This window comes from Sarcophilus harrisii, chromosome 1 (genome assembly GCF_902635505.1).
Source record: "Sarcophilus harrisii chromosome 1, mSarHar1.11, whole genome shotgun sequence".
In the NCBI taxonomy this organism is placed as follows: Eukaryota; Metazoa; Chordata; class Mammalia; order Dasyuromorphia; family Dasyuridae; genus Sarcophilus; species Sarcophilus harrisii.
The window spans coordinates 49,435,609-49,579,787 of NC_045426.1; the positions used below are offsets into that span (position 1 = coordinate 49,435,609).

The following is a 144,179-nucleotide window of genomic DNA, read 5'->3' on the forward strand; positions in this document are numbered from 1 at the left end:
ACGTATTGCTTCTTAGGCCTTAAGGAAATCTGTTCTAAAATAACTGACAGCGGGAAGCCATTTTAGGCTTCTGAAAATTATACCAGCATTATGTTAGCAGTAGCACAGGTCCAGAAATCACAGTAAAGATTAGTAAATTTAGGTCTTGTAGGAAGCTTTGTGGTACTTTCTCTGTCCTAATGTAACGAAAGGAGGCTAGGGTGGCTATTTAGTCACCTGGTGGAGGTGGGGAGGCTAAACCAGGTTTTCAAAATGGTGTCTTAAGGTGTGCCCGTCAGGCAAGTGCCAGGGAATACAAGTGCATTCTAGTTTTAGGGAGGTGGCAGTGTGGGACGTTCCCAGGGGGATGGGCGGGTATCGAGGTGACTTGGGAGAGTGCGGTAATTAGCTGGCTGGACCCAGGTAACGTCCCTTGTGGTTCTCTTCCCCCATCCTTCAGAAACCTTTGTTCCCTGAAAACCTAGGGAAAATGAAGCTATGGTACAAAACGAAGCATTTAGAGGGGAAGGGGTATTTAGTTCAAGTCAGACAAGTCTTAAATCTCCGTGCTTCACTTTTCACACGGACCTGCTCCACCCTAGGAATTTGTGGGGTTAGTTTGTAACTTATGCGGGTTTAACTCGCAGAAACCCCGCGGGCCGTTCTTTGCCCCCTCCCGCGTTAATGCGCACGTATTTATGTAACAAAGGGAACAAAAAAAATGGAGACCACAATTTCGTGTAGGTTCTAAGGTCCCCAGGAGCCGGGAAAAGTGCATCTGAGGAGCTTCCCCGCTAGGAGGTCGAGGAGAGGGCGCGGCACCCTCCCACGCCACCCCGGAAGACCCGTAGCAGAACTAGGCCCTCCGCGCCCTCCCCCCAGCCCCCACCGCATTGCACCACCTGGGGTTTTCACGCCCTTGGAGCCCGGGAATCTGGGCCTCCGGGCATCGAAGACAAGCTTGGATTTCAGGGTCGGAGGGACCCCCTGCACGAAGGAGGAGCCCGCACTCTGCTCGCTCTCCCCCTCCTCCTCCCTCAGCTCCACAGCGGCAGCGACCGCCGCCACCCACGAGTCTTCAGCAGAACCCCCTCCTTCCAGCGCCCCTGCGGCCCTCTTCCTGCCACGTTGCGCAGGGGCGACGAGCCAGACACTGCGGCGCTGGGCTAAGACCCTACCACCGCGGGAGCCGCGGGGCAGGAGGGCCTCTCGCGGTCCCCGCCGACGAACGCAGTGGTTTCGCTCGCTCAAGTCGGAGCCAATAGCCGGCCAGGTTCCCATCTCCGAGATCCAATCAGACCCCACGGCCGCCCAGGCGGCGGGTAACCGAACTCTTTCGGAAAAGGGTGGAGACGCCCGAGACGCTGTCCAGGCCCACACTCTCCAGGCCCTCCCCCTCCGGGCCGCAGCGGGGCGGGAGAAGCGGGAGGCACCTTCTCATCTCCCTCTAGGTCGCCCTGCCCCCTCCCCGACCTACCTACCCCGCCCAAGGGGCAGTCCGATTGCCTAGGCAGCGGCGTACTCTCGAGGCCGTAATTGACAGGAGCTTCACTCCAACCAGCAAACGCCATTTGTGTTTTCACACGCGGCGGGAGGCGAGGCGCCCAATCAGCGAGAGGAGGCGGGCCAGAAGAGCTCCTCCCGCTGCGGGAGCCATGGCGGAGTTCTGGTCTTGCTTTATCTGCACTCTTCCGCTTCTCTTCCCCCCCCCCCCTCCGACCCCGCTCCGGCGCAGCGGACAGCCCCAGCCTTTCGGTTTCCGTAAAGCGAAACACTAAAGTTTCCACTTCCTATATTTTAGACGGCTTCAATCATTTCCCCCCCGTCAGCCGGCCAACCCTAAACCCCCCGAAGAGTTCCGCTCCCTACCTAGCAGCTGGCTTACTGACGAGCCGGTGCCCCCGCGCACAGCCTCTTCTGCTGGCGACCCCAGCGGCTCCTCCTGATTGGCGGTATTAAGACCAATGAGTGCGGAGCGCTGGGCGTGGAGGCCAATGGCGCGGCGGGAGGGGGCGTGTCCCGGGTGCCCCTGGCGCCAGTGCCGGGGATCCCCGTGCGGTCAGTGGCGTTTCCGCTCGGGCAGCGGGCTGAGTGAGCTGCTGCCGCCGCCGCCGCCGCCGCCGTCGCCGCCGTCGCTGCTGCCGCCGCCGCCACCGCTGGGGGAGGGGCGGCCGCCGCCCGCCAGCTTTTTCATAGACTCTCGCGCAGCAGCAGCAGCAGCAGCAGCAGCAGCAGAAACAGCAGCCGCCCCGCCAGTCCGCCCACACCCCCTCCCCTATTCCCCCCCTCCCCGCCCGCGCGCCCGCCCTCGGTTCGCTCCGCCTTTCTGCCCCCACCCCCACCCCCACCTCACAGGCTCGGGCCATCCCCGGCCAGGAAACACCGCGGCGCCGCGCTGGGCCTAGCTCGAGTCCTGCTCTCTCCCGGCAGTGCCGCACACCGCAGCCCGGGCCCGGGCCCGGGCCTCGCGCCTGGGAGGGACACAGGTAAGGGGTCTGATGAAGAGGTCTGCATCGCGTGGGGTCACCATCCCCTCCCCCATCCCCCGGGCCTGCCCTCCTCGGGGCTCGGGGCCTGAGCCGCGCGTCGCAGGAAGCCTCGGAGGATGCTTCCTTCCCTTGCCGCCCGCCACCCCCGCACCCCTTCCCCCCACAGTGCACCCCGGTCCTAGGATGCCTCCTGAGTCGGGTCGGGACCCTTTCCGCCCCTCCCCCACACCCCGCCCGGGGAGGGTCCGCGGGTCCCCGGCCCCGGGTCCCCGGAGCTTGCCCGGGCCTCGCTCCCCGCTGCCGGCCCCTGCGGGCCTCGCTGTGCTCCCCCGGCCCCGAGCGCGGGGCCCTTCCCTCGTCCGTGTGCGTGCTCCCTTTCCCGATGGCTGCTTCCTTTCCCACAGAGAAGCCTCTGGCTCCTGCAGGCCCTCTCGCCACCCCTCCCCCCCCGAGCACATTCCTGGACTTCCCGCGGCCTGCGCCTCGCATCTCCGAGCTGGGAGCCCTGGGCTGGGGTTTTGTAGGATTCCAGGCTGGAGCGCGGCCAGCTCGTGTCGTTTTTCCTGCCTTGGGCGTGGAGGGCCATCATTTTAGGGACGTTTTCCCTTTTCTTTGCTTTTTTTTTTTTTAAAAGACAGACTAATGTGTGATTTGGGAGTTCTTTTCCCGTGCTTTATGAAGGCGATGTGAAACGGGCGGTGCTCGGTGGTAGGAGAGGTCCGAGTCGGAAGGCTGGGAGAGGAGAGGGAAAGTTTCACTGTGGGAAAACCCCCTCGTATGCTAATCTCTTCTCGCTCCTCTGAGCGCCCGCTCTCCGGGGGAGATGGAGATGCTGCTCCTGCAGCCAGCCCTGCGGGTCTGGGGCGGGGGTGCGTGTTTGACCTGCATTTTCTGCTTTCTCATATTACTTGTGCAATGTGCTCGCTAATAACTCGTTTCTTGCCTAGAGCTCCGGGCCCCATTGGAGGGAGGGTTGCCTGTGTTTTAGTCCGTCTCTTCCTTTCTCACTTGGAATGGGTTCACAGGGCTGGGTGTCTCCCCAGCTTCTCCCTCAGTTTCTCTCCAGCGTTTAAGTGAAACAAGTTGTTTTTAATGACATCCAATTATGGGCAAGGTCACATTCACTCTTTGTCGCCAAAGCCCCATTCTTGTTTGTTGGGTCAATATTTCAGAAATTTGTCAATTGATTGAGAACCCAGATGCCAAGTTAAGTGGTAAGCGTCTTTGGTGAGAATTTTGATTCCAATAAATTGCCAAATTTTGTGATAATTAGTGTTTGCATGTCAGTAAAGGGAAGGTGCTAATTTTCCCCTCCCCCAAAAAAAATCGTGTGAAATTTGATCTTTTAAGAATGTAGTATGTAGTGGTAGATTCATAGGCTGGTGTTCTCGGGGATTAGAGAATTCAGGAATAATAATTTTTTAAATAAGGCTGTTCCAATTTTTTTTAGAAAATAGCTGCCTTCTAGGGTTCTGGCCCATTATGTGATTGAAGTGTTTAAGCTTTAGTCAGGCTGTCACTGTGGGCAGAAGAATGAATTATGATTTCCTTTTGTAGAACATGGCACTTGGACAACAAATACACAGGATTTTAACATGCTTGGGAAAATGTTTCTCTGAAAGGCAGTTTTATTCCAACACATTTTGTCTTTAAAAAATTGGGTTTGGGTAAATCTTGATTTTTCTAATAAAAACTAAAAGATGAAACCTTGGAATGGTTTCTGAGAATATCTTTCCAGTCAGCTTGGCAAGGAGCACTGATGGGTAGGAAAGTGTGTAAGGAGTGGGGGTGGGGTGAGGAGAGAAAAGGGTTGTTCCTTTGGGTTGGATCTCAGGGGTGAGTATACAAGGCAGCAGCAGCTGCTGGCTCTGGAGCTCTGGTTGCTACGTGAGAAGCTTGAGTAGTGCTGGCTGCTGTCTCTAGGGAAGGACAGCAGTGCAGCGTCCATTAATGCTGTTGGCTACAGGGAACTGAACTTAGGAGATGGCTGATTTCCTGAGAAGGAACCTTGGTTTCTTGGGAATTTTTATTATTAATCTGGTTTTCTTTTAAAAAAAAAATATATATATATATAGAGGTAGGAAAATTAACCATTTATCACTTCCGTTTATATCAGTAGTGGGGAAAAAATGAATTTTCTGGTATCCACAAGAACTATTTTAGAAGTTACTGAAAATCCCCAGTAGTTCATTTGTGCTTTTTTTTTTTTTTTTTTTTTTTTTTTTTTTTTTTTTTTTTTTTGAATCCCTGAGAAACTAGAGTAGGGAGAATCTGATATTCTTTTTTAAGGGGGGAGGGGGGACAGGAAAAACATATGTAGCCCCTTTTTCTAACTACACACATTATTTTCCTCCAGTCCTTCCAGTTAATCATACAAACACATCTTTTCCTTACTGTTTTGTCCTTTCCTTCCAATAATTAGTCAGTATTATCTTTACTGAATAAAATTTTTGCCCTGTAGAATTGATACAAGTATCATGCCATGGTATTGAGGGATTTTTCCGTTTGCAGAGTATAGAATACCTTACTAAACTAAACTTTGGAATTTTAAGAGGATAAACTAATAGAAATTATCTCTTTCCAAGTTGTGATTAATATTCCAAACACTTTTTTTTACTAAATTATTTACATAAACAAAATATAGATAAATATGTCTACTGGGGAATTTTGACTATAATTGTCTCATGGGGTATGATTAGTCTTCTGACTTTACAAGGGTGATAGTCCTTGAACATGATATACCTGGACCCATCTATGAAGGGATGGAGCTGACCAGAAAGGAAATGCAGAAAGTGTCTGTCTAGTACTGGACACCTAAGAAGACTGCATCACAGCAACTTATGCCCCTCCCCCCACAGCTTCTCTTCATCAGAAAGTTTTTCCTATTAGCAGAGCAGTCTGCTAAGTATGAGGGCACAGTTGGATGAGAACTACTATTCAAATGGACTGCAACCTACTACATAGAATAATTAGCAAAAGCTAAATTTGAATCTTTGCAAGGTTAAAGTTAGTGATGTTATAATCAAAACTTTTTTGGTTTAAATTTATGTGAACGTATTTCAGTCCCACAAGTATTTATGATGTATGGTGGTGACCCCAATGTTTATGGCAGGAAACCAAGATGAATGAAAATGAGTTTTTGCTGTTCACAAATGTGAATTGTGTTTTTTGCCAGCCAGCGGCCAAGCATCCAAGTAGACTAATGAGAGAAACTTTTAAAAGAATATTTTTAGATTCTTCTAGTACTTTAAACTGTAACTGTTGTTTAAAAAAAATACTTTGTAATGTAAAAGATGACATCAAATAAATATGATTTTTCACTTGTATTGGCCTGTTGTTTGAACCATACTGTAACTTAAGATAAAAGATTTTTAGAAATAAGTTTAAATAAAGAGGGTCTATTAATCTTCATATATATAATATATCCTGTTTAAAAAAGTAAACCTACTTATAGCCATATATATTCACCTTACATCCACTATTGACAGTTAAAGTGTTAGTTCCATGTTGCTATAAGTAATATACTCCTTTTAGAGAAATAAGTAGCCTTTGCGAAAAATAACCAAAGTAATACTTAGAGAATACTGTTTCCACATTGTCATCCCATTTGCATTAGAAGTAATTTATGAAACATTAGGTCACAAATTATCGACCATCAGAGGTCACTGGAAATATCTGTGTAGAAAGATCATGAACAGAATACATTTTCCCCATAAATTAGGTTTCAAGTCCGGTGGCTCTCCACTTAATTTGATACTGGAGCTCTCCCTATAGCAGTTTAATTTTTTTTAGTGGTAATTTTTGGATGTTAGTAACTGAAACTTTATTGCTAGATTTATCCTTCTAGCAAAGAATTTGTTTTTTTTAGTAGCCATTGAGTAATGGCTTTGATTCGGAAACTTGATAAAGAAGAATATAAACTTCATAATAAAGCTTATTGTCTTTAGGGATTTAGTAAAAAAAAATGAAACACTCTATTACTTGAAGATGATTGCCCCTTACAAATAAATATATTTTTTATGTTAGAAGGTTTAGATGGCATTCTTCAGTTGAGAGAATTCTATATCATGAGGTAAAATGACTTTCAAAGTTTATTTAGTGTTGAATTCAGTCTTAGTTTATTCTCTTTTCCTTTAAGGGGACTTACATGACATAGGGAGGTTAATGTTAGAGAGGAAAGAAAATGTATGTGCTTTGTATAGGACAGTTAACATCTATTGCCTATAAACAGTTTTTCCAATCACTTATTCTTATAAAAACTATTTTTAAAAATTCTGAACCAGATGTACCTTCTGACAAGAGCTTTAAATTATTTTCAACAAACTCAGTTTTGGCTAAACTTCAGTCAGTTAGTCATTGAAAAGGGAATTTGTAATCTCACCTTGTCCACTCAGTTTTTCCCTCTTTGGTTTGGGTTTCAGAAAACCTGCTTGACTTAAGATTTCATTCACTGTCTTTGGTATGTAGGTAAGTAGTTCTTTCTTCTAATAGGAAAAATACAGTGATGTTAGATCATAGTAAAATTCTTGAATTATTAGTTTCCCAGATGCCTAAAACTAACTTTTTAAAAAGTGTGTTTTTTGTTTTTAAAATTTGTGGGGGGGGGGGGGGTAATTGGGGTTAAGGGAGTGGCCCAGGATCACACAGTTAGGAATCATTAAGTGTTTGAGGTAGAATTTGAACTCAGGTTCTCCTGACTTGAAGGCTGGAGCCCTACCAATTGTACCATCTAGTTGCCCCTAAAACTAATCTTTTTGCCTAATTTGCCACCCCCCACTCCCAATCAAATTCAAAGAGAGCAGGAGTCTTGGTAAAATACCAGAGGTAGAATAAATGGAATCTATTCCTTGGTCTTTTCATTACACACATTGTGCCCAACCTATTGTTTGTCATTTGTGCCTAAACTTCAAGGCACAAAATTATAAAAGACTTAGATTTAGCTGAGAGGCCAATTTTTGATCAATTCTACTAACAATTCCACTTCCACCTCCATACTAGGAGATGGTGGGTATCTCTAACTTTTGGCCTGCTGTGTGTGGAAACATAAAACAGGAAAGAGATTCAGACACCACGAGAGGAACCAAAGATCACTACAGCAGGGTTTGCTGAAAGTAGAATAGGAGGATTTTTGTTTTAAACTGCCAGCTGCTGATGTCAGACTAACTCCCTTATTATGCTTCCAGTAGGCCTGTCAATATGGCCAAACAGCTAGATAAGTGCAGGGCTGGACAAAGGGCTCTTTGCACAGCAGGGAGGTGATGCTGATGGAGGAGGGGCAGCAGGAGGAGGTTCTTTTCCCTGGGAGATTATTCAGCTTGGCATACAATTAAAGAAATCATTTGCAGTTTCCTACTTGAGCATTGAATTTGTGCCAACTGTGTACTATTAACCCCAAAATTGTCTTGTAGCATGTGGCAAAATGATAATTTTCTGTCCAGGGAAAAAATTAAAACTAAAAGTCTGCTACAAATTTAGGAAATCAAATCCCACCTTTCACTCCCACTAAATGTATATCAATACTGAATATGGTTGTTCTATGGCAATTCTCCCCTGAATTCTCATTAGGAAATGGAAAGAAATACTGTGTCTAAATGAAACTCCTGGGAAATTTAGAGACATACAATGTCATTATTTTGGTTGGGCTTGGACCAGAACATGTAGGCTAACTTGTTTCCCTTTGTGAAAAGGTTACATATTGTTAGGTTCCAATTTTTACTTTAAATCATTGAACTGAACATCTTCCAACATTTCAGTGTTGAGTCACTGAGAAGACTAGTTATTGTTTCACCTTCCATGACTGCTTTCCTAGAGAAGATTACTCATCCATTTTTTATTTATTTATTTATTTTTTAGGTAAGGCCCAGCCCTGTTTGGCTTGTTAGATCTTAGCCTTTAGTTGAAAGTAGTATAGTTGCATCCAGCTTATCACAATACAAAGAATCATGGGATTGGAAGAGATCTGGTCCATTACTAGACTTTTTAAGCAAGAGTATACCTAAATCATCCCTGGTGTTCCTAAGATTTGTGACCCAAATTTTTCTTCCTCTCTTACTTTTCCCCTCCCCAAGACAACAAGCAGTCTTATGTAGGTTAAATATGTACAATTCTTTTCAGCATATTTTTATATTTGTCATGTTGTATGAGAAAAAGCAGACCAAAAGGGAAAAAACCATGAGAAAGGAAAAAAACAAACAAAAATTGAAAATACTATATACTTCTATCGATATTCCATTTCCATAGTTTTCTCATGGGGGGCAGTTTCTATCCCAAGTCTATTGGAATTGCCTTGAATCACCTCATTGTTGAGAAGAATAAATCCATCTCAGTTGATCATCACGTTATTTTGTAACTGTATGTTCTCTTGGTTCTACTCACTTTACTCAGCATCAGTTCATGCAAGTCTTCATCAGCCTTCTAATTTTTCTTTGAAAAGAACAATATTCAGTTACCTTCATGTGTCTTAACTTATTCAGCCATTTCCCAACTGATGGGCATCCACTCGGTTTCTAGTTACTTATCCATACAAAAAGGACTGCTACAAATGTTTTTGTATTTGTGAGTCCTTTTCCCTTTTTTATGATTTCTTTGGGATACAGACCTAGTAATGATACTACTGGATCAAAGGGTATGTACAGGTTTGATAGCCCTTTGGGCATCCCCTTCAAAATTTATCATTATCTTTTCCTGTCATCTTAGCCAATTTGAGAGCTTATGTCGTACTTCAGAGTTGTATTAATTTGCATTTCTCTAATCATTAATGATTAAGAGCGTTTTTGGTTTTTTTTGTTTGTTTGTTTTTTGTTTTTTGCTTGTTTTTTTGGCCAGGCAATTGGAGTTGTTGACTTGCTCAGGATTACAGCTGAGAAGTGTTAGGTTTTTTAACTCAGGTCCTTCTGATTTCAGGATCAGTGCTCTAGAGATTCATTTTGCCATCTTGCTGCTGTAAAAACTGTTTCCCAGCTTTCTGCCTGATTTTGTTTGTACCAAAACTTTTTAATTTAATATACTCAAAATTATCCATTTTGTATTTCAAAATGTTCTCTAGTTCTTTGGCCATAAATTCTAAACAGATTTCCTTGGTTTCCTATAGTATCACCATTTATGTCTAAATCGTGAACTATTTCAACCTTTTTTTGGTATAGGGTATGAAATGTTGATCAGTGCTAGTTTCTGCCATACTATTTTCCAAGTATTTTTAACAAATAATGAGTTCTTATTCTGGAAGTGAAGTCTTTGGGTTTATCAAACACTAGATTACTATGGTCGTTGATTAATGTCTTGTGTACCTCACCTATTCCACTTATCTTCTACTGTATATCTTAGCCAGTACCAAATGGTTTTAATGACTGCCACTTGATAATATAATTTTAGGTCTGGTAATGGCAAGGGTGTCTTTTATGTTGCTTATCTTTCTAAAGGATTCTTTTTGTAAAATGACTAACCATAAAGTTTAAATGGTAAACTCCCCAAACTCATTTCTGTATAATAAATGCATTTATTTTTTCCAAGAATCTGACACTTGGGTAAATTTAGGTACACTTATATAACAATTTAATTTATGCCATTAAACTAGTTTTAAAATAAGTTATTCAGTCTTTCTACTTTCCAGCTAAGCTTTATCAGCGTTAAGTGAGTGAAATTATTTTTGTTTTATTATCCTGAACTTGTAGCTATCTGCAAAAAAAAAAAAAAAAAAAGTGTTAAATAAAGGTATTCTGACTTAATGGTCTGAGCAAAAGATTGTCTGCTGTTAATGTTATGTTGTGGTAGTGAGTAAATTGCTTAGGCTTTTTGTGGTATTCTCTCACATGTAATGATGTTTACATTTTATGTGTATGTGTAGAGAAATTAGGAGAATAGTACTATATTAATGCTAATCACAAAACTGCATTTGTATTTTGACTAGAATATGAAGATCTGAGGTTCTAATATTCCCATATACTGCTGTAAGTTAAGTAACTCCTCCATTTTTTCCATCATTAAAAAGGAGATAGCATTTCTTTTTCCATATAATTTTGTAAAGGAAATGCAATGAGCCATATTTATATTACTACAGAAATTTCAGTGTAGTTTCATTCATAGGCTTTTCACATAGATGAGATAACTTTGGATATCTCGTGCTCCATTCTATATCATCTAAATAGGATGATCCTTAAACTATTCTGGATGGTGAAGTGAAAAAGAGCACTGGGCCTAGAGTCTAGAAAACAACCTGAGTTCAAATCTGACTTCAAACACTAGCTACATGGCCCTGGACAAATCACTTAAATTTCTGTCTGCCTTTCTGTAAAATGAGCTGGAGAGGAAATTCAAACTATTCCAGTATCTTTGTTAAATTTAAAAAAAAAAACCCAAAAGGGGTCACCAAGAGTTGGATACAATTGAACAACTAAACCATTCTGACTGGTCATCACTCCTGACTTGAGCAAAAATCTACATCCTTAAACTGCTAGAGAAGAACTGTGCTTCTTCATAGTAATTACTGGGAGCTATTGTTGTCTGACCTTTGCCTATAGAGTCTTGGAAAAGTTCTTAGAAGAGACTAGAATTGACATTATCTGTACCGTTAAGGGCTATAATAACTGGAAGGACTGAGATTCCCTTCCCAACTACTTTTTGTTTGATAGTTTGTTTTTAACTTTCAAAGCCTCTGCTGAGTATATATATGAGTTAATCAACAACCTTTGCTGTAGGCAACGAATTCTAAAATTAAGGTGGATCAGTGAACACCACCCTCTTTTCCTTTGCAGCCTTTCCACCAAGAAATACTGCTAACAATAAAAAGAGAAATTATTTTTAAAAAGAGAGAGAGAGGAAAATTAGAGAGGCTAGTAAATATGTTAATCGTGGTTAAATGAATGTATGTTTATCATTCATTTCATATATTCAAGATCATGATTATATGCCAGAATATTGTTAGTATTATTATTGAAAAAACTCCTGTAGATTGTAGATCATGCTTTGGATTTTTATAAGTATTTTGCTTACTTTGCATAAGCTCCCTTACATTCAGAATAAGTTTTCTTATGCCATTACCTATATTTCTGTATATTTTGTTTTAACACAATTGAGATGAAATTAGCTGATCATTTTTATTTATTTATTTAGCCAAAAGGTAGGTTTATTTAGAAGGCTACAGACAAAATAAGAGGTAAAATAGACACCAGGAGTAGCATGCCTGGAATAGAGTTGGAAGAATAAGGTTACCAAGGAAAGAAAAGGAGTTTGGAAAAATCCATTAAAGGAATATACCTTGAGGCCTGGGTATGCCATTGAGAGAAATTTAGCAGACTAATCAGAGTTAGCTATCAATAAGGAGAAAGATGCCATCATTATTATTTATTTGAAGGTAATTATTCTTAAACCTTTCTTCTGGACCCTCTTAAGTTGTCCACCGTCTCATTTCATTTGGCTCTCCTCCCTTCTCTCAGAATCTCTTCTTTTTCCTCTCTCCTTTGACAACTATCCATTCCTTCCAGTTCCTTCGTATTATTATTAAGCTAGATTTGAGTTGAAGGCTATGCAATCAAATCCTGGCTCTGTGAACTAAATTAGTGCTTGTGTAATCTTGGATAAGTCACTTAACCTCCATGAGACTCTATTACTTAATCTGGAAAAATGAGGGGATTGGACAAAATAACCTGGGAGTAAGGACACGGACAGAAGTTTCTTCCAACTCTAGCTTTACAAAGAGCTTGTCTTCAGCAGGGAGTAGTATATGATTGTCATTAGTGTTCCCTCATTTCAGTCTGACTCTCCCTCTTGGGATTTTCTTTGTAAAGATACTGGAGTAGTTTGCTATTTCTTTATGCAACTCATCTTACAGAGGAAGAAGATGGAACACAGGCAGGGTTAAGTGACTTTGCTAGGAACACACAGCTAGGATGTATCTAGTGAAGTCCAGATTTGAACTCAGGAAGATGAGCCTTCTTGGCATCAGGCCATGTACTCTCACTGTGGTGTCCCCTATCTGCCCAATACAAAAATTACTTATTGGAAATAATGCTGTAGGTAAGCTAATATCAGCATTTAAATTATCATTATGGCCTGTTCAGTTTATAATTTATGTCCTAGAGATCTATTCTTTTATGCTTTTACTTCCCTAGATATTCTTCGTCTTGTATTTGAATGAATTTGAAAAGGTGCTCTACGTTGTGCTTTCTGATTCCTTTGTTGAAAAAGTTTGTCTTTTCCAAAACCTTCCCCACCGATTTGTGCTCTGAGATAGCTAACTTGACATATACATGTGCATGCATACATATATATATATATATATATATATATATATATATATATATGTAATAATAATCAACCATTTCAACAGTCTTAGGAACCTATGAAGATTTTACTAAAAAGAAAAAACCTGAGAAAGACCTATTAATAGTTAAAGTAGTCTTCTTTTCTATCCTCTCTATTTTACAGCAACAATTCACTTGAAATTTCTTTAAGGAAAAGTGAGGATTTTAGTGTGATTTAAGTTTGTTTCTCAAGTCTAATTGTGTCAGGGTAGAATCTGAAGTCACTAAATCAACGAGATAGAATAAAGGAATAATTTTAAGGAATATTTTTACACTGAATTGTTCTGTGGTTTTCTAAATGTTTTTGGTTTGTACAATTCATTACAATACTCTAGTAATACAATACATTAGTCATTTCATGACGAGAGCCTAAAGAACAACATTCAACTGCTTTTTTAAAAATAGCCAATCTAAAATAAATGTAGAAAATTCTTTTGTTGTTCTGATCCTGAAAGTTTTTTTTTCCTCAGAGTTGTTGGTAGAGGAGAGGTAGAATGAAGCAAAACTAGAATTAGTGCTAATTTTAGAGCTTTCTAGAAAATATTGATGAATCTAAAGGTTTTTACTTCTGTTTACAGATTTATATACCTGTTTTGTTAGTTTGGTTGGTGGAAAAGTACTTAAAAAAATTTTAAATGTAATTATATTAGTTATAGAAACATTTTACCTGATTATCCTACTGTCTTAATAGTTCATAAAACTATTGGTGAAGAGGAAACAGAACAGTGCTTGTCCCAAGGCTAATTTGCTATAAGGGATGTCAGCTCAAGTTGACCTGGCTCAAATGCTTTTTCACCCTCTCCTTCAGTAATTAGCTCCAAACCACTAAAGGGTATTGCTAGGAGCAGGGTATAAAGGCAGAGATGTATAAATAAATGCATTTGTGAGTCACCTGAGACAGAAGACTGGCTGCATCAACTTCAATATAGTTTGAGAAAATCAAAGTTGCCATTAAGTTATCTGCTTTTATCTTTAAAAATTATTAAGGAAAACTACAATATGCTTGCAGAATAGAATCAGTCTTTCTAAAACACAAATAGAAGTATTAATCACTTTATGAAATGGGTATATATGACCTCAGTAAAGTCATCTTTTCTAGTGGGCAGTTTTATCATTTTTCAAAGTAAGAATTGGTCCTTGTAAAGTCTAAAATTATGTAGCTTTGTGAAGTTCCTTACATCTTTTTTTTTTTCCTGACTGAAATTTAAAAAGAAAAAAAAAAAGCATTCCTGTTACAAGAAATTTTCTACCTAACTCCACTGAAAACTTTCTGTGAAAGGGGGGAGTAGGGTATTAAGGTAATCTCCATAACAAGCAAGTTTGGTATTTTCTGCTGAGAGTATTACCCTCCTTGACATTTTTTCCCCCTCTTCTAGCAGCTTTTTATTTACAAAATTTTCTTAACTCTGGGATCTCCTATTATGAAGTTAGTGAATGCTCTTTCTGGTCCCTTAGGTTTCATTTCCATTTCTTAGACAGCAGTGAATTTGTAAGGTTTGCCATGCTCTCTCAATAATCCCATAAGGTGGTAAAAGTATTTTTCCATTTTGTAATTGAAAAAATTTAAACTCTTTCAGGTTATGCTTACCCCATCATTGCACAGCTAGGAAGCATTTCAGGCAGGATAAAATCCATGTCTTCTGACTCGAATCAAGGACTTTCTCCACTATACCTTAATCTATTGGTAACTCCTTTAACTTGTCAATCAGTGTGGATTTGATTTGTCGCTATTTCAAAAAGTTTGATTTCAATCACCCATCCCAAATATATTCTTACTCATACGGATGAGTGTTCACAGACCCATAATATAGTTTTCATTTGTAAAAGGTAACATTTTCAGGCCATAGATAGATGATTTTAAAACCATTCCTCTGTCTCCAAAGAAAAAAGATGTTACTTTTCAATCTAAGTCCTTAAATTGACTAAGTGGAATGACTATTAAAAACAAACAAAATATTTCTTGAGTGGTTCACTGTAATGCTAAAAATTATTATGATTCTTTGGAAAGATGACTATCAACGGCATGTTTTCTTTCAACAGTTAATTGTTTCTTTGGTTATTGTAAATACTGACAAGAAAAAGAAGTTATGGTAAATTTGATCTGTTGTGACTGGTTTTTAAAACTTGATTTAACAAATTATATAAATATTTCTTAAAATCCAGATTCCAAGATGCCTTTGAAGTTTTAATATCTTAAATAAAAAAATCTTTAAAATCACTAAATTCTAAGCAGCAAATTATAGAAGATGAATGAGAGCTCCCATTAGCATTTCCATAAGTTCAAATTCTAGGCAATCATTTTAATTTGTGTTTTGGCCCAAATGTAGACTTCCTTCCTCTAATGAAAAGAAATATTATGCAGCTACACACTGAAAAAAATAGCACTGCTTATATATTGAGTACATGTTTTAATTAAGTCAAATTGGAGGAAAAGTGTTGTAACCTCTATTTAAAATGGTATGCTCTCTTGGACAGTTAGGTAGAAAGTAGATAGAGTGTTGGACTTGGAATTTGAAGGCTCTAAAGATGTTTGACCCAGTCATTTAACATGTTACAGTCTTAGTTTCCTCATCTATCAAATAAAAGCGATAATAATTCTATCGACCTCCCAGGGTTGTAGTGAGGATCTAATGTAGTAAACAGCCTTGCTGACTTTTAAAGTGTTATATAAATGCTAGCTGTCATGGTTATTCTTTTCCCTAAGTCTCTATTGCAGGAAAATTCACAGGAGGAGCTCAAAATTAGCAAATAAAGATCCAGTGACATTTTTAAATGAGAGCTTGTATAGCACTTTGAATTTTGCTTATTTAAGGAATTAATTATTGGAATTATATCAGGAAAAAGGAAAGATGAACAAAATGGAGGAGGTACAGGTGCCTGGGTAAAAACAAATGTCCTTTTTGTTATTAACTACTAGAAGTTGCTCATTTATTTAAAAAAAAAAAAAAAAAAAAAAAAAAAAGGTGTCTTGGTGGTTAATAAAAACCAAGAAAAAGTAATACTTTTTTTAAAAAAAAACTTTGGGTTTTTAAAATCCAACTACCTTTATGTACCAGAAAAACAGCAGTAATAAATTTCTTCTCACTCTTTTGAGTCACAATATCAATACTTGGTGCATGTCATTGAGCTACACTTACCTCATCTATAAAATGAGGTGGTTAGACTAGATCAAATTGTCAGAATCGTACGGGGTTCCAGGAAGAAAAAAGTTATAATGCAAGACAATGACATCTTGCAGTGCCCTCTGAATTTGTTCTTTTCTTTCATACCCAGATGTTTAGAGCTCATATATTTCCAGTTTCCATCTGCTTTGCTATCTACATTGGTAACATACTACATATCATGTGTGTTCAGCTATGTGGAGAACCAACTTAATAAAGATTAGACATGATCAGTCATGGGTACAAAAATTGACTTCCTTTCTATTATCATTGAATGTACCTAATGACGTGTGTGATTCACAGTGGTCTTTCTCAGGGTGATGTATCTAAAAGATTAAAGTTTTAGAATGCTTTTTAACTCAATATGATTGTACCTTTGTCTGTAGCGATAACAGAGTGATGTCAGAAAGTTTGAAAAGACAAGGAAACAAATGTGTTCACCAGGAAACATCCTCAAGTCTATTTTTGAATATTAGATGCAGAAAAAAATACTAATGTGTTTTAAAATATTATATATTGATTGCATTTTGGATACCAAGGTTTGGAATTTTTAAAAATGCAAATCAAGGCACAACTTGCTGAAAAAAGAAATCCTGTATTTCATAGATGAAATTATCAGGAAGAAGGAAGTATTTCATGAAGGAACAGATTTGAAGATGATGAGTCAGTTCAGTGATTTTAATTAAAACCATGGAAGAAAAAGGAGAGAACTGAAGACAGAAACTTTAGAGTTAATTCAAAGGGGGTTCTTTTTCAGTTTCTAATTATTTGATATCTTTGTTTTTTACAATCTTTTAAAATATAGCAAATTTTAAAATAAAATATTTTAATGTTTTGATAATCTGAAACAATCCTAAGAAAATACTGGTATACGTAAATGAGAAAATGAAAATTGAGGCAAAGCATCTTACAAAACGAGCTATGATACCTGCTGTTGTTTGTAAAAGTGCGAGTTTAAGAATATTTGCAAGAACATATAGACTTGATACTTAAGGTCCTTTGCAACTCAGAAATTCCATTGCAAGTGCTTGCATGGGAGAGAGGCAGATTAATTGATAAGTATAACTATATTCTGGTTCTTCCTTCTCAACTTAATGAAGCAACTTTAGTATTTTAGATTGATTTTGTAAAATGAGTCTCTGTAAAGATTCCAACAACTCAAGTTCAGTCTCCTTTTTCATTGAGCAATATGGAAATAACATCAAGAAAATTGGTCCCTCTTAGAAATTTGCCTCTTCAGCTCCACTCTTTGTGCCTTCCTCTCATAAAATGCTTTTATCTGTAATTAGATTCCCTTTCTACTTTTCCTTTTCTATTTCAAAGACTGATACAAAGGACTTTATTTGTGAAAGGAAGACAAAATAAGTCCTTGTCTATATGTCTTTAGATAAGAGTTGTAAAAGCTTATTGGGTAGAAAAAGGAATAGCAAACCCACCCTCACCTTACTCTTCAGCACTTCATCCTTTTAAAATCTTCTAACGTTGATGAGTCACAAATATTTCCCTCCATCTTTCCCAAATAATTAATTGAACCCAAAAAAATTAGTATGTAGTGACTCCCTAGAACTAATTACTCTACTAAACTACCTGGAATGGGTAAGAGTAAACTACCTATTCCAAGAGTTATTTGGAATTACTTCATCCAAAGCCATTTTCTCAGTGAAAGGGATATGCAAGACCTGGGAATTGAGTTTTGGTTATGAGAATTTAAGAATTTTTTCCTATTTAGGGAAAATATAAAGAACACATTAGTAAAACCTAAGCTGAAAACTAATGTCTGGGATACTTTGCTGTTCTACACGCACAAATGTTTAAGACTGCTTGATAAAGGTTTTCCCCAACAGAAAATTACATATGAAAATGGAAAAAAAAATCAAAAATGGGATATCTCAAAATTGCCAAATGGGCTAAAGTAATAATTCTCATTTTTTAGAAATATAGTGGAAAAAACACTAACTCCTACAATTAAATATTTTTTGCTGCCATTATTATTATGTTTCTAATTTTGTATGTGTAAAAGGTTTTAAACACGTACTGGATTGATGACCCAGGAAGCAAAAGCAATTTATAAATCTCCACGTAAGATATTTAGATGTGAAGTTCCTTCTTTGAGTGGCCTACTTAAGCTTCCAAGACTACAGTTAGTGACAATGGAGTCTTTAGTGATTCTATTTCAGCTTGGAAGGAGGATTTTGGTGCATTTATATGGCTCATTATTTAACATTGCTGTCTGTCACTTGGATAAAGACATGAATAAAATTCTAAGCAAATTTACAAATGTTATAGAGCTGTGAGAGATCACTGACAATGGGTGAAATTCTCCACTGGCTACACATTGGGCCTAATCTAACAAGATGAAACTTATGAGGAAGAAATGGAACCCAAGGGTTCCAACAGTCAACTTTGGAAATTCAAGGTAGTTAGAAAGGGAGGTTAGCAACAAATTGTGAAGGGCCTTGAGTGCCAGAGAAATTTTAATTTTACTCAGATCATAATAATGAGCCATTGCATATTTTTAAGAACAGGATTCATCTCACCAGATCCACATATAAGAAAAAGTATTCTGGCAGCAATAGCAGCAAAATAGTTGTTTAGATTCAGCTTCTAGGCTGAAAGAATTTGATGACAATATAAAACTTCCATCTTGCACTGTTTAAGAAACCAAAATTATTAGTGTGACTGCTTTTTTTCCCCTTCTACTATTAGCACCATTGAAGGTATATTAAGTGATGATTTGCTATAGGGGACATCTGAACTTGCCATGGACTCATATGTCCTCTGAAGTTGTTCTTTTCTTTCATACCCAGATATTTAGAGCTCATGTATTTCCAGTTTCCATTTTTGACATCTCCTAAAGTTGTTGTCCAGTTTAATCACAAGAGTCTGCACAGAGTTCCTGCTCAGACTGAATTGATGGATGTATATTAATTTCTTATTGAACAATCTTACTTAGGTATTTTGGTCATCATTAATTTAGGTCAATCCCTTTGGTGTTTTGTAGAGGTTTATTCCTGGACTTGGGTGTGATTAATAATATAGTAGACTAAAAAGCATTATGAGTTTTAAGGAATAACTAAATTCAAGAATTTATTTAGAATTGAAGCATACTGTTTTGAATTTCTTTTTCTTGTGGTTTTTCCCTTTTGTTTTGATTTTTTTTTCATAACATGACTAATATGGAAATATGTTTTAAATGATTATGTCTAATCAGTACCTACTATGTGCCACATAATTTTCCAAGCATGGGGATCAGCAAGCCATGGTCTGGAGACCAGCACCTGTTATTGTATTGACTCTCAAATAAGAATTGTTCTTACATTTAAAAATTCTATTTAACAGTGTAAAAACCATTCTTAACTTAGGAGCCATCAAAAAAGGGGGGGAGGGCAGCAGCTGGATTTGGTCCAAATGTTGTAATATGCCAACCGAACTTATATAAAGAACAGTTATCACTTATCAAGGAGTGTATATTCTATTGGGGGCAACATGATCACATAAATAAATAGAACATATCTACAAAGCAATTGCCAGATTTGGCAAACTAAATTGTAGATCAGTTTGTTAACAATAAAAGTCTTTCCAGAGAAAACAGTGAAGAGAGAGAGTTACCAAATGGGGCTGCCACAGATAGAAATTAGAAAATTAGTGGATAGTGAATGACATATTAGGATAGGAAAAGGATTTTTGGATTCAGAATGTCCTTGATAAATAGGAATATTGAGACATAGATTCTACAAAATTAATGTATTCTCTGGACAGAAAAAACATAACTGCAAAATAAACTGCTATCCAGACAGAGGCTACAGCACATGGTTGTTTCTGATAGCCTTTTTTTTTTTTTTTTTTTTTAAACATCATCATTTCCAAATATATCTTTTCTTCACATACCCAGGGAGGTATCCTCTATAATGGAAGAGGGAGGGGAGCAATTTAGCAAAATTAATAAATACATTAACTGTGTCTAACAATATAAGCCATGCTATTCCATAACCACTGTCCCTAACTTCCCCATAGAAGGAAGGGAAATGTTTTCTTATCTCTTTAGCACCAAGGCTGGTTATAATTACACTGGGTTAGGAGTCGGGTTAGGCTTTACATTATTTTAGTCATTGTAGTTAGGTTTTTTTTTTTTTTTAATTCTCCTTCCCTTTTAAGTTTATAGAAGTTCCCATATTTCTCTGAATTCCATTTCATCTTTGCTTTTGATAGTAATCTATTGCATTCACATACCATGGTTTATTTTGCCATTCCCCATTTGAAGGAAATCTATTTTGAGTTATTTTAACACCAAAAGGACCAGATGCATCAATTGACTCAAAACTTAAATTTTTACTATTGATTGACTATTTCTTCTATCTATGTAACCACAATGTAAATAAAGATAATTATAAACAGATATTGTATGTTTTATCTTGAAATAAAAATGCTCATTCTATTTTTATTTTCTTTGCATTGTGAAAGCTAAAAAAAATTTACTATGTCAACTTAACCAAACTGGTCCTTTAAAGTATATTTTTAAAATTCTGGTTCTATTAATGTAAAATGCCATTTATATACAGAATAAAGGAAGACAATTTATGAGTTAGATTAGGATCAAAGATTTTATGGAGGAAGTAAGTCATGACCTAGCCTGGAAGAAAATAGAATTGGAATTGGTTAGAGATAAGGGTTGAGGAACAAAGGCCAAGAGGAATGTAGTGAAAGATGTGGTTTGGCTAGTTAATGAAAGAACTGTGGTAGCAGAGAGGTTTGGATTTTTTCTGGTAATCTCTAGAGCTGCCAGAGACTCCTAAACTCAAATTTAGCCTCAGACTATGTGACCTTGGACAAGTCCCTTAATTCTGTGCCTCGGTTTCTTCATCCGTAAAATGAGTTAGAGAAACCCATTCTAGTATCTTTGCCAAGAAAACCCAAAAGAGGGCACAAAGAATCAAACACAACTGAAAAACTACTAAATAACAGTCTTTAGAACTAAGTAGGTTTCAGAAGCAGAATGCAAAATGAATTGCAGAGTCCAGAAACTGGAAAACATTAGGAACTTGGAATAGTAATTGAAGGCCATAGATTAAGAATGAGAAAGGCCCTTCCCTAGTTTGTAAAAAGGATGAAGGGGAAATAATACAGGAGATGGATGAAGGCAAGAATTGACAGGAATTCTGTGGTTCTTTATATTCACATGTAAGTTCTTGATTGACTTGTGTCTTCAGAGTTCACAAAGCAAAACTTAAAATGTCTGCTGGCAAATGTGCAGATTTAGTCAGGTTTGTTAGAGCAGTAAGTATGGCACAGATTAACTCAACATGCCATCCTTATCCCTCAATAAACAACACCCTGAATATAATAGGAACTTGTTTGTGTGTAAAACTGAATTGAAAAATTGAACTGGGAAGTAGTAGAGACAACCCTTTTATGGAATTTGTTTTTAACGAAGTTGTTTCTTTTTTCTCAGGTAACTAAAGGTGAGATTCCTTTATTAGATCCCTTCAGGCAAAGCTTTCAGGACAGCACTTAGAGATCCTGTTTGGAATTGAAATTATGAGTTTTTCAGATAATTTACCTACAGTTTTCATCTAAAATCTTTTAAACAGCCAGCTAGATTACAGGAGGATAACATAATTTGTTTTGAGGTATGTTTTTCTCCCATTTCAGGGAAAAAAAAAAAAAAAAAAACCTTGGGATTTTGTGTATACTAGTTTCATTTAAAAGAATGTAGTAAAAGAAAAACAATTTTCCTGGGACAGCTGGAGAGAAGGCTTTTGGTTCTAGGATGTTGCTGTTGTCTGCTTTCCTTTGCAGACTCCAACCTGCAGAAATTCAAAAATCTGTTGTATCTAACTAGATTGTAAGATTTTTTTCCCTGCCAATACAAGAGTATCAGGATTGATTGAAAAGATAATAGAGGGATCATTAAGTAGAGATTATTTTGAAATTATTTTGAAGTTGAATATTGAAAGACTAGCAAGTGCAATGCTTTAGGTATTCTAGAAATAGAAGGCATAATAAACTTACTTGTCATCTTAAAGACTTAGAGGGAAAGTTAATTTTCTTCAAAGTGTTAAAACATTCATTGCTCAATGTGGCACATGTTGGTAAATTTTGAATTCTTTTTCTGCACCTGCAGTGAGATCCTTAGTTTAGATGAGGTAGAATCTCTTTCGTTACATTATTGGTTTGTGCTTAGTATTGTTTATGTTATGTTGTCTCTTAACTAAATTCCCAGTAAAATCTTTTCAGGGTTTAAGAAAGCAGTCTTTGTTGTATTGTTGGTAATGTATATGTTTCCTCAGAATTTAACTTCAGAATATTAAAGAATAGTTTTAGTTGTGTTGTTACAGGGGGGGAAATGGCCCTAATTTTGCACCATTTTTATATGTATTTATATACACATATTTTATTATATTAAAAAAAAAACCCTTAGAATAGGAGGGAAATTCCCTTTAATATGTCAAGGACTCTTTTCTTATTCCTTAACACATAGCATTGTAAACACTGAAGGTGGTGGTTTTTAATAATGACTAAATGAAGCAAAGAAATAAAGATATTGCTTGTGGGATAGTAACTTGAGCAGATTGGGGCATTTTTTAATGAAGTTTGACTTGAAGTTGGAACCATAGCTGTTTAAAAAAAAAAATTAAGCAATATGATTGAAAATCTAGCTGATTTCTTGTCAGATTTTACAAGTGTTCATCTTTTAAATCCCTCAGAATCTACTTCTATGGGACAAAATAACAGGAAGAAAATGAGCTTTGGGGCAACTAGAAGTGAGAAAGCACTAGGGGTTTTGTTTTGTTAGCTGCACAGTTGCATATACCTATATACTGGGCCTTACTTGAGTAGGAAGATTAGAAGCCTAAGTAGAAAAATTATTTTAGTTTTGTTAAATATATATTATATAAATAAAATATATAATATATATATATAATATATATTATATATAAAATATATAATAATATTTTACCTCAAAATTGTCACCTGATTATAATGTTAACCAAAATTACTCATTTCCAAACGTTCAGGGTTCAGAGATAATGAATAGTTTGTCTTATGGAGTAACATACTTATTTTTCAGAGGATTTTAAATAAAATTATTTTCCTCTTCCTGTCAACATTATTTAGGGATTTTTCTAATCTATATTGTAAATTACGTATGACTTTTAAAAATTTACCCTTTTTTAACGTTGGTTTGCTTCTGAAAAAAACCTTTCTTGGGAAAGGTGATAACTCTCAGCCAAAGAGACCCTTTAAAAAAAAAAAAAAAAGCTGAAATTAATCGCAACTATTCCTAGACAGTTTAGAATTTTGTTTTGGGGGGTTTTGTTGTTGTTATTGTTGTTTTTACTAAATTTATTATGCCAAATTTAGGTAACTGGGAAAGAGATGAGATGCAGGAAAGGGACTTTTAGAAAGAGGTAACTCAGGTGGAATGGGTGAAAAAGAAGTGTGAGCATAGCTTCCAAACTGTAACTTAAATTTACTTTATTCTTTTCACCTAGCCCATTTTGACACTAGAGGGACTGAGCACACAAATTGACATAAAATTTTTATTATGACTTTATTTAAAAATAAAATCTGTTTCTTTGTTTTATGGATTAAAGAATAAATAAATCACTGCCTGTCACATAGTTTGATGCATCAAGGTGTCCGGTATTCTAATCCTTTTAGTGTTTAATCTCTCTTTTTCTCACCAGTGAGAACTGAGCTTTAATTTCATATTATTTTCATATTATCTTACATAGTCTAAGGCAACCCTATGCAATTTCTAAGCTATCACCAAACTACCTGCACCACTTCTGCCTTCCTTGCACAACACCTTCTATCTTCTGACTCTTGCTTCTTTGTTTTTTTCACATTAATATCTGCTTTTTGAGGTCTTTCTTGTTGGTATTCTTTGTTTAGCTTAATGCCTAAACTCATTTCATTTTATTGATTTCATTTCTACCCATACTTACTTTCCCTTCAAACTTTAGCTCCATTCTGACTCACCTCATTTTAAGCTTGTTACTAAACTTTTCCTGGTTTCAGGTAATATTTGAAGTCGCTTTCATTTTCTATAACTCATCTCCTCTATTCTTTTACCCTTTGTTTCTTAAAAATTTGCCATGTTTTCCTAAAATAAACTTCTATTATCTACCACCTAGTTTACCTTCTTTCTTTGTAATTTCTTGATCTTCTCATATCCTTCTCATTCTCTGTACCTCTTTTCACTATCATTTCAAAGACTAGTTAAAAAATTCAGAGTGTGAATGAAAGGTAGGTAGTAAAAAATAGTTGTATAGTCATTTGGCAGATGATAAGGAGAGACCTGTTCCTTTCTTGACCACTGCTTAAGGACTAAGGGCCATCTAAATCCTATTTACCCTTAATACTAGTCTTCCTACAATAGCAAAAGCATGGCAGTATTCCAAGAATACTGTCTGAACATAGCTTATACCTTCTGGGAGCTTCTCATTTTAGAATTGGATACTTAAAACATTTATATGAAAACAGAACTAAAACTTTCTAGCTCAGACTGATTCTATAAAAGCAGGAGATGCAAACAAAGTACAGCACTAGTTGTTGAATGTTAAGAGAAAATTTAAAACAAATCCTTTGCCCATAGAATTTTTTAGGAAATAAGAAAACTGAGAGGTTCATTAAAAATTATATGTTTATGAGGTATCTACTATGTGCCAGGCAGAGACAAAATTGAAACTGCCATCAAGATTATATGTTGTGGGGAAGGGAACAACATGTGAATGGAAAATTAAATAAAAATGCAGGGTGTCCTAAAAAGTTTAATAAGATTCCTAAATCTTCTTGGTATACTTTGCATATACAAAGTAATTTCTGGGTGGAGGAGCCCTACAAAGGGTATGGGCAGGGACAAATATTCCTGTAATAGGTGGCACTTGAGCCAAAATTTGAGAACTAGGGATTCTACAAGATAATTATAATGCATAGTATTATATGAATGAACAAGAAAAATGCAAAATGGTGCTGTTAAGTTTTTTGGAAGTTGTAACCAAAAGTGAATGCTTCATGGAAGAGAGGTTGCATTTAAGTTGGATATTTAAGGCTAAGTAAAAAGTCATCAAGTTACAATTTCAGGAATAAGGAATTTTCTGGCACAGAATTCAGAAAATAAAGTTTGTTCCAAGGCCAGAGAATAAGCTAGAGCATAGAGTACATTTAGAGAATAGAAAAGTCAGGTTATTACAAATTGTGAAAAATCTTGAATGCCAGGCAACATCCAAGAAAAAAAAAAGGATTTAAAACTAGAGATAAGTGTATATACTGCTAGCTATATGTACAAGTATCTTTATATTTTTAATATATTTTTTGCTATCAGTGATTTGAAAATCATGAGGGTAGAATAATCACAAATAATTTTTATGTAATATTTCCCTTATCCACATAAGCTCATTATGCTTTACATAATTAATCAAAAGGAGGAAAAGTGAATAGTAAAATCTTCATTAGCACATTGCTCTAAAAATTCTGGTTAAATCAGTTAACCAGAATCTCCCGTTTTAGTTTCAAGCCTTACTGAAATGCACTCTTTCTGTCTTATTAAGAGGACTATAATTGTCTTAGTAATTTTTTTTCTTAATTCTGTGGCATTCCAGTTTATTTTCAAAATCAGATGTCATTCATTTTTTTTAAATATAAAGGGATGGAGATTGGGCTAAATGTATACTTACCTCCAAGATGAATAATTTGAGATTATTTAATTTGACCTTGAGATGTTAGAAGTCAATCTTGTGTTTCGTTTCAAAGGATCCCATAATACCAAAAAAGGGGAGGGGGGGCAACTACTTCCCTCCCTCCTCCACTCTTTAATAGGAGTGAGGGAAGGTAAGTGAAAGTGAGAGAATAAATAACTTTAATCAGTTCTGTCTTCATAAAATTAAAAATGCCCTCTTTAATTAGTTTTTCTTATTTTAAAAGAGAATAAATCCAAGGTCTGTAAGGTTCCCATATTTTAAGAAAAAAGATTTATAAGCGTTTCAGAAATATTCTTGGATGATATTTTGGGATAGATTAAAAAGGGAGGGTATAAAGCAGTGACCCAGAGCTTATGTCTGTGTCTGAATGCATGTGCACAGCTATGCAAACTAATTTTGCTATTTCTTAAAGGAGAGTGGAGTTGATAGATATTTGGAGCTTTGGGGGCATATTATTACATTTTGAAGTGATTTATGGAGAAAGTTGATCAGAGATAGCTCCTTAGCTGAGTTGCTGTCTGCATAGGCTGTTAACAATTGTTTCTCTGGCAGCAGATCTTGTTCATCAGGATTGCATCATCTCTGGGAGAATGGCCAAGGTCCGCAGCCCCGGTACAAAGACAGTCTGAAGCAGATGAGGCCTGTTCTTTTTCTGAAGCGGCTCTCCTCTTCCTGCCAGTCCTCTTCACAGCATTACTGAAGCACAGTTGTTCTGAATTTCTTTCATTGGATTGGCTCTTCACTGGACTCTATCTCCCAGCTGCTTCCGGCTCACCTGGCTGATGCAATTTCTTTCTCTGAAATCTCTGTTGGAATTGCTCTTATAACACTTTATATTTGTTTTCTCTGGGAGTGGCCAGAAAGATCATGAGTTTTGTACATTGAGTAAGTCATGTCAGAATGGCAGTAGCTGAGGCTATTAACCAATAAGGAAGAATCCTGTTCTAAAAGACAGGGGCAACTATCAACATATTCTGGCCTGTATTTATAACTGCCTCCCTCAGTATGATGACTCCTCGAGAGTGCTCAGTCCTAAGAGATGTGCTGGTTCTGCAATCGGATCAGACAACTGCCTGTGTCTCCGTGTGGATTCTGATGGATTCTTCCGGGAATAGTGATGCTGATGAGAAGTTCAGCTTCTGCTGCAGTCATGTTACCTTTCCTATATACCCATATGCTCCCTTTCTATCTCCTTTTCTCTGTTCTATATTCTTTTTATCGCTTATCATACATAAAGGATACTGGTCCTCCGGTAAATTTTCATTTTTCTCCTTTCAGTACATTACATCTCCTCTTGCACCAACTCTATATAACCATCAAAATAAATGTTTTAGTCTTGTATTTTGAGATTTTGACCCCCTTCTGGTTGAACTATTAATACTTCTTCCTGTATTTTGTTTTTTGCCTATTCAAAAAAAAAAAAAATTGGCACTTCTGGGGATACTTAAGTTTTTGGTCTTCTCATTATATCCTCTAGGCAATAGTTATTTTTAAAGTATAATGCGTCTGTCGAATTTTTAGATTAGGAAATCTGTAAGATAGAAATAAAAAATCTAGTTTATCTGCAATGCATGATCATTGAAATCTGGTAAAGACCTTTTTAATACTGTATTGAAGCTCAGGTATTATTGTGATGATTCTGGTAGCATTAAATTTATTTGGTAGATTAATGTGGGGAAACACTGTTGTTTAGAAGGCTTTGGTTTACTGAAAAGTGAGCCTATTTTGATTCTGAAAGGAAGCATCAACTATTTTCTCTAAAAGCCCAAGTCACCTGCTTTTCTTTCTTTCATTCTTTTTTCTTTTTTTTTTTTTTCTTTTGGTAGATGCCTTATTTTGACCCTGATTCCAGTACCAAGACAGCAACAAACTCATCCTAAGTTTCAAGGGACTTCTCCATGACAGGGGGTCTGCCTTCTGTCACTCTCCCTTCTGCAGTTAGGCAAGATAAAATATGGTAGACGGAGCTGGGGGTGGGCAGATGTGCTAATAGTAGTTGATATCCTTTTGTCAGCTCTGAGTGATTTGATCAAAGAAAAGTGGTTGGGTTTTGGAAAAGGGTATTAGGCAAAGGAAACTCTGTAGGATATGATAAATAAAAGGAAAGATAACCTGGGAAATGTAGATGATACTAAAGATTCAAACTTAAAGAGAACGTGTTAATATACTAGTCAGTGACAAGGTATAGCAGTTGATCTTCTCTTATTTTAGAATTAAGATCATTTCTTTCCTTTTCTTCTTTTGTGCCAGACTTCATTTAGGAGTATCACACTGAAGAATTTAAAAGAAAATTGTAGCACTACATTTTGGGCATAAGGGTAAATAGAGCATTAGTGGGTCTGGAATGGAGGGCCAAGAGGAGTTAAACAATTCTATAATAAAACTATTATTTTTTGGAAAGAACTGTCTTGGTTCAGTATTATGTCCACCAGTGGCATTCCTTTCAATACTAATTATTTGTCTGTCAACTTTTTCCAGATCTTCAGAGGACACTGGCAAAGAGATTATTGGAACTTCACATCTGCTGGTCAATATAAAGGTGACTGAGCCAAATAAAATCCCTTGGCTGGTTTTCCTTTTTCCCGTCCTTTAAATTGACATATTGCTACTTAGCAGATGCCTTTTCAGTGACCTCAGTGAAATCTCCTGTGATTAGGAGAATGCAATATATAGCTGTTCCTGTCCTTCTCTCCAAAGTATCTCTAAAATGTTTGAAATGCAGCTTCTAGAAATTGAGTCTGGTATTCCATACTGGCAATCTCTTATTTGATTACAAAAGCTCAAGTAATTATAATGCCTGATTTTGAAAATAAAGATGGGCTATTAATGACCTAAAAGTTTATCTATCTATTACATCTTATAGAGCACAAGCATCCCTTTCTATATGGAGCCTTCCCTGATTCCCTTATTTAGTAGTGTTTTTCCCAACCCACCAAAATTACCTTGCATTTAGTATACATTTTGTATTTATTTTCTATTATGCATGTTTCCCCTATAGAACATTAGTTCCTGGGTAGCAGGAATTATTGGATTTTTTTGTCTTTTTTTTCCCCCAGCAGCTGGCATAATACTTTCTTTTACTATATGGGGACTTAAATGCTTGCTGATTGATTGAGGGCAAGATCAGAGGATATATAAATTTCTTAGCTGCAAAGGAATACAAGATTTGAGTTTAGACATCCCAGTCCTTCATCTTATTCACAATGGGAGACTATAATTTAGAAGGAGAAAGGTCCAGCTGATCTGTTATGGTTCACTTGTTTGGGGAGTGAGTCATATGATTGTGGACAATTTTTGTAGAAGGAAAGATGGAAACTTGCTTCTTTTCTGTTAGTACTTCAAAATGAGATAGAATTTCCTTTGGAAATCAACATGGAGAGATTTGATTATTAGCTAGCTCAGTTTTCATTAAGTATTTAAAATTAAGAACATTTGACTGCTATTCTTATCCTTTTTATTCAGTCAAGACAATCTTTTTTTTTTTTTTTTTTTTTTTTTTTGAGGCAATGGTACAAAAGAATGCTTTACTGAATGAAGTTACAGCATGAAAAGAACAATTATTCATACATATTTTGTGCTATTTCCTCATTTATTTTACCTGGCAGTCTTTATGCTGACACTAACCCTTACCTTTATCTTCTCCAGTCTTGATTGTTAATAAGCCAGTCTTCAGAAAATCTTCCTCCCAAAAAATAAATAAATAACGAGCAATAACAGTTCAAATTTACCAGACTGTATTTGCCCCCAGAATCTTAAATTACTCTTCTTGATATGTAGAAGTATAGTTGAATGAAAGAAAAGATGTTTAATGAGTTGGTTGGTTTTTCTTTCACTGCAATTATAGTACTCTTAAATTTGCTGTGCTGATCAAGGGTGGTATGGTCACAATCAACCTTTTTTCTGTTTGTTTTATTTGTCTTAGGCAGTTTCTCTTCTACTTTGACTCAATTAATTTGACTCAAGCTTAAAAGTAGAGTAAAAAAAAAGATACCCTCTCCAACATCCAGCTATTCCTCTGTTATTGGAGAATGCCTGCTGTGTTTGTTATGGGAAATTCTATAGAAATGTCTAATATTTGAAGTGAGAGGGGGCAGAAACTATTTGAGGTCAGTTTGGAAGTGATGGTAGGAAAAGGCAGATAATTAGGGTTAAGTAAACAGTTATTTATAGACAAGTTTATTTATAAGCAGATTAAACCCATCAACAAACCCGTCCTTCCTATTAATAAACTGTGAGAAAGAAGTGAGACGATAAAGATAATAATATTTAACAGTTATATACCCTTTTATAGGTTTATAGAACCCTTTATAACATATCTATGAGGTAGCTAATATAAGTGATAAAGAAAAGTCAAATGGAAGTCTTGCTTCCAAATATGTTGATCTTTCCAATCTGCTTCTTTGATTTCTAACCTTTCAATCCTCTTTTTTTGGTTAGATGCTTTAAATTTCTGCTTCTGAGTAGAACATAGGTGGACCCAGTGGCATAGCCCAAACTAATCCCAAAATTCCAGAAATCCAAGGAAATTTAAGTGGAATATTTTTATTCCTAATTGGAGAGATCTGTTTTGTGGCCTGTGCCTAGAGTAGCTTGTTGTTCAAAGTAACTTTGGAATTCTGAAGTAATAATCAAAGGCAGTAATAGTTTTCCCTAGTTTCTTACTATGGAAGTTATTAAAATATTTAAAGATCCAAGATGACATTAGTATGAATAATCCTTCCACTAAGCGCACAATCCTGCCATTCCTTAAAGACCAATTTATGAGCATTTATACCTCCCTTTTTTCTTCTCCCCCTTAAAACCAACTTTTTGATGGTGAGCAAGTCTTGACTAAACTGACACACTTTGCTCAGAAAATAGACACACAGAATTACTGGATCAATGGTTGAAAGTACTTGCCAAAACTGTTATGCTGGCATGACTTTTGAGAATCCTGACCTTCTACCATTCCAGAATGAGGCATTCTCATAATGGGACTTTAGTTAAATGTTTAGGATTTTCAGAAAATTTGGCCTAGCTTGAAATGAAGACAAATTCCCAATTCATTCTTCCTAGACTGGTCTTGTTCAGTCCCATTTGTTTATGTATTTTAAGTTATAATAATATAAATCGTCTGCAATCCTAAATACGGTTTTAATTTCTTTCCTTTTTTGTTTTGTTTATCTGCTGAGTTGATTTAATAAGTATATAGTTGATTTCTTAATTTGTCTTCTTTTGGTCATTGGTCATTTGACATTTCAGTGGGCTGTATCACAAACAAGAATTCTAAGATTTTATAGTTGAAAGGGACCTTAAAATATAATTGTCTTACCCAATTTCTTCATTTTTCGGTTGAAAAAACTAAGGCCTAAAATCAATGGTAGATCTAAAATTCCTAAACGAAGCTAAAAAACTCCATCTCCTCACTTCCAGTCCAGGGCTTTTCTCATATATAACATTGCATGCATGCAATATTTTTGCATGGATTCCTTTTTTCTACATCTTTTTGTCTTATTATGAACCTTTGATCTTATTCACCTTGAACTTATGCCATGCAAAATACTTTTTAAATTCTGAGAAACCTTTGTTTTTATACCTAATCAGTATTTTTCATAGTCACTATCAAGAACATTTTATTCCCCTTTTTAATCTTTTAATCTCCTTTTGGTTCATGGTTCATATCATGCCCTTCCTTTTACTTCAGCAGTTTAATAGTTGCTAGATCCCAGTAGTTTGTGGGAGTCAATGCATAGCCATTCTCCATTTCTTCTTTATCTTAATGTGTATTGAATGCCTTTTCATTTTAAATTTGCTATTTTTTTAATCATAAAAAGTGCCATTTTGTGATCTTATGTATTTTATTCAAATCTGGCAGTATTGGCTGTCCAAAAGACCTAGTTTGAGTCATTAATTCTCTGCCCTTTCAAGGATTCATTAAAATAGAATTGTTGAGAATATGCAAGTCTGTGAGAAACAAAATAATAAGAAACAGCTGTTTCCAGTCAGATTCAAACTATAAGTAGATTGGTGTGTATTAATTAACACTGAGGAAAAATTACATTATTGGTTATTAGGAAAAACTGGATTTAATTATTGCTGAGGAGAAAAGTTTAATGAAGACAATAAGCTATTAAGGATTTATGTGAAGTTGTGAGATTCTTCTAGCAATCACAAAAAACTACTTATAAAAACTGTAAGTTAGGCCCTGAGGGCTAGTGGATAGCTGTGGAGGATGGAAAGTAACTAGAAAATCAGCTTGAGGAGCAAAATTAGCAGTTGAATAGCATATTGAAAGTCTTAAGAATAAAAGAAAGATTCTTAATGGTTAGGTACACACTTTAAACATATACCAAGCCCCTAGAATCTCTCATTTAAAAATATGGAAGGACTGGAGAAGTAGGCCACAGTTGGTTTTTTTAAGTATGCTGCTTAAAAAATGAAATATTCATGAAATGCCCTGCCTTCTGTCCCAGGATTCCTAATGTCCCTGACATGTTGGTTGAGGCTCTGCGGCTCACCCCCGCTCTCAGAGTGGCCAGTCTCCATTAATTGGACCCCGTGATTTCCATCTACTGCTGTGTTGGACGTCATGAGCATTGCAGTTCCTCTGGGAGTCACCACACCAGATACATCCTACTCAGATATGGCTGCTGGTTCAGAGTAAGTGCTACTTCCCCATTTTTTGGAAATTAGGAGGGTACCTGAAGAGCTTAGATTTTTAGGAGAATCTCAGAACTAAAATCTAGGATTTTCTAAAGTAAATCTACTTCATTGCAATTGTGAATGTCAATAAGGGCAAAAAGGAAAGGCAATTAGAAAGGAGAGAAAATAAGCCATTTCTCCTGAACTCTAGAAGTAGTAGCTAGGTAAATAATTAACAGGATCATATTCACAAAAGAATGATTACATTCTGGTTTCTTTTTGGTATAGGTAAGAATAAAGCAGAGATGCCACCCTGCCTTTTAGAAGTTATTGATTATTTAATTCTCTTCTGGTTGGGGGTAAACTGCTTTCCTTTTTCTGATTTATCTTAAAAACTTCAAACCTATGTACTTCCCCCATTATCATAGGGTAAAGGGACTGACCCAAATGAGACTATCTATGGCAGGTTACTTGCAACTTCTGACATCTGGGAAAGAAAACAGGACAGCCATATCATCTATTTGTTCTTTATAAACATCTCCTGGAAAGAGGACCTTCAAAATCAGTGGTACCAAACTTTTTTTCAGCTGTGAGCCACTTTAGGAATTCACAGAGTTTGTCGAAAACCAAAAGCCCAGTCCCTAAAATAGACTGTCAATCCATGAAGAATTTAATTGCCAAATGAATATGAAGGTAGGCCTTCATTACACAACTTTCTATGTTATAAATCCATCCACTTTTCCTTTTATAATTTTCTTTTGCCCCTCCTCTGCTTCTTGAATTACTCCAGGTCCCCTCTTTTCTTTTTTCTCTGCCCTTAATTCATAGTCCTACTTATTTTTGGAAAGAAAGAGCAAATTCGCTTCATTTCTAGACAAAGCAGCACTCTAACTTCTAGTTTCTGATAGTCCAGTGAAAAACTCAAGGACTGAAGGATTCCTCCTTCATCCTTAAATGAAGACATGCAGATCTGTTCCAGGGCTACTAGGGGTTAGCTTATGGACAGGGGCAATCATAGTTGTTTGGAGTATATTCAAATTTTAGGCTGTCCAATAGCTGCTTCTCTTCCAATTCCTCTGGGTCTTTCCCCTTTACTGTAATTCCCTGAGCAGCTAATGGTAGGGTTGGGTTTTTTTGTTTTTTGTCTTTTTCTTAGAGCTAAGAATATTTCTTACATATTAAACTTCTCTATTACCTTCTGGTTCAGTCCAGCTACATAATAAATTCCATTGGTGAGATACTTAAAAGAAAGTTCCCCAGGCCTGTAAGTTTACCTTGGCTTTGAAGAAAAAAAAAAAATTAATTTGGGGGCTACTTCTGTGTATATATAAGAATGTAATTGCATTTGGGGGAGGGTAAAGTTTTCTTTTCAAACATATTAGGATTTATTTATTTATTCCTTGTGTCAAGATTTCCAATTTCAGGAGGCTTTTACAAACCCTGTGATAATCTGGGGTTGAATTTAAGAACACCTTTCTATATTTGGCCCACTAACTACATAAACTACACTGATGGAAAATGTATGGTCTATGTACTTGCCTAGCAAATTATTAGCCTCTGACCATCTACAATTCAAATCTAAGATCTATAACTGAGGTCTTAAGCATTTGTGAGGAACTTCAACTAAGAATGCTAAACCCATGCCATTTGAATTTGTAAAGCCAGAGGAGTTAAAGGCACATTTAAGTCCATTTAGTTCACTGCCAGACCACAACCACTAGTTTACTTCTGAGGTGTGAAACCCAGCCTATAAGGTTTTTTTTTAACTTGTCAGCCAGTATCCATGCTTTTGTCAACATATTACTATATCTGAGGGTCATAAACTACAATGCTTACTAACATTTACTTCTTTGAGACTCTCATTGTATCTCAGTTTTGAAAACCCTGTGAAAATAAACAAGGAAATTAGGTAACATTTATATAGTGCCTCACACATAATAGGTACTTTAAAATATTTCTTGAATTGTTGTGAAATTAAAATATCATGGTAGCTGGTTATTGTCAAGACATTTGGAAAGAAGTCTGCCTCTACTACTATATCCTAAAGAATCCACATATTCCTTGTTAATATTTTGGTCTTAGTAAATGGGGTACTGTAACCAACCTGGGATTGAGGCAGGGTATGGATTAAAGTGCTTCCATTATCCAAACTTCTTGGACGAATTGAAACCTAAGTTTTTATAACCTCCTAATAGAATTGTTACTATGGTAACAACTAATCACAAACTATTCTGTTCAATTTTCTTTACAGAATAAGTGGAAAATTTGTCTCCACCAAATATACATGTTGTCAATGAACAACTTGCTAAATTTATATTTAAGTATCATTATACCTAGGACATTTCCTAGTCACTGCCAAAAGTTGTCCTATTGTAACTGACAGATTGTACAGAATGAAGTGGGGGGAGGGGAGAACCAAACTCTGCCTCCCAGGATTAAAAATTTGACTGCAACAAAGAAGTGATGTTGTGGAAAACTGTCTTGAAACTGGTAGATTCACTGCTGTGGAGGCAGGGTGGTACAGTGCAAAGAACATTGAAACTGCAAAAGAGGAGTCAAGCTAAAATACCCTCTGCTGACCCATTAGTACTCAAGTAACTTTGACCAAGTTATTTAAACCTTCCTGAGCCTCAGCTTCCTCATTTATAAAGTGATGAGGAGTTTGGATTGTATAACCTCTGAGGTGTCCCTTCCAGCTCTAGATCAATGATCTGATGGATGTAAAGAAAGATTTCTGGATTTCTGATCTGATCTGTAATAGCCAAAAATTTCAAATGTTCTCAAAAATGTGGCATTAATTAACAAGGCCCGAGCAGGTGGGTGCATATTATAAAGCCACTATCTTAGCGAAGGATGATAAAAATGAAGGTTTTTTTGTTTGTTTTTGGTGAGCATGGCTTCCAATTATGACCTATTGTCACACTTATTTGGATTTGGCAGAGGAAAGGCTAAGATTTTTATTTGTGTAAGATCATGCTTAAGGGAATTTTATTTTCCTCTAGATCTAAGTGACTGGGGAATAAAAATATCTCATTGGCCTAAATTTCTAAGTAATTTATATTTTAAAATATGGGTGATAATAAGACCACCTTTTAAGAAATGTCTTGAATAAAAATTGTGGTTGTCTTAATTGTCAGAATAAAATTAGATTATTATACTTGACCAGTTGAAATTGAAGTTGCAAGGTAACTACTTAACCTCAATATTGAGCATGCAGTGGTGATATATTACATGTTATGCTATGTATTAAAAGCTGATTCCAGTGGGATGGCTTATCAACTCCCAGTATGTGCATTTTATTTTTGTCCCCTAGACACATACATGAAGAATTTATGTTAATATTTATCCTCTTTTGGAGATGAGTAAGATGCAATTAATGCAGTTCCATCTCCTTGGATATCTTTTATTCTGTCCAGTTTTTCCTTTGCCCTTCCAAAAAAAAAAAAAAATTTTTTTTTTTGATAAATAATTGTCATATTTCATTCCATATGTTAAGTGGAGCAAAAATTCCCCACATAAAATGAGGTGTTGCACTATGGAATATTTGTGTATCCAGTAAATTTCATTTATTAACTTTTTAATGACACATACCTTTCTCTGACTATCCATCACAAAAATAAAGTTCTGCTTAACTTCTCTTAATTCATGTCTTGCATTTGGTTTCACCTTAGTTGTTGGGTTTAATACTAATCCCACTTGTTTCCAGATAGTCTTAGTTAATTACTTTTCAGTGAGGGATGTCAAAATCATTCTTTTCCTTAAGACTACTGATCTGCATTATTGGTGTATCTCCCAGCTCCTTGCAGCATACTCAGAAATGAATTGCATGCCCTCACTAACAGAGAATCCTTTCCTATGTCTTAAAGTTCTTTTTCACCCAGAAATTATCCTTTGCTGTTATTAATAAGGTCTCTTCTCACAGTTTCGGAGCATAAAATTGGGTGAGTTGGATATATACCTCATAAATTTATTTTATCCCTCACTTTTTATCTGATGTCTCCTTGCATTGAATTACAGACCTTCCTTCTCAGTCAACAGCTTTTAAGGCTTTCATAGTTTATAAGTTTAAAAAGCTATTATATGTGTTATGTCTCTTAAATGGCCAAAAAAGACTTCCAAATTTTGCATTACCACTTTAAATCAATAGCATACATTACTGTGCAAGTCTAGTTCCCTCTCCCAAAAAAATTGTATCTTAAAGTTGAACTATTCTTGCTTTAATGTATTTTATTTATGAGTTTTATTACTTCATTGCTCCTCCAGTTAACTTAAGAAATATAAATAGCACACCATTGTTGTGCATAATCATATCAAAATTGCATTCTTTCTTAACCTCAGAATTCCAAAGACCTAACCACATGATGGTTAGGATTTAATATTTTTTCCTTCTATGCAAAAGTGCCTTGAGCTTTAACTGTTACCACCTATGCCTATTCTCTGTCATATATGCTAAAGTAAACTTCTGGGTTTCATTTAATTTCATTTAGAATTAAGTTCTTCCTAAGCTTAAGTTGTGACTGTGGTTTTACTATTTGTTACTAATTTGAAACCTGAGTTCGCATGAGTAAGAGGAACTGGTATGTGATTAGGGGTAACATCTTTCAAAAGGCATTAATAAACAAGAAATTTTAAAACTGATTACTAAAGTTCCCGAATAACTTTCTTAAAGGAGAGGATGTTATCCTAGTTTTGTGGCCAAATTGGGTAATTACCCCCAGACTACCTCAAATTGCAAGTGTAGTATTTTGATTATTGTGAAAATTTTTATAGGCTTACCATGCAGCTGTTAAATAATTTGTACCCTTAGTATGGTTGCACTACTGGTGGTTGAGAGATTATTACATTTAAGTATTTTTGGAAGGTGTTTGGGGGTTCTTCAAGATAAGAGGTGCTATAAATATAAGATGCCATTGTTTTTACCTGTACTTTCTTCAGGGTATCCTGTCTTGGTAGTGAATGGAAGAGGGCCTGGCCCCTGGGGCAGTGCAGAAGGCACTTTCATCATCTCACTCACTGCAAATGTCATGTGAGGTTTCATGGAAGTATTAAGAGATCCAATTAAGAAGAATAGTTCTGAGTCTAAACCAGCCCAGAGTGGCTTCTCTAGGGGAAACTCCCCGCTCAGCTGGTACGTTTATGTTTGTCATTAGGGACACCTTGTATCCCAGGTGCCTGCCTTCAGACATCTGCCTGTACTGGCTTCATGTCACACACATCACACAGTTAATAACACTCCCACTATTATTTATAGGCTTGGTTATGTTAATCAGATTACTTTGTTTCACTAAGTTCTTTCTCCTATTCTAGGGGCTGGTGGTTGTGGAAAGAGGAGGGGTTAGAGTGGGAAGTGGAATGTTAATTGATTGGGTAGGTTTAGTTATTATGCTATCATGCCTTGCTTTTCGCCTTTCTGCAGTCCTGAATCTGTGGAAGCTAGTCCAGCAGTTTGTGAGAAGAACGTGTATTCCACTCATAACTATGGGACCACTCAGAGGCATGGGTACCGAGGACTACCTTATGCTGTGAGTATACATTTCTACCACTGTTCATCTACTGGTGTTATCCATTTTTTGTGCATTTTGGTTTTCTTTAAATATTTATTAATAGCATGATGTATAGCTGCCCCTCTTGTACTTTTCCTGCAGTTTGTTTCATCTTAACTCTGTATCCCCTTATTTTGTTACTTATTGACCTTAGCATTTTGTTTTGTCACTTTCTGATTGAAGCAAAATTTGAGGAATACTAGTTTATTCTTGATTTTAATATATGTTTTATTTTGATGGGGAGAGGACCAGTGTTTGGAACACTATTGATTCAAAAAATCTTATTTTCAGGATCATAATTATGGAGCCCCTCCTCCTCCGACCCCCCCTGCTTCTCCCCCTGTCCAGACCATCATCCCTCATGCAGAGTTGAATGGCCTCCACTCTCCTGATGAGGAAAATTCTGGAGACAGTGAGAGCTCTGAAGGGGAATCTATTCCTACCTGGTGTCATTGTGGACTTTCTCAGGATGGCTTTCTTCTTAAATGTGACAAGTGCAGGTAAGTGTAAATCCCCCCCCTAGATTCAAACTTGGCTTGCTGGAATTTGAGTTTTCTTATTTTTTGAAGGGGAGTAAACCAACATCTTTATGTTTGTGATATTCATGGTTCCGTCAAGTTGGTCGTTTTTTTTTTTTTTTTTTTTTTTTTTTTTTTTTTTTTTTTTTTTTTTTTTTTTTTTATATTAGGTTGGAACCAATAAAAATGAAGAATGAGAGAGTAATGTTAAAGATGTTGCATCTTATATGAAAATTTTTAAGTCCTAGAAACATTTGGTATGTGGGAGGAATGGACAAATGTAGTGCATGCACAGACACAGCTACCATATGCACTGTCAGTCCTTCATACTGGAGGAGGAACTACTTTAAGTTTTTTCCCTTTGTAGGGGAATGAGCAGGGGGAAGGTTATTAGACTTCATCGGAGGAAACAGGACAACGTATCAGGTAAGTTTGATGTAGACTAAACATTTTTTTCCTCTGAATATTTGGTGATGTTAAAAATCTGCCTTTGAGAATCATTCTAGTAAACCATCTTGATGTCTTCAACACCAAGGTTTAGATTTTGAAAATTAAATTCCTCTTTAGGCTACTCCCCTTATTTGGTTCATTGAAAATCTCGAGTCTTTATTTTCCCCCTCCCTTTATTAACTAGATATGTTGAGGATGCCAAAATTTGATGATTTGAATACATTGTTTATTGGATTAGAGAGGAAGAGAAAATGTGGGTTACATATTCATCTTTTGAGTATTGGTGAGATCTAAGGGTTTGGGAATGCTCCTGACATTTTGTAGGTGGGGACAGCAGTGCAACTGAAAGCTGGGATGAAGAGCTATCTCCCTCAACTGTGTTGTACACAGCCACACAACACACACCAACGAGTATCACCTTGACTGTTAACCGGGTCCGAAGAACTAAACCTAAGAAAAGGAAAAAGAGCCCAGAAAAAGGTCGTACAGCACCAAAGACGAAAAAGATTAAGGTATGAAAAAAATAGAATTGAAGTCTCAGATGATAGGGTAGTTTTTGAACAATTTAATCTAGAAACATGACTAGCTAGTTTTGCCCCAATTGCAATTTCTTTATTAATTAAACCTGTAGCTCTTCCTATAATCCATAACATCCACCTACCAGACTAATACATTCCCCTTTATGTCTCCTGAATTGAATTTTTCCTCCATGAGTGACTAATAAAGAATTTTGCAGTAATGTTAAAAGTGTTTTTCTACATCAAGATTACTTTTCTATACCCCTCAACCACAATATTTTCTTTGGAAATGTGTTATATATTTATAAAAATTTTCTGTCAGAGCAACTTTGATATTATAAATACTTTGTCTTTTACACTTCATTTAAAGGAATTGGTATTTGTTTTTCAATAGTATTTTTTTTTTCCAATTACCATGTAAAGATAATTTTCAGCATTCAATTTTGTAAGATTTTTGAGTTCCAAATTTTTTCTCCTTATCTCTAATTCTCCCAAGACAGCAAACAATCTAAAATAGGTTATGCAAGCATTTTAAATAACATATTTCCATATTGGTCATGTTTTGAAAGAAAAATCAGAACAAAAGCAAATGAGGTGGGGGTAGAAGTAAAAATAGTAATAAGCATAATAAATTAAAATTTTCCCATATAAGAAAATTAGTATTCTTTCTTCTAGATTTGAGTGAACATGGAACTGTGATGCATGTTTGAAAGGATCAGTAGAAATTGGTTTCTGACCATATTGACCTGTCTCCTAATGACTGACTCTAGTATCTGGGGGGAGAATTTTTTTTTTATTTATATTCAGAAGGGATAAGCTGGGAAACTTGTTTTTAACTTAATGTTAAGTCTCTCACGTAAATGATATTTCGTTCTTGATATAAGTTTTTATTTGTTTCTTCTCTGTGCAACAGGCATTTCGAGAAGGATCCCGGAAGTCCTTGCGGATGAAGGTGAGTGGTCGTCTTCTTTGATGGCATTAGTTGATTATGGGCTTGGCTTGGTTTGTATTTGTGGGGTTTTTGTTTTTTTGATCCGTTTTGAGAGGGGGTTGAGGTGTTTTGGTTGTGGGGGGGGGGGGGGGGTAGACATAGCTAGTCATGGGCATATCAGATAGATGCCATTTATCCAGCACTTTGACATTGTGTTCCTTTGCTTTGTTGCACATCCCAAAGTGACTTTTTCTTGGTCACTATCTAGAACACTTCCATAGTGAAATTGACATTTGTTTTTCTGAGGAAGGGAAAAATATCAAACAAAATAAAGCTATTCTTTTCTGTCATTATTGTGGACTTGAATATCAAGAGTAAATGTTTCCTGGTGTGGTTATATAAAAGATCTTGGCCAGCTCACCCTTACGGGGAGATATAATCAGTTATAGAAAGGTGAATTTCATTTGTAGGAAAGCTATATTGTTGATAGGAATTATTCTTACTTTTTTATAATGCTTATAACATATCAAATTGGTCTTAAAAGAACCATATAATGTCAGGTTGTACTTCCTTTTTTTAATTCAATAAAAGATGGTTAATTCTGTTCTCGACAATTTTTTAAGGGAGTTGAATAACAAATTAGGTAGTTAAAAGGCATATTGAGAGCAGAATGATTAGTGTAGTTTTCCATAAAGGAAATTTGGATTGTATGTGAGGGAAGTTTCCTACTAATGAAATCTTTCCATTTTAGCAAACATTATTTAAGTTCCAATTGTATGTAGGGCACTTTGCTGGGTATGAGGAGTCCAAAGGTTTGAAAGGAAAAAAAAAAACTAACCTATCTCACAAAGCTTTAAAATTTAATGGGGGCCATATAGCACACACAACTGGTAGGAGGTTGGAGAGCCCACTTACACTGAAGCAATTTACAAGTTGTTGTAATTTGATAAGACATTCCTTTAAGAATTGATTATGTGCTGACCTAGATTTTACCTGACCTTTCTCTCATCTTAGTTTCTATCCTTGTGTCTGTGTCTGGAGGAAATAATCAGTTTCTAGTTGGACTTTTGGCTTTGAAAAGTGACTAAGATTCCCTGATTATTCACTTCCCCCAAGTGTACAGACTTTTGGCTCTTTATAGCTGTGTTGGGAATATTTGAAAAGGAGCTTGTTTAAGATTATTTATGTGATAATGTAGAACAGCAGTACAACTTTTGATAACAAAAGCCAGGGATGACCATGTGACAGAATATAAAAAACCCACAACAAGCTCTTATAGGTCTTATAAGACCTGTTTTAAGTTAGAGACAACTTCAAGCTATCTGGAATATTCCAAACATCTTGCTTTTGCAAAACTCAAACTTTTAGTAGATTAGGTTTCGTTAAGAAATTATCTATTAAAATAATTTCTTCCAGAACCAGTTCTGCTTGCATTGGGTGTAAGGGAAACAGTGAATTAATTACTGTTATTGCCCAGACATAGGAAAGATATATACCATTGAACTCTGCTACTCAGAAGTAGGCTTTAGTTATTGTCCTCTTCTAGGTCCCACTTTTAAAATTACAATTTAAAAAAAAAAAAAAAGACCACATTTATTTTATTATATTCTTTTTGGTAAAGATATCAGAGTTAAGTGACTTGCCCAAGGTCATATACCTAGTAAGTATCAAGTGTCTGAGGCTAAATTTGAACTCGGGTCCTCTGACTTCAGGACTGGTACTCTATCCACTGCACTAACTAGCTGCCCCTGTATTTCTAAATAATATATTTATTCACAAAGTAAGAAAATAAATATAACCTGATTTTTTTTTTTTTTTTTTTATGTTTGGTAGGCTCTGTGGTTATTTTTCAAATATTTTTTGTAAAAATGTATTGTCTTATAGAAAGAAGACATCTCAAATACTTTTAACAATAAAGAAGTTCAGAACATCAGTCTAGAGGTTTAAAAAGAAAAATCACAGCACTGGAAAGAAGAAAGCTTAAAATTAATCTGGTCTAATCCTCTTATTTTACAGATTAAGAAGTTAGTCCCAGAGAAATATGTGACATATCTAAGGCCTATAGCTAATATCCCAAACACATTACCAACTGAACACATTTTTCATCCTAAAAATTTAATGTTGTTTTTTCATTCTATGGACTGTCCTATTTTGATGCTTCTCAAACTTTATTCTCTACAGAATTCTCCCTCTGAAGCACATGCTTTAGATGAGAATACAACTGAAGGCTGGGAGAATCGAATACGCCTGTGGACTGATCAGTATGAGGAAGCTTTCACTAATCAGTACAGTGCAGATGTACAAAATCTCCTTGAACGGCATCTAAATTCCAGTAAGGAATTTGTGGGCAAAGCACCTGTCCTAGACACCATCAATAAGACTGAACTGGCCTGTAATAATACAGTGATTGGTTCCCAAATGCAGGTAAGGATCAGCATGAGTAGGGTCTCTTAAGAAAATGATGAAGGGCTGCAGAACTACAACACAGCACTGGTTTTGGCAGAGAAGTCAACATGCAGTAAAATTACTTGTTTTTCTCTCTCCAATTGTCAAGTTTTTCCTTCTTAGAAGTCACTGGCTTCAAAAGAACAAGCTAAGCATTGATTTTCTTTAACTAACCAGTACATTCTACCATCTGGAAACCCTGATTTTAGGCTATGCTTTTCTAAATCAAAAGCAAATGATTAATCTGTATACTGAGAATGAAACACTAATTAGGCAGAAATTAAGTAAAATATAACAGATAAGTCTCTTTTGGACTATTTCTGAAAATAGTAATTCTTTTTTTTAAATGGGTGGTTAGGAGTACAAGGAAATTCATTTAAAATCAACCAAATATTTATTTATTTCTCTCTTTCTCTTTTGCCTTTTGAGGTGGCAACTTCACTAGATGGAGGTATTCTCTAGAAAATAACAGGAATTATTTCAAGGTCATTGTAGTTCTTTCAAAATTTCTTCTTATTAAGCTAAGTAATATAAATAAATAGATGAAATCTAAGCTATTTGATACCATTTCCTGTGTTGGCCTTATTCTTACCCCAAATATTAAATGTCTCTCCTAAATTGTTGCTTTCTGTTCTGTTTTGATATCTAATGTTTGTTTTCTGGTTTTTATTCAGCTCCAGCTGGGAAGAGTTACTCGTGTTCAGAAACATCGGAAGATCCTCAGGGCAGCAAGAGACTTGGCATTAGATACCCTTATAATAGAGTATCGAGGGAAAGTCATGTTACGGCAGCAATTTGAGGTCAATGGGCATTTCTTCAAAAAGTAAGAGCATCTTTCATTGAATTATAACTAAGGTCATAAAGGGTCTGATTGACCAGTATTCTTAGACAATTCATCCTAGATGATAAGATAACGGCTTTTGGGAGAAGGTTAGCTTGTATAAACTGAGGCCCATTTATAAGGAAGTGCAAGCAAATCTGGAAATTCTTGAATGTATAAAGTGATGACTCCTTTCTGAAACAGATATGCTCTGCCTTATCAACCAAGAAACACTTAGTAAGCATGTACCATGTGTTAAGCACTGCTTTGGGCTTATCTTTATTCTTTAACCAGAAGCAGACAAGCATACAGTGTTTCCTAAATTAGAGCATCACAAAGGATGTGTCAGCATATGCTTCATATTTGGAGTCATGGGGTGGCCTTTGCATTTGTGTTAAGAATTACAAGAATTTTCATTGTGTCCCTAGACCATACCCCTTTGTGCTGTTCTACTCCAAATTCAATGGTGTAGAGATGTGTGTTGATGCCCGCACTTTTGGTAATGATGCTCGGTTCATCAGGCGATCCTGTACCCCAAATGCAGAGGTAAGATTTCAGTGGATTAGGCTGTTCTTCCTTTAATGGAAATATAAGCCATCCAGAACAAACCACAGAAATATCCTGCTGATCTCATCCAAAGAGATACACTTGTGTTTATGACCTTTCTTGGAAAAGTTTCACACTATTGTTTGTGACCTTTCTTGAGAAGGTCTCAAACACTGGTGTTTCCATCCTGACCTGACAATAAGAAATTGAATTTTATCCTGAGAGAAAAAAATAGAAGTAGCAAGTGGGATTTTCTAAGGTGAATAATAGTAGAACGTTAGAGACTAGATTAGTAAGAAGTAGGTAATAAATAACTGTGAAAGACATAGCCAAATGGTAGGTAATATAATTGGCTCCAAAGGTATAGTTTAGCCACAACTTTTCAGACATCTGATACTTATAAAAAACAGTACTATATGGTACACCTTTCCAGATAGAATTCATTAGCCAGCAGAAAAATCAAAATAGACTCACAGCCATTAAAACACAAAGGTCACTAAGTGGTTTCTTATAGCCAAATAGTTATTTCCTTGGTAGAAAATGAAATAAATACATAATGTTGGTGACTTAAAGAATTAGAGCATTGATTTTTATGACCTCTAGCGAGTCTCCATTTATTTTAATGGAAGTATCATAATACTCTCAAAACATAGGATTGTACTAGGACTCAGGAGACTTGGGTTACCATACCAGCTTGTGTCTATTACTAATTGTATAATCTTGAACAAAGAACTTAACCTTCAGTTTCTACATATGTTAAATGGAGTTCATAAAAAAATTTAACCTGCCTATGTCAGGATTGTCATAATTATCAAATGAATATATGTATAAGTGTTTTGAAACTGCAAATGGTTATGCATAACAGTAATTAATATTTATATAGCTTACTAAAGTTGACAAAGTGCCTTGCACACATTCTCATTTGCTCCTTATTATGACTTGAAGGTAAGTTGCATAGGAATTTCTATGTTTGCTTTACAAATTAGCAAACAGATTTGGGTTGACCTGTTGGCTTATGCATGTGTGATTATATTCATTTGGTTTTTTGTTTTGTTTTTATTTTAATGCTATGTACCAGTTTTGAGGAAGATCATGCAATCAATCAAAAAATAATCTGGGTTCTTAAAAGTTTGGTAATCATTCATCTAAAGACTGTTTTCCTTTCTACAGTGAGTCCCAAGACTTTATTTTGATGACTTAGTGATTATCTTTTTTGTTTCTGAAGGTACGGCACATGATTGCAGATGGAATGATCCACCTGTGTATCTATGCAGCCTCTGCTATCACAAAGGATGCAGAAGTCACCATTGCCTTTGATTATGAATACAGTAACTGGTAAGCCCTCCTAGACAACCTCCTAATCCAATGGTTTTCTTTATATGAATGAAAGTCTTTTCATTGAGCTCCATATTCTTCATTGTTGACATTTTTTTGCCAAAATGAATTTTGAAAAGCGTTTTTTTTTGGTTGTTCAATTCAGTAGCAATTTCAGCTATCTAGCAGGCGTTAAGGGAAATAAGGTTGCTTTTGGCTTTCAGATGATAAAATGACTTATTAGTAAGCAGAAGATGCAAAGCAAGAATCATCAGATGTTGCTCTAGAATTCAAAAGGATCCTAAAATCAGAGTCCTCTCCTCTTACAGATGAGGGAAATGATGTGATTTATCCAGGTTCATATAGGTCATGAGTAAGTGAATAGTAAATGGGGGAGCTAGAATTTGAGCTAAGGTTTTCTGATTCCATGTTTTGCTTGTGCTAAGAATAACATATTTCAAGGGATTGAAAAAGAGGCTTCTGAGGGTAATATTGCATGGATTACTTAAGTGAGAAAGGAGCCTATCACTGGTAATTATATTTTATGGCAAATGAGTGCTTTATCAGGTACCTTCAAAATTTTACTAAAGTGACCACTGGCTCACTAAGAGCTTACATTTTTAGTGTTATACAACTAAGTCAGAAAAACATAATATAAGCTCTTTGAGGGTAGGGATTGATTTATTTTTGCCTTTTTATTAACTGGCACATAGTAGGCACTAAATGACTTGAAATTGAATAGATAACAAGATATACTTAAAAGATTTGGTCTGTCTTCTCCTTTATAAGTGTGTATTTTGTTTTTCTTTTTTAATTATTTCGGGTGATAGTGATAATGGTTGGGAAATAAGTACCTAAAACCTGAAAACTTTACTAAACATAGACACACAATTCCCAACCTCTTAGTGAAAATTTAAACTCTTAAAGTTAAAAACTGACTGTGTCTGTGTAAGTATCTGAATAGGAAGATTAAGGGACACTTTTAATATTACCCTGTAACCCTCTGAGGACATGGAGCCATATATAAAAGTACAGAATTTTGAAAATATTCAGTATTCCCCTAAAATGTATCTGTGTGGGATAAGTTGTCCAGAGAGGCCTACCGCTAATATTTCAAGAGAATGGACCAGTAATGTAAATTATTTTCAGGGACACTGAGGAGAGCACTTGTGTTTGTTTCTTTGGAGCAGTAATTATAAAGTGGACTGTGCATGTCACAAGGGGAATCGGAATTGCCCTATACAGAGACGGAATCCAAATGCTGCTGCAGATCCTCCACCCCCACCTCCTCTCAGCCTACTGTCCATCGGAGCAGAGACAAGACGGCGGAAAGCACGTCGTAAGGAGCTAGAGATGGAACAGCAAAATGATGTTCTGGATGAGAGCAGTAACCAGCAGCCTGAGGAAGCTCCAGAAGGAGTAACTGTAGCCAGTGATAATGAGGTAATTTCCCTTGTTCTTGGAATGGTGATTAATTGTTAACAGGTGTTGCCTTCAAATTAAGAGGATCCTGGGTCACCACATGCTTTTTTTATTTATTTGGGTTTTTTAGGGAGAATTGATGTAGGATCACATTTTAATGCTTAGTGCTCTTGATGTCAAGATGGGTGGTATATCATGAATATCTATAATTACTTAACTATCTTTAGTGTTTTTTCCAAGTTCTGTCCTGGGGAATGAGCTATATATAGTGTTTTGAATCATATTGCCCTCTGTCCAGTATCTTTTTTATTAAAGTAAAGGAAGTTTTAAAAAAAAGTTGTTTCTAATGACTGTCAGACTGCCAAAACAAATGTTAAGTTCATTGTTCAGGAATATTACTGAATAATAGCCTCTATCTTAAAGGACATAGACAATCCTGAAGAGAAGCTGGAAGAAGAAACAGAAGAAGCTATAGATGATCAGGGAATTCTGAGCCCTAACAGGCGGGTAAGTACCACTTCATACATCCCTTTTTCATTTTTGCTGCCTTTGTGCCAACATTTTCTATATTTTGATGGTAAAAGGTATGGAGGCTACTTTCAAGTTGAGAAATACTATTATGTTCTCTACTCTACCTATCACCTTTTCATTAAATGTTTCAATTTTAAGCAAATCATTTATCTTGATATTTTTGCCTATGCATCTTTAACATATAGCTATAGGTAAACTTCTTTGAGGATCAGGGAAATATTCTCGTTATATGTTTTTGTACCTTATGAGTCCATCTCAATGCTTGTTGTCAAACGTTTTTTCACTCTAGTCAAACTAATTCATCTGAATTTCCTTTTTGACATTGTCTTGATGTTGGTTTTCCCGATCTTCGAAGTTAATGTGTTATTTTTATCTTAACCGGTCTTGGTGCTCTGCTTTTTCGTTTGCTGAAGACTTTGGTTAATGCTCCGTCCTCCCTTACTTTCCCCAGTCTCGAGAAGAGAGGAAGGTTGAAGCAATCATGCATATGTTTGAAAATTTAGAGAAGAGGAAAAGGCGCCGAGAGCAGCCACTGGAGAGGGGCCGCCTGGATGTAGAGGTGACCCCGGGCTCTGAGGTTTCTGTGCTAGAAGAGCCAAAAACGGAGAGCTCTGAAACTGAGGACAGGAGTTCTGCTTTCAGTGTGGCCATCCCAGGCATCCCAAATAGCGTGGGGGTGAATACCCGGAGGTCTGCCCAAGCAGGGGTAAGAGGAGCAAAAGAACAAAGTCTTTAAAGGGCTTGCCATCATAATATTGAAAATTGTATATCTAGAGAATAAATAATGATATCCTATCTATGATATCCTGTAATGATAAAAAGAATAGTTTTGCTTAACATCACATTTTGATCCCTTTGTTAACACTTGAAGCTGACATTTGGCATTGGGGCTGGGGGTGAGGAGCAGATAGCCAGCTGGAATTGAATGGTTTTCAGTAATGACTAGAAACCTCACAAAAAATTCTTTTCCTAATCTGTTTCTATACACAGAACCTCCTATGATCATAATAAAGTCCTTATAGCCAAAATCACCACATATGTTCCTTTTCTGACTTTAACGTTAAACTCTGTTCTTTAGCAAAAATGTTTGATTTTTGCATCTTAATAAGAAACAAATTGTCTTTCCTCAATCCCTTTCTGCTAAGAACTCTGTTATTAGGAGCCTGATAATAATAAACCTTAACATTTCTATACTGCTTTCAGGTGTTCGAAGTACTTTATATATAATTTCATTTCATCCCTATACAAGTGAGGAAGCTGTAGCCTGGGGGAGGTTAGGTCCAAGGTTCTGTGATTAATAGATGTGTGAGGCAGGTCTTGAACTCAGATTTTGCTAATTGCAAATCTGTCATATCCATTGTGTCACATAGCTGCCCAAGTTTAATTTGATTGTAAATCTACTCTGGAAAAGCCCATGAGCAGTAGAATTAATCAGATTGTCTTTTAACATTTATATAGTGCTTTAAGACTTACTCATACCTATACATACATACAGATATGCATTGTCTCATTTCCAAATTCCCTTTCATAAATTAAGCAGTGATTGCCCGTTTTTGGTTGCTTTAAAGTACATATCTATTTGAGGGTGGGGTGAGGGAGTTGTGCTTGAGAGTTGTTGAAAAGTTAGTTTTTGAGTTTCTCTCTTTCATCTTTGGATATTAAGAAGATATTTAGAGAAGAAGTAAGTTGCTATAATAAATTTCTTTAATCTTGATGTTGTTTTCTTAGGATACTGGTACTGAAAAACCTGTCATCAAGCCAACTCCATCAAGACCCTCTAGGCCTCGACCCAAAAGTCGAATTTCTCGGTACCGAACCAGTTCAGCCCAAAGACTAAAGCGTCAGAAACAGGCCAATTCACAGCAGGTGGAATTATCACAGGTTCTTCTGGATGAAGGAGGAAATAGTAACTCTGTGACCCCAGCTGAAGTTGGAAGTGTGGACAATATAGGAGAAAGCAGGCCATTGACAGGGTCTGACCCAGCAGTAGTATTGGCTACTGGTACCCAGGTTAACCGGGCTGCTTTCAAATACCCTAAAACCAAAAAGGTGAGAAATTGTCATCAGGTTGGCATGGCTAAGCCTGTCTCACTTTAAAATGAGAGAACCTGTAATAGAGTCTGAGAGTGGAGATCAGTGTATTTGTCAAGTTAAACTATTCTAGTCTTAAATTTTCGGAAATGTGGTTTTGATGTACTGTGTTGAGGTTTTCATGCTCTACTTTGATATTTCACTTAAGAGACTAGAAAATACAGTATAACTTCTAAAAGCAACTTTACTTCATAAGTTTGGGTGAAAAGTGATTTCACACAGCTCACGTGAGTTTAGCTGCCCTTGCTCCTGGTCTCTTGTATTTTCACATGAGAAACAATCTGCACTACTATCCTGATTCTCCTGCAGCATCTGCTAATGCTCTCTCTCTGCCTTAGTATCTAGTTACAGAATGGCTGAATGATAAAGCAGAGAAGCACGAGTGCCCCGTCGAGTGCCCCTTACGAATCACCACGGACCCAACTGTGCTGGCAACAACCCTCAACATGTTGCCTGGTCTTGTCCATTCCCCGTTAATTTGCACCACCCCCAAACACTACATCCGCTTTGGCTCGCCCTTCATCCCTGAGAGGCGTCGAAGGCCCCTTCTTCTTGATGGCACATTCAGCTCATGTAAGAAGGTATGTCTAGGCTCATGTGATTTCTCACTTGGGATACCTGTAATCCTGATCTGCCGACTACGTGTTCTCCGGATAGCCATATTTTATATGTGGGTTTATAATGAATTAGTTATCCCTCCATGAATACTGATGCATCAAGAAGTCAGTGGGGTCAAGGTTGGAAAGTACTACATTCTAGATGCTCAAATTTGTGAGTATTTGCTGTTGTCTTTTGTGAGATCCCTTGAAAATGCTGGGTAAAAGTAAGTAATAGTTGATGACTGGTGTATAGGTAGAAGAGAGAGAGAGAAGTGTTGAATGAAATTTTTGTCATGAGTATGAGAACTAGGTCCTTTATAGCAGTCTTTGATAAATGAAAAAAACTAAGTCTTAGCCTTTAAAAGTAACTCAGTTGTTATTATCATCATCTGATAGAGGTTAGGGGGGAAAATGAGATTCCTGTTTTGGTTTTTTGTTTGTTTTGTTTTTTGAACATTCCCCTAATGCAATTGACTTATATTACTTGAATTGTTGATTCCCCAGTATCTATGGGGTGTATTGAGTATCTCACCCCCACCCCCTGTGCCCTTTCCTATTGCCTATTTAGATCTAGCTGCAATGATGCCTACTTATGTCATTTTCTTCATGAATTCCCCACAGGCCCTAGGTATTTTCCAGAGTTCTTTCTCAAAAGAAGGTCCCTTGCCTGCTCAGAGTAGGGGTGACCTTTTAGTGCCCTTTCCCTGTTACCAGAACTTCAGGAGAGCTTTTTCCTTGGAGGCAGAGTCTGTTCCCTGGAACTCCCTTTTCTCTTATCCTCAGATCTTGGATTCAGGCTGCTTTCCTCAATGTCTGCCATGGCTGACAGCCACATTGCCCTCCTCCACTGGAACTATAGCATCACATACATGAGGATGTTCCATATAAATTATTTGATGTGCTGAAGCCTCCAACTCCAGGCAGGTCCTTCCTGACCCCTCCACACTTACAGCTTGCCTCCTCCCTTGCAGAGCAGAAATAATTTGGGCAGTGGGGAAGGAACAATGGGGGTGGGAATGGGGGTAGGGAAGGGATAAGCAAGGAGGGTGGGATACAGAAGGGAGGAGGGCGCAGGGATCATAGAGAGAGGAAAGGCACCCACTTGCTAGCCTAGCAACACTCACCCAGAGTGTGGGCTCCTTTCTTCTTGCATGCTTTATTGAAGTATTTGTGACCCTCATCATCAATTTGTGTGGGAAAATTTATGAAGCACAATTAGTGGAATTTAAGGTATTTCTTTGAGCAGCTTAGACTACTTTAGTAGTTGAGAATCATAACAATGATCAGCTTTAGTATTTGCACAAGTAATTGTGGCATGCTTTTTATAGAAAATCCCAGAAAGTATTTTTTAAAAATAATTTTATTGGGTATTTACCAAACTAGAAAAGAGGGTTTTGATCTCAGGAACTTCCTCATACCTAAACAACTAGAAAGATTGTACCTATAAGTGTCAGGTGCTATCTGAGAAGAAAAAAAAGTTTGTATAGCAAAGACTTGAACATTCTTCCCACCAATTATAACAGGAAAGTGATGGCAGAAAACAGGAAATTGTCTGCCTGTGTACTTGGCATTTATCCACTCCTAACTAGATTGCAAATTTTTTTAATTCTGCTTTTTGAAAATGTGTGTGTAGAAATGAGAGCCAGCTTTCTAAGGCATGGGAAATAAGTTTTTAGTCTAAAGTAGTGGTGGGGTATAGGTTGCACCCATAAAGAAAAATGTTTCCTTTCATATGTCTGTAACTGGACATAATGCACACTCCTGAGAGTATTAAGTACTTTAAAATGTTACTATAGTAGGTAATGGAATGTCCTTTCCTGCCCTCTTAAGGGTTGACAACTATCTGAGAAAATAGAGTCCTTAGAGAAGACTGAAGCAGATTTGTATCTGAATCCCTTACAGTTCTGATTCAATGCTTGACTCCAGGTTCAGCTCCCCTTTGCCTTCTGTTTATTCTTGAACTCATCTTCCTTACCAAATGGAGAATTGAGGGACTTAAAAAGATGTGGTTGTGGCCGTGTCACATATGGTAGGCAGAAGCATTCCTTTGAGCTGTCTCAATTGAGTGTATTACTACTCTCTCTTCTCTTAATTCTTTGTCAAAAAGACAGTAGTATTCTCACTTAGACAAGAATTCAATCTCTTCTTATCTTCTCATCTCTCTTGCTTTATGTGGAATATGTATAGCCACTTTTCTCTCAAGAGCATCAGAACAATCATATAATGCAGTGGTTCTTTATTTTGAAAGAATTAATTTTAAAAAATTGTGAAAATGCATCATGATTTTAATGTAGTGATAATAATAATAGTAATAACTGGCATTTATATAATGTTTTTAGGTTTACACACACATTGTTTCCCCCAGTTTTTAAAAAGAAGAAACTGAGGTTCAGAAAGATTAAATGAAAGAGCCAGTGCTCTTTCCTCTGCATCTGCATCAAGTTACCTCTTATAAAGAACATGGTAAAAACATCAGCATATACTAAACTATTGCTTGAAATACATTTTTGGCCTAAACTGTCTAAATAGGAAATATACATATATTTGAGTTAGGAATAATATATATCTTGTTTGAAAATAAATAAATAATAAGAGCACAGTTTTAGGAAAACAAGTGATGCAATTGAATCTTCTGATTAGTGATTTAAAAGGTAGACTAGTTAATATTAAAGGACCCAACATAGATCCAAGTTTTATCTGTATGTAATTTTGATCCCCAGAATATCTAATATAATTTCAATTGTTGTTATAGAATTGAACTTTATATTAATATTAGAATGCTAGAAAAATTAACTGGGGGTAAGAGTATATATTTTTGTAGTTTGGTCTTGTGATTTGCATGGAGTTTTTAAAAGGCATTATTCTCTGTCAGTATTGCCCCACTATGTCTCTTTAAATCTCTGAAGATAAAATTGAAAAAAGAAGCTATGGATTGGCACAGCTATTATCCTTGATTCATTAAAACACTCATCATACTACTTAATTGAAGCAAAGCCCTTTGAACTAAAATTTAATAGTGTGCATTAAAGACTTAATAATTTTAATTATGTACTCTCCTTCACATAATTTCAAAGTAGAAAATATTTGAGTATGTGCTGGTTGCTCAGTACTCCTTGAGGTATTTGAGCCAGGATTGGGAAAAGTGCCAAAAAAGTGTAAGATGATAGCGTCTCTTGACAGGAACTGTCTAGTACATAGAACAATATCGACATATGGAACATCCTATAACACACAGGGTTATAAAGAGGTATCATTACCAGGGCTTTCTTTTCAAAGACTATAGTAGTTCATATGAGGAAGTTAGACATTTTAAAAAATAATGTGTGCTTTGTATGGAAGAGTTTTTAGTCCAAGTTTTTAAATCCTTAGATTTAATTGGAACTTTTTAGATTTAAAAAAATTCTCTATAGAGTCTTCAGTACTACGGAAAGTTCCAACAATCCAGAGAGATTAGCCTGTAGAGTTTTCTAAAATTGTTTAAACTTAGAGCTATGGGGTATTTTCATTGCTTGGTACCACCCTGCCTGAAGTCTTAGTGGTGTCATGTTACATTATCATTAGAACCAATTTTAATTTTTTTTAGGCTCTTGACATTTTAAAAAAAACTCCCCAAAAAATTAAATTCAGGAAAAACATAGTGACCACAAACAAGCAGTCCAGACTGTTCCAAAAAAAAGAGAGATTCTCTGCAGAGAACATCTGAAGCAGTGAGGTTTGTTTACTCGCTTCCTTTGAACTCGTATTTTCAATATCCTCATTTCTCCAATAAAGTATTTGAAATATTTGAACTTCAGTCTAGCTCTATGATTTTTGAAACCAATACTTTGAAGGTAAGAGAGGTCATGTCCTATATTTTTCTGACAACTTGGTATCCTGAAAAGTGGATATTTATCAAAATAACCAGAGCTATCTTTATATACTTATACTCATTTTGATTATAATTTTGTCATTGGAAATCATGACACTATGTGATGCTTTTGAGGCAAAAATTAACTACTTTTTTTTTTTTTTAACCAAATTTTCCAAAAACGTTCTTGGGGTCTCCAAGAGTAAAAGATCTATTAGAATTGCTCTCTCTAGTTGAAGAGACTATTTACTTACCTATAATTCTTGTTCTCTAAAGATGTAAAATTATAATTCACCCTTACTCTTCCCATTTGAGGGAGGGTTTGACTTAGAAACTGATGTTTATCAAAATCCAATCTGTCTTGTGTTAGGGCAGGAGAGCCACAGAGTGGTGAGATCCTACAACTGTGTATTTTAAGAGAACACAAATTAGAGGTAAGAAATTTTCTCTCTTCCACAGGGTACATAATTCAGCTATGCTAACCTTATATAGTGTGACCCAAAGTGTTCCCTATCTTCAGTATTAATTTAGGCACAGATAATCCTTACAGAAATTTGTAGGTGGTTAGTGAGCTTTTTTGTTTGACTTTTTCCCCCTTTTTGGTTTCTCCTAAAGGTTATTTCCTCTAGTGATTCGCATTAATTGTACATAATTTAATCATAGCATTTGTTAGAAAGACACCCCAGAATATTACATTTGAAAAGAATTGAATCAGTGGGAGCATGTTGTGATACCGGTAGTAACACATTTTTTATCTTCAGATTTCGTCCCTCTTCAAGAGGTATTCTCAGCATGGCATAGATGACCCCAAGAGATGGCTGGGTGTATGTTTTGTTTTGTTTTGTTTTGTTTTGTTTTGTTTTGTTTTGTTTTGTTTTGTTTTGTTTTTTAGTTGGTTGTTTTCTGTATGAGAAGGGATAATCAAGGAAATCTCAGAATGCTTCAGAAGTCCAGAAAAATTGAAAAGAACTTAAGTTATCCATCAATTTCACTATTCTGGACCTCATTCTAAAAGCCAATTTCCTGGGTTTTATTGTTGTTCTCCCCCCCCCCCCCCCCCACCAAGGAGTTGTTTGAGCAGTGTGTTTATTCTGAAGTACAGGACATGAACATGTGTTAGTTTGCAAAACTGAGTGAGTTTGTTGATTGGCATTCCTCACTAATTAACATGATATCTTGGTTAACTTGCTTTACATAGGTAAACATATGTTTAAAAGACATTATTACTGATTGTTTATTGAACCTTTTTATTTCAGCGCTGGATGAAGCAAGCCCTAGAAGAAGGGATGACTCAAACCTCATCTGTACCCCAAGAGAATAGAATTCAGCATCTATACCAAAGCAATGAGAACAGTAATTCTTCTAGCATCTGCAAAGACAATGCAGGTATATACTTGAATATAACTTTAGGAATATATACTAGAAAAGGGTTTGATTTAAAAAGCAAAAAAATGCTGATTGCTTAAAATTGTGAGGCATAATAGCAGTTGCCACTCTGTTTCACTTTGCACCATTTATCTAAAGAATTTATGCTTTTATAATACCAAGATATAGTCTGCATGGCCCTTCTAAATAATTGTAAAATTAGTAGAATTTGGGGTTTGTTGTTTTTTGGAAGCCAAGTACCATGGCGTTGTGAATAGAGAAGGCTGCTTTAAAGCCAAGAAGATGTGTACATGATGATTGTGTGACCCTTAGCAACTCACTTAACATCCCAATTCCTCAGACCATAAGTTGCAGAAGAGTCACCAATTCTGCATTGGAATTTCTGGAACTTTGTAACATGGAAAATCATACAGCCAAAGGTTTTTCATAAGTCTTAATTTTTTTTTTTTTTTTTTAAGTTTAGTTAGTTAGGAGTAAAATGTTAAGAATCCATGTGGTATAATGGATAGAGGACCAGCTGTGGCATCAAGAAGATCTGAGTTCAAATCCCACCTTTGACAAATAGGAGCTATTTAGCTTTAGACAAGTTCAAGCAGCTATAAAATTGCATAGTTATTACTAATCATTCTGTATTTGTGGGTAGAATTTCTTCCCTGGGAGCATGCTCTACCAGTACAGATTAGTAACTTTTCAGCAATTTATATTTGTTAATGTGAGATCTTAAGTCTGCTCAGCCACAAAAACAAAAGAAATAGCATTACTATCTTAAATAGTTATTTTATATTTACATCTGTCTTTTCAGAGACAGATCTAAAATCAGGAATCAATTTTCCCAGGATGACAGACAAGGAACTAGACAGTGTACAGATAATGGCAGAATTGGTTATAAAAAGGTTAGATTAATTTAAAGCAATAAGTTCATTTATGTTAGAAAAGGTACAAGGAAATTTATGAAGTAGTAATATTGAGGAAAGAGTTAGCAAATCTCCAATGTCTCTGTTGGCGGGAGGGGTGGATAAAGAGAAATCATTTACTAATTAGCCATTTCCTAATATATTTCCATAATGAGTGTAAAATTGTTTTAAGAGAGGTAAACCTCAAACCAATTTAGAATCATCCTCAGTGTTTAAGTATCAGAGAAACTGGAGATGATTGGAAAATTATCCAGACGGTTTTCCTCCCTGCAGAAAGAATTCTAGATAAGTGAGGTAAAGATCTTTAATGATAAGTTTCTCAGTGAAAGTGAAGTATGTCTGAATAGTATCTTCACTCATTAAATATTAAATTCCTTCTCTATGCTAAGTCCAAAGGATACAAAGACAAGCAAAATACAGAAATTTGTCTAATGAGGAGTACAACATGCAAATAACTGACAGACAAGCTATTATATAGGGATAAATTGGAAATGTCTCTCTCTATATTTAAGAGGGGGAATCAAGAAAGGGCTTCCCTTAAGAAGATGGGATTTTAGCTGCAACTTAAATGAAGCACTACTAGAATTCTAAGCAGAGTGGATAGCCAATGAAAATGTCCAGAGTGGGGAAATGGAATATTTTATTCAAAGAATACACTGTCACTGGAGGTATAAAGAAAACTGGGGCTGTGAGAGAGGCAGGACAGGTTGGTATGAAAGGCTTTGAATGTCAAATAGGTTTTTATCCTTAATTCTGGACGTGATAGATGACCATTAGGATTATAGAGTAGGTGTGTGAGGAACACGTGGAAGATTTTCTCTTTAGAAAAATTACTTTGGTGGCTGACTGGAGGGTGGTCTGGAGTGAGGAGACTTGTAGCAAGTAGAACAAGAGGTCATTGCAAGATTGTCAGATGATAAAGGCTGAGCCCTAGGATGGATACAGTGTCATGGAGAGAAGTCAGGACATAAAGAGGAGAGTGATAATCTTGATTGAGTAGAGGAGAGGATGGGGGGAAATTATGTTTGGTTTTGGACATGTTGAGAATATCCAGTTCGGAATGTCCAATAAACTATTGATGCAGTATTGAAGGTCAGCAGAGAGATTGGGGCTGGGTGGATAAGTAGAGATTCTTCACCATGAAGATAATGCTTGAATCCATGGGAGCCAATGATTGCCAAGCAAAACAGTATAGAGGGAGAAGAGAAGAGCGGGCCTAAGACAGAGCCTTGAGAGACACCCATTGTTAGTGAGCATGACCTGGATGAAGATTTAACCAAGGAAACTAAAAGTGGGGAATAGATCTTAGGGAGAGAACCAGGAAAGAGAAGAAAGTAATCAAATCAGAGACAGTGATTGAAGACAGAATACAGAAAGATCAAGAAGGGTAAAGATTGGATTTGTCAGGAGATCATTATTGACTTTGGAGAGCAGTTTCAGTTGAACAATAGGGTTGAAAGTGAGACTTTAGAGTTGAGGGTCAATAATAAACATTTATTAAGCACCTCCTGTATGCCAGGCATTCTGCAAAGTGTGGAGAATATAAATATGTAAGAAGGGGGAAATAGGACAGTTTCTGCCCTTAAGGAGTTTACAATCTAATGAGGGAAGACAACATACATACCAGAGGAAGTTGAAAAAGGGGAGAGGGAAGGGTTGTTGGGGGCTTAGTGGAAAAACCATAAAATTCCAAAAATAATTTAGCCAGGTGAGAAATAAGATGTTTTGAGATGAGCTTCCTCCATAAATAGAGGTTTGTGAGTAAAGATATAAACTGTGAGTTAATCTGTGATCAACAGGATCATTTTATAACTTTATGCAAGTTTTTGCTGCTTGAGAAATACAGAAAATTGAGTTCATTCTCAAAATGCTTTTTCTACTTTTTTTTTTTTTTTTGGTCTTTTGCAGAATTTATTCAAGTATTTGTGATGATTTTTAAAATTAGGAAATAATTTAAAATTTAAAATTGAGTTGCTAAATATGAATTGGAAAACTTATTTATAGAATTCTACTAAGATTAGAAGACAGAACAAATTTCTAGGGAAGGTGACAAAAAAAAGAGCCAAAATGCATTCAGAATGAACTTAAGCGGAATAGGAATTAGTGATAACTGTTGATGTGAGAAAGAATGAAGAACGTTTATAAAAATTGATTGCATTCTCTCTGATAAATTTAAAAGGTTTTATGAGCTCTTGATAAGAAAGTTGCCTTTTTGATTTGAACTGAAAGATTGTTACTTGAGAGAGCCTCAGAAATAAGAACAAAATTGGTTTGGAGTTGTCTGAAAAATTGGGAGAGTTTTGAAAATTATAGTGGGAGACATAAGTAGAAGCTTTGTGGACTTTCTTTTTTGATAGGGAGAATTACTAATGGAACAAGACTACCAGAAGAAAGGAATTTTAAAAAGCATTGTGTGTTGGAGATTAATGGCTTTACTACAGATCCTCCTGTTAAGCTACAGTTTCAAATTCTCATCTAAGCTTTGTATTTCACAGACTTACTGAGCCCATTAAAGAAATGGAAGTCTCGCTATCTGATGGAGCAGAACGTTACCAAGTTACTGAGGCCTCTGTCTCCCATCACACCTCCGCCTCCCATCCCTTCCATCCCCAGCTCGCAGAGCCCACAGCTTACCGTACCCTGCTCGACCCTTCCAGGAGAGGAGGAATGTCGGAATGGATATGGCCTGATGTTCTCCCCAATCCCATCTCTTGCTACTAGTCGCTGCAATACGCCTCTGCAGTTTGAGGTGATTGGGGTTTGGTGTTGGGAGGGGCCAGATATGATGACCCTATACATTATACACCCACAACAGCTGTAATCATTCCACAAATGTGTCTAATCATGTGCCTCACACTGTCTCTGCAAGTGAGAACTCTCAAGGCCACCTCTTAGTCTTACATCTTAGGAATTGTCACCATCTCTACAGAACAGGACTAGTGACACCACCCATCCCATTGCCTTTCTTTTGCATGCCAGTTCATGAACCTTCAATCCCGCTGGCAGTAAGCATGCTAGTCTTCCTGCTTTATCTGTAGTTTGTCCCCTAAAAACAGTAAGCCTCCAGCCCCACAGACCAGCCACATGAAACCAATCTGGAGATTCCAATTAGACTGAGTAGTGAAGTCTTTTTTTTTTTTTTTTTTTTCTTTTTTTTTTTCTTTTTTTTTTGTTAATTTTGTATTACTGCCTCATTTTAGTTTCATGGAACATTGTGGCACGTGAATGTTTTCACATCAGTTCACATCATTGTCTTGTCTAGAAATTAGGAGAAGGCAAGCAGCCATTAACACGGCAGTTTCATACATTTTTATCATCTGTTGTCCAGTATATGATAGAAATGTATCCGTTTTATACTTAAGCTCTTTATAGGAGTAATCCCGAGATATTCCAATTTGGGTGACAAGAGGTTTGCTGGGTAGAATATATTAAACATCCATCTGTGCATGTTGCTTTAATAGGTGTCATACATAATTAAACTAAAAAAGACACCATCTTCCTGCTTTTTCAGCAAAATCTGTTCTAACTGAGCATGCTCAGCTCTGCCCCTAAGGCTCTGCCTGTATGTAGATTTTACTCCTCCAGGTGTTCCCGGTTAGAAGTAAGTATTCTAGCTGATCACAGAGGCATCTCTGCCCTCCCTTCAGAGCTTAGGTGAGTGCTTGCTTGACCTGCAAGACATTGGATCATATAAATGCCAGGTCAGAAATAGGGTGGATTACACACAAAATTACAATCTTGGAATTGGCTTTCCCAGGCCCAAATTGAATGGACTACATCAAATACCACTTTGGAGAAGACTCTTGAATATAATTAACTTCACTGGATTTGGCTATGAAACCAACCAATTCAGTCCATTTGAATTTTGACCTCACTTATATTGTAACTGAAGCTAATTCTTCAGTTAGCAAATTAAAAGTTTTATAGTAGAAAATTTTCACAGAATAAAGTTCTCCCAGAGGAAAAAGAATTGTAGTAATAGGAGCCCAATCTTTATTTGCTTTACTAATATCAATTTTTTTTTTTTTCCAGAATTGGTTTAGCCATTCAGCCCTTTGTTCCCATTTCCCACCACGTAAAAGGGATTTACACCCAAGCTTTCCAGCTCAGCAATTCACAAATAAATCTAGGTTGTGCCTATTCATTTACTCTTTCATGGTGGTATCTAATTTTTACTCTTTATCAGGAAGGAATTTAGAAACTGAAGAGAGTTTCCCTTCCATGTCAATTAAGCTTGATATTTAGTGTACCTCCTGTTGTATGTAGCAGGAGATCCTTTTTTAACAACCCTCTAAAACTAATTTTATGAAATGTTGTTCTTAGTATAACATTAAGACAACATTTAGTAGATTATTTGTATAGATAGAATCCCTGTCTCCAAAACCCACAATGCATCAGAATCAACAGACATTTCAAAATCATTGTGCTAGGGGCACTGGAGACACAAAGACAAAACCACAAATGTCCCTGTCTGTGGAGAGCTTACATTTTACTAAGAATACATGTACATAAATAAGCAAATACAAAGTAATTTTAGGAAGGAGACAGCACTAACAACTGTTCTAAAATCTGATTTAATTAAGGAATATTAAAGCTTTTCTTATCAGTAAAGCAAAACTTCACCTTCTGACCCGTTCAGTGTCACTGCACTAATTGTCATGTTTTCCTATATTCTAGTCCAGGGGTAGGGGAAGTCTTTTATCTTTAAAGGATTAGCTCCACAGTGGGGAAACAAATCACAGCTTAATTATGAGGAGTCTGATTTTTAAAAGAAGAAAGTCAAAATCAAGCTGAACTTTCCCACTTCATAAACTTAAGTGAATGTTTTCTTCATTGAATGCAACAAATAAATTTAACTGGCCATAATAGCAAAGTGAAGTAATTTGAAGTTGGGAGGGAGAGGCTGGGAAATAAAATTATTCAGGACAAAGACAAAAGACAAAAAAAAAAACAAAAAAACTTTCCAAGTCAAGAGAAAATAGGGATGTTAGGAAATAAAGTTAATGTGAAAGATTATCCCTAATCCTGATCCCTACAACCTTCCTTCCTTCCTCCCTTCTCCAGATTTTACTACAGTGCTTTGGCCTACATCCTTCCTTCCATCCACTAGCTTGATAAAAATTCCCCAGATCTTCCATATTTCTACCATCAAGACTCCTATGTTGAAATAGTCTTAATGTTTCCCTCTACTGCTGGCCACAGTCTACCAAGCCCACAGCTCCATCTGCTTTTCAACTTTCCATTTAGGCAAAATCTATCCAGTATTATATCAACTCTTCCCTTCAGGTCTGGTAGCATAGGTCTTATTAGTGCAACCATTTAGTTTTCCCCTCTCCATATCACCATTTAAAAGAAATGATTTATTCCTTTTAGTCTTAAGAATGATTATCTCTGAGAATGTCATTTCAGAGTAAAAGTACTAAGAATGTCTCTAAGATATCAGGCCCTGAATCTTAATCCTGGAACTCTTTCAGATCTGTTATAATATATTTCTAAATTTCAACATCTGGGAGAGGTAATATGGGAACCTGATAGATACTTATTTGGAAGGAAATAAAGATTATAGTGAGTTATAAGAAGTTAAGCAAAGGGCCAGGTATTACCTTTAAACTAGATGTTCCCTATTCCTAATGTGTAGCCCTTGTGGAACAGAACTTTCTCTAGTCCAGAAGGCTACCAGGACCTAAATAGCATTCCTGCAATAGTAGGTACTTGTGCTCCTCTCATAGTCAGCTGAAAGATAGGAGGAAATGGAAAAAATAAAGGAAAACAGTTTATTTAGATTAAGGGGGAGTGATAGAATGCCACCAATAATTAAAAAGTTAGGTTTCACCTCATTATTCACAAATCATAGGTTGCCAACCTCTGATCTAGAATATAAAGAAATATCATACTGTAGAACTGTACCAATCTTAATTCTTAACTAGTATCCCCTTGGGATATTTAGTTATAGCATGGAAAAAAAAATAACAGTTGATTTGATTTAAATGCTTTCTAAAGTACCAGGAAGCATTTAATGTGCCAAGTCATTGACCATTGGGATGAGTTCTACGGTTGAGTATTTCCCCTATGCATTCTGATAAGAAAAGTCATGGCTAACATCTATGCTTGCTTTTACTTTTTTTTTTTGTTTTGTTTTGTTTTTGTTTTTTGTTTTGTTTTGTTTTGTTTTGCTTCTTGACTTTGAGTAGATGAATAACAAGATGCTTTTCCCTCCTCTAGAACATATCCTCCCCTGAGAGTTCCCCTGCGCATAGGCCCGAGTCCCTGTCACCCGAGGTAGTTATCACACCATCTCAATCACACTCGGAGGCTGAGAGTGAGTGTGCATGAGTGTGGACCTGAGTGTGTGGGGAGGAGGGACCAAGGGAAGAGTGTGAATGGGGTTATGGGCTGGAGGGTGGCTGATCTTTCCCAGTAAGTTGAATGAATCTTAGAATGTGTGACTGTTTGGAATTATCACAATATAGGTCAAGGAAAGGCAAGTGATTGTGTGGTTTGCATGTGAGACAGTGAAGGAATCGCCCTGTGAAAAGAATGATTAAGTACTAAAGTTAAGTTTGAAGGCATATTGAAAAATGTCTGAGAAAGGGAGCTCCCAGACAGTTTTAGGAGAAGAGAAACTAACTGAACTAGAAGTTGAGCTACTTTTGTGTTTATTTCCCAGGCTTATGAGAGGAAGGGACTGGTCTTAGTTTGGTCAATAAATAGCTTGTCCCTGATGCACCATAGGAAAAACATGAGTTTTTTATTTACTTGTGTTTTGGGTGTTGAATATTTTTTTGATGATGAGATGATTATTCTGCCTTCTGACTTTTAGAATGAGCTAACCTTCCTAATTGACTGCCTTTACCTGATATGGCCAAATACTGGAGAGAACTAATAAATAAGATCTTCATTGAGATTTGCTAGCTATGCTTTTACCAGGTGATTTCATTGACTTAAATAGCAGCAAGACCAACCATGATAGGTTGTTTCTGGAAGATGTAATGCCGTGGCCAGAGCAGGTGAAGATTTTATTGCCAGAGCTTCATAAGTGAAAAAGTATGAAATCTTCCAGAATATATGGGTCAAGTCCCAAAATTGAAACCATGGGATAGATATCAATCACATGATGGTCTCTGAAAGGTGAAGGTGGCGATGTTTTAATGGTGAGGAAGTATATGTTTTGAAATGTAATGTAAAAGAGAGAGATCTGTCTTTTCTTGGTGCTCAAGACTCTTAGGTGCTGTAGTGATGCAGTGTCTTGGTGTACCATTCCAGGTAGAGGAAATATCAATAGTTAAGAATGATGTCCTCCTTCAGTAGCGTTTACACAACTGATCGATTATTGGTAATTGACTGTCCGCGTGTGTATGTCTTGATGGCAATTTGTAACCAGTACATAGTTTGTAAAGTAGTGACATATGGCTGATGAGATACAGTCTAAGTGCATGGATGGTTCTAGAATGTTGTGCTGTATTGGGGCTGTGCTGTTGATCTTGTGGTGTGCTGATGTGTACCTAGATGGTAAGCTAAGAATGGAATGATCACCAAGTTGGATGTAAAACAGACCTGGTTAACAGTGAAAATGAATGGATAAATGACTGAAGGAAGTACTGGTTGGTTGATGTCTTTAATACCATTCATCTTGATTGAACTAGTAACTTAAATACTCCCCTTTCCTTCTCCCCCCACCCTTCTTTCCTTCGCCCTTCCCCCTCCTAGCCTCCATCAGTATTAATTTAGAAATGAATACATCAGGAGCCAGTTATCTTAAGACACCAGTCTCACTTCTATAACGTGCATGGGGCTCAGGTAATTCCCTTATTTTACTGCAAGTCCCTTATTTATATTACAAGGTGACTCAGCAAACTCGAAAAGCTGAGCAGATGAGATAGTCTCATTTGACCAATCCTTTAATTCTTAGTTCCTGAGTGCTTTCCTCTGGAAAGACTTAAAGCAGTGTAGGGAAAGGCTGGGGGTTAATTAGACATCTGGCCTGTGTAACTGTCATTATGTGGAGCTTTTGCAGACATTAATGGTTTTCTTTCCTCCACTACCATCACCCCATCTTTTCTGCCTCACTTTCTCACCTGTACCCTTTACTCCCTTCCTTTCTGCCCCCTCTCACTTTCTCCCCTACCCCATGTCTTCGTTGGTTTCTGTTTTTCCAGCTTGGTCTCCGGACAGACCTGGATTTGGCAAAGGTAGGATACCTTGAGCCTAACACTAACAACTGCCTGGAGAGACAAGTCTTGCTCAACTCAGGTCAATCTGACCTGACCTCTCAGCCCTCCATCCCTCCCACGTCCGAGAGCAGCCACCAAGGCAATAATGGAGATGGACCACAGACCCTTTTAAGGAATTCAGACCAGGCCTTTCGGACAGAATTTAATTTAATGTATGCCTTCTCACCTTTGAACGCTATGCCTCGAGCAGATGGACTGTTGCGAGGTAAACCTTTAAATTCTGATGGGAGGTATTGCAGCTCTCCTGCAGAAGGGTATTCCAGCAGACATGAACACAGTCTAATTAAAGATATAACTCGTGGATCAATGTCACCTTGTGGTGAGAAGGCCAATGATGGAGTCAAGCCTGCCCCCCAGAACCCACCACAAAGGAAAAAGGCAAGTGTTTTCACATTTCTTCGACCACTGAAGAGCTGTGTTTAAAATGCAGGCAACAGACAATTTTCCTTTTCTACATATACAGATAAACATGGTTACGATGTTTCCTTCTAGGAACTCGGAGCAGAAAGGTATACTTTATAAAAATAAAAGACCAAGATTTGTTGTCCTGGCTTGCTGAAGAATAAACAGCAAACTACTACTCCCTTTTACTTTAGTTTTCCCCATGAGTAAAATAGGGAGAGTAACCATTAGGCTTCAATTCTCTATATACTGCATGAGCTTTAAGGTATAATTGGCATTTCTAAGTCTATAATTGCCCTAATATAAGACATCTGAAAACGTTCTGGATTTGAAAACCTAACAGCAATAACATCATGGAGCTGAAGTACTGAGGCACCAAATAATTAGTTGTGCTTCTTAAAGAGTAAATCTCTTAATTCCTTCTATATCATTTTTACTACGGCTTTCTTAAGGCTTAGCTTTGGCTTTCACACTGAGAAAATTGTCAGAACTTTTGCCTACTTCATTCATGATTTGCGTGTTTAGTGTGAACCCTTGGTGTTGAGCCGTTTGTCACGTCCCACTCTTCCTGACCTCATTTGGGATTTTTTTTGTCAAAGATACTGTTTTGACATTTCCTTCTCCAGTTCATTTTCTATTGAGGAAACTGAGGCAAACAGGGTTAGGTGCCCTGGGTTACACAACTAGTAGATATCTGAGGTTGGATTTGAACTCAGGGAGTTGAGGTCTGGGAGACTAGACTCCAGAGTGGTACTTTATCCATTATGCCACCTACCAGTGCCAACCATAGACCAATCTCACTTTAAACATTTCTTAATCTTCTGTTTGTTTTCCTTTTCTGATGATATAATAGAGCTGTCTTACTTTAAAGCCTTGTTTTTTTTTTCACTTTCCCAGGTGTCTTTGCTAGAGTACCGTAAACGGAAACAGGAAGCCAAGGAGAACTCTTTGAATTTGGGAGGTGACTCTGTACGGTGTACAGGGACTCCCACCCGGCAAGGCAGCAATAGCTCAGTGTCTGACACTGAAACCTATGGTGTCCAGGGATCTTTAGCCCGAGCCCCATCCTCCCCTCACAGGGGCTTCTCCCCATCCCATTCCTCTGTCCCCCCAGTGGATGATGTAAGCCCTACAGACCCCAGGGGTACTACTTCCTCATCTCACTGCAGACCTCAAGAGAATATCAGCAGTAGGTGGTGAGTATCGGACTGTATTTACTTTGATTCTTTATAAAAAGAGTTCTTCTAAAGCCATTCTAAACTCTGCCTGGAAAGTACTGGTGTGCTTCTCTTAGAGATCAACCTCCTTCCTCCTCTCAGTCAGTCAGTATAATTGTATCAAAACACAGCTCTCACTCTCACTGCTAACCTAAGAAAGACCACTGAACCCAAGAAACGGTCCTTCGCCATTTAACTTTGAAAGTTGGTAGCTACTGCCATGACCTCCTCTGCTCATTTGCTCTAAAGGTAAGTGTTTTTGTGAGCTTAGCCTAGTTCCACTCAGATGGTTTCTTGATCATTACATTTATTTAGTGAATCTTTTGTACTGAACACTATGCTAGGCAGTGGATGTGCGGGGGAAAAAAAAAAAAAAAAAAGATAAGAGAAAAAGCAACAACCATCTTATTTTGTCAGGTACCAAATAAACAAACCTAAACCAGCAGTGTTGGAGAGAGCAATCACTGAAGGATAACCTTATGTCATGGCAATGAGAGCAGGCCCTATGCCTAGCCGAGTTGCTAACTTATGGGCACCAGTACAAATGTTTCTCCATCTCCAGGTCTGAGGTTTTTTTGTCTGTCTGAGGAATGGAACAACCTAGATCAAATGTTCTTAAAGGTCCTTTCCCATGCAAACAGGAGAGGAAGAATGGTCACCAAGGACTGGGGCCTTCAGAGAAGAATTGTTAGAGGCCTTGCCTTGAAAGAATGGGTTATAAGAAAACAACTGTGTAATATAGCCAGAATTCACACGGTGCAGTATAAATGAAGCTGCCTTTCAGAGTGGGATAAAGTCACAGTCAGATTCTTCATGTGTAGTGTCCATTTCACATCTAGTCTTATTAGTGGAATTGGTCCCAAGGAACATGATTTTAAAATGTAGATAAAAGAATACCTGGTGGGGTTTAGTTTACAGAGGACTCTTCAGTTATTTAAATAGTATCTTATTACCTTCCCAGGATGGTTCCCACATCTGTGGAGCGTCTCCGAGAGGGACGGGGCATTCTGAAAAAGGTCCTGCGCAGTAGTAGCAGTGTGAAGGTATCGCAGAAAGAGGAGCCCTCCCCGGCCTGGGAGAACGTTGCTGAGAAAGAATCAGGTGAGCCAAGCCCTCCCCTTGTCATGGCCTCAGAAGATGAAATAGATAAGAAGAGCCAAAGTTTTGAAACCATAGACATCTTCTGTACACTTGAATTTCCAACTTAGTTCACTTGACATTTTAAGAGTACCAAGGGACAGTGGTAGACAGTGGATTTTCCCACGATTTATTCTTCATTGTTGTTTTAAGTTTCCCTCTTTTCCATCATAGGCTTCTCTGATGATGTCCCTTATGCCATTACTGCTTTGTAGTTCTTCGCTTGTAATATGTTGTGACCTGCCAGCATCTACCATACCAAAAATTCTCCCTTGGCAGACATAACCATCAGTTTGAATTCTTCAGAAACTTCCATGACATTACATGATTTTAACAGCCATATAGCATCATGACAAAAATGAGTGTTTAAAAGATGAACTTTTAAAGAGGAGCCTGAAGTTACTAAATCAATGTGTAAACTCCATAAGATAACCTAGCCTTCTCTCTTCCTTCTGTCATGTCCATTTGTAGTCTTTGTCCAATGTATGTGGACTGATGGACTAGCCCTGGAAATGTCATTTTCATCCATTCGGCTTTTCAGAACTTTATGGATGATTATAGGCTCAAGGTTGTGCTGGAGCCATCTTAAACTGGTACATTTTCATCATGAGTATACCCAGTGCTTGGTTTATTGTTTTGTAAATCGTCTAGATTTATGAAAGTATTAGAGAAAAATGTTAAGGCCAATTCTACCATAAAGTTTGTGATACATACATTTCACATTTACTAGCACACCCCTGGTTAGCTCTCTCTCTCTTTCTCTCCCTCCTTCTCCTGAAGCAATTGGGGTTAAGTGATTTGCTTAGGGTCACACAGCTAGGAAGTGTTAAGTGTCTGAGGCCAGATTTGAACTTAGGTCATCCTGATTTTAGGACTGGTGCTCTATCCACTGCACCACCTAGCTGCCCCTAGACAAATCTCTTTAATGATTAGGATCTTATTTAGAAACCTTTGCATCATTCTAAGACCTAATACAACTAGAAAAGTTCACTAACTGGGGGGGCGGGGGAGAGGGGAAAGCATTATCATGGAGTCAGGGGTTGGATCTGTAATCAAGGAGTCCTGAGATCAAATCTAGTCTTAAACACTTAGAGCAGTATGTCCCTGAGAAAGTCAGTTAACTTTTCTCTATCTTGGTTTCTTCAACTGTAAAATCCTTTGTAAACCTTTCAAGTGCTATATAAATGTCATCAACAGCAGCAAATAACATCTGTAGGATCTTCCTGTCTATAATAGAAGTTTTATAGAGATGGGAAAGTTGGCATATGGCGTTAGTAGTGGTTATTGATCACCTTTTAATTGCCTAACTTTTTCCTCCTATCTTTTAGTATCCTTTTCAGCTTTACATATCTTCAAAATAGATACCCTCAAAATTCATTCCTCTACTCCAGATCTTCTCTGTACATTAGTGTAAATAATATCTACTTTTCTCATATTGACTTCCATGTCATAAATACTCCCCAAAAAAATATTTTTTTTAATATATTTTATATATTAGAGCAGAAAAAAAATCACAAGATTTCTGTCACATAACTTACTTTTTAAAAAAATATATGTGTCCAAGTTGTTTTCTTTCAGTGGTTATTTTATGTTTCCTTTTAAACTTCCTTCTGCCTGCCCTCATTTTGGGCCAGCATTGTTAATAGCTTCCTTTTGTTTTGTTCTGTTTATATAGAAAAGCATTTTATTCATTTTATTTTTCTTGGGGATACATTAGTGTGCTTTCTTTTGCAAAAAAAAAAAAAATTAATGTGGAAATGTGTTTTGCAAGATTTCATACATATGATCAAAATAATAATAGTTTTCTTTTTTCAATTAACTATCATACCCTCAGTGGTAGGGAGAGGGAATAAAACACCTGCCATTCTTCAAAATGTACATCTCCTACACCTGTCAGGCAATGATGATGTGACCTACAGCCCATGGCAGGACTGACATGTTAAATCCAAACATGACAATTTCATAGTCATTCATTGAGAGCGGAGGGATGGCACAGGGGAGATTTTGTTTTGTTTTGTTAAGTTTCTTGTCCCATCTGTTGTCTACTGTCCAAAGCTTCTTGCTTTAATTTTCTCAGGAATAGTTTAAATTGCTAACTAAAAATAGTTAAAGCATTATTTTAGTTACTATTTTCCAACTAGGTATCGATTCAGGCTTTCTGTAAGCTTATTTTTTTCTGTGGTTTGCAATAAATTTGTGTTCTTACCCAGTGTTGCCTTTGGATCCTCTCTGGTCAGATCCAACATCTATTTGATGTGATTATTTCATTATTATGAAATGGCTAAGGAGGTTTCTAGGCTTTTTTGATCTTCTAGCTATGTTATTGATTGTATTTTTTTTTTCAAGAAATGAAGATTGTGGTTCAATTCTTACTTTATCTGATGCATCTTTTTTTTTACATCTGCAGTTTGTTTAAATTAATCAGGTTACAGTTGGCCATTGTTGAGCACCATACCTTTTCATTTTTATTCTTCTAGTTCACTATTAGCTTTTGACTATTTAAGTTTGCTTTGATCTCCTCCAAAAAGCTGGAAATACTTCTCCATAAACCACAAAGGGGAGAAGGGCAAGGGAGTCAGAACAAATGTTTATTGTATGAGCCCAGAGTTAACCATTTATTATTACCTTCCTTCCATATTCCACTCACTCTGGCAGCAGCAGGGAGGTAGATTCGATTCCATTAAATCATTCCATTACGTAGCAACATGCTTAATGCTGAGGATCCACAGAAAGGCTTTAATGGATAGCAAATGCTTTTGGCCTATTGAGGCAGCAGGAGATACCCAAACAAACTCTAAATTTGGGATTTGTGTCATCTTTCCATTTTCTGTCTGAGAGACTGTTAAGCAAGTCACCCAACTTCTAATCCTCAGTTGCTTTATAAACAAAAGTGGGGAGAAAATCATCCTTGTCTTGTATTTTCCCTCATAGGGTTCCTGTGAGACATAAATGAGATAAATGTATACAAGGGAGCCTGGAATCATAAAACATATACACTGCATATACTGAGTTCTGCTACCAAGTGACAAGCATTCCCAAAAAGTACTATGCTACGCAGAATTGCACACTAAAAACCAAAGGACTTATGGAACAATAAGGGTTAAGGTCACAGCACTCAAAAACTTAGTGGCACACTGGGAAAAAAGGGGAGGGGAAGGGGGAATTCAATAAAAACAATCACAAAGTTTTATACATGTTAAATGGTTAAGAAATTAATACACCCCTAATTTATATTTTAATGTATTTAACATCTACTGGTCATCCTGCCATCTGGGGGAGGGGGTGGGGGGGCAAGAGGTGAAAAATTGGGACAAGAGGTTTGGCACTTGTTAATGCTGTAAAGTTACCCATGCATATAACCTGTAAATAAAAGGCTATTAAATAAAAAAAAAATAAAAAAAGAAATTAATACACCCATAAATAATGGCAGCGCCTTTAGTTTCCAGGCCATTTGGCCTGCACCTAGCCACCTGTAAACATACCTCCCTCCCTGCAGAACTGACAATTGAGATCTACAGGGCTGGAGGCTGAGGCTATAGCAGGAGGGGATGGCTGGTGCAGACTAACCCTTCTCTACCTACAATTCCTACTTTACTAGAAAATGAACAGTAAATACGACACTTCACTTTGACAAAGATCTGACATTACTTTGTAGAAATGGAAATTGGAAATATTGCAGCTTGTGGCATTGTTAAGCAGTACAGCTTTCTGCATTCTTGAAAAAATTGAGAAGCACACTTAGAATGCTCAAAACATTCCCTAATATATCACTCACATTGGAGCAAATACATGTTATAGCACTAGACAGTTCTGGGCTTCTTGACTTTTATCAGTGAGAATCGTCCCTTCCTCAAGAGAATTCCAAATCATCGCCTCTAGCTCCTCATCTGTGTCTTTGTAGACATAGTTGTGGCCCAAAGTTCATCCCTGGGTAGCCTAGTTTTCACTTTTTGAACTTCCCTAAAGATAAGCTAGTCCATTTTCAAGTTCATAGAAGAGAGGTGCTTTTATTATCTTTCTAAGAAGTCAAGTTGAAGTTGTCTATTCTCCTTTCCAGATCCTGCAGAGGGAGAAGGCCCAGAGGTAGCAAGCTCTGCTCTCTCTAAGGGATCGTCTGTTTATAGCCCTTCCAGATATAGCTACCAGGTAAGAAGGGACTTGCCCCTGGAGAAGTGGCTATCATGACTTGATGTGATGGCATGAAATCATATGGAAAAGTCACTTTTAACTACTTTATAGCAACTTTCCAAATACATATTTAGCTTAATGAATTTATGTAAGTACAATAGACATAGACTGATGGCATATTTTTCATTATTTGTATCACCCCAAAATATGTTTATGATAGTATGAATAAGCTGATAAATTTTTAGTTCTCTACACAGCTATATGCAACAAAGATAAAGGGATTTGGGGGGGGAGGGGAGAACAGAGTATCTGTTAACTCCTCATACTGTTCTTTTCCACTTTTTTTTCCAGCTCTTACAATGTGACAGTCCACGGACAGAGTCACAGAGCCTCCTTCAACAGAGTTCTTCCCCCTACAAAGGACACCCCACGCAATCTCCAGGATACAGTTACCGCACTGCAGCACTGAGGTCTGGAAACACCCCTTCCCACAGTTCTTCGGAATCCTCCCTTTCTTCTACATCCTATTCCAGCCCTGCTCACTCCGCACCCACAGACTCACTGGGACTCTTTGCTGGGACACCAGGGTATTACAACAGCCAGCCACATTCTGGAAGCAGCAGTGTCCAGAAGAGGAGCTGCCCCTCTGCTGCTGCTAGTCCTCCCCCACCAGGCCCCTCAGACTCTCTTTCCTCAGACTCTGTTTCTCAGTCCAGCACAGGAACCTGGAGTTCCACCTCTTTCGCCCAAAATTCTAGGTCGTTGCCATCAGACTTACGGACTATCAACCTGCCCAGCTCTGGACAGTCAGCTACCTTCCAGGCCTCCAGGGTATCCACAGTTTCCAATTCACAGCATTACCCACACCGTGGTAGTGGGGGGGTGCATCCATATAGACTACAGCAGCTGCAGGGGTCTGGAGTAAAAACTCAGACAGGACTTTCCTAGGGCTTCTGGATTTGGGCAAACTGAACTAAATAAGCCCATAGCTGCTTCCAATGGCCTCTGGATCCTGGGCCAGGCATGTTGCTGTGGAGGGGAATGTAGGGTGCCAGAGGATTGGGTCTGGATGATGAGAGCAAGACTTGTGAGCATTGTTGGCCTCTAGCCTTGGAGGAAGATGTAAATCTTGTCTAAAGTGGAGACTGTAAAGAAGTTTCTCCCTGCTGTAGGGTACATTGTTGAAAAGCCAATGGTGTTTCAGTTAATAACGGTTCTAAGTGCAATGACTTGTGTCAAGCCTCCATCTCCCAGTGTGCCCATAACCTGTAGTCACTTTTTGCAGTGAGGACATCTTTTTCGATTTGAAAACCATTATGGGAAAAAAAATAAGGGGAAACAAAATTTACAGCCATCTGAATAGGGTCAGGTTCTCAAAACACTCATGGAAAGTGGGCATTCCTCCCTTAAATGATCATTCCAGTCACCAACAAATCTAGCCAAGATTTGTCAGCAGAAAACAAATGCTTCCTTTCTTTTATCCTAGAGTCATCAAGAAATGGGTAGTTGGGGAGGGGGGAGGGGCTTGGAGCATGTGTTGTGATTAAGGGATGTCTCCTCTAAAGATGAGGCTACAGCCAGCTCTGGATTATTCAGGGGTTGATTATCCATTCTCTGCTGCTGTTCACCTCTCTCCCCTTAAGTCCCTTCTTAGCCATTCATAATTCATTAACCTCTCCTCCGGTGGGTAGAAAGAGAATTCAGATCTGATCGGCCACTTATGCTACTACATAACAGGTCCTAATAAGTTTTTATCAGGAAGGAGACTGGAATTTAATATGGTTTGGGGATCATCTGAATCTTAAATTTTTCCTGTCCCCCATGTCTGAGAGGATCTGAAATTAGCTGTCACATTCAGTGCATTTGTGTAACGGGGAGATTGCTCAATGGGATGTGTCCCTGAATGGGTAATGTGCATTTGTGACAGCAGGGTTCGCTCTGTCACTTCCAACCCTTGGATTGCATGTGGGTGTCATGCATTTCTTTAGGGGAGGGTTGATGGTGGGGGCAGGGTTGCCCCTATGAGGCTGCATATAGGCCCAGGCACGTCCGTGCTGTCTGGGGTCAGCATGTGAGCAGCCTGAATGCCCCCCGTTCAGGCCTTGTGCCTGCTATAGACCCTTGGGGGAGCTCTGGAGCCGGCCTGCGTGGGGAGCACAATCGTTAAATTCCATACAGTCGCTAGCTTATTTCTTTCACTTGTTTACGGTAATATCTGGCGTGTTTTTATTTATCTAATTTTATATTCAGTTATAACCATAGTAGGTTTAGCTAATATACAACAGGTATAATCCCTGGTGCTGCAGTGGACCTTCTTTTCTTTTGGACAGGATAATACTGTGAGTCTCCCTCCATATTTCCTCCCACCTCCTTCCCCACCTCTCTTCCACTTTCTTTTTCTCTTCCCCTTCTCCACAACTATCATATGCACAGTCTTCTCTTTTTGTGTGTGACTGTTACAAAATTTCACTATTTCCAAAATTGAAATCAGGTGTTTGCTCAAAAAAGGGGAAGATTTTTTTTTTTAAATTGAAACATCAAAGTACTTCATTCCCCTACAAGAGCCCATCAGTCTGGGAGAGCATTGGGAATGAGAATCATGTCGCCTGGGATGCTGGTTTCTTTGTATATTATATAAAATGTGTGTAAATGCCTCTCCGTTTGGGCTGGGGTTTACATTCTCCTCTTCACAGTGAGCAGAGGAGAGAGCATAGTTGGCAGGCTGTCTTGGACCTGCCTGGCACATGCAGAAGCCCCAGCCACTCTGTGTGGGCAGGGTGCTGTAGAGACCAGACCTCCTAGGGGATGGGGAGGGGGGTGGGGGGGAAGAACTCTTGGAAGGAAAGAAGTGTCACTTCTTTCTCAAGTGGAGTGTTTACACCTTGCTGTAACATTTGAACTTTCACAAGAGATGTAATAATTTTTATAATAAAATACTTACCTTGATAATCAAAAAGTTAAACATTTTCCTTCCTTTGAGTTTGACATGTTCTGGAACCTGTTTATTACAATGCTGGCCTTTCACAAAATTCACTGTGGAGGAAGTGAGGGTCTTCCCATGAATGGAGAGATTTGATGATTGACTATTATGTCAAGGTGAGGAAGGTGCCATCTCTGTCCTCTGAAGTCTTGAAATATAACCAGAAACATAGCCGTAATAGGCATTTGGATGCCTGTCAAGTACAGCAGGAGCTCTCCCAGAAAAAAAGTAGATGGTGTTGCTTCATTCATTGTGGGGCAGAACTGTAAGAACCACAGAATCCTTAAAACTTTAGAAAGGTCTTCATATCATTTGTTTGCAACAAAGTCGTGAGATGGGCAGCGATTAGTTAATAAGTAAGATGTGGTTTTGATGTTCCAGACTCTGGGGCTACAAGAATAGAGAATGAAATGGATTCTACTTGCAGTGAATATACATTCTGATGGGAGGGATGAATACGGAATATAAAAACATAGCTTGAAGAAATAGGATGTTAAATATGTTCATATGAGCATACACACACATACAAAACATGGCAAAAGTAACTGACTGCAAGCTAGTTTGGAGAAGAATACTAGCACTGGGGGAATCAGAAAAGGCTTCATGGTGCCTAAACTGCCCCTTAAAAGGAAGAGAGGGGCTTTCAAGGCCAAAGCAAGGGTGGAGGGTGGCCACAGTAAAGACTGGGAGGTGGGGGTGTTGTTAGGAGCAGAGAAGAGGCTGGTTTGGCTGCTAGAAAGGTTGAGTTGTTATCAGTTTTTTGTGGGGCTTTGAAAACTAGAAGAGTTTGTATTTTCTTCTAGAGGCCATAGGAAATCATTAGAGTTGGCTGAGAAGGGAACATGGTCAGAACTCTTTAAGAAAAAGCAATTCTTGGCAGCAATAGAACTGTTACAAGAGAGCTGAGGCAGGGAGACCACTTCTTAAATAATGCAGATGGGTTGATGATGGGCTTGGACCAAGGTGTAAAGAGAGGAGTCATGGAAGGTAAAATGGCAAGATTTGGTGGTTGGTTGGATATGTGGAAGGAGTTAAGATAAAGCCAAAATTCCAAACCTTGGATGCTGGAAGGATTGGGGACAGAAACAGGGAAGCTGAAGCTTGGGAAAAGAAGGGTTTAGGGAGAAACATGCGTTCCCTAGACAGTTGATGTAGGATTGAAGCTTAGATGGAGAGATGACTAGATATTCAGCACAGCTCTGAGCCATTGGTATAAAAAATGAATTAAAGTCATGGAAGCTGATGTTATAAGGAGAGGGAGGAGAAATTAGCTCATTATAAAGCCTTAAGGAATAGCCAGTTAAGGAGCAGGTATGGATGGGGAGACAGAGAAAGAGCAATCAGGTAGGAAGCAAACCAAACCTAAAGCGGTGCACAAAAACCCAGTGAGGAGGGAGTATCGAGAACAATACGGTCAGCCATGTGTAGCACAATAGATAAGGTTGGGACAGAAATATGATTCTCTCTTTTACAAATGAGATCCAAAGACTTAAAAGCTTCTCTGCTGGTGCCTGAGCCAGGACTAGAAACCAGTTCTTTCTCCTAAACTCTGTTCTTTCTACTGCGTTGTAACAGTGCCTCTGAAAAAAGGTATGTATCTGCAGGCAGCCCACCAAAAGAGAATTAAAGGCAGCACTAACTTGGCCAGATGTATTGGGAGGGGGGGGGGGGGGGGGGGGGGGGGGGCGGTGCTTAGGGAATTTTCCATTTGCCTCTTCCCAATCCTCCTCGTGCTATAGGGACTTCCAATAAATTCATGTTTCTACCCACAAGCTGGTATTTTTTCTTCCTCAGAACAAAATAATCTTATTTGACCAGATCCTTGTCTTCATCTAAGTTGTGATTTTCTCCGATGTAATATTGCATCAGGTTTTACAACTACTCAAATCCCCAGGACAATTTTAAGCTACATTTAGCACTGATTTTAAGCCAACCAGTAGTAAGAACAGTGTCTGATAAACAATGCAGTAGTAAAGTGAGTTGGGAAATCCAGATAACAATGATTAGTCAACTATTTTAGTGTCCTCTTTGAGATTCTTCCATGATGATGGTAGAAACCATGTTGTTTCTAAACATTTTATCTTCTTGTAGTTTACTGAATGAGAATCATTCAGTAAAGGATCAATACAGGTGACTGTATTGAGAGACCATATTCATTTGCCCCTATAAGTTTTATTTTCTTTAAAACTACCCTTGATAATTTGTCATGTCTCACATTCAAGCAACTTTAGTTTTGAAACAAATTTTCAGTGAATACACTGATACCTACCTAGTGATATTCCAAAACTCCATTTGCAGCCTATAATCTAAAATAGATTTTAAAATATGTTTTTTAACTTAGTGTCCTTTTTTTAAAAAAATGTTGCTAATTTTTTTCAGTCGTTTTTCAGTCATGTCCTACTCTTTGTGGCCCCATTAGGGATTTTCTCAGCAAAGTTACTGGAGTAATTGACTATTTGCATCTCCAGCTCATTTTACATATGAGGAAACAGGCCAACAGGATTAAATGACTTGTGCAGGGTCACACAGCTAGGAAGTTCCTGAGACAGGATTTAGACTGAAGAAGATGAGCCTTCTTGGCTCCAGGCCCATTCCTCTGTGCATTGTGGCACCACTCAGCTGCCCATGTTGATAATTATTTCGATTTATTTTTCTTTGTAATCCATAATTCTGAGAAGATAGACTTCACTAGACTGCCCAAAAGGTCCATGACCAAAAAAAAAAGGAAAAAAATAAAACTGAAAAATCCCTGTGCTAGAGGGAAAAGAACTAAGTAACATCCTGGCCCAAATTCAAAATCTCAACCCAACACTAATTTTGACAGTCCAAATTGGTCTATAAAGAAAATGACATAGCTATATTTGCTTCCCCCCCCCCCCAACCCAAATTGAGTGAAGTTTCTATAACCTTGAATCCTCAAACCAGAATTCATTCTGATCTTCTATAGAGACAAAGGGTTTGGACCCAGAGCATGTTTTTACTTGTTCATCTCTATATATGTGAGTCTTCCCTGTGCCAGAATACAATACTTCCTGGCATTGCTGTAGTAAGATCACCATAATAGAAGAACATTACTACATCCTCATATTGATTTCTTAGCAGAACTTTTTGTTGGAGCAATAGCAGAAAAACACCTCTATGAATCTATAGCTTCTTTAAAAGCTAAAAGCTAAGCTTAAGCTAAAAGTTTAAGGACTTTTGTTTCCATTGTCTCATGTGATATTTAACACAACTCTGACTCACGAACATTATTCCCATTTTACAGATAAAGATAATGAAGCTGAGAGATTGTGTTGAGATCATCAATCAAATTCTCTTAACCAATTAAACATTAGGGGATCCTACAATCATCCAATCCCAAACCCCCATTTCACAAGTAAGTAAACCGAGGCCCAGGGATACTTAACTTGCCCATGATCACATAGCTTTTCAAGGCAATTCCAACCCAAATCGAGACAGTGCAAAGAATAATGGCTTTGGAATTTGGCTGTGGTTCTATAATCATCTGTGCAACCTTGGGCAAGCCATTTTATTTCTTTGTTTCACTTCTTTCATCTTTAAAACGAGGGAGTTCAACTGTGATTCAACTCAGGTCCACCTCCACCAGGTGTCCACCAGCACACCTCCAAAGGTAAGAGCTTGTGATTTGAGAATCCCACTCTACAACTCTCTTCATTGTTATTTCCTCTTAAAGAATAATTCAATAAACTTGAAGGCTGACGCTTTCTGGAATTCGCCTTAGAAAATTTTTTCTGCTCTTTGGATTTGAATTACAAAATTATGTGGGATGTGGGGGAGCAAACAGGTTAGCCATATGGCCTGGATGAAGCACCAGAGTGGTGGGTCAGGAGTTAGGAGGATCTGAGCTGAGCCAGACACTACCTGAGTGTCTAGGCAAGTCACTTAACCTGGATTGCCTAAAAAAATCCTAATGAGGGGAATTTGAGGGAGAAAAATACAGCTAACCCTCAACATCCAAGACTAAGAGAGAGTTTTTGAAAAAGTATAATTATTCAGAGGTTTAGGGAACGTAACCAATAGAATTAATGGGGTATAGTGGGAAGGAGTCAAGAAACTTGAGTTTAATTCCAGCTCTTCTATTTACCCAAGTCACTGCCTTTTTTTATTTGTGGGCCTTACTAGTACCTAACGACTAGTTGATCCCCATGCTGCCCTCCTGCTCTAAATGCTATTAATCCTGTGCTTGACTAATCAGGGCAGGATATGGGCCAACAGTACTTTTGCTAGCCTCTTGAACTTTTCCTACAAGCCAGAGATCAAAAAAACTTTTTCTTCCAGCAGTCGACAAATGGGAAATACTCCAAATATAGATACAATGACTGGTAATTTCGGGATCTTATGGCAAAATTGTGGAGTCAAACTGTCCAGCCTTGGTAGCAATAGAAACATTGTCCATTGTTTCCGAAAGCATAGCATCAGCAACTGGAATAATAGCTGAAAATTTACTCTCTGTATTTAGTCAGATAATGCGCATTCAAATTCCACATCTGCTGCTTGTAACCAGAGTGATTTTCAGCAAGTCCCTTCTTTCAGCACCTCAGTCTCTTCATCTCTAAAATGAATATAATAAGATGTACACTATCTGTCTTAGCCATGACAGCTGATTTTTTCCTTCTACGATTCACAAGCATTCAGATCGGTGCAAAAGAATGGAAAAAGCTAACCCTTATTTGCAATTTGGAAGGGTTTCTTTTAATGTGTCAATCTTTGATAGGAGAGAAACAAAAATGCCATTTTTTTCCATGTTCTCTTTCTGAAATCCATTTTCTGAATGCTATCCCAACCCTATCATTGCTTATATCCTGACGTGAGTGTATATCTTATCACCTGGATGCTTCTTTCTTAAGTCCACACCACTTCTTTTAAGTGTCCATATGTTTGTTTTCATCAGATTTGGGAATCAGAAGATTTGGGGGAACAGGGGAAGCCTGACCATTTCATTGATGTCACTCACTGACTATAAATTCCATTTATTAAATGCAAATTGGAAATTTAGTGCTTTAGGCAACTATGTAAGACTAATCTGAAGAGAAGGTACAGTTTGCACTAATAGAATTTCCTTGCTAGAATTGCTATACCCGTGAAATCTTAGGTCCAATTATCATCTTATTTTCATCATTATATTCCATCATATATCCAATGATATATTCCATCATTGAGAGGTTAAGGGTCTTGCCCAACACCACATAGCCTATCTGTCAGACGCAAGATTTTAATCCAAATCTTTTTTTACTGGTAGGATCAAAGACTCAGCCAGAAAGGACCTCAGGGTCCATCTAGTCCAGTGGTTCTCAAACTTTTGCTTTCAGTCTCTTTATCCTATTAAAAATTATTAAGGATCTCTCCAAAGCATTTTTGTTTATCTGGATTATATTTATAGACTTTACCATATTGGAAATAAAAACTATTTTTGAATTTGTAGACCCTCTAAAAGGATTTCAGAGATCCCCAGGATTCTCTAGATCATACTCTGAGAACCACTGATTTAGTCCATTTTATTTTATAGATAAGGAAATATAGATCTAGGGCAGTCATCCAACATCACACACATAGCAAGCATCAGAAAAGGGATTTGAACTCAGCTCCACCAAATGCACAGTAGGTGCTTTCTCCACTCTTGCCATACAAGGCTATTGTGTCACAGTCTCTTGTAATTTCTTATGGCACAAATATATATGCAATCAAATTCATATGCCATAGATCAGGGGTCCTCAAACTTTTTAAATAGGGGGCCAGTTCACTATCCCTCAGACTGTTGAAGGGCTGGACTATAGTAAAAACAAAAACTTTATTTTGTGGGCCTTTAAATAAAGAAACTTCATAGCCCTGAGTGAGGAGGATAATCATCCTCAGCTGCTGCATCTGGTCCGCAGGCCCTAGTTTGAGGACCTCTGCCATAGATGATTCAGATTAGCTTAGTGTCATTAGACATGATTATTTCCAGCTTTTTCATATCATAAATTCTGCCTCAATGTATTTACACATAGTTAAACCTGTCTTCTGTTAATAACTTCCTTAGAAAATAGTCCTAGAAGTAGGATTACTGAGTCAAGGAGCAGAAATAGCTTTGTGACTCTTACTGACTAATAAAAAACTAAATTTTTGCCAGCACAAATTTAGATATTTCCAGGCACCGAGAGCTGTGAAAGTAGGTTAGTTTACAGTGGGAAAGTACTGGGAACACCCAAGAAAACCTACCTAGGATATCATTCCATGATTCACTGGGGTGTCAGGGAGCCAATCGTTGAATCAGAATAAGCAGAATTCAGAACTGGTGATATAAATTCCTTTATTGAACACCATTCCACCTGCACTGAAGCTAAAATCCGGCATCGAAGGGGCTCCAGGACCAAAACTGAGATTGCCATGTCTAACAATGAAGAGTGAAGATACATTCAAACTGTACTGACTGATGAAGTATTCACAAGACCAAGCTAGGCTAACAACGGATGTCCCTGGACCCTCGCCACCATCACTACCACCAGCACTGGGGACAGAGCATCCGCCTGTTTGGAGACTGGAGCCCCCCCCTTCCCACCCCAACTACGCCTGGCAGGACCCCCAGGCCCGGGGGGGGGGGGGATGGCAACTGGGGGAGGGCCAGCTTGGTTGAGATATTGACCGGACATGGCTTTTGTAGAAAGGACATTGCTGTCGTCCCTTCCCCAAGTTTCATTCCAGTCCCAGATGAAGGAGGGCACTGCCACTGGGAGGTTTGTTGAGCTCTGCTACACCATCAACAACCCCCCCTTCCTCTGTTAATCTAAAAGTTTGCTCCTGTCTCTGATTTCCCCCTATCACCAGGCCATGAATTCCAATAGTTGGTCTGTGAAGAGTTTTTATTCTGCCTGAAACCTATAATTCCCCAGATTGAGCGGTTTTTTCCCACGGGTCTCCAAAAGATGGAATTTTCTTTCCCCCATTAAAGTCAGTTCCTCTGAGGATTCCCAACTCAAGGTAAACAGGTATCCCTTTGATTGGATGATATCCATGTCCTCTCTGGGGTAGCTTCCTGGGTTGGGGGGATGGCCATTACCTGTTCCCAGATTCTGGGCCAGGGCAGAGGAGTCAGGGAAAGTTTAGGTGCCTCTGCTCGGGACAGGGGTTCTAACCTTTTTGTGCCATGAACCCCTTTTCAAGTCTGATGAAGCCTGGTGAATCCTTGGGATTGTGTTTCAAATAATTGAAGGAAATACTAAATTTCAGTTAGTGAAAATAAAGATAATTTTTTCCCATCCAAGTTCATTAGAGCTCCTGAAATTTATCCGTGAATCCAAGGACCCCACAATAAGAACCTATGACTTAGGTCCATCGAATCCAAAGTGAGAGGCTTTCAGACAACTCCAAACACTCCGTTACTGATGCTGCACTCTAAGGACAAGGGGCCTCCGGTTTACAGCTGAGATTCCCTGTAAGGGGGTCTCCCTCTCTTAGAATGTGGGCCTTTTTTGGAGGGTTGGGATGAGGCAATTGGGTCCCACAGCCAGTAAGTGTTAAGTGTCTGAGGCCGGAGCTGAGCTTGGGATCTCCTGACTTCAGCCCAGCGCTCTGCCCACTAGTCCATCCCAGCCCCAGTGGGCTTCTGAAGAACACAACTATTGCTTTTCTGTGTCACCAGCACTTAGCACAGCAAGCAATCCCTAAACGCTTCTTCATCCATTCATTTATTGAAGCGCAAGGTCCAGCTGCCCCGTTAGCCTCATTAAGTCTAGACACCGGACATCTGTCTGCTGGACATCCCTCCTGCTCCTTTTCCCTTGTCTCCCTGTGACTGAAGCAGCCCAGCCAACCCTAGCCCTTCCTCCTCCGGGAACCACTTCTTTCATGTGGATGGGCTGCCAAGGAAGAGGGACCTGGGTGGGCTTCAGCCCCACCCAGAGAGTGCTGGCCAAAGCACCCAGCGTCCGGTCCGAGCTGATGGTCCTGACCCTATCAGATCTGAGAAACCTCCTTATGTCTTGCTGCAGGGAGCCCATTGTCCCTCAGTCCCATTCCCACAGCTCTCAGTCTGCTCCTGGGGAGCAACAGCCCTGCGTGGTAACTTCAGAGAGGCTGGACCTCCATTCTTTCCCTGCAGATCTGTCTTTTGGGGGCTCCAAGCTCCCTCTTCTTCCCAGGGCTCAGCTTGGTTAGAATGGGAGCTCTGCCTTCTGGTGGAGCTCACCCGGCTCTCCTCACTCCCTACTCTCAGCTAAAGGAAGCAGCGGAGCTCAGTTCCCCACCCCCATCTCAGCCTATTGGAGTTCCAGTAGAACCCTGTCCCAGAGTGTGTGCCGAGGAAAGACCCAGAGAAATATGGGCAGGGGGAGGGTACGTGCCATCCCTCCCCACCCACAACCCGCCTCAGGCAAGAAATTCCGACCAGGGGCTTAGTCTCATTCTTCACTTGCTCCAGTGGATTCTTTCAACCCTTTGTTGGGGGGAGGGGGGTCCTCACAGTAACAGTCCCTTTCCCCATCCCTACCTCCATCTCTTCACATCTCAGTCTCCTTCCCCATGTGATGCTTCCCTCCCTTTCTCCCCGTCCAATTCCTTGTCCCTTTCTCCTATCCATACCTGTTTCTCTAGCCTTCCTCCCTTCACATCTCAGTCATCCTCCATGTTGCTCTCTCCATCTGTTTCTCTTTCTCCCCATCTACCTCCCTTTTCCACCCTCTGAATGTTTCCCTCTCCTCATGTTTCCCTTTTTCTGTTTCATTCCCTCTCCCTCCTCGTTTCCCTCTGTCTCTTTCTATTTCCCTCCCCATGTTTCCCTCCCCACCTAAACATCCCCTGTTTCCATCTGTTTCCTTTTTCCCCTGTCCCTCTCCCTCCCATTTCTCCCAATGTTTCCTCTTCATCTTTCCCTAGTTCTATTTGTCTCCCTCCCCATATTGGTCTCTTCTTATCTGTCCCATTTCCCTTTTTCTTCTTTCCCCATCTATCTGTCTCCATCTCCCCATCCCTGCTTCCCATTTTAAAATTTTGCCTTCCTCTTTTCTCCCCATCTGTCTTCCTTTCTCTCTCCCTGCCTGTCTTCCTCCCCTCTCCCCATCTGTCTTTCCTTCTTGCTGTCCAGCTGTCCCTCCCTATTCTTCTCTCCAAATTTCTGTATCCCTCTCCTTTTGTCTTTCCCCATCTTTGCTGCCTCCTCTCTCTCCACCCCTTTCGCTCTCTTCCTACCTTTCCTTTTTTCTCCCCACCTGTTTCCCTCTCGCCCCAACTTTGCCTCCCTGCCTTTCTAAATGTCTCCTCTCCCATGTTTCCTTTTACTGCTTTCCATCTCTACCTCCCTGTATCTCTCCCCATTTCTCAAAATCTTTCTCCCTCTTTCCCTGTCCTTGTTTCCCTCTCCCTCTCTCCCCAGCTTTTATCTGCCTTTCCTTCCCCACCTGTTACTTTTTCTCACTCTTCACTTCCCTCCTTTTTTTCCAAATTCTCTCTAATCTCTGTACCCCTCTTCCTTTCCCATCTTTTACTCTCCAGATCTGCCTTCCCATCCCTTTCACTCAACTTTATCTCCCTCTTCCTCTTCAAAGCTCTGTAATCTTTCCTTTCCTCCGTCTCCCTTCGCCTAAGTTCACCTCTGCTTCTCTTGCCCTCCTACTTGTCTCCCTCCCTTCCCAGCTGTTGCTCTTTTGCGCCTCTTTCTCTCTTACTCCAAATCCGCCTCCCTCTCTTGCCATCCTCCCAGTCCTCTCTCCCTCTCTCTCTCCATCCTTCCCCTCTGTAACCTTTGTGCTCGCTAGGTCTCTTCCCTCCATCTCCTCCCCGTTTCACTGTTGTCCTCTGCCTTTTCCTCCGCCTGGAGCCCTCTCATGTTGACCTTTGGTGTGTATGTTCAAAGAGCTCGTTCTCGTGCCATTCCCACCCCCGGATGAGTCCATCCTCGCCTTTGGGATGAGACCTGGCGTCCCGTCACATTCACGGGACCAACATGCCCACTCTCTAGCTGTATCGTAGCATTGCTGTGTGGTTTGGGTTGAGTTTTTTATGAAGTTCTTTGGGAGGGGGAGAGAGGAAGGGGAGGGGAAGGGAGCACAGTGCTGGGGCCAGAGTGGAGCTGGAGGAGTAGAACGGTTCCCCTGGGTGGGGACAGAAGGAAAGGGTCTGGGATGTCTGAGAGCCCACCCTATCCCAAACCATCCGGGACCTAGCCTCTTAGCCGGAAAGGGAATGGGACTTGGCTGTATGGAAGCAGGAGCTCTGCATTTTCCTGCTAGGCTAGGGGTGTAAGCTAGGGTTCTGGCCCACGGTGGGGGGCTATTTTTGAGAGATCTTCATAATCCAATCTAAATCCCATGGACATGAGCGATGGGACAGACTGTGAATGGGAACACCCACTCTTTTGGAGAGAAAAGGGGAAGGAGTTGAAAGAAGGGGCTCAAACCCCCTTGAGGTCCCCAAGGCTAGTGGCTCTGTTCCTACAATCCAGAGGACCCCGTGAACTTCCCCCGGTGTCCCTCATCCCATTTCTCCACTCTGGAAAGAAAGGCAGAGGGTGGGTGGGTGGGGGAAGGAGATAAGGCAAGAAGCCCATTGTCTCTCTGACAACCTAACGCTCGCGCGCGCACACACACACACACACACACACACACACACACACACTCACACTCACACTCACACTCACACTCACGTTCACCTGTTCCCTTGGCCCCATTTACAGCCCCTTCAAGTCTCCCAAACGATGGGCTTAAAGCATGAAGTGGTGGTGGTGGAGTCCCCTGGCCGGGGAGGAGGGGCGGTGCAGAGAAGAAGGGGGGAAGGATGGGGAGTACCCTGTTTGGAGGTGAGCTGCAAGTTCAAGTTGCACATAAAAGTATCAAAGAAACAGGACAGTTTCTGCCACCGGCAGATGGAGGAGAGGAATGATCGTCTCCGGGCCCCTCGTCCATTCTCCCCCCCATCCCCCCCAACAAAAGAACTGAGAATTCTGTGCTGTACAAAACGGGCCCAGGCCGGGGCGGGGCTGGGGGCTGGGGGGCTGGGCCCAGTCTGTGGAGCGGTCCTCCTGAGATGGGGTCAGGAGGAGGGGGAGGGAAGCAGCCCCCCTCCCCTCCGGCCCAGGTCCGGTAGTTGCTCTTGTTCAGCATGAAAGGGAGAGAGAGGGGGCAGGGGTCCCGGACGGAGGGAGATGGAGGGAAAGCCGTCCAGGAGCCTTCCCCAGCATCTCAGAATCTCGGCAGTTAATTCAGTCGCTCTTTTTGTTCGACACAAAGCGGCCTTGTCTGGACCCCGGTGGACGCGAGGGGTCGGTGGCTAGTGGGGTGTCGGGGGAAGGGGGAGGGGGAGTGACCCCGGAACTCCACGCTCCCTCCCTCCAGGCAGGTCATCTTCCTCTTAGGTGAGCTGGCTGGGGAGAGCAGGGTCTCGGGGAGGCCGCCCGAGGGAGGATGGCAGCATCTGAGGCTTCGAGGTGCACGTCACTGAGCCGTCGTTGGCAGAAAAAGGCGGGAAAGAGTCCAGTCCGGGGCCTCCAGAGAGGGCGAGGCCCAGTGGCAGCATCTCTGTTATGTTCTGGGAGGGGTTGGAGGGGGGCCAGGACAGAGGGAGTCAGCACCAGGCGGGGCAGCCCCCAGACTGAGAACTGAACCTGCAGTTGTGGGTGGGGACCCTAGAGGGCCAGTGCCAGGAAGGGAGAGGGGAGGGGAACCCCAGGAGGGCAGAGGGGTTTCCCCCAGGATCTGGAACCAAAAGGTTTGGTCCCAGAGTCACCGAGGGGGATGGCAAATTTCGTGGCCTGGGAGTAGGTCCAATGGCCCTGATGCCTTTCGGTGAAGTTAGGGGGGACCGTGGGGGCCCAGAGCGGCTCGGGGGGTCTGGTTCTCTTTAAAGTCCAGTGGAGCCATTGGGAGCCAGAGCCCAGGCCTTCCCTGGGTCCAGAGGGAAAGGCCCGCGGGAGGTCAGGCCGCCCCCACCCCGTCTGCTCCCCTGGCCAGGACTAGCGATCGGGAGGAGGCCGGGAAAGGCAAGAGGGCAGCCCCAGTGTGAGTCTGATGTCAGGGCCAGCCCGGGGGTCCAATGGAGGGATAGGGGGAGGGAGACATGGACAGGATGAGCTCGTATCATGTTCTGGCTTGAGATCCTGCCCTTCAGGGTCCCTGTGAGTGAGAAACTGGACAGGGAAGGACCCCCCACCCTGGGACCTCCCCACCAGGCCGTAACACAGAACTTACCGCAGAGCCAACAAAATCTGCAAGATGGCGGGGCCGGGATCGGGGGGAGGAAGAAGAGAAGCAGACAGACAGACAGACAAGGAGAGAGTTAGATAAAGGCTCCCCAAGCCCCATCCCGGCCCTGCCTTTCAAATGAGACAACACAGGTAGGTCAGTAAGGAGAGGGTCCCGAACTAGAAACCTAAAGATAAGAGATCTCCTTGAACCCAGAATGGTGCTGGAAATTCCCCAGGATAATCTTGACATTCAGGTTCATTGGTTCTCTCAGAGACCACCAGACTGACCCTCTCATTTCCCAGATAAGGAAATGGGCCTAAAAAAGGAAAGGGATCCATTCAGGATCACACCGTTTTGACTCCCTCTCGGGGATTCTCTCTGCTGAGCCACACTGGGGAGGAGAATGAGAAATTAAGCCAGCTCTGTCACACTCCCCATGGGCTCTGGCCTCTCAAGGTCCCCAGGTCTGGCCATGCCCCGTGACACAAACTCAAAGACCCTTCTCTAAACTCCCAGGGCCGGCTTTAGCCCATGCAGTTGGGGGGGGTTCCCATTATCCTCTAACCCATCCCCAAGGAGAGCTGCCCTGGTGATCTCCCCATTCAGGAGCCAGCATGGCCAGGCCAGTATCAAGTCTCCATTGTAAGCATTTGTACCCAGAAGCCTGCAAGTACCACAGAGCGGGGCTTGGTCTATTGCTTTGTTGCTTGTCTGGACGTAGGAAGGTGATGAAGAAAATAATAACGCAGATTAGATGTAAAAGCGTGTAGTATGGACAGTTTGATTGTTTTTCCTCTTGGAGCCAGTTGTTAAACTATTATCATCCAAAAGGAATATCCAATACCAAAGATGGAGCTTGCAGAGATCCTGCCCTCCACAGTCCAGGGGAAATATCGAAGAGCTCTAATATCCGCAAGAGGATCTGTCCTTTTGTAGAAAAAGTGCTATGAGCAGGAGAGCTTTGAGTAACTGTACAGTTTTTCTCTATGTGGCAAGAAAGACTTTTTTTTGGATTTTTGTTTACTTAACAGTGCAAGATTATTTGGGGAAAAAAATCTGACTTTTGTTACATAACATAATAATCCTTCCCTACTCTCCCAAAAAAAAAAAAAAAAAAAATATACCACAGTTGGGAGGATTCTGGGAAGAGGCTTGGGTAAAGCTGAAAGTAGAGGGGGAATGGATGGTAAGATACGTACTGAATAAGAACCTACTTAACTGAGTGACTTAAATAACTTCTCTCTGGATTTTAATACTTTACCCATAAAATGAGGGTTTTGGATTCACTGATTGATTTCTAAGGTCCCTCTCAACTCTGACAGTCTATGTTTTATGCTCCAAGGACTAACAGTAAAAATTCACTCCATTTCAAAAGAAATCTACTTTTTTTGCCACATCTGGGGTTTTGGATTGCCTGTGCCCCTCCTGCGTCAAAAGAATCAAAAAATCAAGAATTCTGGCTCATGATTTCAAGTCAGTCCCGGAGTAGGGTGGCTGGGTAGAGGCTCTGCAGACCCATTATGTGCAGGAGGAAAGGCGGTTTGGGTCAGAGCGGAAAGTGAATGTTCTACGAGCCCAGGGACCACACTACTTACGGACCAGGGGAAGGAGAGAGGGACACTTGGGCTGTCTATGGACGACAGGATGCTTACAGCCAGGAGTGGGGAGGAAGAGGAGGAGATTCAGTGGGCCAGGAGAGGTGAGTGAGGGGGTAGAATATTCCACACAAAGCGTTAAGTTCAGCTCATTCTGCCAGGCAAAGAACTCTCAGGTGGGAGTGACTGGAAGGAACTGGGGGCTTCTCCTGAAAGCCTCGCTTAGAATGAGTCAGTCCCTGCTGACCTCGTCGGAGAAACCCGTGGAAACAAGAGCTTTGCCGGCTTATCGAGCCTTCTCTTTCCGTGCCATTTGAGAGCCAACTTTGGAGAAGCAGCCTGGTGCGGGGGGTAGGGGGCTGGCCGAGAAAGGTCTGGGTTCAAGTCTTCCCTCTCACAGACCCTGGCTGAGGCACGGGGGTGTTAGCCCCACAAACAAATGCTCAGACACAGGATGGCCAGCCCCCAAGCTGGTCTTACCTCTCCCAGGCTGAGGAGATAGCAGCCTCCGGGCTGGCAGACAGGTCTGTGACCTGCTCCCCAGCCTCCCATACACCCCTTTGTCCTCTGAACTCTCCCTGGAACTTGAAGCTCCGAGGAAAGCCCCCTTTCTGTGTTGGCAGGACCCGGGCCGGCGGAGGGTCCCTCCCCACTCACCTTTGCTCTCTGTCTTGAGTTCATCTTGCAGCAAGTCGTTTTGCCGGTTACCCAGCACAAAGGCGAGGAAGGAGAGGATGAGGGCATTGAGAATACCGATGATGGCCAGGATGTACGCCCAGCGCACAGAGCAGTCCCCCAGAGAATACTTCCCTGTCTTCTGCCCACACATGTCCCGGATGGTCTCCGCGTCCCAGCCATCGGGGAAGATCATACAGCCCAGGACCAGGCACAGAGCTGGAGGAAAGGGAGAACCAGGTCCCCGAGGCAGCCAGGGAGGGGAAAAGAGATTCATTACCTCTGCTGTTCACAAAGGCCAGGTTCCCGTGAGTTTGGGGGGCAGTTACCCAGAAACTCCTCTCCAAACTGGGGAGCTCGACTCCATCCAGTCAAGAGGAGGGTGTGGTATCTCTGAGCTCCTTCCATTTACTCTGGCTATATCTTGTACATACCTATTTATTTAAATTTTTTCTCCCCTCTCCTTGATGGCAGGGACCATGGTTTTTGTGTCCCAGCACACAGTCGGCACTTTATAGATGTTTGTTGACTGACTTCTAGGAGCAGAAACCTGTATTGACCCTGCAAAGCCTGTTTGTTACCTCACTTCTCCTCATTTAAATGATTCTTGAAATCCCCTCCTGTTTCTTGAAGCCATGCTGGAATGACTAGGGAAGAACTGGCAACCTCCCCTCACCATGGAATTCTTCCCCCATCTTCCCTTTGAAACACTTGCCCTGAGTCGGCTCCTTGTCCTGAAAAGTACTTATGAGATTTAAAACCTCTTGCCCGTGTTCTCTTAGCCCCTACTTTCCTTTTCCCTGTTCTTTTGGCTCTCCGTCCTCCACTCTCAGAATGGAAACTCCCTCTCACCAAGAGCCCTTCACAAATGCTTTTGGGAATAAGGAGGCAGATGATGGGGAGCGGGATGGGGAAGAGGAAGAGAAGGAAATGGAGCAGGAAGAGGAGAATGGAGCAGGAGAGGAGAGGAAGAGGCCGACCCTGGCCAGCTCCCCTGGTCTCCAAGGTTACGGAGGCAATCAGTGGCACTTCGACTCGGGCTGTGCTCCCTTCTATAAGGCAGCCTAGGGACCCTCCTCCCCACAAGCTTCTTAAAACTTATTACCCCACCTCAAACAGTCACATCCATCAAATGAATCTCAGGTCATTGGGAGGCAAGTGAGAGAAAGAGGAGACGCCCCGAACTCGATCGAAGTTCAAAGTGGCCTCTCACTAGCCCCAGCCTGCCAAACTCCTACTCCCTACAGCTTGCCCAATGGGGCTTCATTCTGATAATACCATCTAGTACCGCACCCCGACCTCACCCCTAAAATCCTCCCCATCTCATAATCTCCCTGGAGGCACAGGAGGCCTCCTTTTGCTCCACCAGCACTTTGCCTACACCTGTTACCCTTCAGTGATAATAAGGTATGAATCAGGGCAGAGCAGGTGAGATATTTTGTACTTTAGAAATGGGAAAAATAAAGGTCATTTGGTGGGGAACTGAGAGAGCCAGAACAAGAAAGAAAAGAAAGCCACCATGTTGGCTCCCTGAGCATCTTCTTCCTGCTCTTTGCCTCACCCTCCCTCCCCTCCACTTCCCTGTTTCTCCTCTCCCTCCTTCCACTCTCCCAACATCCTTCCTCTAGCTTTCTACACAGCAGTCCTAACTGCTTCTCCTCCCTTCCCAGATTAGACACTAAGAGCTCTCCTTTATCCCTATTCTCATGGCCAAAGTCCTGGTCCCGGAGACAAAGGGTCCTAGCTGAGGAGGGGATAGTTATGTCTGCCTTGTTCACCTTATACACTCCCTCCAGCCCTTTCCTCTCCTTTCCTCAATCCATCCACCCTCCCTTATCATCCTCATGTATCCTCTACAACCCCCGTGTTTGGGCTGGGAGATGCTGGAGTTGGAGGGAAAACAAGACCCTTAGGAGGAAGAGAGGTCCCCAAGCCCCAGAGGTAAAGGGCTGGGGCTGCAGTCACTCATCACTCTCCTAGAGAGTGAATTCCTATCTCCATGGAAACAGCTGCCAGCTCACTCCCAGCTCACTGCCTTGGGTTGGCTAGCTGCTGGGCCTCCAGATTCAACTCCTCTCCCTCTGAACTCTGGTTCTCCTCCTTCCCCCCTTCCCCCTCTCAAATCACTCCCTTCAGAGTCTTCTCCTTTCCATTTCTCTGACACTGAAATTCTCCCCCTTCCATCCCCTGATATGCTAATATTTCTTTCATTCTCTCTATTCCTCTTATTTTATCTATTTCTCTATCTCTGTCTCTTCTTTGTAATATTTCTATATTTCTTCGAATTTCTATTTCTCTCTGTCTCTCTGCCCCCCGCTCCCCCTCTTCTTTCTCCATTCTTTCCCTCTTTTATCTATCCGTCTATTATTTCTATCATTTATCTATCATCTCTAACTAGCTAGCTCTATCCATCTGTCTGTGTTTCTGCTGTTTCTCTTTGTCTCATCTGAAGTGCCTCAGGAAATAAACACTGGCTCCCAAGTTCCCTGTTAGGTTTTGAGAACATTTGATGGATGGAGAGAGAAAGGGGTCTAGTTGTAGCTCCTAACAAGAGTCCCAATCCCCCTTGGACAGCAAGTCCAGCATTACTCTGACCTCTGCAGTGGACTGCCAGACTTGAGATGCCCCAGACCAGACCAAGATTGCTGGAGACCAAAACAATCCACTGGGGGCTCAACCAGGATAGATAGCCCTCTAGCTCACATCTTCCCTCCATCACAGGTCTGCAGGATCTTTTCTCTGACCCAAACAGTCCTGGATTTGGAGACTGTATTCCTCCTGGGGAGCTCAGTCCTCTCCCACAACAGAAGCACACTCTATAATTAGGATCTTTTTGCTGTAATCCTGCTTAGAGCCAGGAGAAGAAGATGGTGGTAATGGTAATGATGCTATTGTTGCTGTTGGCCATAGTGACAATGATAAATAACAGTCAACATGTCCTTCAAGACCCAAGTCAGCTTCTACCTCCTCCATGAAGCCTTCTCTGATCACCCCCAAATGGAAATGATTCTTTTCTCCTCAAGTCTCACAGTACTTTGTATGTTTTATAAGATCTCTCCTTTAAAGGTAGCAATGTTTTGATTTGCACAATATTTACTGAAATCTCAGAATCAGAGTTGAAAGGAACTAGAGGTCATTTAATGCAATCAGTAGCAGAATGGGCATCTTATCTATGACAATTATTTGTGTCTCTTACTAGACTGTAAGCTCCTCAGGGACAGGTCCTGGAACCCTGGACATTTTTAATAGGCATTTGGTGAACTGTTGTTGTTATCCCTTAGTCAGAACTCCCACCCACAAGTTACAGAAATCCCCCATTAAAACATCATAAGAAATCAAGGAACCATACAGTGTCAGGACTCAAAGGGACCTTCAAGAACATCCTGCTCAAGGTCATACATTCACCCATGAACCAGATTAGCAACTTTATGGAAGAGAACAGATTTTTCAGGGAAGGAGACTCAGGATGGGGGAAATTTTAAAGAGGTGGAGAGAGGGATAAGTCTACAGTATAAAGGTCAATAGTGGGTCTTGCAGCAGACATGCCTTTGGTGACTGATGGGTGGCAGCTCAATTCTAACACTGACTGTGTAAGCAAAACACTGAATCTACCTAAGCTTCCTCAAGTGAAAAACAGGGATAAAAATACTTAAAGTATTCATCTTATAGTGAAATCACAGAATGAAAACAGTTCATTGATTTTGAAATACTCCCTAAATATCTCACAAAGGAGGTCCCAAAAGTCTTACTGTGGTTTTGAGGTTTAATAGTTAAAACTTTAATAACTTAAAACTGCATTAAGACTTTTGGAACCCCCTTTATTTCAAAGTTGATGAAGGGCCTAGGTCAGAGCAGGTTGCATTAAGCAGGGAGGCTGTATAAGAACTCCATCTGCACCCCTAGTTCAGCAGAACATTTCCTGTCCTAGGACTGCTTGGGCCATTTTTCTCCCCCTTTGGTTCTCCCCTTATTCATTCTCTCACCTTTCTCTCTATAAACTACAACAGTAACTCCCTCCTTCCTCTTTCTTTCTGCCACCTTTTACTTGAAACATTCTTTGATCACCCCAAATTAGAAGGGATTTCTCTCTGTGTCCTAAGATACAGCTGAACTGCTGTAGCGTATTATATTATCTCATAAGGCCTTGTATATATGACAACTATGTATTACATATATACATGCATGTTTGTGTGTTCATATTTATACACATGTGCATTGTGGATACCCACATGAATATGTTAGTAAATGTTTTAACAACTAGCTCTCTTGAAAAATATATACTTTTGACACATTTTTAATCTAAAAGATTAACATTTTCTATATTACTTTAAATCTAAACAATCAGTAAGACAATCTGTATGTCCATGTGTGTATACATCCATACATAAACGTTTTACATACATGTATATTTATATGTGTGTGTATTTACATATATCTTATATAACTTACCTCCCCACCTCAATTCTAGTTCCTTGCACATAGGAACCATGCCCTTTCTGGTTCTCTCTTTATACCCCATAGCATTTGGTCTGGCTTTGCAAATAGGAAATGCTCAATAAATAGTCATTTAAATGAATAAATGGTGTATGAAAACCCCTGATAACTGAGTTCTAGTCTGGCTCATTCAGTACCTTGGAAAACTCTGGTCCTGAGTTTCCTCATCTGCAAAATTAAGGGATTGAACTAGATGATTCCTAAAATGCCATGAATCTATTAAATAATGATTCAGGGCTTTCATGTCTACATATTGAAGCAATTTTTCCTTTTCCCAGGCATTCAGGCTAATAGTTTACACTGTGTTTATTGATGTCTCTGATAAACCTTCTTTAATCTGTTTCATGTTTGTTTTTCTGTCCCTCCTTAAACTAAAAACCCTTCTATGCCTTCTATTTTGGCATCTCCCTATTCGGTACCTAGTACAGTTTTTAGCTGGCAATGGTAAGGGGGAAAGATTTACTTCCCTATAGGCATTACCATCTCTCAACAGACAGGGTTGTCTTTTTGCAAATTTCATTTAATTAATTCCAACAAGTCTTCAATAATTACGTCTTAGGTTCCTAGCCCTCTGATAGGAACTGTGGGAGACAGGAGATGTCCACCCCCATAAATCCTGCCCTCAAGGAGCTCACAATCTAGTTGAGGGAACAGGGACTCATACACCTGATACAAGATTAATAGAGATTTTTTAAAAAAACAAGTAAACATCTGGATAAGCGGTGTTGCTGATGAGGGCAACGGGAGTTTCCTAAAGGAGGCACTAGAAGGAGTTTTCTTCCAAAAAAATGAATTAGGGAGGAAGGTTATTTTAAGCAAGGAAGTAGTAAAGTCCTTTCATAGCTCCCAGCTGCTTATGGAAACAAGTTCAAAGTCCTTAGTCTAACATTCCTGGCCCCCAGTCTACTTTTCCATCCTTAATCTCCATCATATATCCAATCTAGATCCATATACTTTTCATCACATATCCAACCCATAAGTATACTTAGATCAATATCTATCAATCGCTAGATTTCCATCTTATAGCACATTCTATATCTTTCTTTTTATTATCTTTTTATATTATATACATATTTAATTTAATTCAATTCAACAAACATTTATTAAACACTCACTATGTACCAGGCAGTTTATTAGATGATGGGGATATAAAGATAAAAATGAAACAATCCCTTCCCTCATCCCAAGCTCATAAGGCAGCTTATATTCTTCTAAGGAGATAAAACAGGTGCACAACAGATAATTTGAAGAAAGAATACAGTCTATATTCTCTTTTCATCTGCAGTCACACAGTACCAACAAAAAAAATGAGTATTAAAAACATGGGTCTTTGTACACAAGTTCTTTAAAACTTAAAGAATAACTATAGCCTAAATGCTCTCTTCATCAACAGTCATACATTGTCACTGAAAAATATTGGTATTAAAATATGAATTTTTTGAAAGGGGAACTTGGAATAGTTCAAAAAACTTTGCAATTTTCCAAACAATCTGGCTCCTTCTTCTACTCTTGTTATATTCTGTCTATTATATTTGTCCATTTTCAATGTCCAGCAAAGGTACAGATACTAATGAATGAACTCTATAGGTAGTCATTTACCTAGAAGTCATAGTATTGTGATATGGGAGTCACCTGCCAGTGGCTGCTGGGGATCCAACTCAGACCAAGAGAACGCATCCCTTCATGTGAGATTGATGATGATGATGATGATGATGATGATGATGATGATGATGATGATGATGATGATGATGATGATGATGATGATGATGATGATGATGATGATGATGATGATGATGATGATGATGATGATGATGATACAAGGAGACTGAGAGGCAGTTACTGTTCTCTGACCTCTCCACTGGGGAGGCTGTATGACCTCTCTCCTCTTCCCTTTGCCTCCAATTTATTTCATTTCTGTCCACAAGCAACACCTGTGTCAGCAAAGGTTGCCCTGCAACTCTTTCAAGTATTATGATCCACAGCTGTGGAGGCTCTCGGAGAACCGACCTGCTCCTTCACTTAGGCATGGTCCTTAACATTATAGTACAGACAAAAGATGTTCTTTATTCATTTAATTTTTTATGTATGAGTAGTTAGGCCATTTTTTTCCCTTTTGTCAAGCCCAAATCCACCTCTCCACAATTTCTATCCATTGCTCCTTTATTTATTCCTTGTGAAGTAAACAATAAATTTATATCCTCTTCTGTGTGACATTCCTTTAGACATTTAAGGATGGCTACCATGTTCCTCCGAATGTTATCTCTTCTGGGCTAAACATCCCCCCATTTCTCCAACTGAACCCTTTATGGCATGAACTTAAGACTATTCACTACCTGGTAGACATCCTCTCCACCTTCTTAATGTCCTTAGTACTCAGAATTGAATACAGCACTCCAACTGTGACTTGACCAGAGCAAAAGGACAGATAATCCTTCCCAAGGCCCAGACTTTCTGCCCTCTTATTTCTTTTTTTTTAATTTCCTTTTTTATTATAGCTTTTTATTTACAAGATATATGCATGGGTGATTTTTCAGCATTGACCCTTACAAAACCCTCTTTTTCAACTTTTCCCCTCCTTCTTATTTCTTACCTAAAATGATATTCATTTTCTTAGTTGCCAGTTAAAACCATTTTTATATATATTGACCTTGCCATCCAAGATCCCATGTTTTTTCAGATGAACTTCTGTCTAGCCATGCTCTTTTTTATATTTGTGAAATTCATCTTTAATCTGTGGTCAACTAATATACACAGTAGATTTTTAATCAATGTTTACTGCACTAATTAGTACATCAACTCTGAAAGAGTATTAGACATAGGGTGCTTGTTTTGCTCAACTGTACATGTTTGTAACGGAAGCTTTTTCTTTTTTTTTCTCATTATGGGGGCAGGAAGAGAAGGTAGACTTTTCATCGATTTAAAACAAACAACATAAGTACAGGAGCTCTACATTTGAAGTCTGTTAGTCTAAATTAGAACACAATGGCTGGGTCTCTTATTTGCAGCCATTGTGACCTCAAGCAATGCATGTGCCCTTTTCTAAACCCACTTCTCCTTATCAGTAACAGAATTTGGACTAGGTTACTTCTAAGGTGTTGATACTAACTGCTCTAACTCTATTAACAAATGAATAGTATGCAAAATCCCAAGTAGAATAAATATGTATGAGAAACTGAGAGATTGAAAGAGAGTTGGGGGAAATGGAGCTGAGAAGCTAGGTGGGAACCAGACTAGGAAAGGCTTTGAATGTTAAATTTGATGGAATGACTAATGGGGCTATTACTGTACTTGGACCAGATGTGAGACATGTATTGACTTGCAACTGCAGTGGTAAACTGGTAATCTCGCCACTCTGACTGCAGCACCCACTCACACCTTCTGGACAACAGCCTGGATTTGCTGAAAGAGTAGAGGTGTGTCTCAGGGAGAGGGAGGTAGAATCTGACACCCTGAGATGGAGCTTGCTCGGTCCCCATGAGGAGTCTACGAATTCTGTCTGGCTTGGGCCCTGAGGGAGGAACTAGAAGCAATGAGGGGAAGATTTGGGCTTGATGGGGGGTGAGGGGAGATCCTACCAGTTAGCACTAGGTGAAAGTAGAATGCTCTGTGTGGAGAGGTAGAGTGGAGGTCTTCAAGTGGAGGCTAAAGATATTGATTTTTGGTCAGACTGGACTCGAGATCCCTTTTGAATCTAAAATTCTGTGCTACTCCATGAGTTAGAAATGACACACTTAAAGAAGAAAATTACTTCTTCGTCTGAATCCAATCACATGCTTCAAGAAAAGACAATGCCTTATCTTTCACTGAGCTTGAAGACTGAATTCAAGCCTTGCCTCAAGCTGTGAGATCCTGGTCAAATCACTTAAGTTTTCTCAGACTCAGTTTCCTCATCTGTAAAATGGGGATAATACCAGCACCCACCTCTCACAGTGGTTGTGAGGATCACATAAGACATCTTGTGTGACATACTTTGCCTAGGTTAAATGATAGCTGCTACTTTTGTAGGCCCCTTTGAGGGTCTTTATCTGACATTCTCCAAGTCACATACCCCCCCCAAAAAAAATCAACTGGTCCTTTAACATCACCAAATAACAAAGGATAATAACAGCATTTCCCATTTTTGTAGGTCTTCCTATTTCCAGAAGTCTTCCACTTATATAGGATTCTAGATAAGAAAAAGAAGGGACTTCAGAGGTCATTGAGTCTGACCCCTTCCTTTTACAGATGAGGAAACTGAGCACAATTGGTAAGGGTGTGTTGGGATTTCATCTCTAGCCTTCTGACTACAGACTGAATGTCCTTTCGGGGAATCTGTTCATTGTACCAAGTTACTTCAGTATCCTTGCATCTGAATGTGAAACCCCTGACAATTAGTGTTGGGATTCTCATCCCTCTTGGATAAATAAGGAAACTGTGGAAGTCACAAAGCCAGTCACAGCTAGAGTGAGGATTCCAACCCAAGACTTCAAGTTGAAAGGCATCTTCAAGATCATCTAGAGCAATCCCCTCATTTCACTGAGTCCCAGTGTTGGACAGTTTGCCCAAGTTCACCCAAGTAAAACGTGGTAGAAGCCAGGTCTTTTGACTCTTCAATCCAGCATCCTTTCCCCTGCCTCATGCTTCCTCCCAAGTCCAGTGCTCTTTCCAAGATCTTTAGTGAATTGAATTAAATTGAATTGGGTCAAATCAATGCCAAGATGGAAGACAAATTAGGGCCTGTATCCCTTGACCTCCCTAACTCAAGAATCGCTCCCAAGGCCAGCCACTCACTGCCAATATGTCAAGCTCCCATATACTTCCCTCAGCCCACGTTCTGCCTTCAGTTTTCCTCAGTGAGAAAGCGGTAGTTTGTGAGGTCAGTGGGGATAATCATGATTCTAGTATTTGGAGAGGAAGTATGTCCCCTGGGTCATTGCCCAAACTCTATTTGTCCTATGATCCAATGGTCTCTAAGATCTCTTCTGGCTCAAAATCTATGATCCTGGAGCAGCTAGTAAGTGCAGTGGATAGAGCTCCAGCCTTGAAGTCAGGAGCACCTGAGTTCAAATCTGGTCTCAGACACTTAATACGTCCTAGCTGTGTGACTGGGCAAGTCACTTGACCCCAAATGCCTCAGCAAAAAAGTTTTTTTTTAATCTATGATCCTATGGAAATAAATCAGAGAGAGAGAAAGAGCGATCACAGTACTGTGGAAAGAGCATCAGACTAGAAGTCAAAATGCCTATGTTGGAGGGCCAGCTGCTCCTGCCTCAGATCTTTATCATCATAATAACTCATACTTGTATAGCATTTTAAGATCTGCAAAGAACTTTTCTTCCAATAATCCTATGAGATAGATATTATTAATTCCAAGGCCTTGTCCACAATTACACAACTAGAAAGGACCTGATATAGGATTTGAACCCAAATCCCCTGACAATATATCTGGCATAACATGCCCTAATCTACTGTGCCATCCTTTGAAAATGAAAGTAATACTTTCTGGAGTACACTTCTCTCCACAGGCTAGTTGGAAAGCTCAAATTTTATGTGGACATTGCTATTTTATGTGGACATTGCTATTAATAATAGCTAATGTTTATTTAGCACTGTGCTAAGTGCTTTCTAATTGTTACCTCATTTGATCCTCACAAGCTGGAAGAGCCTCTAGAGAACATCTAATTCAATGACATCACTTTCAGGGAGGGAAACTGAGTCCATGGATTAGTCCAAGGCAAAGATTTTTAACCTTTTGTGTGTTGCAAGCCCTATGGGCAATATGGGAAAACCTTTAGACCCCTTCTCAGAAGAATATTTTGAAATGAATAAAATGAGATGTACAGAATTACAAAGGAAACTAATGATAATAAAAAAAGTTTTTTTAAAAAAATTCATAGGCGCTACATTAAAAATTCCTCTATTAAGATCTATATTATTTGTTGCCAGTGGAAGCTAAACTTCCCAACAGCTAATACATGGTTTTTATAATTCAAAATAGTCCCAAGTATCAAAGGAAGGTGCTGTCATCTTCAGTCCTTCTGGATGATCATGACAAACTATTTTCATTCATTCAACATTCACTAAGCATTTATGAGTAAAGAGCAGCAGCGAGCAAGAGGACTGGGAGGGAAAAAAGCAGTTTAAATAAGCTATAGTCTCTACCCTGCTAGAGCTTATCCTATAACAGGAAGAAATGACACAAATATTTTACAGCCTAACTTGGTAAGTGTACTCGAGAGGTATAGAACAAAGAGAGATGAATCCAAGAAAGCTCATTGGATCAAAAGGGACAGAATGGGTAAAGGCTACCTAAAGATACACTGCACTCAGGAGGGAATCCAGGAATTAAAAGGGAAGCACAGTGGAGAAATTTGCTGAAGGTCAAAGGGGGAAAAAAGGAAATCAATATTGTTAGTGAGGTGTACATCAGACTAGTTGAAAAGAAGGAGGAAACAAAATCACAAAACTAGCATGGAGGCAGAATATAGTCCTAGAAGACAATTGCTGGCCCAGAAGTCCCACCTCTGACATTTCCTAGCAGTGTGGCTACCTGTCCGAGGCTCAGTTCACACACTTCTAAGATGGGAATAACACCTGTGGTTTTTACCTCAGAGAGTTGTAAGAAGATGTTTGTAAAGTGCACCCTATAAATGTTAGCTATTATTAGTAGTGGTAATAAGAGACCTTAATTATCCATACATCTGCTGGAACTCGCTTTGCCGAGAGCAGAGGAGCTAATCATTTCTTGACTTGCTTTAATGATAATTTCCATCCTTCAAAAGATGAAGGAAGTAAATGGGGGGAAGAGTTGCAATTCTGGACCCTGATTCTCACCAATTATGAGGAACTGGAAGAAATCAAAATGATGGCAAGTGGGGAGAGGGAAGTGATCCCATCTCCCTTAAAATTTGTGATGGACAAAGAGAAAAAAAATGTGTACCCTACATTTGAAGAGAACAGATTTCAAAGGATTCAAAGACAGTATGAAATAAAACTCTATAAAGAAAGTCATTCAGAGAGGGATGGAAAGCTATCAAGAATGAAATTTTGAAGACACAAAGAGAAAGAATTCCAATAAAGAAAGGGGGCAGTTATCTAAAAAGACAAATGTCAATACATGGAGAATACTTCACCCAACTTAATTTTTTAAAGGCATGTACAGAAGAAGGAAGCAAGGACAGAGAGAGAATGGCTGGAAACATGTAGGATGGTTCGGAGGAACAACAGGAATTCCAAACCTCAGAGTGTGCTGCTAAGGACAATATGAAGGAGGAAAAGAGGAGGATCACAAAAGCGATAGCATCGCTATTCATGATGGATTCAACAATGGTTATGGTAATGGAAAAGAGGAGTTATTCATTTCTCATTTTGCCTCTGTTTTCTCTGCCAAAGAAAATGAACTCTGCTTGTGGGGGGGGAAACTGGTACCAAATATCACCCCCAGATTCTATGATACATTACCACAAGCACCTACAGGCTCAGAGAATAAAAGTGACAAAGGGAGAACAGTTCTTGAAAATCTTTTTGATGGAATCCCCCAGACAATTTACCCTTAGATATGGTACCGTTTTTTCTCCTGGTCTTTGCAGATTCTTGAAACTGCCTGTCTCCATGGCATCTAGCCTACCCTTGTCTCTCTCATGACGGAAACTCTTGGTTAACCACTGTTGTCTCAGAGGACACTGCTAGAACACTAACGAAAAATTCCAAACTTTCTAGTCCCTCAAAATTCATTAGGTTGTCAGTCAAGGTAAGGTAAAGGCTGAGGCTAAGGCAAAGGGGCTCTCCTCCCCTCCTACTCAAGTGATTACTCTTTAGGGACCATTTGCTTTTTTCTTAATAGTCAAACACTCAAATCTTTTGGTTCTAGGACCAAGTTTCTGTAACCAATTCAAATCCACTTCCAGTCAGGCCTTGTTCCCACTAGTTTCCACTTCTAATTGATTATCACCTGGTTAAGGAACCAGAGCATTTTCTTTAAATGGGGTCAGATAATTAGCAAGATTTACCCTCTCCCATTCATATCTGAAAAGGGTAAAAAATGCCTAAGAGGGCAATAAAATTTAGTTATAGGGAGCTCTTAAAAGAACACTTCACTGCCCTGATGATTCTCAAAACCAGATGAACTATAGAGAAAACTAGCATAATCACTGAAAGGCATGATTTCTGAGCCACCACTAGTGAATCACAGAGAATGAAAATGGTCCTCTAGATGCAAGACTGGAAAAAGGACAAATACTCTCACAATAGAAGGGGGAGGGAGAGAATGGAATCTGTAAGTTACAGAAGTGTGAGCTTGATTTCTATTCATTTAAAATTCTAGAATGTGTTACTAAAGGAACCAGCAATCACAAAAGGTCAGTATGACTTCATCATGTTAACTTCATTTCCTTTTTGGAAAGAATTACTATAATCTGACAGATTATAAGAGTTCTGTAAATATAATTAATCTATATTTTAGTGGAACATTCGGAAAAATCTCTCCTGTTATTCTTGTAGATAAGATATGAGCTAGAAAATAAGTACAAATAGGTGGATTTCTAATTGGTTGAATGATCAGATGCCCCAGCATCTATGCTTAACCATGTTACAAATGACTCGGATAAAGGATAAAGATGGCCTACCTATAAAAGTTTAATATGACATAAAGCTAAGATAGATAACATGTTGTATGATAATCGAGATATGAAAAAATATTGATAGGTTATCTATCAAATCCAATAAGATTTAAGAATGATTCTTATGAAGCTTTATACTTGGGCTTAAAAAATCAAGATAGGAGAAGCACAGCTAGATAGAAGTCCATCTGAAAAAGATTTAGAGGTTTAGAAGGCCCCACCCTTCAAAAAAGCAATCTGAGACTACATAAAGAAAAGTATAACATCCAAGACTCAGGATGTGATGGACTCACTGTACCAGAACTGATCCTACTACATGTGGTTTACTGTGTTGAGTTCTAAGTATTACATTTTAGAATACACATAGTATATAAGCTGGAGAGTTCCCAGAGGAGGATGACCTAGGAGGCTGCCCTAATGATCATGCCATATGAGGAACAGTTAAAGAAAGTGGGGGTGTTTAGGCTAGAGAAGAGAAGACTTGGTTGGGGATGAGGGAGACCGCCATATTTGAAGAGATGTCATGTGGAAGAGACATTGAATTTATACAATTTAACCCTAACGGGAAGAACTAGGAACAGTGATTGTAAATGACAAAAAATCAGATTTAGGCTTGATGTCGGGGAAAAAACATCTTAGTAAGGGGAGCTGTCCAAAAGTTTCTTCATCCTCGGAGGCCTTTGAGAAAAGGTTAGATGGCCATTTATTGTGATTGTTGTGGAGGGGAATTGGCCAGTACAGTTTGGACTTAATGATGTCTGAGGTCCTTTTCAATTAAGATTCTGGAGGAAAATGAAGTACACACCCAATAGCACTTACCACAGTGCGAGGCACAGGCCCTTATAAATGCTCAATAATATTCATTGAATGAATGAAATCCCAAAACAAATCTGAAATCAAACAAACCCAAACAAAATAAAATGAGAACAGTATAGCCACATACAAGATTACTGAGAGTTACATATTTTAAAGATCTAAAGCGGTTGCAGTCCAAATATCTGGCTAGCTGTCTACACCCTGACCAAAGCCCAGAACAGCTCATGGCCGTATTTCTTCATCAGGCTCAGAGCTGACCTTCCTGCCTCTGGTCTCACCCACCTTTGGTTCATCCCCCACACTGCAGTCAGTCAATATCTATTAAACATCCCTTTGCTTACACTATTCTTCTGGAACTTATATATACAATTCTCAGCTACCTTTCCTGCCAATCTAAACTCTTTAGCCTAGACATTAAGGATCGCACACCAATTTTCCCTCATACTCACTTACTACTCAAGAGCACTCACCACTTAAACTCCCAGTTCCAGAGTCTGCTTATACCAAACCTATTTGTTCCTCGACCCCCAAATAAGCCTGACTCTTTAGAACCTCCCCCCTGTCTCTTCTATCCTGTCCTTCCATTCCTTCACAACAAGTTATGCTCCTCAACAGTGCCCTCTCCATTCCCCATCTGCCTCTGGTGTAATTAAGTCTGATTATAAGAACATTTATAAGCCCTTGTCTGCTCCCACACATCAGGGAGCACAAAACCAGGGCATGGAATAAACAACCTGATTCCTAGAACAAGAGTTGGAAACCTCTTCAACAATTTGGTCCTTATGAACAACTTGCTAGACTACTTGAGCAATCTGTACACTAGCTGGTTGTTGTTTGAAGATGCTTGAACTTTTGCCTTGGATTTTGCCTTTTCTGAGACTAGTGCCAAAAAAAAATCCTTCAAATACCTTGGATGTAAATCTAGAGACCAAGGTTCTAATCTTGTGATTTGAGGCAAGTCATAAATCACAGGACTTATTTCATCTGTCAAGTGTAAACAATATGATTAAAGAATCTTTCTAGGATCATTAAATTTAGAATTGAAAGGGATCTTAGAGATTCTCTAACCTGATATACCTCCATTTTAAGGGAGGAAGAAATGAAGATCCAGACCATTCTCAGGGTATGAATCAAATGGTATATATAATGAGTATATAATGGTATATACATATGTGTGTGTGTATGTGTGTGTGTGTATGAGTGGGACAGTGCCCTGGCAAAGTCTTACACACTAGAAAAATATAAAGGATTATTACACTATGATTACTTGTCTGCTAATCCTCTCTGTGCATCTCATTTCATAAAATGATGAAGAACAAGTGAAAGTTCTTATTCAATACTATGAGGATGGTTGAGCTAGGCAGATGAGAGGTTCCAGGTTTATGGGGGAGAGCAAAGGTAAGGCTATGTCATGACCTCCTAAGGGAGCATCTAAGCTCGGGATTTCTGTAAAACCTTAACAAACCTAACCTCAGAAGGCTATGTCCACAAAGTCTCTGTCACCTACAGTGTGAATTTCCCAGCTTCCTTGGACTGCTCATAATCTTCTGGTGGAGAAATGTTGGTCTCCACCCCAAAATGAGAAAGGAAGCCAAGGGTCACTCACATGTCATGGCACAATTCCAAGTAAAAATGGATGAAGTAGGTGAATGACTATAGATTACCTGAGTACTACAGACTTAATAAATTAGCTAATCAGCAATCACTTGTGAAGCACCTACTATGTGTCTATTATTTTGTTAGACAGCGGAATGATACAAAGACAAATTGCCCTGCTCTTAAGGAACTAATATTTTATCAAATATAAATATACACAGGATGACTGTAAATATAAAATAGTTTGGGGAGAAAGAACATTAGCCATTGAGGGGAGAACAGGAAAAGTGTCAAATGGAATGTGGCTTTTCATATAGGCTTTGAAGGAAGCTAGGGATTCCATAAGGTGGAGGTGATGGTGGAGATGACAGATGGCTTGTGCAAAGACAGACAAAGATCAGGAAGTTTAGAAAAAGAGTGGGTTTTGGGAAAAAGATTATAAATTCAGTTTTCAACATACTGAATTTGAGATATCAATAAGACATCCAGTTTTAAATGTCTAACAGGCATTTGGTGATGTGGGACTAAAACTCAGGAGAAAGACAGAGGTCGGACATATAGAGCTGGAAATCATTTGCATAGAGATGATAATTAAATCCACGGGAGCTGATGAGGTCACCAAGTGGGAATATAGCTAGAAGGGGACCCAGGACCTATCATATTACTACTATTAATAATAATAAAAATTTTAGTACCTGGAGAATCTGATTTAGAGCTAAAATGGGCTTTCAAGGCTATCCAATCCAATCATCTCATTTTGCAGAGGAGGAAATTGAGATCTAAAAAGATTACACAACTTGCCCACAATCATAAAGGTAGGAAATAGCAGGGCAGTGTTTTGCCCACAACAGTGTTGTGTGATGGGTAAAGCAAATATTATTTTCCCATTTGACAAAGGAAAAAACTCAAAAAGGAAAATGTTTTGTCCATGGTAAGATAATAAGTCTCAGAGCTGGGACTCAAGGCAAGATCTCCTGAAGGGCCAAGGCAGAGCCATTTCTAAGGAACAGCAAATTGTAAACCCCAGATAATTAGATTTCCAGGATTTTTTGTTAACTCAGAGACTAATGAAGAAGACAATGGTGACCCTACAGCTGGTGTAATAAATTATATAAATAAGTAAATAAGCTAGAGAGAAGACCTGAATTTCACATACATATCAAAATCAATGCTTTTCTATCTCCCTTCTCTCCTCTCTTCACCTATATACCATGAAAACAAAGTGGAAATGTGTCTTTTCATTTTAATACCACCTCACCCCTCTCTCCTCCAAGCTGTCCTTTTGAGACTCCAGGCAGTCCTGGACAGGCCTGAGGTCCCCCAGATAAGGTTGGCAGTGATTGGAGATGTGAAGAATACAGTACGTCTGTTTCAGTCCCTGCACACAATCCAAGCCAGCTAGGTGGTACAGTGGACCCAGAGTCAGGATGGATCCGAGTTAGAATATGATCTTAGACATTTAATAGCTGTTTAACTGTGAGCAAATCACTAAACTTCTGTCTTCATCAGTTTTTCCAACATAAAATGGGAATAATAATAGCACCAAATCATGAGCTTTTGGTGAGAATCAAATGAGATGACATTTGTAAAGTACTTAGCTTCTACAGTGCCTGGTAATAGAAAATAATGCTTTCCCCCTTCCTCAATCCTATCCTATTCTATCATTCTAATTACAGACTTCCCTTGGCCCCTAGCACTAGTCCAGCTGAGATGCTCTAAGATAGTAGCCTTAACTTAATCCTATCCCAATCCATTAGAATTACAGAATTATAGAATCTCTGAAATGAAAAGAACTTGAGTTCTTTCTGCCTGGTCTGTTTTTGTTGAGCTCCAGGAATTAAGAATGATTTTTATATTTTTAGTAAGTTTTATTATGTTTCAAAATGTAAAAGTCATTTTTACCTTGCCAAGCTATACAAAAATAGGCAGCTATAGAAGCTATGGAAATTGGCCATAGTTTGCCTACCCCATTATCACTTTATTTGACAGTGGAGAAAACTGAGGCCCAAAGAGTTTTGATCTGCTTAAGATGATATTATTAGTCAAACTAAGGCATTTGCCCAAGTGACTGGGGAAAAGAGAATTCAAATGATCCATTTAGTTATTTGCTAGAGCTCCAGAGTTCTGGAATTCTAATTTAGTTTCACAAAATTTTAGAATTTTGTGCCATTATTTCCAGAAGGTAGAAGCGATAGGCACTAAGTAGCCTAATGGCTTGACTGCCCTGTTTTATTCCTTCCCTTTCCTTTTTTTTCTTAATTCTAGTTCAGTCTATATAATTTTCAACTTCTCTTCTTGCTTCCCTTCCTCCCTTCCTTCTTTTCCCCTTCCCTTCTCTTCCTCTCCCTCCCTCTCAGACAGGTATCAGAGGGAGCAAGGAATAGGACAAACCAGACAGTCCCCCCACAGTATGCTTATCCAGATGAGACCATGTTAAAAATGGACATCAAAAGTAGCCTTATGACAAAAGGGGAGCAGACCACCTAAAAGGTGTGAAAGAAAGGGAGGAGATAGTGTTGCCAGGGAACCAGATCCAGTCCTTTAGTGACAATATGGAAAAGATGAATGGACAGTATGAATCTTAGTTCTTTTCCCTTTTTTTTTTCTTTTACAAAATAAAATTCTTTATTAAAATAATAAAGCATAGTTTAGCTGTCAACTAATTATTATTACATTTGTGATATTTATATTTAGTTTATTTAAATAGGCAATATACAATTAAAAGCAAGAGATAAAGAAAAGCAAATCCCTAAATACACATTGATTGATCTCACTCGTGTCTTGCTTAGCATAGCTGCTTTAAGCCTCTTATTTCTCCTTTTTCTGATTCTATCCTTCCCTCAGTCATTGTTCATCAGTATGGTGGGTATAGTGGAAAGAATGTTGAACCTGAAATCAAGAACCTGTATTTGAATCTACTCTCTGACACTTAGTAGCTGTATGTGACCTTGAGTACACTTAGCCTCTCTTGCCTCAATTTCCTTATGTGTAAAATGGAAATAACTACACTTGTAGTATATAGCTCACAGAATTGTTGAGAGGATCAAATGAGATAATGTGACTTATGACTATAAGAGGAAACATAAGTGTTTATTAAGTGATTTAATGTTTGCCTCAGTTTCTTCAATTATAAAATGGACATAACAGCACTTACTACTTCCCAAGGTTGTTGTGAGGATCAAATGAACAAAATATTTGTGAAGTACTTAGCACAGTGCCTGACACAATAGGCATTTTATAAATGCTGATTATTTTTCTTATCATTTTTGCTGTTTTTCTCCTTCCCATTATTATCTACAGAATAGGGTTGGACTGATTATCTCCCAACAATGGGAAGCAAAGCTTTGCTCAGACTTTATGGACAGCTCTCACCTCTTCTTTCTTATTATTATACATAAGCATTATGTATGACCAGGTAAAATTGTTCCAAAAGTTGATATTCAGAAAAGTCCAAAAAAATTGACCTCAATGCCTTTGGCTAACTTCTGCCTAACACTTATTTTACCTTCATTTCTCAGGCATATCCATCAGGTCCTTACATACAGATTCAAATAATGGAGAGGTTTGGGGCAAACTGGTCCTTCCCTTCCAGTTCATCATCAAAGCCCACAGTCCACTTGCCTATATATCTGTCCAACCAGCCTATTTTGAAGAATACAGTGAAGAAAACAGCACAGGAGAATGATTTTTGAGAATATACAAAAGTTCTAAGTCCACAAGATATGTCCAGAGATAATGAGAGCCCTTATAAGGTCTTCCTTTTTCTCACTTTGTTCCTCCCTAGGACAAACAGCTCAGCATTTATAACCTCTCTAATATGTTTTGAAACTAAATTATTGCAAGCTAATTTCACTATATCACTCCCATGTTTCAGATCCTTGAATGTCTCTCTCTCTCTCTCTCTCTCTCTCTCTCTCTCTCTCTCTCTCTCTCTCTCTCTCTCTCTCTCTCTCTCTCTCTCTCTCTCTCTCTCTCTCTCTCTCTCTCTCTCTCTCTCTCTTTCTCACACACACACACACACACACACTACAGGGGAAAAAAACCCCTAAGTCTTTGTCCTAGCTTCCAGAGCTTTCACAACCTTCCTCCATCCATTTTCCCAGACTTGTCTTTCCCTCCTTCCCCCTACACATACCTTGTACTATTAAGTGATCCATTCACTGTCCCTCGAGCTTGCTTGTGGTTTTCCTTCTGCCACACCATTTTCTTTCTCTTGACTCCTCCCATCCTATATCTTTCCCCTATAAAAACTTGTCCCATTCCTCAAGATTTAGTTCAAATCATTCTCCTTTTATTCTGATTAGATCTTGTGCAGTTTTCTATTCTCCCATTCTCCCATTCTCCACCTATGCCTTCCACCCCAATCTGCCAGAAATGTTCTCCTCTTCCTCTGGTCTCTTATGGTACTTTTCGACTATGTTGGTACTTTTTGACTATGTTGCTAACATGACACATCCTTAACTGCCTAGTTTATTTTGTCTAATACAGCATGGTACCGTGGATAGATTTAGAAAGACTTGAGTTTGGCTCCCATCTTAATCCATAATAGATGGGTGATAATAAACGGTGATAAACAAGTCACATTACCTCATGCTTTGATTACTACAATAGCTGCTGGTGGGTCTGTCTGCCTCTAGTCTTTCCTCACTCTAATCCATTCTCCTCAGTCACTAAAACACAAGTCTGATCATGTCACCACCACCACCCCCACTCAATAAGCTCCAGTGGTTCCCCTTCAGGTTGCCTTCAGATGAAAATACAAAATGCTCAGTTTGGCATTAAAAGCCCTTCATAAACTAGCCCCCTCTTTCTTTTCCAGTCTTCTTACACCTTACTCCATAGCAATACTCTTCAATTCAGTGATACTGGCCTACTGACTCTTGTGTGAACTAGACCCTCCAATACAGGCTCTGGGCATTCTCTCTGAGTTTCTCCCAAGCCTAGAATGCTTTCTCTCTTTCACTCTGACTCCTGACCTCCTTGATTTCCTTTGAATCCCACCTAAAATCCTACCATCTACAGGAAGCCTTTCCCAAACCCTTAATTTTTTGGCTTCTCTCTGTTCATTATTTTCTATTTGTTCCGTACATAACTTTCTTTGTATATATGTGTTTGTCTCCTCATTAGATTGTGAGCATCTTGACATCAGGACTTCCATTTGCCTTTTATATTCCCAGCACCTAGCACAGTGCCTGGCACAAAACAGGCACTTTAATATATGTTTATTGAGTTGAACCTCTCAGTGTCCCAGGGAATTCTCTAAGATTGTAGATTGCATAGGAAGTGCTGATCTATATTGGTTGAAGAACTTTTTTCACTGGAAACTGCCTATTAATGAAGTCACCGGTATCAAACAAATACAAACTTATATATCTACACATATCTATCTGCAAGATATGCATATGTTCATGAACCTGAGTCTCTTGATTTTCAGGACAGTATACATACACATATACACAAATCTCATGCATTTACATGCTCATAATGAACCTCAACTAAGCTGTGAGGGCAAGAGTCATCTTAAGACATCTTCATGTAATGAAAAATAGTATAACAGTAAAAAAAATCACTAAAGTTGTGAAAGCACCCACTGACACATTTTGTAGCTCTTCTAAAATCTTAGTGGTAGACTTTAAGAGTTGCCATGACCAGAAAATTCATCACCTTGCAGCCCACCAGATGATAAATTTCTTTATATACATAAATATTTATTCAACAAATATGTAAGAAATAAATGGATGCCCACTGCTCTGCCAAAGAGATCAAGGTTCTAGTCCTGTTTTTGTCTCTACTTGTCTATGTGACTTTGGCATATAAACTCTCTGCATCTCAGTTTTCTTATCTATTAAATAGAGCTAATGATAATGTGCTTATATGCTTTGAAGAACTGTGGTGAGGACAGAATAAGAAAATGGATATGAACATCCCTTTAAAGATTATAGAGTGCTATATACCAATGCAAGGATGAGCATTATATCCTTGGCTTTGCTTTCTGAAAGAATGACTGGATCCTTTTCTTCTTAGGAGGCTTGCAAAATATCTGGCTGAAATGATGTCCCAGGAGATGAAATTTATCAATTAAACAGAATCTCAGCCTCTGAGAGCCTCGATACCTTCAATAAAATGGATCAAACGCTTAAGTTCTTTCTGTCTCCTCCTTGGCTCTCACAGCACAAAGAAGAACATGAAGGTTGGAACTCAGGAGATCTGAGTTTTAGTCAAAGCTCTGCCAGGAATCATATGTGTGACCTTGGGGCAAGATATTGCCCCTCTTCAGGCCTCATTTTTCTCATCTGTAAAATCAGGGAGTTGGATCAGATGATCCCTAAAGTTTCTTCTGGTCCTAATGTTTTATAAATCTGTGATTGCCCAGAGATCCTAGACAACTGCAACCAAACAAGAAAAAATGTCAAATCCTCAAGATTAAATTTCCATGGATTATAGGGGATCTATGGATTAGAAAATCATCAGCAAATCTTTAAAGCACTGAAAACTTCCCAAAGAATGGCTGAGAACTTTAATACTAGAAAACTAGAAACCATCGATAGCTATTGTCCAGAATGCCACTGAGGGGTTTGGGGGGGGGTTGAGAGATGGGGGATGAAATGAAAACCTAAAAAGGATGATAAAGCTAGAACCCTCACTCTGTGTGTCACAAAGGCTCCTGCTTAGACAACTAAACATAAAGATACATTACCTATTCCTACCCTGGCCTATTTGCAGGCATAAGAGCATCCATAAAGTAATATAAGGAATAACTGTAGAGTGATACTTCTCTTTTTAATAGATTTAGATTTATGAAATGTTATCTACACCAAAGCAATTACTGGATGGAGTGGGGTGAGAGCTTTGTACTTACTCTAACAAGACTGCCTTATAACTTTGTTGTAAGCTTTCTTTAAGAATCATCTTCAAAGTCATATTACACAAGAAAATCTACTTTGTGTTACAACCCTTTTTTCATTTTTATCATCAATATTACCATCAATATGAACAGACACACATACACAACATACACAAACTCACATACACTCCTCACTTCAACTAACTTTGTCTTCTGAAAGTAAAATCCACTCTCAAAGGGACAACATTTATTCTCATTGAGATGTTGTTAAAATGTGTCATACATAGTATCAGAAGGCAGCTTCCAAAAAAGAATTTCTCACGATGTGTTGAGCAATGTGTATGGCCTCCTAAGGTGATTGCTCTGAAAGGGACAGCCCTCACTTGGCTAGAGAAGTTCTGGTCTCTTTATTAAATAACACTATCCATCACTTATAGTCATACTTTCTCATCCTATTTACCCCAGTCTGATGGGGTTCCCCCACCCATTTCCATTTGTTCCTGTGCCTCCTCCCCCACTCCCAATTCCAATCATCCTACTCCACCCCCACCCCCATCCATGCATGCACTCAGACAAATGCAGGGAGGAGCTGAGTCTTCAAATTCTGTCTCCAGTCTAAAAGGATAACTCTAATGGATCCTGGAAGACATTCACAGCAATCAGTCCTCTTTCCCAACATTCTCTTCCCTGGCTAAGGATAATGCTTTAGCAAGATATTTCAGAAAGTCCTGTGAGCTAACAGAACCCTCCTAGAAGAAGACAAGATCCAGAGAACCACTTTATTGAGTGATATATTCCAACTTGGGTGTCCTAAGTATGTGTCAGATGCTTAAGAGATCTCCCTAACTACATAACCCTTCACATTCACACCCTTCAAATACATACTCCTCTTACAGCCTCCACAGTCACACACTGAAATGCATTCTCAGCACATATTCTACACACAAATACACACACACGTACACACTCTATACTCATTCCCCCCATGCCATCTCCTAATATAACATTAACTCACAAATACAGTCTGTTGCGATATAAGATAATTATCCTCTAATAAAGACTGAGCCCAAAGAAGAGAACTTCCTAAAAAGTATTCTCTGCACCTCTCCCCTCAAATCCTGCATGACCAGTGAAGATCAGGTAGAGGAGGTGATACTTTAAGAAGTGATACAGACAGCCCTGGAGACCGTGTACTCATAAATCCTTGCCTCTTCCCTCTTATAGAGCCAGAGACCTCTACTTACCCCCAAGGCCAACACAAGCAGACCTGGAGGGCGTCTGGGAGGCAAGTACCCTCATGTCCACTGTGCACGACCCCGGGGTCCCCCAGGTTTCCTCCCATGGCCACCTCCACCCTCCTACCTGCAAGCAGTTGCATCCAGGCACAGATCTTGTAGACTGTGGCTGTGTTGCAGAAGAAGAAGAGGGCGAAACAGGTGATGCAGCCCAGGATCAGCACCATGGACAGCAGCACGAAGAAGGCAGCCGCCTTGAAGGCCCCGGACGGGATGGTGCTGAAGTCGGTGAAGGAGCCTCGGCAGGTGAGATCCCGGCCAGTCAGCCCGCTCCCCACGCAGTAGTGGAAGAGGCCGAAGTAGCCGGGCTTAGGGGTGCTCACACTGTCGCCCACCCAGTAGGGCTGGATGAAGACCACCACGTTGATGATGGCGAAGCAGATGGTGAAGATAGCCCACAGCACCCCAATGGCCCGCGAGTTCCGCATATAATGCTCATGGTACAGCTTCGAGGCCTCCTGGGATGGCAGCATGGTGGCAGGGTTTGGGGTTGGGACAGAGGGTGAGAGCAGGGATGTACTGGGCTATGGGACCAGGAGCCAGGAACCTGATGGTTAAGAGCCTGGGAACTGAGAGAGGGGGTGGGGCGGAGAGAGGGGGAGGGAGCTAAGGAAATGAAGGCCTGAGAGCCTGGCACCCCAGGGCTGAGGGCTGGGAGTGAGGGGCGGAAGGGCAGGGGAGGCGGGGCAGGGGCCCTAAGACTAGAGGGGCTGGGGCTGCGGGAAGGGGGGCCCCAGGGCCCAGGCCCAAAGCCTTCCCGGGGAAGAAAATGCTGGGGGCAGGGAACTGGGGGGAATGGAAAAGGATGGGGAAAAGCTGGGGGCTGGGGGGAGGCCAGAGCGAGGGGACTGGAGGCGTGGGAGCCGGACAGGCACTGGGCCGAGCTGAGCCGAGCGTGAGCGAGGGGCCGCGCGGCCCAGGAGCGGGAGCTCCGGGGGACCAGGCCCGGAGGGGAGCAGCGCAGCAGCAAGCCACGAACCCCGAGGAGGCGGGCCGGGCGGAGGAGACTGCGGGGCCCCGGGCCGGGGCCGGGGCCGGGGCCGGGGCCAGGGCCGGGCCGGGAGACGAACCTGTCCGAGTCTCCAGGCGGCGGCTGGAGCTCCGGAAGGGGGCCGACCTGGGGCGGGAGGCCGCGTGCGCCGGACCCAGGCCCAGGGGCGGGAGGACCCTAAGCACCTCGGCTCCGGGGCCCCGACGGCGGCGGCATCGGCTGCAGCTTCAGCGTTGGCGGCAGCTTCGGCCCGGCCTCCATCTTTGCTCCGGTTCTCCCCCAGGGGCGCGCTCCCGCGCCGAGGCGCGTCCCCGTCGCCACCCCCCTCCCCAGGCGCGCCCCTGACGGAGGCGCGCTTCTGCCCGGTGCAGGTGGGGCAGAGGAGGCTAGGGATGCTAGACCGGGGGGTGCGGCCTTGACTCCGCCGACTGGGCTCCTACCTCTGGACCTCCTGGGTCTAGCGGCGTCCGGGAGGCAAGGGATGGAAAGGAAGGGGCCTAGGCTTCCCGCAGGAACGCGGCACCTTCGCAGACCCCCGATCTCTCCACACCCTCCCAGGTACCCTGGCTCTCTCCATTCACCGAGCAGCGGGAGGGGCGCGGCCAAGGCCGCCGTAGTCCCAGAATCCCGAAAAGCTTCCCCTCCGCCACGGGCAGTCTTCTCCCTGGAGTTTGCTCCGCCCCTCGACTGGGCTCTAGTCCTCAGAAAACCCGGGATGCCCCCGGGACCCCAGGCAGGACTGAGCCCTTCCTCCCGAGCCCAGCTTCGCAGGGAGGGGTCTCCCTGATCCCGGGATTTGTTGGGGAAACGAGACGGCCAAGAATGAGCTTCTTAGTATCAAAGAATGACAGAGCCGGGAGGCACCTTAAAGACTAACTTGTCCAACTCTTCCATCTTACAAACGAGTAAACCGAGGCTCAGAGAACTTGCCTTATTTGCTCAAGGTCATACAGCTAATGAACGACAGAGCTGAGACTTTGAATCCAGGTCTTGTGCCTTCAAGTTCAGGCTCTTCAGAGCAATCCACAAGTCATTTCATTCATACGTGTGTTTGCTCACTCAACAATTCTTGATCTGTATCTTCAGAGGACTGTATTTGATATACTGGGGCTGGGAAGGGAGAATTGTGAGAAGTTTCTACCTTGCCTTAGGGAATCACGCAGAGTGCGGCAGTGGCGCTTTTCTGATCTCCCAAGCATTTATAATTTACTTTGTTTTACAATAGTTGGCGTTTATATAGCTCCTTGAAGTTTTCAAGGTATTTACTTCACAACAACTCGGGAAGGTAGGTAGTATAAATATTATTACCCTCATTTGATAGGTGAATAAATTGAGCATCAGAGGGTTAAGTTATCCAGGGATACACAACTAATGTCTTTATTTGTGTATGTGTAACATCCTCCCCTCTCCCAAGACTATAAGCTTTTTGAGAACAAGGACAGTGTCTTATCAATCTTTGTACGCCCTCGGGGATTAATGTAATATTCTGCACATAGCAAGAACTTGATTAGTGTTTGATAAATTGAAATAAATAAAAGGCAAATTAAAATATAAATATCACCTTGTGAGCATTACAAAAATGAGGCTGGATAGATTTAAGATTGATATGTAACTTTAGTCCCAAAACTCACTAGTATGGGACTCACTCCTTACTGGGAGAGATTAATGTTTCATGTCTGAGTCAGGGCCAGAGTGAGAGAGACTTTCAGTCTCTTCAGTTTTCTTCAAGATTCTATATCTCTTTGGACTTTCAGCACTCCTGGCTTTGAGAGAGATGATGGAAGATGCCAAATTCATTTCAGATTACTGAAGGAATAGATTCTGGGAAGAAGCTGATGTGAAAAGAGCTGGTAATCTCCATCATGTCCCTATCCCCAACTTTCTACATCAGAGACTTTGGAGAATTTTCACTTGGGTGAGATCAAGGATCTTTCTTGGTTGTGCTGAGTTGCCTCACTCCCAAAGGGAGAGTCCCTTATTCAGTATTGTCTGGTATACACTCTCATGTATATTTTCTCTGATTTCTGTTTTGCCACAAGGTTGGATAAATGGATTATTTGCTATTTGTCAAATGTATATTCATTTGATGTGAAAGTGATCAAAATTTAGATATAAAATTTGGAATTCTGTTTTCCCTTCATTAATGAAACAGCAATCAGAAATTAGATTGAACTTGAAAACTTCATCCCCTAAAATAACACATTTAAGGGAGCAGATATAGTTCTGTGCCACTATCTCCTCATTCTGAAGAGAGCAGAGTGGTGACCCCTTGCCCCAATTTCCAGCTTCTCTTTCTAGCAGGAATTAAATTCTCCCTTGGAGAAAGGTAGAAAAGACTGGATATATTTATTCTGCCTCCCTTTGAACTATATACCGTATGTGGAAGAAAGCCCTAGCTATAAATGAATAGATAAACAGATATACCTAGTTGGCTATTTAGTGGTTAGTAAGAGCCTAATATGTATCAAGAATTATGCTGAGTGCTAGGGATACAAATACAAGCAAACAAGATAGTCCTTGCCCTCAAGAAGCTTACATTCTAATAGGAAAAGACGTCATAAAGGGAGGGCAAGAAAACAGGAAGACAAAGAAAGGAGTTCCTGATGATGCTTTTTCAGGGAGCATACTGGACTATAATTCCCAGTGAATTCAGGAATCTAAAGATTCTATGTATCACACTCTTCCCTGCCACTTAAACACATAAACAAGAATCTTTCTTGTCAACTCTGACCTCTTTGACACTTTCAGTCACACTCATCTCCTTTATATTTTCCTCTTTAGGTTTTGAAGATACTGTTCTCACCTGGTTCTCCTCCTACTTCTCTGATCATTCTTTCTCAATCTCCTTTGCTTGCTCTCCATCTAAATTATTCCTACTAACTATGGATGTCCCTGTTCTGTTATGAAACCTCTTCCCTTCTCCTTATATACTATTTCCTTGGTGATGTCATCAGCTTCCATAGATTCATGATTGTTTCTGTGCTGATGATTCTCAGATCTACTTATTTTACCCTATCTTTTCCCCTAATCTCTAGACTAAAATTTCCAACTTTTGGGCATTTTGAACAAGATGTCCTGTAGACATTTTAAACTCAACATGACCAAAACTAAACTTACTTTCCTTTCTCTCAAGCCCTCCCTTTTTTTCTAAGTTTTCTATTTTTGTCAAGGATACTACCATCTTCCCAATCACCCAGGCTCCCAATTATCAGCCTCAGTTCTTCACTCTTTCCCACCTCTCCTATCCAATATGTTGCCAAGTCCTATTGATTCCACCTCCATAACATCTATCCTATATACTCCCTTCTCTTCATGAATATTGCTGTCACCTGATACATAGACTCTCAAAACAGCCTGATTGATCCTTTCACCTCAAGTCTCTTTGTACTCTAGTCCATCCTTGATTCAAGATCTTCCTAAAGTTGGGAAACTCCCTGAAAGGGAGAGGAACAAGGTATCAGTCACTCCTCTATGCAATAAACTCCAGTGACTCCATGTCACTAATAGGGTCAAATATAAAATCCCCTACTTGGCATTTAAAGTCCATCTTTAAAGCCACTAGGTTATCTAGTACTTCCCAAATTTCCTCAATCTATTTATACTTACCCCACCCTCCCATGTATCTTGTGATCCAGTACCACTGGTTTCTTGGCTGTTCCTTGAATAAGTTATTCCATGTCCCAATTCCATGTTTTTCACTGGCTGTCGCCAATACCTTTTTCAAATTTGTCTCTTGGCTTTCCTGATTTCCTTTCAATCTTGACTAAAATCCCACCTTCTATAAGAATCCTTTCCCTGTCTTCTTTAATGCTAATGCCTACCCTCTGCTGATTGTCTCCATTTAATTCGCCTCTCCCATTACACTATGAGCTCCTTACAAACAGGTACAACTTTTTTGCCTTTCTTTGTATCCCCATGCTTATATGGTTAGTAGTACATAGTTAGTGCTAAATGAATGCTTGTTGACTAACGTGAATATTTCACTGACATGAATATATACACTGATGAATCCATCCTGTATTTGGGCATCTGTTTGACAAATATGTCCCATCCTGCTCTTCACCTAGAATTAAATGGGATTTGAGAGAGTTTGTAGGTTGGGAAAGGATTTCTTCAATAGATTGGTGAAAGCCAGGGAGCTGGAAACTACTGTCTAATATTCCCAGGTAGTCTAACCTTAATATAAAAGACTCCCTCTAAATCATACCAATTCACTCACTGGGAACCATGAGTATGTTTATAGAGCTGTCTTCAAGAGTAAGCCAAATAAATCACAGTCTTCTTGTGATACAAGAGGCTACCCTACCTCCAAATTACTCCTAGGCTCCAATTAGTTCAAATAACATATATCCAGAAGTGGTCACATTCATTCAAATTTGTGCTATTTGAAGCTATGATTATGTGAAATATAGTCATTGGTTTCATCTCAATGGAAAGATTCTATGCAAATTCAACTAATATAACTGCTTCAAGAAAAAAAACTCATTATTTGCACTAACAGAGACCTAACAGAGTCCTAACTGTATCTTCCCCACTACTTAACATGGAGGCAGAAATTCTACTTTGTGCCCTATGGTGTTGAAGGCTTTTTGATCATCCAGAATTCCCTGTAATACTACAAATATCTCTAGAAAGCGCAATCACTTCTCCATCATCATTATCTTCATTAACAACAACAAGCATTTAAAAAGTGTTTATGAGCCAGGCTCTATGATAAACGCCAAAGATATAAAGAGAATCAAAAGGATTCATGACCTAAAAACCTCATATTTTAATGGCAAAGGTAACATTGAAATAATATATCTACAATGCACGGGGGAGGTAATTTCAGATGAAATTCATGACAGAGATGGGGTATGGTGGAAGAGAAAGAGACTGGAAAAGATGTCGTGGAGAAGATAGCATTTAAGCTGAATCTTGATGGAAGCCAGGGAGAGGGACAGAATATCAGTTCCATATTTTTAACGATGGTGGTCCCTGGATTTCATATCTTCACACACTAGTTGTTTTGATGCTGAAATAAATGTGGCTCTCCCGCAGAAGACACCACAACCTTGGGCACCCTTTGTATATTCCTTGAAGCAGTGGGACAGGTAGAAGAGTAGCATACTATTTGCTTCACAACTCCACTCCCAGACGATATCTTGATCACTTTCAATCAGCAACTTGTCTGGATGGTTCACTCTATTCAACATTATATGGTTCAGTCCTTGTTACAGCCTTTTACTAAGTCATACTCTCATTTTTGTCCAGGACCTTGTGCCTAATACAATTTTTCTCTGTGCCCTACTCCCTGACTTCATATTTGGACACTTCAAAATGCTGAGTCCTCTCCTGGGGAATTTTTCTTTTTATTTCACTGATCTTCTATCCTGTCATGACATCCATTTTCCCTCTATCTCAGCCATGGTTGAGATGGTCATAATCTTTATCTCACTATCACCTCTAGTTGTTTTATGCCATAATCTAAAATTCTGAAATGCTCTCTTTGATTATAATTTCCTTTCCTTCAATAATTCCCTAGTCATGATTTCCAGTCATCCCACCTATCCCATCCCAATTTTCCCAGTTCATTATATCTTAATTGGCTTCATTGCCCATCCTTCCATAGTCTAGATCTTAAGGTTGACCTAAGTCAATCTTACATCATGTAAATACTACATGTAATACATGTATTCTTTCCTAATTGAGTCTATCAGATTCTCTACATCTGCTATTCTAAAACTTCTCCATTTCTCAAACCATCTATCCCACCTATTCTTTTCCCCTCTCCCCCTACTTTTCTAAGAAGATAGAAACTGCCTGCCATGATATCCATCTTCTTTCCTATTCCACTTTTCAAAATTTCTTATCACCATCCTACATCATCTTATCTGTCTCTAAAGTAAAGATGTTGCTTTAGCCTGCTAAAGTTCATTTCCTCTCATCTCCTTTGCAAGTTTGCCTCCAAATTATTTCCCTTCTTTCATCTTCAGTCTCTCCTTTTTGCATTGTTTCCTTACCTGCTATCTACAATAATCCTCAAATTCCTCAATCTTCATTTGACCTTTTTTCCCTTCAACTTTCATTTCATCTCCTATTCACAGCTAAACTCCAAAAGAAAAAAGATTGTCTTCATTTGTTGCTTTCATTTAATTAACTCATACTTCTCAGCTTCTTTCAATTTAGCTTCTAACTCCACTGATCTACTAAAAGTACTCTCTTCAAGGTTACCAGTGCTCTATTAAAAACCAAATCCAGTGGAGCCTTTCTCAGTTTTTACTCTCAGATGTTGTTGTTTCCTGAACTCACTTTTGGATATTCTGTCCTTCCTTGCCTTCTATAAAACTGCTTTCTGATGGTTTCTGCTCCTACTTGTTGACTATTCTTTCTTAGTCTCCTTTGACAGATTATTACAATTCTCTCCAAAAATTCTATCCTGAGCTCTTTTTTTTTCTTTCTCCATGGTCTCTTGGTGACCTTATTTGTTTCCATGGGATCAATTAAAGTTTCTTCATAGATGAATTATGAATATGAATATGTATTGTGTGTGTATATATGTATGTGTGTGTGTGTGTGTGTGTGTGTGTGTGTGAGAGAGAGAGAGAGAGAGAGAGAGAGAGAGAGAGAGAAAGAGAAAAAGAGAGAGAGAGAATATCCAGCCCTAATATCGCTCCTAAACTTCAGTCACACAAAACCAACTGCTTGCTGGACCTCCAACTTGGTGTTCCCCTCAACAGTTCAAATTCATCAAAATGAAATTTGTCACATTTCCCCCTTCCCAAGAAAGGCTTCATTCCTTCCACGAACTTTCTCATTTTTTGAGGGTGGGATCATCCTTGCAATCACTCAGATTTGCCACTTTGATGTCTTCCTTGAGTCTTCCCTCTGCCTCACTTCATATTTCCAAATCAGGAGGCCAGTCTTGTAGGCCTGTTTCCACAAAATTTGCCAATCTGTTCCCTATCTCTAACCCCTCAAGCCCTCAGCATCTCTTAACCAGACTATTATAACAGTCTCCTAATTTGCCTTCCTGTTCCCAGTCTCTCCCGTCTCCAATCCACTGTCTGCTTAACTGCCAGGTTTATATTACTAAGACATAAATCTGATCATGTCATCCACCTACTCAAAAATCTTTAATGGCTCCCTATTGCTTACAGAATAAAGCATGAAATCCCTGGACTAGCATTTAAAGCCCTTAACAATATGATTCCTACCTACTTTTCTAGTTTCATTTCATATGACGATTTTTTATGTGTTTCCTCTTCTAATCAAACTGTTAGCTAGCTGGTTCCCATCACGGCAACTTATTTCCTGTATTTATGCCATTGTACGGGTGGTCTTCTGGGCTTGAAATTTATACTTTACCTTTACCTCACAGAATGCCTTGCTTCCTCAAAAGAACAGCTTAGGAGTCACCTCTTCTAGGATGATTTTCCTGCTTCCTCCTACCCCACCCTCACTATTCCCCAGTTCTTTTTTGCTTTCTCCCTTTTGAAATTATGTTGTCACTTTTTATTTGTTTTATGCTTAATTATCTAAGGACAGATTGTATTCCTACCAGTAGAATATAAGCTACTTAAAGGTAAAAAAAGGTTTTGTTTTTTGCCTTTGTTTCTCATCATCTAGTAGAGTGTTGCATATGTAACAAATACTTTTAAAATATTTGTTGAGGGGCAGCTAGGTGGCACAGTGGAAAGAGCGCCAGCCTTGAAATAAGGAGGACCTGAGTTCAAATCTAATCTCAGACACTTCCTAGCAGTGTGACTGTGGGTAAGTCACTTAACCCCAACTACCTGGGGGTGGGGGAATGTTTGTTAAATTGAATTGTCTTCACTACAATCTAATGAGGTAGGTACTGCAGGGATCAATGAAACCATTTTATAGGTGAGCGGGCTGAGATTCAAAAGAAAAAGATGTTACTTTCCTAAAGTTACATGAAAAATCCTCTGGAAAAATTACCAGTCAGCCTGTGAAGAATTTTTCACAACTCAGGCCCTTTTATGAAATTCTAGGAAACAATCAGAATTTTTTAAATGTCTATCATATGCTAGCAACTATGATAACAAGTAGGGATACAAAACATCCCTAAGTTCACAGAGCTTATATTCCAAAGGAATGCTCATGTGTGTATGTATATATATATATATATATATATATATATATATATATATATACATTTAATGTGTGTGTACATTTACAAATAGCATATTATACATGTTATATTGTTATTCCAGATATATGTACATTTACTATATACAAAATAAAGATAATGTAGTTTGGGAGGAAGTGCACTAGAAGTTGGGGAAATCAAGAAAGACCTCAGATGTAAGGAGATGCTTGAGCTGAGTGTTTAATTTAAGATCCTTCATATTCTGGTCCCAATGTACCTTTCCAGATTTATTTTATCTCAGTTTCCTCAACTGTAAAATTCAGACAATAATAGCACCTATTTTGGTGCTTTGTTTTGAGGATCAAATGAAATAATAATTGTGACATGCTTAGCCCCATGCCTGGGATATAGTAGGTACTATAAAGATCTTGGCAGCTAGGTGCCACAGTGGATAGAGGCTTGGAAGATTCATCTTCTTGAGTTCAAATCCAACCTCAGACTCTTATTTGCTAGCTGTGTAAACTGGGGAGATTACTTAACCCTATTTGTCTCAGTTTGTAAAATGATCTGGAGAAAAGATGGAAAACCACTCCAGTATCTTTGCCAAGAAAACCCTAAATAAAGTCATGGAAAATCAGACATGACTGATGTAACTGAAGAGTAACAATAACATATAAAGCTTATTCTCACCCTTTCCTTTTCCTCCCCATCTAGACTATATTTTTAAGTGTCTATCATATGCTAGGAACTATGATAACCAGTAGGGATACAAAACATCCCTGAGTTCACAGAACTTTGAAGGCAAATGCCTTTCCTTAAATTCCTTCTGCATTCTCTTTAGTCTCTGGCCCAGAGCTTTGTACATAGCACGTAGTATGTAAATACTTCTTTATTGATTGTTAGTTATTGATATATGTTCAATGATCTCCAGTCTTGGCAGGAAAAGCATTAGCCAAGGAAGCATTCAAACTTCTGGAATACAGAAAAATCACAAGGGTCAGTAAACAAGGTTAGGCAAATGAAAAGCAGTCAAGGCTGGAAGATAGTCTTTAGGAGTCCCCCCTTCTGTTCCCTTCCCTCGCTTTCTCCTAATCCAAGGTTCTCAATTGTAAGGGATAAACTCATTTACACACTACAAAGTATTTGAGACATTTATTAATCTCCAAGAGGGATTTCTTTACTGTTAGTAACAAACTTTATTTTATTGACTGAACATAAGTTTAAGCCTCCAAATACATGAATAAAAACAAAAGAAAAATATTTTAAACCCAACCAAACAAAACAATACCCAAAAAGAATTGTAAATGATCGACTGGGTAATCATGTATTTCTATTATCTACTGCCTGTGGTAAAACCCCAAAATAGTGCCTCTCAATTTTAACAAGAGAGTAAGAAAGTTGCCTTGTGTGTAACATGAATTTTGTTGCTTTTTCAGCATTCTCTTTATTTACATAGTTGCAAGTCATTTGACCTATTGTTCTGTTAGTTCCTTTTCACTCTGTATCACTTCACAAAAATTTTCCTGTATCTCTCTGAATTATTCATATTGGTAATTTCTTAAGGCATAGTAATATTCCATTACATCCATATACCATAATTTATTTAACCATTCCCCAGTTGTTGAGCACATAATTTGTTTCCCTTTCTTTTTCCTATTAGAAATGGTGCTGCTAGGAATATTTGTACACAGATAGGTCCTTTTCTTTGGTCCCTTTCTCTTAAGTAAAATCTTTGGGTATGGTCCTTGTAGTGAGATCATTGAGTATGAACATTTTTTTAATCTTGTATTTTGGACTATTCAGAGTAATCTCTCTGATCAATCTGATGAGTCCCCCAACAGCACCAGCACCATCATCACTCCATCACGATGATTGACACTAGCATCTAAGTATACAGAGTGTTGTGCCTAGAATCAGAAAAATCTGAATTCAAATTCTGTCTCAACTACCTGTGTAGTTAGTGGGTAAGTCACTTAACTTCTATCCACCTTAGTTTCTTCATCTGTAAAATAATAATAATAATAGTACCTTCTATCTCTTAGGATGGTTGTAAAGATCAAATTAGATCATATTTGTCAAACATTTAACACAATGTCCAGCAGGTGCTTAATTATTAAATTAAATTAAACGAGCTTAAAAAGCTCATTCCCTTTTCCTCCCCGTACCCCCCTCCAAGGTGTACTGAATGTCTTTCTAGCTTAATAGCACCTGAGTTTCACTGGAAGAGTCTTCATGAATAAAAAGGTAAACCCTTATTATGGAAGGGGTCAAACAGATTTTTTTATCAACTTCAATATACGTTAAAATTTAATGCATTGAATCTATTGAATAGTATCTATATTCTCTCTCCCGTCCTTTAGTTAGTCCCAGCAATGCCCACGAGGAACTCTATGTTCACATTGACCCGGATTCAGTACTAGGGACCTTGAGCCTAAAGGAGACAACTTCCTTCTCTGCCTTTGCCATAAAGCTCAGATAGGGCTTTTGTCTAGTTATGTAACAGATTTCACTCCCCTTCCCAAAGGTACTCAATGTGTAATACAAACATCTAGTTTTTTTATTTCCTCTTCCATGGAAATTGCATGAGGTGCAAAGGACTTGCAGATATACTTGAACAAATACAGATGTAGCTAGAACCTCTTCAGGGGCAAACTCCATTTGCATTGCTAGTCCAAAGCCCTTGGTCCTAGAAAGTAGATGCTACTTCTCTCCCCAGGTTTCTAGAGACTGAGAAGTTGTTTTCCAATAGCTCACAAGTCCACCCCACCCCTACCCCCAAGAGGATTTCCTTCATTGCTTATCGTGTGATAGTAATTAGCCAGATTTAGTTAGGGCTATTTACTAAGGGGATAGGGTAAAAACTTTTGGTACAAAATACCTCCTCCCAAGGTATGGGACATACTGTCCGACAAATATATATATATACAGAATCTGGAAGAAATAACCTAGACTTTAGAATACATGGAGCAAAAGAAGGGTAAATCAGAGCTCTTGCAAGTCCCTTTGCAGGAGTCTCTTTTTATGTTGTTTTTTGCTAGATTCCTTGTAGAGTCTTGAAACTTCATCTCCTTCCAATATATATAATTTGTCCTTGGCTCCTAACCCATCATCAAGGGTTCTGAGGATTGTGCTAGCATACTAATGGAATGTTCAAAATCTTTCATTCCCTTTGAAATTCATAAGATCTTCCTCTAGTCAAAAAGGGAGTAGAAGGGAGTGAGTGTGCTGGAGCCAGCTCATAAGGGCTGACTGGCAAATTTTCAGTGTGGTGAACATTTATACTTCAGAAATTGACAATAGTACAAATCAAAGCTTGAATTATCATTTTGTTGATTCCTGGACTTAAGAAACTGATGGGGAAAAAATGTTAACAATACAAATTAAACTTAAAGGTTTATCGTGCATACATTTACTCTAGGGTCAACTGTTTAATTTTTACCAATACACCCTTTACCACTAACTACTAAATGTGGCTGTATGTAAACTGCCTTGCTGATTTCATAACAAGCCTTCTGTGTGTAGCCAAATTTCCTTATCTAATTGGAATCGAACATTTAAACAAAAACGTGAGATATGGAAATAACTTATTATACTCATATTGCTTTAGAAGGTAAAGACCCTTTGGAGGACTGCTAAACAGATATTTCCTATTCAACTTGCACCCTGACCAAATGATTGACAACAATTAATATGGAAGAATGATGATATCCAATAATTTCTAATCAATGTGTTTTTTGCTTTTAATTTTTTGATATTCAGGATTTCTGTTTTAGAGTTTAATTTGGGTTTTTAAATTTTATTGTTTTTCTAGAGTGGTTTTTAATGTATGTTCTACATGTTTATCCTTTCTCTTTTTTATTGATGAAAGTGTTTAGAGATATAAATTTTCCCCTAATGACTTTTTTGACTACATTTTTGCGGTCCAAAATTTTGTTTGTCTTATTGTCAAATCTTTAATTAAATTATCTATTGTTTCTGTGGTTTGTCTCTTGGTCTAACAAATCATTTGTATCACATATTTGGTATCCAATTAATATTTATTTATTTCCTCAGTGGTCCTTTAGTATAGATATATATCTCTCAGTAAGAGACTAAGGCACACATCGAGTTCCGTGAAAGAAGCCCTGTAATTTTATTAACTGATGAGGGAAATTCATCACATTGAATAGAACTTTTCCCTCCATTAGCTTTGCTACTGTTATTGTATAACTGCATATAGTTTTCCAGAAAGAGTGAACCAATTCACAATATCAATAGCATGATATAAGTGTGAATTTTTTCACAGGCATACCAGTATTGAATTTTATAATCTTTTATTGCCTTTTCCAATTTTTTTGAATGTCAATTTATATTTCAGAATTGTTTTTATTGGTTTCTGTTTTCATTTGTTTCATTTCTCTGGTTATCCGTGATCTTGAATATTTTTTTCAGTGGCTGTGGATAGTGTTTCTCTGAAAACTGCTTATTCATAGCTTCTGCCCACTTATGTTTTGGCAAATGGCTCTTACTCATAAATTTGAATCAATGCTTTATAAATTTTAGATGTGAAACTTTTATCAGAATGTTTAATGTAAAAGTTGGGTGGGTTTTTTTTTTTGTAATCTGGATCTTTCCTTCTTATTCTGGATATCTTCCTTTTAAGTATATAAAAATTTTTCATTTGGATCTATTTTTATTTTTTCATAATTTCTCCTAAGTCACCCACAGGGAAGTTTTTTTTTTTACCCCCTCAGTTAAATTGTATAGTGGACAGAGCACTGGCCCTGGAGTCAGGAGGCCTTAGTTCAATTCCAGCTTCAGACATTTTAACACTTCTTAGCTGTGTGACCCTGGACAATTCACTTAATCCCAACTTTTGTCTCACAAAAAAATATTTAATCCCTTCCCCCAGTTGTGACAGCTATAATGGGGCCTCAGGACCTCATACACCAGGTCTAGAATTTTACCACTATGCCTAGTACCATATAGATGCTCAGGACCTCAGACTCAATGGAGAGCCATAAATAGGCTTCATGGGGAGCATCTCTTATGCATGCCTCCTATCCAACCATCTTGTGGTGAGGCTTTAAAGTTGTGTCCTGTGGGGATAAAGTTCAATTTTTAAAGAGATGACCACTAAGTATTTACTAAGCCAGAAACCCAGCATGAAATATCTGGTGCCTTTATTATGAACTCCCTGCAGTGGGTATAGTTAATTCAATTGCTAATGGTACCTGTTATCAAACGAGGTCACATTGGTATAGCTTTTTGCAAACTTAAAAATACCATATAATGCTAGCCATTATTATTATTTTGTGTATGGAGCTGGGAAAGAGGAACAGCTAGGTAGTAGCCTTGAAATCGAAAGCCCTTAGTTCAAATCCTGCCTCAGAAACTTAGTAGTTGTGTGATCCAGAAAAAGTCACATGATTTCTCCCATCCTCAGTTTCATCAGCAGACTAGGAATAATAATAGCATTTACCTCAGAAAATTGTCTCAAGGATCAAATCAAATAATTTATAGGAAGCACTTTACAAATCTTAATACAGTATATAAATTTAGCTATTGTTATTTTCAATGAACACTGGAAAGTAGGAACCCCAACCATTATTTCCACTCTTCTATTGCTGGAAAACTCCCTCCTCTTAATTCAGAGATTCATTGAGGTAATACATCTTTTACTCTGCTTTCCTTGCTAATTGTTGTTCATCCTTCATTTTTGAAGAGGATCAATGACATTCCGAGATATCTTGACTTGACTGTGAATTGAATTTAAGTGAGGCAGAGTTGCACAATGTTGTCAAGCCTATACCTTCCCAATCCCTTTCTTTTATAAACCTAGGATCCTTAACGAACTCTAGGTTCAACATGAGAAAGACATGTTGGACAATATTAATTATGCAAATACAACTCAAATTCTCATATCAATGTATAGTTCTTATTCATAAACTATGCAGGAACCCTAAATCAAATGGGAAAATACTCAATTAATACAGAATAACAAGATAATTAGCAGAAAAATAAATGGGCAACAGGATGACTCTCAGCTTCATTTCCCATCCAAAAAACTAGATACAATGTCCCATAGCCACTGATGGGAAATTGCCATGGAGATGAGTAGGACATATAAAGTGAGGAAGGACTAGTTTTTTTCTCTCCTCCCAAATTTGTCTTTGTAGCTAGTGTGAAAATATGTAGATTCTTCTTGGATGCTGTCATTTGTTTCACTGACTCTAGGATTGTCAAGATCCTGCTGGATCTGCTGATTTCAAGGATGCCATTACAGACTCAGCTATCCAAGGGAGCGATACTCCCTTCTTTCTTTAGCCAAAGACTCTATTCCTAGAGATATCAGGAGTTCATCTCAGTTTTTTATTGCCCTCAGTTTAATCTGTTTTAGATTTTAAATTATTATTGATAATTCCTATTTTTGCACTAATTACATTTCCCTAAAACATACTTTCCCTCTCCCTAACCCTGTATCCAATAAGACATCCTTTGCAATAGGATAAAAAAGTTGAAGAGGGAGGTAGTAGTATAGCAAAATTTACTATGACATCAATCAAATCTGACATAACTTTCTACCTCTACAAAGAAAGGAAGGAGATAACATTTTCTCATTTCTTTTGGAAGGATAAGCTTATTCATCATAATTACACAATATCCATTTTTTGCTAGTGCTTTTGTTCCTTCTCCTTATGTTGTTGTAGTCATCCTTTACATTGTTTTCCAGGTTCTGTTTACCTCACTCTATATTGATCTTCCTATATGTCTTCCTCCATTCTCTGATTTCTTCATATTCATCATTTCTTAAGGAGCAGTAATATTCCATTATATTCATGTACCACAATTTATTTAGTCATTTCCCAATCAATAGCTATCTACTTTGCTTCTGCCACTGTGACTATTTAGATGTACATGGCATCTTTCTTTCTCTTGTTGACTTCATTGTAGCTATATTCCTAGCAGTCTCATTTCAGAACCAAAGGATATTTTCTTAGTAAAATTCCAAACTACTTTCTAGAATGGTTGTACAAAATTCACAGTTTCACCAACAGTGTATCACTGTGCCTGTCCCTCAGTTTACTGTTGACTGCTGGCAAGTCAACTACATAGATAACTTATCCCTTATATTTCCCTTCCCTCACCTGCCCCCCTTCCCATTCCTGACCCATATTCTACTGGATCTTGCCATGAACACTTCTTCCTGGTTCTCTTCAACTGATCCCACATGTTCTGTCACAATTCTTCCATTCAGATATGAATCAGAAGATTCTCACATTTTGAGGCTTCTGTGGTAAGAGTACTTTACTAATTATTAATGTGGTCAGGAACCCCATGACATGATTGGAATTCACCATCCATACCCTAAGCTTCCTTAAAAGGCAAGGGAGTCATCTCAAAAGCTTCCAGGTACAGTTTGACCTACTGAAGTAACTTCCTTAGTTGCTTAAGAAGCCTTCAAAATCTTCCTAAGAAAAGGACCCATATACGCAAAAATGTTTGTAGCAGCTCTTTTTGTTGTGGCAAGGAATTAGAAACTGAGTGGATGCCCATCAGTTGGGGAATGGCTGAATTGTTATATATATAAATGTAATGGAATATTATTGTTCCAAAGAAATGATGAACAGGCTAATTTCAGAAAAGCTTGAAAAGACTTGCATAAACTGTTGCTGAGTGAGGTGAGCAGAACCAGGAGAACATTACATACAATTCCAGTAAACTTGAGATGGAAAATGTCATCCGCATCCAGAAAGAGAACTATGGACACTGAATATGGATTGAAGAATACTATTTTCACCTTTTTAGTTGTTTTTTTCCTCGTGATTTTTCCCTTTTGTTCTGATTTTTGTTTCACATTTTGAATAATATGGAAATATGTTTTAAATTATTTTACATGTATAACTTATATTGGATTGCTTGCTGTCTTAGGGAAGGGGATGGTAAGGGTTGGAAAGAGAAAAAATCGGAACTCAGAATCTTTATGTATAATTGGGAAAAAGTGTTACTAAATGGGGAAAATGTACTATAACATCTAAGTGCACAGTAACATCTGTAAGTAGACATCATAAAATAGTCATTAATGTGTGTATAGCATAGTCACAGGAGTTAACACAGATCCATAGGCCAACTGCAGAATATTATATCCAAATAAGTATGTACCCATAATATGTAGCATCAATATTAGGGTTGCAATAATAAACCAAGAGCAGAAGTTATATAAAATATAGAATATATTGTGTATAGATTGAGGTATAAGATGACTCATTGGTACCTTATAGATGACTAGAGAATAAGTAATTGCAGCAACTCAGGAAGTAGATAGGCAGAAGTCTTGATAGTGAAATGAAACAGAGGAACAACTTCCTTGGAGTTGTTGTTTATCCTTCATTCTTGAAGCAAATCAATGACATCAGGAAGATGATGTCTTGACTTGAAAGTGAATTGGATTTAAGTGAGATGGAGCTATGCTAAGTCATCAGTCTCACTCTTTCCTCCTAAATTATCTGGGCCTAGTAGTTAGATTAGCTCAGAGTGACTGGAGTTGGCCTTTTCATTGCCATTTCTCCAAGATTATACCCATTTAGTAGATAAAGGCTAGATAAGAACCGAGGCAAAAAATGATTTCATATGCCTTCACAGAAGAATTATTCTAGCAAAGGAAGACCTTCAGAGTTTCTGGCCAGAACAGAAACAAATGCATGTCAAGACATTACTTTCCTGATATCATTGTTAAGTCCAATTCATTTGAGAGGTGAGATAGGGAAAAATGGAGGGAAGTGATGAAGAGAAATGAAGGGAGACAATGATCTGATCCAACATCTTAAACCAAGTCCTCTCCAGAAGTAGGATTTCCCTAACCACATTTAGAACTCATTGATGACAGTGAAGGCACAATCTACAGATTCCATGATCCTTCAGATTCTTATGCTGAGAAATACAGTGCATCCAGTGCTGTTTGGGAGTATTACACTAACATCCTGCCTGTTGGGCCTGTAGGCAGAGAAACTGGGGAGCGTGGAGCAAGTAGATAAATAAACCTATATTTCCTTTCACTATATTACAGTGCTAAGATGAAAAATGGAATGGAATGGAAGCAAAAAGGACTCACAACTTAACAATCCCTGGAAGTCTGGAAAATTATAGTTTGGGAAAGGGTTAGAACCATGTTCCTCACTTGATGTGCATTCTATGTTATGTAAATGTGAATCTGTATTGCTATGACATCATATAATGATTTCTGATTGTTTGAGAAGGTTTACATGTGAGCAATGGTTGAACAGACCCAAACAGGTTTGAGGAACTTGTACAAAACTATGTGACTCCACTTATACAAAGTCTGCATATACATTTCATCAACAGGCACTTTTGAACTATTTTTGTAACCTCTTCTCCCTTTGTAAACATAGCATTATATTTCAGCCTGTCACTGGCCAGTCCTGACATTTCTATGGTGATCCCACTCATCATTTTGTGATCTCAATATCATTAGATCCCACTGGTCTCTAGAGCCCAGACTGACTATTAAAGTCTCTAGCTCTTAGTAAAGCAGGTTTTTATAGGTGCCTGCCTTTCTTTTGAGACTCCCATTTGTGTGTGTGTGTGCTCAGTTATTTCAGTTGGACCTAAATTTTCATGATCTCTTTAGGTTTTCTTGGCAAAGGTACTGGGGGGCTTGCCATTTCCTTTCCCAGATCATTTTATAGATGAGGAAACTGAGGCAAACAGATTTAACTGACTTGCCCAGGGCCACATAGCTAATGTCTGAGGTTGGATTCGAACTCAAATTTTCCTGACTTCAGGCCTAGCATTCTATCCACTGTATTACTTAGCTACTCATCCATATAATTTTAGGCAAAAAAAGGGAAATCTCCATCTTCTCTCTTCTGGTTAAAGATCTCCCTCAGTTCAGTCAGTCTTGGTAGGCTTAAAAAGCTGCTAAATTATTGTTTTCTTGCTTTCTAAGGCACAGATTTCCCCAGAAGCCAGTTTTTGTTTCCATCCTTCTTGGAACCCATTTCTTCAGCTCTCAATTCCTCTGGTTATCCTAGAAATCAGGTGGTTTTCATGTGTCATCTTTGAAGGGTTCCCAACCATTTTCTAGCACTATTCTTAGCAAGGCAGATTACTTAATCCTTCATCTACTTAATATGGCATAGCTTCTCACCACTCTATTACCTCATGTTTTCCTTGGGCAAAGAAATTTTGAGGCTTGAGCAAAGTATGGCATTTAGTCTTCATGTCATTGCTTTGATAAAAAGAAAGGCTCAATATACATCAAAATATTTGTAGTAGAAGTTTTTATAATAGCAAAAAATTGAAGGGAAATAATTAATGTCATTCAATCAAAACACATATTAAAGTACCTACTATGTTCTGGGCACCGTGTCAAGCACCAGGTATACAAAAATATTCATTGTCTCTGCCTTTAAGTAATAGGCATTCTAAAAGGGGAGACAATGTACCCAAAAAAACTATGCATGTACAATATAAATTCAAAATAAATATATGGAAATTTCAGGGGAAAGACACCAGCAATGGGAAAAGAATGGGAAAAGTTCTTTGCAGAAAGATTTGAGCTGAGTCTTGAAGGAAGCTAGGGAAACTGAGGCAAACATGAAGAGGGAGAGAATTTCAAGCATGGGCAATGAAGAAAAAGGAACAGAGATGGAGATGAAGTATCCTATGCAATGAACAAGTGCCGACATAACTGGATTGTTGAGGGCACAGAAGGGAATTAAGTGAACAAAGACCAGAGAGGAAGAAAGGAATCAGGTTGTGAAGAGTTTTAAATGACAGAGCATTTTCTATTTGTCCATGGCTGTAATAGGGATACAAAGAGCATATTGAGTCAATGGGATGACAAAGTCTGGCCTGTACTTTAGGAAAATTCCTTTGGCGGCTGAACAGAGGATGGATTGGAGTGGGGAGAAACTTGAGACAAGACATCCAAGTAAAAAGTTATTTCAGTAATCCAGACATGAGATGATAATGGACAGCACCAGTGTGTGAAGGGACAGAAGGGAGTATATACACCAGACATGTTGGCAAAGCGAAAACAATAAGACTTGGCAACAGATTGGATATGTTAGGTGAAGGCAAATAGACACTGAAGTTGTAAATCTGGGTGACTGGGAGAATGGTGGTAACCTTGAAACTAACAGGAAAGCTGGAAAGAGGGGAAGATTTAGTGAGGATGGGAAGGAACGATAAATTTGTTTTTGAACATATGTAGATTAGGATATCTATGGGGCATCTCAGTGGAGAAATTAGAGGGTCGATATATAGAACTAGGAATCACCCGAATAGAAATAATTGAACTCATGAGAGCTGATAAGATCACCAAGAGTAAATATTGGGGGGGGTAGAAGAAAAGAGCTCAGGATAGACTGTTGGGGGACACTCATAGTTAGGGGCTATGAAGATCCAAAAAAAAAGAGAGACTGGCATATAGCAGGAGAATCAGGACGAAGTAATGTCAAGAAAGCTAGAAAGAAGCCCTTGAAAAAATATCCAGGAGGAGAGTAGGGTCAATAGTGTCAAATTTGAAAATAGGTCAAGAAGAATGAGGATTGAGAAAAGGCTGTTAAATTTAGCAATTAAAAGATGATTGATAACTTTGCAGAAAGCAAATTATGATCTTGGAAAGCAGATTACAGAGAGCTTAGAAGTAAATGAAAATTGGGCAGCTAGATGGTATCATGGAGAGAGCAGTGGCACTGGAGTATGGAAAACCCAAGTTCAAATCCAGCCTTAGATAATTCCTGACTGTGTGACCCTAGGGAGGTCACTTAAAACCTAATTGCTTCTGAAGAAATAAATGAAAGGAGAAATAGAAGCAGCTAGTACAGGCAGCTTACCTCATAGAGTTTAATTGAAATGGGAATTATAATTGAGGAAACGAAGGCAGACAGCAGTTAGGTTGTTTGCCCCGGGGCTGTACAACTAGTAAGTCTGAGTCTACATATGAACTTAGGTTTTCCTGACTTTAGGCCTAGTGCTGTATTAATTGTACCACCTAGATACTTCAGAAGAGAAGTTATAGGACGGTAGCTAGCAGGGATAATTGAATCAAGTGAGTTTCTTTTAGATTGAAGGAAACATAGACAAGTTTGTAGGCAGCAGGGAAATGATAGAGAGAGCAAAATAGTATAGAAAGTAGGAGGATAATTTAGTAGATGATCTGTTAGAGAACTGAAAGGAATGGGATCAAAGGTACAGGTAGAAGAGCTTGTCCTGTCAAAGAAAAAGTTCCTCTTCATATCAGAGAGGTGTGAAGGGAGAGGGAGATGTTTGACTAATGTTAAGAGAGTATAAGGATTTTTCCACGAATGACGGTGATTTGATTTTGGTGTTTGGTTTGGTTTTGGTCAAGTATGGGGCAAAGAGATGAGAGGGTTATGGGGAGGGTACTGTGGGAGACTTGAGAAGAGATGAGAAAGTTTGGATGAGGTGCTACAGTAAGTGGGATAGGGAACTGATTAGGAAGATGCAAAAGAATTCCTTTCAGGGATAGCTAGTTGGCCCGGCAGGGGTCCTCAAACTATGGCCCACGGGCCGATGCAGTAGCTGAGGATATTTATCCCTCTCACCCAGGGCTATGAAGTTTCTTTATATAAAGACCCACAAAACAAAGTTCTTGTTTTTACTATAGTCCCGCCCTCCAACAGTCTGAGGGACAGTGAACTGGCCCCCTATTTAAAAAGTTTGAGGACCCCAACTACACTGTAGTGGATAGAGCACCAGTTCTGGATTCAGGAGGACCTAAGTTCAAATGTGGACTAAGACATTTAACACTTCCTGGCTGTGTGACACTGTGCAAGTCATTTAACCCCAAATGCTTCAGCAAAAAAAAAAAAAGAAAAAAAAATTGCCTTTCTTCAATGAGGTCCCTGAACAGTTAGGTGGTATAGTAGATAGAGCACTGGGTTTGGAATCAGGAAAACTCATCTTCTTGAGTTAAAGTCTGGCTCAAATACTTACCAACTATATAAAACTGGGCAAGTCACTTAACCTTGTTTGCCTCAGTTTCCTCATCTGCAAAATGAGCTAGAGAAGGAAATGGCAAACCACTTCAGTATTTCTGTCAAGAAAACCTTGAATGGGGTCATGAAGAATTGGAAATAACTGAAGAACAAAGTTGAAATTTTGTGATATGAATTTGCAGTGAATTCACTCAATAAGAATTCATCAATTCTTCCAGCTCCATTCAGCCAATGCCCATTAGTTGCAGAATGGATAAAGAAATTGGGTACATGAATATAATAGAATATTGCTGGGATATAAGAAATAATGAATATAATGAAGATTGGGAAGACTTAAATGAATTGATCCAAAGTGATATGATACAAAGAACCAAGAAAACAATACGCACAGTTACCACAACAATATAAATAAAAAGAATAGTAACAGTACAATCAAAAATTACTCTCACAAGATTATAATGACTAAGATTTGCCCAAGGAAAAGAAATAAGTAAGTACCTTTCCCACTCCTTCTTTACAGAGGTGGGAGTTATGGGTATGGAACATTAGATTTCTTCAACATGTTTATTAATTTTGTTGAACTTTTTTTTCCTTTTTAAAAATTCTTCATTATAAAGGATGACTCCCAGGGAGGAAGAGGTAGAAAATACATTGGGAAATATAGGTGATGTAAAAACAAAACATATCAATATAATTTTATTTTTTTTAAGTCCTATGATCTCTGAATCTGGCTATGACTAGGAAGTGGATTTTCATTCATTGATATATCATTCAAGAGATACACTAGTCGATAGTTTTCAGACCATTTCTATCTTCTAAAACTTAGTTTGAAACTCCCACAAAAGTTTCTCTGTGGGGCAATCAGTTAACATGTTCAGATATTAATTGAAAAATGATGGTTCAATCCCATTCATGAAGTGTTTTTTTTAATGGTAGTTAGGTGGTACAAGGTTAAAGGGTTGGACTTTGAATCTAAAAGATGTGAATTCAAATTCTGTCTCAGACACTTACTAGCTGTGTGACTCTGAACAAATCACTTTACCTCCTTGAGGCTGAGTTCTCTCTTCTTCAGAATGAGACAATCAGAAACAGTAATATGTAACTTCCAACTGTAACTTTATGATTCTATGAGCCAATGAACTCTATCACACAAATCAGTTTGAAGATGTGATTCTTACCTCCAAAATATCAAAGTATAAAATAAAATTTGGATCCCTGATGGCTTTTTGATGGTGTCACAGGCAGCATAAAGCTTAAATCAGATGGGTTGGGTGGCCAGAATAAGCTAAGGAAAAATTCTCAATAGCTCTTGTCCAGAGAAGGGGAAGAAACAATGGCAATGTGCCCCTAGCAAACAGCTGTCCCATCTTCTCTGAATGCTTCTGACTACCCATGCACAACCAAGGCTACATACTGACCCAAGGGGCTCTGAAGTATACTCTTGACTACTTGTTATCTGCCAAGACCAATTCTTTCTTGAGTCTTTTGCTCTCAAAGTCTCAACCTTAATCAAAATAGATCCTAGCAGGGGAACCATAGCCAAAAAAAATACTTCCATAATTTCTTGAGCTTCTGGTTCTTTTGCAGGTAGACTTATGGTCTATCGTTTCTAGGAGATTGGTACATTCTTTCTCCTCTATCCCCTTTTTATTCTTAACTTTTGAAGTGCTAAAAAATTTTGAAGTACATACATACATATGCAGCACACACATATGAATAGTGGGAATGAAAGTTCAGATTAAAATCGTCCCTCTCAATATTATTGTTCTATGGGAAATGATAGCAGGATGCTCTCAGAAAAATCTGAATGAATTCAAGTAAAATACACTGTGTACAAATTAAAAGCAATGTTGTGGGATGTTCAGCTGTGAATTACTTTGCTATTTTCATCAATACAATAATTCAAGACTACTCTGAAGGATTTATGATTAAATACCCAGAATATAGCCAAAGAAACAAACAATTGATTGTGTCTGAATACAGACTGAAGCATATTCTATTTTTTTAATTTTATTTTTCTTGAGGGTTTTTATTGGAGGGGAGGTAGATCTATGTTTTCTTTCACAACATAATTTTTAATGGAAATGCTTTGCATAGCTTTACATGAGCTTTCTTAAAGGGATAAGAGTAAGGAGGAAGGGAGAGAATTTGGAACTCAAAGTATCTCTTTTTATAAAAATAGCTCTTTATTTTCAAAATACATGCAATGATAGTTTTCAACGTTCACCCTTGCAAAACCTTGTGTTCCAAAATTTTCTCCTTCCCTTTCCCCCTTCCCTCTCCACTGGACAGCAATTAACCCCATATAGAATAAACATGTGCAATCCTTCTAAACATATCTCCACATTTATCATGCTGTGCAAGAAAAATCAGATCAAAAGAGTAAAAACTGAGAAAGAAAAAATAAGCAAACAAATAAACAACAACAACAAAAGATGAAAATAATATGCTATGATTCACAATCTCCATTGTCTTCTCTCTAGATTTGGACGACTCTTTCCATCATGTCTATTGGAATTGTCTTGAATCATCTCATTGTTGAAAAGAGCCAAGTCCATCACAGATGATCATCACAGAATGCTGTTGTTGCTGAGTATAATGTTCTCTTGGTTCTACTCACTTCTCAGTATCAGTTCATGTAAGTCTCTCCAGGTTTTTCTGAAATTAACATGCCCATCATTTCTTATAGAACAATAATATTTCATTACATTCATATATTATAACTTATTCAGCCACTCAATCTGAAGGGCATCCACTCAGTTTCCAATTCCTTCCACTACATAAAGGGCTGCTACAAACATTTTTGCACATGTGATTTGTTTTGTTTTCCCTTTTCTATGATCTCTTTGGGATATAAATGTTGGATCAAAGGGTATGCACAATTTTATGATCCTTTGAGCATGTGGAACTCAAAGTTTTAAAAACAAATATAAAAATTGTTTTACATATAACTGAGAAAATAAAAATATTTTTAAATAAGTAAATAAAATTTCCCTTTTCCTCTTATTTCTCCTTACTTACCACTTTATATTGGCTAGGATCAGGAGGGAACTGCCCTGGGTCAGACTCATCGTTTCTGTCTTCCCCATTTTCTAACTTTATACCAAGTGTTAAATATGCCCATGGTTTTTGATTCCAGACTTGAGTAGCCCTTCATTCTCTTTTGCTTTCAAATAACAACTCAAACACAGATCAGCGCACAAAGTTTTTCTTTTATCTAATAGTGGGATATCTGATATCAAAGAAGAATGTAAAACAGACACAAGGGTCAAAGGAAAAGGAGGGGAGGGCAATTAATGGCATCTGCCTTCTACTTGGCTCAGAACTGAGAGAGGAGGACATTGATTTCAGGGTCAGCGGAGAGCATCTCGCCCAACTTAGGCCACATTCAATGTTCCTCAGGGCAGCTGCCACTGCATTAGCAGCAGCTTTCAGAATTTTTGAAGAGGGGAGCAGAGAAGCATAAATCCAATGCTAAGTGCTTGACTCTACAAATTTCATATGGCCTCAAGATCAAACGTATTGGGTCTGACTTTCTGCTCCTTCTGGCAGCTCTTTACCAGAACGCTACTGAAAACTGATCTTCCCAGAATCTCCATCCCAAATACCTACTGTTGTGCATTCTGGCAGTGGAATACCTTGTAAGGCAGAACTATATAGGAGTCAGGAAAATCTGAGTTCAAATCTAGTCTCAAATCCAACTAGCTGTATTACCCAAGTCAAGTCACTTAAACCTTATTTACCTCAATTCCTCTATAATATGGGGGCCCACTGGAGAAGGAAATGGCAAACCACTCCAATATCTTGCCAAGAAAACTTTACAGACAAAGTCTGGGGTCACCTCAGGTAGTTTCACAATTGAGCAGCACATACTAGATCATGCTGCCTCTCTACTTTGGTATTTCTTCACAAAGAAGAAGAAAATATGCTTTAATAATCACTTGAAATCACCATATCTATCACCAAGCACTTTTTCCAAGAGCTGCTGAAAAGTGATACAGACCTCAGAAATTCTGTCAGGCATGTGCTGAAATTGTTAGAATCCTACTGGACAACTGAAAGCTTTTCTTTATCTTTTTCTACAATTAGGAGCTGCCATCATCCACTGTGCAGGTACAACAATGAAAACCACTGACTTCCCCGCAGACAGTCCAGGACATCTTGTACGCTTGGCATGGTGTACTGATCCACCTCGGCTCTCTTGTCCGAAGTAGAATAGCCTATACAAATCTGGACATTCTTAGTCTTCTTCCACATCTCTACTAAAGGTGAAACATACAGACTATTGGATTATCTGATGAGGTTGTTGACTGACATCTCTTCAGATGATTCCTGGGCTTCCCCATCTCTGAGAGGATGACTCTGATATTGCCACTGAAAAAGTTAAGAATCACTGAGATGGATTGTGGCTGGAAAGGTATGAGAATCCCTCAGCATACTTCATATGTCCCTTACATTGTGAGCTTTTTCCTCAGATAATCCCTCTATTCTATGCTTGGGAGACTTCAAAATCAGCTTGTCTGAACTCAGAAGGAGCAATCAGCAGTGGAATATGTTGGAGTTAGTTCAAACTGTCTCATATCATTGTCCCATTTTCAGCGTGAACATTTATACATTGGAAATTGGCAAACAATACAAATCCAGGCTCAATTTATTTTTTAAACTGTCTAGACTTTTAAAAATGTTTTATTGTCTAGATTTGGGATATAGAAGTATTCAAGGAGAGCTAGGACTTCTGATGTGAGGGTTTGCTGAACCCTTTTTCGGATTGCTCATTCACCTTTGATGCCCATCTGGCACTCAACTTGTTTGTGACCTGGATTCAAGTGAAGCAGAGCTGTACAAAGTTATCAATCTCACCCTTTTCTAGAGTCATCAAAGTTCAGTGGCAAGACAAGTCCTGAAAAGGGTTCAGTGAGCCCCTACTCCTATGGCTCCAAGAATTTGTAGCATGCACAATGGCCATTTCCAAGTTGAGGGTAACCAACCCATCAGTAAGTTAGGGAGGTGTTTACTCCCAAGCATGTAAAGACTTTCCCTGGTAGAATAGGCAGATTGGAACAACTTGTTCCAATAACCACGAAGGCAGCTAAAGGATCTTGGTCAGACATTGAAGACTCCAAGGTTATCCACTGCATCCTGGGCTAGCCATCTTGAATTTTGTCTTACTGCTAGACTTTGATGACTCTGGAAGAGAATGAAGCTGTACTTTATACAAGTCTTTCTCCCTTCAATCCAATTCACAAACAAGTCAAGCCATCATCTGGTGGTATCATTAGTCCTCTTTGAAAACAGACAACATTGTCTAGACTTCAAAAAATGATGAAAGGGGAAGCTAGGTGGTGCGGTGGATAGAGCACCAGTCCTGAACTTGGAAGGACCTGAGTCAAATTTGGCCTCATACACTTAACACTTCCTAGCTGTGTGACCCTGGGCAAATCACTTAATCCCAATTGCCTCAGGGAAAAAAAGATGAAAAAAATGTTAATCATACAGATTAAAATGGAAAGTTTATAGTACCTTTTTTAAGGATCTTATTGTTAAATATTTACCGACACACTACTGGTTCAGTCTCTTTAATATTCTAACAGTACTGTAAGTTTCTGCACAGGAAGCATGAATTGTCAAGGTATTTAAGTACTGAGTATCAGTTAATTTACTACAATACTATGTTAGTACTCTGAGTGGACAGAATTGATCCCAATCAATGGTGAAACTCCAGACATGTTAATTGGGCCTGGACACCTAAGAGTCAAGGCATTTACCAAGATGTACAACTTCCCTGGAAATTCCATAAAAATTTACCATGACAAAACCCATACATGTATAATTCTTTTCTTTTTTAACTTAATAATACTTTTTCTAATTACATGTAAAGATAGTTTTCAACATTCATCATTATAAGATTTTGAGCTCCAAAATTTCCCCTCTCCCTCCCTTCTCTTCCTTCTCCCCAAGAAAGTGAGCAATCTGATATAGGACATACATGTATAATCATGTTAAACATATTTCCATATTAGTCATGTTATAAAAGAAGACAGAATAAAAGGAAAAAACAAACATAAGAAAGAAAAAAACAAAAAAGTGAAAATTGTATGCTTCAATCTGCATTTAGACTCAATAGTTCTTTCTGTAGTTATGGATAGCATTCTCCATCTTGAGTCCCTTGGAATTGTCTTACATCATTGCTGAGAAGAGCCAAGTCTGTCTTAGTTGTTTATCTCACAATGTTGCTATTACTGTGTACAATGTTCTGTTTTTGCTTACTTCGCTCAGCATCAGTTCATCTAAGTCTTTCCAGATTTTTCTGAAATCCAACTGCTCACCATTTCTGATAGAACAATAACATTCCATTGTAACCATCGTTTGTCCTTCTTGAAGAGGACCATGGTATCAGGGAGGTGATACCATGACATGCAAGTAAATTGGATTTAACTGAGCAAGACCTGTGCAAGATCACTGGCCTCACTTTCCCTTGCAGAGCCATCTGGGTCCAGTGGCCAGATATAAATCAGGACTACTTGAGATCCTGGATCAAATGGGAGACCTTGGCTTTTTTAAGTTAAGGTCTTCAACAGGTCTCAGTTTGACTGGGGTTGCAACCATTCAGTGATTAAGACGAGGTAGCAATTGAAGCAAAGAATGGACTTTTTCACGTAGTTCAAAAAAAATCTAAATAAATGAATGAATCTGGGAAGGGAAGACCCTTGGGTTTCTGGCCAAAGCAAAAATGATTGTTTTTTACATTCAATCTGAGCCAATCATGATCTAAATGTCACCAAATGGGGCTTGACCTGGGACCTACTGGTGGCCAATTAATGAGAATCAGATACTGGCTGGATTTCTTAAGTATTCCATTACATTCATATAACACAGCCATTTCCCAATTGATAGATATCTCCTCAGTCTGCAATTTTTTGCCACTACAAAAAGAGCTATTTTAAATATTTTTGTTTGTGTGGATCCTTTTTCTTTCATTATGATCTCTTTGGGATTTAGCTGGATCAACAGGTCTGTGAAGTTTTATAGCCCTTTGAGCATAGATGCAAACTGCTCTCAAGAATGGTTGGATCAGTGCATGACTCCCCCAACAACAGTGTTCCAATTTTCCCACATTGTCTCCAACATTTATTATTTTCCTTTTCTGTCACATTAGCCAATCTGATAGATATGAGATGTACCTTAGAGTTGTTTTAATTTGTATTTCTCTAACCAATCGGGTTTAAGGACATTTTTTAATATGACAATAGAAAGCTTTAATTTCTTTATTTGAAAACTTCCTGTTCATATGGATAGTGCTTTTCAGTCAGTCCATAGGACTTGCTTAAATCCTACACAGCTTGTAGAGATATGTACATTCAGAAAATGACCAGAATATTTTTCTTGGGATTCATCATCCAGTATAACAGGATATTCAATTTTCTCCATCCTCACCATAAAAATGATCCAATAGAGGTTAGTGAGGCAGGAATTATTTCCTCAAGGTCTGAGGCAGTACCAGTCCCTGAGCCAATACCTGCCTCCTGATGATGATTAATGGACTCAAGTTCCTAAAAAAAGCAAAGTCTGGTTTCACCTTTCCAGTATATGTCCATCTTGTCCAACTTTGCAACCAATCCCAGCTTGATCTTGTTGGCTATGATAAATTCACATGACTGTGGACTTTGATTAACAAGTATGTTAATCATCTATTATAATCTGGGAATACAAAGATCAAAAATGAAATAGTCTCTGTCCTCATGGAGCTTACATTCTATCAGAGGAGAAAACAGTAGGCATAAGTTCATTCAGAATCAATACAAGATAGTTAAAACTAGGGAAGGTAGGAGCAGTTCTTAGATCAGAGAAGACATCATATAGAAGGTGAGTTGTGAAATTATCTAGAAGGAAGGGAAGGATCCTATAAAGTGGAGATGAGGAGGGAGAACATTCCAGGTATGAGGGACAGATAGGGCAAAGGTCCAGGGATAGGAATAAGATACTTTATGTGAAGAACAGAGGCCAGTTTGAACTATATGTGATAATGTATGGGATGAGGAATAGTGCATAATGAGGTACTTCCAGCTAGTTACATGTACTACATCTGATCATTTTTGGTAGGATCTGGTTGATCCTAAATGACCTCTCATTTGGTCTCTATGACTTATATCTGGGGAAATGGCTCAGAGCCACATGGAGTCATACTCTTTTTGCTCTTGGTTTTTATCCATATTTCCTTGATCAACTGTACTGACTATATAACTGAGGAATGATTCTTGGTGCTCACAAATTGTTGCTGGCAAACATACTATTTTTACCCTATGTCAATCCTTTCATCTTTTGGGATTTCATTAGTTTAGTGAGGTTTATTATTTCTGCAGTCTCTGAGGAAGATACTCTGCTCTACTCACTCTCTTGATCTCATCCCTTCTCATCTCTGGGAACTTGAGCCTTATCTCTTTCTTTCTCTTTCTCTCTCTCCTTTACTTCCTTCCTTCTTTCCTCTTTCTTCTATCTCTCTTTGTGTTCCTCTCTCTCTCTCTCTCTCTCTCTCTCTCTCTCTCTCTCTCTCTCTCTCTCTCTCTCTCTTTCTCAGTGTGTGTGTGTCTGCCTTTCTGTCTCTCCTTTCCTTTCTGTCTCTGTCTCTCTCTTTGTCTTTGTTTCTCCCTCCCCTTTCTCTCTCATCCCCTTTCAATATTTCATTATTCACTAGTTTCTTCTCTTCAATTTACAAACTAACCCAGATTTTTTTCTCCTTTAAAAAGGAAAAGAAAGAAAATAAATTACTTTATTACATTGTTCTCAACATTATCATGGTTCTATAATCGTATATGTCTTCTTTTTATAGCTGAATTCTTAATAGAAATTATTTATACATGTTGCCTCCATTTTTTCACCTCCCACTCAATTCTCAGTCCCTTTCCATCTGAATCCTCGCTCTATCTCTCCACTAAAATTGTTCTCCCTAAGCTTACCAATAATCTCTCATCTGTTAAGTCCAATGACTTGTTCAGTTTTTCAGGAAAGATTTTTAATTTCCCTTTTCAATGTTATGAACTCAACTAATATGTACATTTCCATTACAAAAAAGACTGCATATAAATCTATGAATGTTCACCAAATAGTACTTGTTTTAAAGGTAATTCCAACATTGCCTTTGCTTGTCTATGTCCTTCTAAAATTCATTCTTCTGTCTTTTATGTATTTTTAATAATTAATGAGTTGTGAGGGCAGCTAGATGGCACAGTGGATAGAAGTACTGGCCCTGAAGTCAGGAGAATCTGAGTTCAAATCTGGCCTTAGACACTTAACACTTTCTACCTGTGTATACTTATCCCCAATTGCCTCAGCAAAAATAAATAATAATAATAATTAATGAGTTGAGCAGCCATTCTGTCACTTTTCAGGAACCCTCTCTGACCACCTACAATTTCAAAGATGTTGCCTCTCTGTGTCTATTTCCCTGAGCAGTCATTCTACCATGCTCCAGGAACCCTCTCAAGTCACCTACTCGAGGTACAGAAGTTGCCTTATCCCTTCCCTGGCACCCCAACATTTTCCAATTACATATAACTGCCAGATACCCTAAGATAATTCTACCCCAAGTCTGAAGGCAATGATAATCTACTTGTACTAATTTTCAATGACTTAACACACTTCCAACTCATTACACATCTACCTCCCTATCCCTATGATTCCAGACTGCTGACTGCCATTGTTCATACCCTATTCTTCATCCCTCACTGATTTCTCTCTTATCTTATCACCTGTAACTCAATCCTGCCAATGCCCCATTCTAAAGCTACCCACCTCTTCCCCTATGCTTTCTAGATCAAGTACTGCAT

The 144,179-nt window shown here is 39.0% G+C and overlaps 3 protein-coding genes across 13 annotated transcripts; 2 read left to right on the forward strand and 1 right to left on the reverse strand.

The window, feature by feature from the left end:
* Positions 1 to 1,293: 1,293 nt before the first annotated feature.
* On the forward strand, positions 1,294 to 2,387 carry LOC116421772 (WAS/WASL-interacting protein family member 3-like). Its single transcript, XM_031954586.1, has one exon. It carries the CDS (start codon positions 1,944 to 1,946, stop codon positions 2,382 to 2,384), a length of 441 nt encoding a protein of 146 aa, XP_031810446.1. The 5' UTR covers positions 1,294 to 1,943; the 3' UTR covers positions 2,385 to 2,387.
* On the forward strand, positions 2,383 to 74,197 carry SETD5 (SET domain containing 5). Of its 11 annotated transcripts, none has more exons than XM_031954524.1 (26): positions 2,384 to 2,465; positions 28,110 to 28,170; positions 32,084 to 32,270; positions 37,188 to 37,380; positions 37,669 to 37,774; positions 38,087 to 38,295; positions 38,681 to 38,739; positions 39,088 to 39,275; positions 40,195 to 40,233; positions 42,394 to 42,636; positions 43,332 to 43,480; positions 43,906 to 44,023; positions 45,249 to 45,358; positions 46,525 to 46,780; positions 47,183 to 47,266; positions 47,742 to 47,996; positions 49,019 to 49,339; positions 49,720 to 49,962; positions 55,084 to 55,213; positions 58,623 to 58,876; positions 62,350 to 62,406; positions 64,284 to 64,736; positions 65,658 to 65,956; positions 66,939 to 67,078; positions 71,172 to 71,260; positions 71,594 to 74,197. In XM_031954524.1, the coding sequence occupies exons 4-26, from the start codon at positions 37,289 to 37,291 to the stop codon at positions 72,188 to 72,190; spliced, it is 4,491 nt and encodes a 1,496-aa protein (XP_031810384.1). In that variant the 5' UTR covers positions 2,384 to 2,465; positions 28,110 to 28,170; positions 32,084 to 32,270; positions 37,188 to 37,288; the 3' UTR covers positions 72,191 to 74,197. The 11 variants fall into 11 exon arrangements, with proteins under 11 accessions (XP_031810394.1, XP_031810384.1, XP_031810403.1 ...); XM_031954543.1 differs by having other exon boundaries at positions 46,528 to 46,780; XM_031954527.1 differs by lacking the exon at positions 2,384 to 2,465 and adding an exon at positions 22,859 to 26,883 and having other exon boundaries at positions 27,458 to 28,170.
* Positions 74,198 to 80,389: 6,192 nt separating this feature from the next.
* LHFPL4 (LHFPL tetraspan subfamily member 4) lies at positions 80,390 to 112,884 on the reverse strand. Its single transcript, XM_003762404.3, has 4 exons — positions 112,375 to 112,884; positions 88,648 to 88,884; positions 86,399 to 86,415; positions 80,390 to 85,739 (listed from the first exon to the last, which is right to left on the reverse strand). The coding sequence occupies exons 1-4, from the start codon at positions 112,778 to 112,780 to the stop codon at positions 85,563 to 85,565; spliced, it is 837 nt and encodes a 278-aa protein (XP_003762452.2). The 5' UTR covers positions 112,781 to 112,884; the 3' UTR covers positions 80,390 to 85,562.
* Between the last annotated feature and the right edge of the window lie 31,295 nt (positions 112,885 to 144,179).

Excerpts from the sequence above, each read along its gene's own strand:
- SETD5 (XM_031954534.1), top strand. The coding sequence starts at position 37,289 with ATGGAAGTATTAAGAGATCCAATTAAGAAGAATAGTTCTGAGTCTAAA. Across the intron at positions 37,775-38,086 it reads ACCGAGGACTACCTTATGCT|GATCATAATTATGGAGCCCC; the intron begins GTGAGTATACAT and ends TCTTATTTTCAG. Across the intron at positions 47,267-47,741 it reads TTCTGAGCCCTAACAGGCGG|TCTCGAGAAGAGAGGAAGGT; the intron begins GTAAGTACCACT and ends TACTTTCCCCAG.
- LOC116421772 (XM_031954586.1), top strand. The coding sequence starts at position 1,944 with ATGAGTGCGGAGCGCTGGGCGTGGAGGCCAATGGCGCGGCGGGAGGGG.
- LHFPL4 (XM_003762404.3), bottom strand. The coding sequence starts at position 112,780 with ATGCTGCCATCCCAGGAGGCCTCGAAGCTGTACCATGAGCATTATATG. Across the intron at positions 88,885-112,374 it reads CTGGATGCAACTGCTTGCAG|CTCTGTGCCTGGTCCTGGGC; the intron begins GTAGGAGGGTGG and ends CCTTTCCTCCAG.